The sequence below is a fragment of the Prunus mume genome, linkage group LG7 (genome assembly GCF_029339155.1).
Source record: "Prunus mume cultivar Tortuosa linkage group LG7, ASM2933915v1, whole genome shotgun sequence".
Taxonomy (NCBI): domain Eukaryota; kingdom Viridiplantae; phylum Streptophyta; class Magnoliopsida; order Rosales; family Rosaceae; genus Prunus; species Prunus mume.
The window spans coordinates 14124296-14267233 of NC_142704.1; the positions used below are offsets into that span (position 1 = coordinate 14124296).

Below are 142938 nucleotides of genomic sequence, written 5' to 3' on the forward strand. Positions count from 1 at the left end.
AGCGCCAAGCCATGAGCAATGCCTCGTGTTCTGCCTCGTTGTTTAAGGCCGGGAATCCAAGCGTGTAGCGGAATAGGGTTCGTTGACGACGCTGCGTCTTCGCAATTGCCACATGTCTACTTGCTTTGATAGGGTTGCCATGAAGCCGGTGCTTGCAGTTAATGTTCGGATCGATGATGTCAGATGGTGACCATGTGAACATGTCTTGGTTGTTCTAAAACTACAAGAGGAAGGTGGTCGTGAAGCTTTGATGTGTAGAATACCATTCGTGCTCTTCACTGGCCGGTCGAAATGACTTTAGACTCGGGTACTTTGAGAATGGTCTCGATGTCCTCTTCGAGTTTCCATCCTTCTTCAAGAAAGACCTTGTCACATCTCGGGATCGGCTCCACCGTAATATGATATTATCTGTTTTGGGCCCTTCTCGCCTCACGGTTTTGTTTCTAGGAGCTCACGAGTAACTTTCAGTTGGTCACCCATCCTGGTCGATTGCTATAGCCCCCAACTCGCTTAACCGGAGTTCTCATGACTCAAAGCCCCACATCCCGGGATGAGCTCCCAAAAGGCCTCGTGCTAGATGAAGCTGGGTATGTACATATAAGGCACATCCCCCCTCTCCGTTGGTCGATGTGGATGTTACAATCCACCCCCCCTTAGGGGTCCGACGTTCTTGTTCGTACACTCGCATCACACGGCAGAGTGACTTTGATACCAAATTGTCACATCCCGGGATCGGTTCTCCGTCGTAGCACGATATTATCGCTTTGGGCCCTCCTCTTTGCCCTCACGATTTTGTTTCTGGGAGCTCACAAGCAACTTCCCAATGGGTCACCCATCCTAGGATTGCTTTAGCCCCTAACTCACTTAACTCGGAGTTCCCATGACTCCGACGCCAGATGAGCTCCCGAAAGGCCTCGTGCTAGATGGAGGCGGGTCATGTACATATAAGGCACATCACCCCATCTCCATTAGTTAATGTAGGATGTTACAGATCTCCTGACGGATTCCCTCCACTTGGTCCTAATGCTTTGATTGCTATAAGAAGGTAGCTATTCCCTTTTCTTTCAGGCCTGCTCAGTCGTTGAGATCCGCTTGTTCAACTCCCTTCAGGTTTGCCGACTCATAGGGAAGGAATTGTGTTTGCTTGTTTTTCTGCAGACCTCAAGCCGAGCATTTCCTCGCCATTGCCTGATCACTGTTGATTTGGCCGACACCACCCACCAGGGATTGGATAGCGATTTTATGATGTGTGGTGGAGGTGATGGCGTTGATCTTACCGATCCCTGGTCTACCTAAAAAGTTGTTGTAGGATGAGACTTCATCAATGACCATGAATGTTTGTGAGTTAATTATAGGTGGGGAGTAGACGTCGAGATCTATCGTGCCCAAGGTAATCTGTTGTTGCGCCATTGAAGCCATCAATGACCGGCCGATTTGTTGATCTTTGTCTTCAAGCCCATCTGCTGGATGACTGCCAATTGTAGGATATCGGATGCGCTACCCTCATCTTGCATGGATTCGGTCCTCCATGGCCTAAGTGATTTGAATGCTCACGACAAGGGCATTGTTGGAAGCCGATCACGGGATCGTCTTCTGCTGGTGGAAGGCCAATCGAGATTTGGAGTTCACAATGGCTTATTTGATCTTTCTCTTCTTTTTTTTGTGGTTAGACCGCACTCCTTGAGTCGGCTATGATTGTGTTAATCCTTATGACCTTCTGAGATGGCTCTTGTTCGGGTCTCCTTTCAAGGGCGGCAATGTTCTTACCCAAGGTTTGTCCTTCACTTGTCCTTCCTTATGGGTGGGACTTGCGTTTGTCCTTGTTCCTGTTGTTAAACCTGTCGCTTCTTTGGCTTATCCACTTGATTGGCTGATCTTCTTGCTTGGTAGACTTCTTCGTGGCGATTCGATCATCATCCTAGAGCGAGTACCTTCGGCCTGGGAGTGATCACCAAAGACCTTTTGAAGACAGAGGACGCGATTCTGGTCGTCGCATCCTACAATGTTGGTCTTTTCCGCTTTGAATCTCTTAATGTAATCTCGAAGGGATTCATCAGACTTCTTGTGCAGGTTGTAGAGGTGGTAAGGGTTCTTCTTGATCGTCCGATAAGAAATGTATTCTTTGGTGAAGACGTAAGCTAGCTCTTTAAAGCTGCTGATCGACCGAATGGTAGGGTGTGGAACCAGTCTTGAGCTGCTCCATGCAAGGTCATTGTAAACACCTTGCACATCAGTGCGTTGTCGACCTTGTAGAGGATCATAACACTTTTGAAGTGTTTTAGATGGCTCTTGGGATTAGAATCCCCCTTGAAATGCTTGAATGAAGGCGTTGAGAATCTCTTTTGGGGGAACAGCCTACTCGATTTAGGTAGTGAAAGGTGTAGAGTTTGCTTGGTCCACCTCTCTGCGTAGAGCATGTTCTAAATTTCTTCAAATCTTTAAGTTTTGAAGTCGGTCATTTACAAGCTTCTCGACGTCTTCCGCATGCATGGCTTGCAGATCACGTTGGTGACCTTTGTGATTCAGGGTGATGGTTGACTTCCTCGCTGAGCCGAAGAGATCGACCTCCTTGGTTGTCCTGCCTGTGGGGCAGATTAGTAGATTGAGCTTGCGAGGATTCCTCAACGAGTCATCGTCGTGAGTTGGTTCTCGAGCCGGTTGGTGAGCGTTAGTTGTTGTGTTTGTCATCCATTGTGGGCCCAGCCTAGAATGGATGCTTCTTTGTGAGCCCAAGCGAGTGTGGGCATTGGACCGTGGGCCCAATCTCTCGTGCACATTGGTTCTTGGACTTAACCTTGAACGAATTGTCGACCAGCTCAGAGTACTGCTTGTAGACATCCGCATCTCTTTAGCACGACCTCGTTATCTCCCTTGCCCATTTATCCCTGTCCGAATAGTATGGGATCTCTCAAAATGCTTGCAGGTATGCTCACGGATCCTTCTCTCCTCGTCACGGGCTTCAAGTTGATCCATCTAAGTAGTTGGCCAATTAGATTGTTTTGGTCGTCGACCCTCTGCGCGAGTTGATAAACCCTTGAATTAAGGCCCACTTGACTGCGTAGGTCATTAAGAGAGGTCTGGATCTAGCCCAATGGCATATGGGCTAGGGCTCTGTTAGATGAGCATACAAGGGTGCATACGTCAAGTGTGGTTGCAAAGGAGGGAGCGAGTGGATTTGTTCCAAGATCGAGGAATGACCCGAGAAGTTATTGAGGTAGCCATGGATGGCGGTCCCGTCATTGATGGCAGGGGCGACACTTAGTCCTTGCGATTGCAGGGCGGTGGAAGCCATGAGGTCAATTGGTTGCGCTGCAACTTCAGCAGCCAATGCTTGCAGCTGCAAGGTGGAGGAGGAGGTCATGAGGCCGTGTAGTGATGTGGTTCCAACAAGGCGTGGTTAAGTGGCTCCAACTGTTGCAGTTGGAAGTTGCAAGGTGCGGCCTCCATAGGAGGTGGCTATGAACCGGAATCTGTTGCAATTCCTTGCGGTAGTAACAAGTTCTCCACCATGGTGTCATGAGATGGAGGGTTGGGACTCGTCATGGTGGTATTATTCCTCATACGTCTTGTATCAACCATGGTTGTTATTCCTCGTACGTCTTGTATCAACCATGGTTGATGGGAGCAAAGTATGAAGAACAAGTTTGGAGCATGCTTTGAGTATATCTCGTGCTTTCAATGAAGCACCAATTTGTGGGAGCAAATTTCGCCCCATGAGAATTCGATCGATTGATTCCCCTTTCTTCTTTGTCGTCTCTTTCTCCCTGCAAAATAGATTGGAATAAGAAGACCACACCCGAGGGGTATTGGCTAAAGGCCCTCCAATGCCTAAGTTAGTTCAATTGATTTTTAGAAAACAATAGCTAAAAAGGGTACGAAGATGTATATATGGTGTGAACCGGCGGTCGGAGTGTGTGTGGTGGTCGGAGCCTTGTGTAAGGGAGAGAGAGAAAGAGGGCAGCAAGGAGGGAATTTTTATGAGCTTTACAATGGCTTACCTCATGCCTTGCATAGCCTCATATTTATAGAGCCTCGTAGGGTTAGGGTTTGGAGAAAATAATCCTTGTTGGGAAATGAATTATTTTTCTGATTTTCGGAGATTTAAATCAATTAGGGATTTAATAAAAATCAAATCCCTAATTCAAGGCAAGAATCCCCAAATCAAATAATCCATAAATGGAAGAAAATATTTAACCTAGGATTTTGCTAAAATTTGATTCCCACAAGTCCCGCATTGGAAATTACAAAAAGTAAAGACTCCCCCTCACGTATAAAAGGAGATCATTCTCCACTTACAAGAGGTTCTTGCTCCCTCACTCTTCTTCCCCTTATCTTTTAGGTCTTACCTTTTGTACAATGTAAACAACTATATTATAATAAGAATATTCTTCTTAGAATGTAGCCCATCATTCGAGTGAACCATGAACATCATTCTTGTTTACTTTCCTTATATTATTACCTGTCTAAAGCAATCACTTACCTCTAAAGGCATGCACCCTCGCCTTCACACATCACATTTTACATTTTTAAGTTGGGCCAAATAGTTGTCATTCATTGGGCATCAACAACAATGATTAGAATTACATGGATAATCAGAAGTTTTGTAAAATAGTGCTCTCATGCCTTGAAGTAATTCCGATTCTGAAGTGTACAATAGGTGGTGGTATTTTGTTGACCATTATTCTGTCCTACATCTCATTTATCCAATTCGAGTTTCCAACCCAGAGCAAACGACAGGGTACGCAGTGTCGGTTTCTCAAACCACCCTCCAAGTTGGCCACGTGTCCGTACGCCTGCCGCTGGTGTCACTCTCCCCCCGCATCTAAAACCGCCGTCACCATCTTCCACTATTGGCCTTGGAAATAGCACGTGACCCAAAACCACACCCCCTCCCCGCCTCTCTCTCTCTCTCTCTCTCTCTCTCTGTTACTTCAGATCATCGCTAGCCTACCACTCTCTCTCACACTATGTTTATCCTCTCTGGTTCGCCATCCACCACATTCTTCAGGCCTAGGGTTTCGTCTTCGTCTCTCTCCTCCTCTTCTTCTTCTTCTTCTTCTTCTTCATTATCATCCTCTTCTAGGCTGTGTTTGGTCTCTGTGAGATCGAGTGCGCGAAAGAGCTCTGCTTGTCCTTGCCTGTTTTACTCCTTGAAGGTGAGTGCTATGGCAGAGCTGGTGAAGGACACGGAATCGTCTTTATCGCCTATTCAGAATGCGCAGAGGAGGGAGACTAACCATTCTCGTACGTTTCTCAATACCACCACTGAAGAAGGTGAGAGTTCTTTGTCATTTCCGCTGTTTGGCTCCTGAGAAAATGCAAGAATGTTAGACTCATATTTTTGAATTGAAATGTTTCCCTTCATGATAATTGAAATTGGTTGTCAAATTTATTTTTACGACCGACTTAAATTTCTGTATAAGACTTGAGTGGTGGTTGTCTTTCCTTCCATTTTCTTTTTGTTCAAAGCTTAATATTCATGAGCCTTTTTTGCATGATACTTTATGCATAGTGGATTCTTTCCTTCTTTGAGAGCCAAACTGTACTCTACTTCTGTGAAGTGTTAAAAAAGAAAATGAAGGTTAGTTTATTTCTTGATCACGTAGCATTTCTTTCTGTTTCCCAGGAGAAGAGCATGAACTTTTTGATATGTATGTTCTTTCCACTATTTTCTTTTTTGCTGCGTAGGAGAATATAGAAGTGTTTGCAATGTTACTTTTTCTTTTATTTTTAAACTTTCCTGAATGAGCTGAGTATTTCACTCGGAAAGAATTTTGTTCTCCCAACTTGGAAGTGATGAAAATTTCTTTCAATTTCCTTTAACTTTAATTTGATGACCAAGTGCAGTCAGTGGTTGGAGTTCTGTAAATGTGGAGTAATATGTATTTATTATGCCACATTACAAATCATAAAAAGATAGGGCTCCTGTGTTTTTCCAAGTAAGATTGGTAGTCTTCCACAGCAACTTTATTTAGTTCTTGAAGTTCCAATTAAGTGCTTTATGTACTCATTGTTCTGTTGGTGCTTTGGTAATAGTTGAACATATATGTGTTTGGTGCCTGATTTCTGTATGAAGTAAATCTACATATGGGAGTGAGAGAGTTTTCTCAAGTAGGTTTTGGGAGAGGATGCATCTCTAATGTTTGTTATAAATTTGGAAATGTTGACAAAAAAGTTCGGGTTGCAGTAGCCATATTTATGTTGAGTGATACATGCATGAGGACCCAACGTTTCTTCTTGGGCATGTATATTTGCCAAGTGATGTACATTGTTTGATTGTTAATCCTTAATATTTCACTTTTTAAAACCCAGTATAGAATATGATATAAAAAGGCTTAGATACATTATTTGTGTTTATGATGTCTTCAAATTGGATACTGATCTTATGTAACACTATCAGGCCTAGGTCTGTTATTGTTGCATTATGCACTAGGGCACGAAACTGTAGACTGGTTTATGTATATATCTGTGGATGTAGATGTAGATGAAGATGTAGACTTAGTCTGAGAAAAGGACAATAAGGAGAATGATAGTGTCTTATAGTAAGGTATTTTATGGGATCTAGTTGTTAATATGTATATATAGAATCTTTTGATATTCTGTTTTTAGGAAAAATGATTTATTTACAGAGGAGTTATAAAGTTATGACAAATTTCTGGAATCTAATTAAAAACCCAAAAGTCTTTCATACTCTGAATACTTTATTTCCTTATACACAGTTATTAGAAAATATTGGTTTTTCACTCACATGAGTTGTCACCTTCACATCCAAAATGTTAAAAATGGCTTATTCAATGGTTGTTGCCTATTTTTGTGTGTTAAGCACCTTCCTTGTGTTTGTTTTCATATAGATTGTACATCTCATACCCATAGTTTGAATTGTTTGCATGTGCAACCTAGATTTTTTCTTTGGATGAGTTATCTTGGTAAGATATACTTAATGGTTTTCGCCGTTCCAAGTCCATGCTAATTAGATACCCATCAATGCGTGATATATGGACTCACCAATCTTGCATGATAAATGAAATGGGTTCACCAACCTTAAAAAATTTCCAATAATTCAAAGTGGTGCAAAAAAGACGTAAAAACTGAACATGTGGGCATCAAATGGTTAACCTTTCATCATGGGCTTGTGTTTCATGTAGGTAGATTTTTTGGCAGTACATATTATCAACTATTGTAAAGCCATATCAAGTGAACTTTCTGGCTGTTCTCAGACTAGGAGATGGCCTGTGTAGTGATACTACCTCTAGCGCATTGGTTCTATATTATGCTTACCCACAATAAAATTCCTATGTTATATCCCCACCATGGACCCAAAAGAGAAAGAAAACAAAAAGAAAAAGAAAAGATAGATTATCTATGTGTGTGTATGCATGTTTTATGCTTTATAAGCTATAAAATTCTCCAAAGAAAAGGACGGTGCAAGTCCGTTAGAAGTCTACAGGAGATATTTGTTTATTCAAGTCCATAGATTCCGAATTTCTAAAATTGGAATGGTATACTTCATAGCCCTATGCATTTATATATTAGGTAACTTATTTATACGTCTACATGCCTACATATACATATGCATAAGTACCTACATTTATAGAGATACGTCATACTTTTTTCTTTGGAGGGGCCAAAATTTACAAAATCATGTCTGATGTTCTATAAAATTACAAATTATTTGACCTAAGATAATCAAACTTTCTACTCGAAATTATGATATCTTAATTTATTCAAACTTGATTTTGGTGCAAAAATGAAAGCCAATAATATGTTTTTTAGGAATGCGTGTGCAGTTTGATTGAGCTTGTTATCTGGAAAGAACAAAAGGAATACCTGAAGAATTCATTTCACGTATTTCACGTATAGCCATTTACTTTAATTTAAAGTTTGATGTTTAACTGCTACCCTATCTGAAGCAGTGGTCTTGAGCTGTGGAAGGGAATAGAAGAATATTTGAGGATAGGAAAGAACGGTTGTTTTCAGTGTGGGACAAAGTTAGATTCCTTGCGTCCCTGTGGGCTTCATTATGGATGTCCCTTCTTGTTTAATTTACCGGGATTGGTCATCTATGCTGACTTATGTAGTTTGGTTTATTTGGTTTCGGGTTTTGCTGTATTCCTGTTGGATTTCTTGTCCAGCCTGTTTTGTAACTTCTTTATTTAATAAATTGGTCATTTCCTAAATAATAAAAAAATGTACACACTATGCACACACACACACACACACATATGTACATAGATACAAATGCACACTACTTTTATCTTTGGAGTGCTCTTGATTGTAAGGTGAAACAATTATTAGAAGTCCTAGAAGAGTTATTTGCTTTCCTTTTCTTTCATTTATATACTTCCATATTTTCCAATTGCAGTCTATAATTTTTTCACTAAGAAATTAACATTAATATACTAATAATGATGTTATATATATTTTTGGCTGACCTGAGTTCCACCAGGATGCATGTAGTTCAACAAAAGGTCCAGCTTTAAATATTCTACATATTTTTATCTTTGAATAATGGGAGAGGGGACCAAGAGCTAGTCGGTAATTAGAATGCAGAAAATCTCCTTTATTAAGCTGTTGACTAATTTGAAATGTTCATTTGTAGAGCTGCTGTCTGCAATAAGGAAGGAAACAGAAGCTGGAAGGCTTCCCTCAAACATTGCTTCGGGAATGGAAGAATTATATCAGAATTATAAAAATGCTGTAAAATTTTATTCTTAAGCTCATACTTTACTATACATAGTTAGATTTGCTTCAGAAACTTTCAATTTTGAATTTATTTGACATGCATAAACATTTTGGCTCACTTTCTTCTGAATGAAATTTGTGTAAAAGATACTTGCATGTGTAAATTTATTTATTTTTAACGATTTTAACATTTAAAATTGCCAAAATAAGAAGATTTAGTATTTTCTTCTCAGCAAAAGAAAAGATTTTAGTGTTTACTATTTGATTGGAGCTGCGACCATATTATTTAGAGATGATAAAATAAGAATGACATATCATATAACCCACACAATTTAGAACTTGCTTGTGAAAAAGAGAGTATGGCAGCTACGGTTAACTGAGGGTTGGGGGGTGTGTTGTTCTGTGGTTTTTTGGTTTTGTTCCTCCCTGTTAGTTGGGGAGGGACTGGTGCTGTTTGTTTCTCTCTGTGTTGTTTTTGTTTCTTCGGTGGTGGTTGCCTTATCCACCTCCATGCTCTTTTGCTAAATAAAGTTCGTTTCTTCTTAAAAAAAAGAGAGTATCATCCAACTTACTTGCTAAAATATTTCTACTTAGAGATATTATATGTTTGCTGGTGAGTAGGATTTTTAATACTTAATTGAAGCAATGGGGACCCAATCTCGACTTATTACTACTTAAAGTGACCACAGGACTTACAATTGAATGAGAAGATAACATAGATTCAAATCACAAGCTAACATGCCATTTGTGTCTTAGTTATTTAAGGCCAAAAAGAGAATGTGACTTATTTTCTATTGGAAATCTAAACCATTCAGTCCTACACGATCAAATAAGCTACTATGTGACCACTGTGCCACTGACCAAAATTTTACTCATGGTATTTTGATTTCAAGCTTGTATATGAACCCTTGTAAACTTTCTAAACTATGAAAAGTTATCTTTCCTATGCTTCACTGGTTAACTCATCCTAGGGTATTTATATCACCTTCTTGAATGAAATGAACTTCATATATAATTTTTATGTACAAATATATAATCTCTATGTGGAGGGCACTTCTAGAGAGGATGCCCTTTTTTCCTTAGCAGACATGGAATACTGTGTTCAATAACGTGTTGTGTATCATTACTCTTGAATAATTGTCGTTACGTATTATTGATTAGTCATTGACAGAGTTTTGACATGTTATCGAATGTATTATTGTATGATATATATTTTGAGGGATCCCTCAAATAACCTCAGATGCATTAGATGCCCAGCAGTCATTTAATCTAACAGCTAAGAAACTCATTTTCTGTTTCATAATTCTACGGTATCATGATTCAGATTCTCCAAAGTGGAAATCCCAAAGCAGATGAGATTGTGTTGTCCAATATGACTGCTGTATTAGATCGTGTATTCTTGGATATAGAGGTAATATTTTGTTTTTTATGCGTTATCGCACAGCTGCCATAGTTTATGGTGTATCTATGGGTTATATCAGAAACCGCATTATCATTTTGTTTTCTTGTATATGATATACAGTAATTTTTCAGGATCCATTTGTCTTCTCCCCATATCACAAAGCAATGCGAGATCCTTTTGACTACTACATGTTTGGTCAAAACTATATTCGTCCTTTAGTTGATTTCAGGTGACTTGACAAGTTTCATTCTTTTACCATCTTCATCAGTTACTTTTGGTACATAGTAAGTGAGAATTAATGGATTTATCCATGTAGTCTGCTTTTTCTGAAAGTGAATGTACTGTTTATGCATTGGTTCATGAAGTCCACGGAGCCTTAAAACTGACTGGGTGATGGGTGATTTTTTTATCCAACGTGCTTCAGATCATTCATCATGACACTGAAATTAATTAATTAATTTTTTATGGGAATTTCTTTTATATGCTAATTATATTGAAAATTGTAAATATTATTTCTATGATTCTTGAATTGCTCTTATACAACAAGTTAAAGACTAATGTGACTGATGTCTCTTAAAAAAAATTTGTTGTATTGAAGTGGCTGGAATTGTGAATGGTTCATCATTCCTCCACTCCAACTTGCAGTTGGATGGTTCAAACATAACTCTGAATTAGTGACGCAGGAGCAAAGTTCAAAGTTTTGTAAATGATAATTTTTCTAGTTTCCTATGCTTATTATGCAATTTGCTGAATGTTACTGTCTTTGACTCTCTCTATGTTGCATGATTAATATATTAGGTGTCATAATTAAGTCTCTAGAATTCCTAAGTGTATTAATGTGGATCTTTCCAGATTCATGTACCAATTACCCTATAAAAGGGGCTACTTTGTAAGCTTTTAAAATCATTTAGTGAAAAAAGAAAGTTCTTGTGAATTCCTGCTTGTGTGTGAGGCATAGGTTGACTTGGAGTGATTCCAAGGCACCTTCTGTGTGATGCCGGAATTTTCTAATTTGTTTACTGGACACCTTTTGTACGATGCCAAAGGCCTGAGTGAGTCCGGATCTTTTTATTTTTCCTATCTGTTTCTGCTATCCTACGTCAATTGGTTTGAACTTTGAAGGGTTATTCGGATCTGATGTAAGACTTTTAATTGGTTTCTGGGTTGCAAAACATTGTGGTAGCTGATTCGTTAAGGTTTGACATATTTGAAATAATGTGATGAAGTAAAATACTGTTGTGTTTGGAATAATATAAATTCTATATTGTAATCAGGACTTGTGGTAGAATAACTTGTCCAAAGAGATAGGAGTTGCAGTACGCTAAGGTGTACAATTAGAGCATTGAATCAACTGATTGCTCACAGTCCCATCAGAGGAATAAGAACCTGTAAATCATTTGTATGGACTGCAGATTAATACTTTTACCATCTTCATCGGTCATTTGTATGGTCTGAGGGTTAATACTTGTCATAATGTTCAGTGGAGAAGGCTTAGTGTATGTCTTTTGCCTCCTTAGCGTTCCATTTGTAAAAGTGGAGCAGAGGATATTGATTAGTTATTCCTATATTGGACCATTGCACAAAGATTGTGGTTATACGCTTTTCGAAGAGGTGAGACTGAGCTGAGTTGTCCTGGCTTCTTCTGTACTTGTTGAGAAGCAAGGAAATTTTTGTGTGGAGAGGTTGTGCAATGGCTGTCTTTCGGGTTTTTCTCAAAACTAGCCCTTATAGAGCCTATTTGGAGTGAAAAACCCAAAACTAGCCACTTGTTATTTTCTATTTGGTTCATATAAAATTTTAACACACTAAGAACCAATTAGAAAATGACAAGTGGCTAGTTTTGGGTTTTTCTCTCCAAATAGGCTCCATATGAGTTTTTGTATAATATGTCATGCTAAAATGGGTTTTTGAATAAATATCTCATTTTATACACCTTCCATCTTGTTATTTTTGGCTAAATTTTTCACTGTATTTTTTGGTAAATCTGAAATCTACACTACTTCTTTTTACTGTTTCACATATTCTTGTGGAATAGAAAAATTCAATAATAAGGGTGTTCGATTACCAGGAAGAGTTTTTGCAAAAACTGGTTGACAGAGAATACTCAGATGAGAAAACAGAAAAACAGATCACCACTCACATTTTCTATCTTCTTTGCTGTTTCTCGCTTTCATATAAGTTGTATTTCACTTAGTCAATCTGAGTTATTTATCAGTCGAAACTATATTCATCATCTAACAATTCTATTCATATGGAGGTAATTTCGTCTTTTTTTATGTCAATATAATATTATTTCCCTTGTGTGTTTTACATATTGATGTCCTAAGCTCTGATGACTATATGTGCAGAAACTCATATGTTGGCAATATTTCTGTTTTCAAAGATATTGAAGAGAAGCTTCAACAGGTACGTTATCTGAGTATTGAGCTTTATTTCTTTTTTGGGTTGTGCGGTAACTACTAAATATTGTTGAATTGTGAAACGCTGTTACTTTCTAGCACTAAAATTACACTGAACTTTGTTCTTGTTTTGTTGTTTAAAAGTTATATAGTGGCCTTACATATGCATGAGATGTAAATGCAAGTTTGGCAGTTCAAGTTTTGTACATATGTATGTTGAAGTCTTTTGAAACAGTGTAAAAACAATTGTTTTGAAAACAAAGTCATAGAGAGGGCATGCCAAGTGTAGTCAGTCAGTTCCTTTCTTGGGCTATGAAAATAATAACTATTCTTGGTGATTTTGGCACTAGATTAAGGCAATAGCACAGAAGCAAACTGATCTGTGTAGAATGGGATACAAGATTTGGGCTATTACTTCGTTTGGGTGCTAATATCTTAATTATGGTTGACCAGTAGTTGTCTTGTGCTTTTTGGTGGTGTGATCCTGATGGTACTGTGGTATGCAGTATGCAGTATGCAGATGCCCTATTATCTTCATTAGTTTTGTTGTTGTGTCACTGATGATCAACGCCTGGTCATTTGGTCAGTAAGGGGATAAAATTTGAAAAATATTAATTAGCGTTTCATGAAGACACTCAGAGGTGACTCATGTGATGTAAGGCTTCTGGATTATGCGTGCAGGGTCACAACATTTTTTTGATATCAAACCACCAAACTGAAGCAGATCCAGCTGTCATTGCCTTATTGCTTGAAACAACAAACTCGTATCTTTCTGAGAACATGGTGAATCGCTATGTCTTCATTCTAAGCGTACAATGGACACATGCTATTTTGTGCATTTTTAACTGTTTGCATAACCAAATTTTAGACTTTGTACTGCAGACCTACATAGCAGGAGATAGGGTTGTGACAGATCCTCTTTGTAAGCCCTTCAGCATGGGAAGGTAAAGTTCTTAGATAATGTTATGCAATTAGTATGCAATGCTTTTGTTAGTTAAGTAATGAAATTCTCATTTTTCGCTTTCTTACAGGAATCTGATATGTGTGTACTCGAAGAAGCACATGAATGATGTTCCTGAGCTTACTGAAATGAAAAGAAAAGCAAATACGAGGAGTTTGAAGGAAATGGCTTTGCTGTTGAGGTACCTCAGTTGTTTTGTTTGCCTATGCATGGTCAGAGTTGGCTTGATTATTATTAGTTGCTCTTCTTATTTTTGCTCATCATGGTCCATGGGGCTACTGCAATGTCAAGCTCTTCGTAGAAAGTGTGTTCCTTATTTGTTGTTGTTTCTTTCTTTTGTTTCCCCGGACAATGAACCCTGATCTCTTATTCCTTTATATCTTTGTTTCCTTTGCTCTTACATTGTTCTTTTCTTGTCTCTGTGAACCTTAGAGGGCATTATACATGTCCAGAACAAACTGAATTTTTAAAGTACATCTTGTGGTTGTGAAAAGTAGTTAGTAACAAACTGGTGAGGAGCTATGCTGATTTTACTTGTTAGCATACTACAATGCATGGCAACTCAAGGTGGTGCTGCCCTCTTTTCTCCATGCATCCTTCTGGCACTTAATGGACACGTAACTCTGATTTTCCATATTAGCATGTCAAAATAGAGGAATTGTATCAGAAGTGAGAATGAAGATACTTTTCTTTCTTGGGGCAAGACGCAGAGAGTGAAGGTTCATCAATGTGACTAATGCTGAATGGTATTGTCACCTTTAGGTGGATCTGGTGGTAGGTTTGCCAAATAGGGGGGGATGATTGCTTTAATTTAAATCACTACAGGAGGTGATTGCTAAGTTCAATGACTGTAAGGGAATAATTTACACTAAATCACAGTATTTAGCGGCCAGTGCCTGTGTTGGTAAGGCTTTGGAAGTATGGTACAACTGCTGTGCAACTGAGACAAAATACCAGTCTGGTCTTTACATGTAGCTTTGGATTGGCAGCTTTAAAGTTGTCAGTGATAAATATGTAGAATACAAGGTAATATGTTAAAATGCAGATAAATTTCCCTGATATCTGAAAGGTGTGGGTTAAGAGATTGTTCAGCTGTTTACTCTTATTTGCATATTTGTGGCAGTGAAAGAAAATGGCCAGAAACAGAAAGAGTTAGGTTGTAAAAGTTTTCATGGTTAATGGCATAATGTACTTTACACTAGAAACTATTTTTTTTTTTTTCTTTTTTAAAATTTTTATTTTTATTTTTATTTTTTAAGAGACAATACACTGGAAACTGTTCTTGTATTATGGTTTTTTTTGACACATTATGCATTTCTCTTCTATAAGAAAACTTAAGACTCTTTGAAGTAATCAAATCTATGTGTTTTCATATGCTTTCTAATGCAGACATGTAATCGAACATGTTTAAGTGCAGGGGTGGGTCGCAAATTGTATGGATTGCACCTAGTGGTGGAAGGGACCGGCCAGATCCTGTAACAGGAGAATGGTACCCAGTAAGCTCTTTCAACTTTATCATGCATGAGAAGTTGGATAAGAAATATTTATGGATTTCTATTATTGATATATGTTATTTTTTATTTTCTCTAGTGATCTTTTTGTTAAAAGTTTTTATCTCGATAAGAGATTCATTGTTCCTGTGATGATTTTTATCATGCAATTGTCTCTATAGTGTTGCTACATAAGGTCTTAAATTTGCATCCATGTGTTGTAATTGTAAATTATGGATTCAGCTCAAGCAAACCATGTACTGAGCATGGATAGAATAGGGACTCAACATCTCTAGAGGAAAGCATAAATAGATTGGATTATTTTGAACTACACTCCAGCATTTTTTTTTTTTTGTTGAAATAATTTACTTAAGAAAATATTTACTAAATTTGACGTCAACTTAGTTGTGGAATAGGCTACAGTTGGTTAATGTTGGCATATACTGTTCCTATGACTAAGAATTTACCAATATAGAGAAGCATCCACTTATATTGCCAAGGATATGGAGTTGGTGGTGGTGCTATATTAAGTTTTCTACTTAGCTGCAATCTTTTTTTTTTTTTTTTTTTTTACACTGGTTTCTCAGTGTGGATATCAAGAAATCTTGTTAGAACAATATTTGAGAAACCAATGACTCTGTGATGTAGGATATGGGTGAATTGAGAATTTAGGTAGTTTAGCTGAAGTGAAAACAATGGAAAACAGAAAATAGAATGAACAAGGATAGGTCTGGAATCACGCCAGGGGTTTGGCTTCACACTAAGTAGTCTCCAATCTCTGGAAAATAAACTTTTCTTTATATCTCAACAACTCAACTCCATAATGAATTACATGAGAGGGGTATTTATAGCAAACTAAAACCTAGAGACAATAGGATAAAAAATCCCTTGCTAAAACAGAAATTCTAACCTAAATAAAATAGGGAACTTAGAAATCCTACTAAAATCTGGAAAACTTAAAAATCTTACTAAAATCTGGAAAACTTAGAGAACAAGCTAGAAACTATTCGCAGGAATCAAAAATGGCCAGATTTAAAGACCAAATTAAATGACTTCCTCTTCCATCTCTTTCTTTTGTAAACCCTAATGGGTTTGACAAAGATGTCACTATGTATGAATTTCTTCATAATTGTTGGAACTTATGATGAGATAATTAAAATTACCAATGGCCTTTTAGTGTAATCTGTACCCAGCAAAATAGTTAGCCATGGAAGCCTTACAAATATAATTTGTTTTCCTATATATTTTTCTTTAGAACACATTTTTACACACTAAAGAAACTTATTGACTGGTCAGGCACCTTTTGATGCTTCTTCACTGGACAATCTAAGAAGGCTTGCTGAACATTCTGCTGCTCCAGGGCATATATATCCCTTAGCATTGTTGTGCCACAACATCATGCCCCCACCGCTCCAGGTTTGTTGTCTCTGTTTTGGTCTTTCCTGTGCTACTTTTCCTCTTTTGTGATACAATTCTTTTCCAGGTGGAAAAAGCAATTGGAGAGAAGAGAATGATCTCCTTCCATGGTACTGGATTGTCTGTTGCACCAGAAATCACCTTTTCTGATATTTCTGCTTCCTGTCAAAATCCTGAAGAGGTGCGTGCTGTATACACGTCTTCCACTTGCCTGGTTGATGTGGATGGTTCCTGTCATATGCTTCTTGATCTTTACATTATTTTGCAACGAAAGATCTTATGTAATTTTGCCTTTGTCATGTGCATTTAAATCATGTCATCATACCATTTTACAGAACCGCTGAACAGTGTGGAAAACTTTTCTCCGCCTGTTTATTGGTGATGAACATTAGCAGTTAAGTAATAGTCATTTCCTTAGCAAGTCAACAATTATGTAATGACTGGTGCACAACCAGAATAGATCGGTCAACAATTTGTAATTGTTAAATCTCACCTTTGTCCTCAACTTTTGACCATTCTTACTCTAGTTCCTGAACTTCAAAACGTCCCAATTTTAGTCATCAAGCTATATTTATGCTACTAAAGGAAAAAAGCTGCATGCGGTTGAAAACATAACAGAAAAAGGTCGTGTTGTTGATCACTAAAGCCCTAAAGCCTGGGAAATCCTGAGAAATTCGGCCTATGTTTTTTCAGATTTACAGGTCTTTTCAGTTTTAACTTCTGTTTGTTTCTTTTTTTCAGCTTGAGTGATCAGAGTTACCTTGAATTAGTGGTGATGTGTGTGACATATTAACTTTTTGAAGGGGATTAACTGACACTTTCTGTGAGGGCCAAACTGGGACTTTGTTGAAGTTCAGGGACCAAAAGTGCCACGTGTGTCAAAGTTCACGGCGCAAAATTGAAATTAGCTCTAATTGTTGTATAAACTTCTCTATTGTTTCTAAGTTTTCTGGCTGTTCTCTCTTGCAGGCTAGGGAGACATACACACAAGCTCTGTATAAAATTGTTACTGAACAGTACAATGTGCTCAAATCTGCTATACATTGCAAACAAGGGCTAAAGGCATCTACGCCAAATGTTTCTTTGTCACAACCATGGAATTAGTCTATCTTTAAACATATTTGCCTTCTTACTTAGCTTTAATAATCAGGTACTTTTGCAGATCCTAAATTTTACATTTAAAGTAGGATAATGATCTATTGCCTTCGTTTTCTTATATTAGTGAAACATATTTTTAACTCTGAAGAAATATACAAATCTTGGATAAGGAATCCATTCATGTATATTAATTAGAGCTTATAAAACCTGTCATGAACTGCTAAACAAATAAGTGTGCACTTGACAGCAGTGAAATGTGTCTAGTTTTTAACTTTTCTATAAATGGGAAAAAGTTGGCTGGCAGCATGTTTTACAGTGTTTAAGAGTATCGTATTCATGAAATCCCTAATACAGAATCTGGAAAATCAATGAAAGGTAGAAACAAAGATTTTTTAGCTGATTTTTGCTCATTATAAGTTAATACTTGTGCTCATTAGGTGGCAATTGAATTTATTCCAATCCACATTGGTGATTATCTTGGTTCTTTTATTAACTAGATTTTTGTGAATCTTGCAGATTAGGACTTTACCTTAATTTTGCGAGTCCTGACCACAAAAGGCCACTGGTCCTTCGAACACAAGTATGCACTGTGCCAAGAAGATTTAATTGAAGCTGATGACAAACATAAGTTCAACGTCGATTAGATGGAGATTCTTTTTGTTCATATGGTTTAGGCAAGAGCTGGATTCTTTGGAAATTGAAGCTGTCTCGCAAGGGTTCGGTTTTTAGGTGTATACTGTAGATATGGGGCCAGTTGTTGATGAGCAGTGTAAATTGAACTTTAGATGTTATTTTTAAATCAATAGCTCTTTCTCTAGCACCTGAGAAGTCTTAAAGTTTCAAGAGAACCCTATACAGCTGAGAGAATATTGGTGACTACCTGCCACAGAGGCAATTGCCGTCTCATGTTCAAATTTATGCTGTTTGTACTTGTTTCATCAAATATTCAATGGTTTCTTTTTCTTTATTCATCTTTTTATAAGACGTTATCAGCACAAGTATCTCTTTTCTTTTCACTTCTTTTATTAAGGGTTAAATGCTGCAACGATAATTCACAACTCGAATGGTATAATATTACGTGTATTCGTTGCTCTTTATTATCCTTTTATTGGAAGTTCTGATTCACTTACGCCGGCTTTGAATTATCGTATTCAAATCTCTCTGCGTGAACCTTCTTCAGCTCCTTCAACATGTGCCAACACTTGGTTCTTGGCCTCCTCCGTCTCCGACACTCTATTTTCTTCATTCTCTAATCCTCTGTTTGGATGAAGGAAATGAAGATTGCATAGAATTTAGATTTCCATGATATCAATTTTTGACAATTGAGGATTTCAGTGTTTAAATTTATGTATATCGAAGTTGGTAAATGGTACTACGAAAATTGTGAAATGACATCTATTTTGGTCGAAATTAAACTCGGGAATTTGATGCCTCAATTTCCACAATTTTTTCTGCATTTCATTTAATAAATTTCGCGCTTAAAGTTGCCAAACGACGGAATTGTCATTTTCTCCTCTTAAATTCCCAACTTCTTGCTAAATTTTGAGTAATTTTCCCTTATCCAAACGAATGAGGTCTGTCAACACGCCACGTGTAGGTGCATCAACACGCGGCTACTCCTACGACACGTGCGACCTCAACTATGGGCCCGCTACATTCTCACCAGCCCGCACACAATAATATCTCCTCATACGTCGGGACGCACCCGATCACGTATGAGGTCTCAACACGCCGGCTACTCCTACAACACGTGCGACCTCAACTTTGGGCCTGGCTACATTCTCACCCGCCCGCACACAATCATATCTCCCTCATATGTCGGGACGCACCCGCCACGTATGGGGTCATCAACATGCCGCTACTCCTACGACACGTGCGACCTCAACACAATCTCCTCATACGACGGACGCACCCGGCCTCGTATGAGGTCAACACGCCGGCTACTCCTACGACACGTGGGACCTCAACACAATCTCAATATCATCCCTCATACGATGGGACGCCCGGCCTCGTATGGGGTCTGTCAACATCCGGGGAGGTATATAGGGTAATGCGTATAGCACTCCAAACTGACATTCTATACTCTTTTATACCTTTAAATAAACACATAAGTACATATAAATTTCTAATATTACATACACCTCAACCCCAATATAGCATTCGATAATCACCGAATTTAAATCAATGAATTAATATTCTAATCCCACATATCCAACATACAATCAAGACCCGTCACTACGGTCATTTTAATCTTCCTAAGAAGGTAACACTACCTAGGAAGTCTCACAGTCAATCCCGGGGTCAAACTACCCACCCTTGGTCAAACGGGCTCGTGGGACCCACGACCTCCAAATTCCGCTCTGAAAGTTCCTATAGGTTCTACAGGGTCTAGGACACATGCCCTGCAAGTTTGGCCTAGATCGAACGGTCGAATAGCCTACGATCGCACGATCGAACGGTTACTAAAACCCTAACCCTAGGGTTGGCATTTCCAGAGTATCCGAGACTCCGTTTCTAGATCCGTCGATTCCTTCACGATCCTAAGAATACCTAGATCAACATATATTAAATTGGAGTCAATCCAACGGTCTGAACCTATCGAACCCGGATAACCCACAATATGCGTAATCCGTTCGACATCCACACGTCAAACGAATTGGAATCCGAAAGAATCCACGCGCTTATGAAAACAAGGAGATCACATCGGGACCCAAAGCCCTTTTCTACGTGCCCACTCGCCCCACACGCCGATAGTGCGTGGGTGTCCAAAGCGATCACCCATCGCCGGAAAAACCCAAAATCACGGTTCAAGACTCCTACCCTAGGTAAAACACCCTATTTGGAGTCACTTTTGTTCTTGGGCATACCCCAAAAACTGACCGGAAGTGGCCGGAATCTCCTCGAAATTTGACCAAATCCAATTCGTAAATCAAGTTGCCTACGCTAAAAATTGATCAATTCCTACCCAACAGGCAGCTAGAGCTCGGAAAATAGGTGAGAAACCATACCTCACTTGCTAGAATCGGTGACCGGACGACGGAGAATGAAGCCGCGAAGTTTTTGTCAAACCGAGCTTTTCTCCTCGCTTTTCCAGCGAAATCACGGCGGTGGCGGCAGGACTGGCTGGTGTAGGAAGAGGACGGCGGGTCATTTTGGTACCGCCCGTCGACTTTGGTGGCGGATGAGCGAACGGCAGAAAACGTGGCCGGTTTTCAGTCGCGAACCATAGGAGAGAGAGAGCTGAGGGCTTTTCTATCTTTTAACCAAAAACCCATTTTAAAATATTTACGATTTTGCCACTTGTGATGTTTTGCCCGTAACTTCTTCGTTACAGCTCTGATTTAAGCCCACTACGTCTCTACGGACTCATCTCGCCGTGTTCTATGCAACGGTATAGTTGAAATTCCCAAATTTCTTCCGGATAAGAAATGACCAAATTACCCCTACCCCAAGGGCAAGTTCGTAATTTCACTTAATAAATTAAAATGGGCAATAAATTTGGAATCAGGGTGTTACACCACTGGTCATCCTTGTACTCCATTATGTCGGACTATGAGGATTGGGAGTATTTCAATTGTATGATGAGTGAGTAAGTATTTCAATTGTATGATGAGTGAGATGTGAATTTTATAATAAATATGGACGCATGGCAACCGAAAATCTTATCCGAAAATTTAATTTGAAAATTTTATCCGAAAATGTTATTTGAATTTTTAGGTGAGAATTTTATAATAAATATTGACACGTGGCAACCGAAAATCTTATTAGAAAAGCTTATCAAAATTAATGGTTTAAGTATTAAAAAAAATAGAAAATAAAGTAAAGTGAATAGTATTTGCCCTTGCCCTTGCCCTTTGGGGTGGAACTAAAAAAGGCAAGACTGTCACTATTCATGTGAATAGTGTCAAACCTTTGCCTTGCCTTTGCCTTACCCTTGCCTTTTGGAGTGGAGGTGCTCTTACAAGCACAAGACAATTGAGTGGGTTGAAATTAAGCCAGTTAAGGATTATTTTGAAGCTGGTGAAGTTGTTGAAAAGAAGGCAATTGTTTGTGTTCTACATAACTAAATTCCAGCACATGGGCCTACTCTTACTTGAGAGGTTCAATGACAGGACCCGACCCAAATTCTACTTTAGAATCCGTGTCGAACCTTGTGCGTGCACAACACCTAACGATGTCAAACACAAATGTGCAAAATACCCTTTTTAACCTAAATCCAAAGATTTCATCTAAAAAACAAACCTAAATCCAAAGACTCCTTTAAGGTTCGACGGCTATCAAAAAATTGGCAGTCTCCCCTGAAAAAGGCTCAAACCAATAATTTTTACCAGCAAACAGAGTCACAAAAAGATTTCTCCCAACGTTCAGCACGCACAACTTAAGTTCACACACAAAAACAGTTAATTCGGTTGGCTTCAAGCCTTACAGGGTTTTAGGACTATATCATAGCATAACTAATTCAGTTAAGTTTACAACTAGAAACTTAATTACAACAGAGTAAGTGCCTACACAAGAGAGAAGAAGGAAATGTAGTAGGTGGTGGAAGGCCCTCAAGAGGTTTTCCGGTTCTTGTCTACTGCCTGGGAGGCGCAAAACAAAGAAAGTGTGAGTGGACAAAAATAAATGTTAAACATCGTGAGAACATAATAACCCTACCCTTTAAAATTTTTAGCAAACTAGATTTAGTTCTATGCTATGTTTATCCAAGGAAATAGTATTCGTACATAAGCATAATATATTAAACAAAGGACAAAACACTACTTTAAAATAAATAAAAGAATTTCTCAACTGTAAAACTTTCCACCCAGATATATCCATGTTATCCTCACAGAACTTAGGGGACATAAAGTCGACCTGAGACGCAATCCTTGCAGCACAAGGTTCGAGTGCCCTTGGGACTCTTGGCTCATGGTCATACGCGCGTAGACTTATTCAAAGATAACCAAATCGTCCAAAGACAAACCATTTCCTGAAGCAACTGAGATGTTCGGGGACATCAGAAAATCCGAAGGCAACCAAACGATATCTAGGTTGTTTTCAAAACATTCCAAAATATTTCTCAATTTCAATTATGAATTCGTTCTCAATTTTTCCAAACTAACTCACTTTTCAATAATATTAACAATAATAATAATAATCATGATAATAATAATAACTTTTTCTTAACCAAAACTAAATGTTCGGAAAGTGCACACTGTAATTAATCTATTCATAAAGAAATTCATAAAATCATCATAGTATGAAAAATTATTATAAAATAAATGTCCACTCATTGTGAGTCCAAGCTCGCTTGACCCTTCAAAGGTCCCTCCGATTGTGCACGTGAAGTCCGAGTGCCTAAGAAAGAATACAAATTTTAGTTATAAAAAGTTCCGAAAGTCCATATGGGTTCAACAAAGTATACTAACCACGTTTGCAAGTTTGGTCCAAATCGAGTGGTCAGATCCCTCTCGATCGCACGATCAGACAGTCACCATTTTACGTAATCTCCAAATCATTGATTCGGAGTATTCGGAACTCCGATTCTCGATCCGTGAGTTCCTACACCATCCTAGAGGTACCTAGATCAACATACTTGGAAATGGAGTCAATCCAACAGTCCGAACATATCAAACCCGAATATCGCATAATATGCATACTGTCATGCTCGGGACAACATGGAAAATATTTTAGAACCAAATGGGCCACCCAGCAGCGTGTGGTTGTCCTGACAAAATTTTGGCGACCAGAAAATTTTCAAAACACCCTGCAATACCTATACCTATGTGATCAGGACAACTAAATGAGCAAAATTTGTTCTAAGGCCACAGCCAAAAAGTGGCCGGAGCTTGCCGGAAAATCAAACCAAAAACGCAAAACTTAGATCCTAAATCGAGCTTCAAAATCGATCCTAACCAACCCAACCATTAGGTAGATCACGTTGAATAGATGAAAAAGCATACCTGGATCGACAAAATTGGTGGCCGGAATCGTCGAAAATTACGACAGAAAATACGAGAGAAAATAGAGCTACCGCCATTGCCAGAGCTGCTAGTTTTGTCGGAGAAGGGGTGGGATGCGAAGAGGGAGTTGGGCAGGTTCTTTTAGGACCAGTCTCATGGCCGGAGGTGGCGTGACAAAGGAGTTGCCAACCAAAAACCTGCTGGCTGTGCCGTTTGAGAGAGAGAGAGAGAGAGAGAGAGAGAGAGAGACTGATTGCTTATTTAAAATCTAACTTTGAAATATTTACGGTTGTGCCACTACACTTCTGTTGATCGTAATGTCTTTGTTAAAACTCTGATTTGAGCCCACTACATGTCTACGAACTCGTATCGACACTCGCTATGCAACGATGCTATTCAAATTCCAAAAATCCCCACGAATCGAAAAATAACTATCGTGACCTTACCCGAGGGAAAAATTTTAGCTTCTCAATTTAATAAATTAAATAAATGGTGAAATTGGGACAGGGTGTCACATTCAGTCCCACTATGCTTTGTAAATGTTCAAAATGCTGAAGATTATGAAGATACTACTCATGGATATGATGGTAATGAAGAAATTGCTCATATTGACTTCATGGATGTTGAGATAAAGGAAGAATTTGGCGAGGCAGAGGAAGAATTTGGTGAAGTTGAGGGAAGCTTCTGTAGGATAGCAAGATGGAGAGGATGAGCAAGGTGGAGAGGATAAGCAAGATGGGGAGGATGAGGAGGAAGATGGTGATTTCATAGATAGTGAGTGTGAGCAAAGTGATGAAGAGAACAACATGAATTTTCATAGGTATGTTGTAACTGAAGAGCAAGATGATGAGTATAAAGAACCAAGTGAGGTTGAGGCTGATGATTATAATACATCAGACTTAGATAGTTTGCATAAAGATAAGGAAGATGAAGATGGCAAGAAGAGAGGTCTTAGGCAACCAAAATTCAAGCAATACAATAAACAACATGACTTGTTAGATCCAAAATTCCACTTGGGGATGGAGTTTCCTAATATGCAGGAATGTATAGATGTCATTAAGTACTATGTATACAATCTTCTTCTCTCTAGCTCTTTCTCTTCCAATGAATTGATTCGCCTCTTCAACTGACGTATGACATGTATAGCATGCTCAGACATTTTGGGGTCCTTCTAATCCTTCCAACCACAACCTCTGCCATACTTCTCTCTACAACACACATATAACCTCCTCCCTAGACTATCATTAGACCAGCAAACAATCGTTTCAACCTCAATTCCACATTGATAGATATGCACCATATCATCCTCTGTAATAAAAGTGCTCAAACTCGATTCAGTTGAAGTTGCAAGTATGTTCCTATTTATCCTCTCTTCAAGTGCAATTTCTTGTCTTGTTCATAAATTGATGAACATAAGCAGAATGAAAAGGTTAGAATGCCTACAAATGAGGTTGTGTTCTGTCATAAAGAGGTGGGTTTTGGTGCGAATTGAAAGAGGAAAATTAAGAAACATGATGGAAATGGTTTTGAGGATTAGAAGGACGAGATTACCCTCAAAGTGGATGCACATTCCATTCACGAGAAGTTTTTTATGGACATTTGGATGGAATTGTGTAAAAGCTAATGACATGGGAAAAATTAGTGAGTAAACTTAATATTAGGGCTAAATTGGCTGAAAAAATAATTCAAGGTGCTATGTTTGACAGTTGAAATAGCTCAGGGGGTATTCGGCAGTTTACCCTATTATGCCTTGATTGCTAATTTAGTCATTCTTGTCAAACAAGCCCTAGGTCGTCCAGTTTAAGTCAAAATAAATGTTTTCCTACTCTAACTAGGAGTTTGTCACATGCAAGAAAGGTTAACATATCAAATTTTGCAAAAATCTTAAGTGGAAAAGTCAAAGTCAACTCAAAAAAGTCAAAGCAACACATCATCATATGATGTCATCATCTGTCATTTAGTCGTCCTTGACGAAAAGGACTATGTCTAGGTAAACTTTTTAGTTCTTATGTATTAAGTTTAATTATGTTGTTTTCTTTGACTATGTCTAGCTAAACTTCTTAGTTAAGGCTAGGAGCATGCCCAAATTGTATTATTTGTGGGTTTTAGATACTAAGTAATTAAATTCTAAGTTTGATTGATGAATTCTTAATTTTTGCTTTAGTTAGTACTAGTTGTTGAATTCTTTTGATTGGCCACCATTAGTGTTTTGCATCTAGTGTATTCGATGTGTTGTGTGCAATGGTACCAATAAGTTGCATGCTTCAATTAGCTTTTTGAGATTGAGGATTATAAATGTATACAAGTCTAGACCGAGATATTGACGTTTGTATGAATTCTTCATTTTCATTTATTTTAATGAGTTTCTAGTGTTTAATTTATGCTTCACCATAAGTAAATTGCATCTATAAATATTTAATTTTATGCTAGTCCAAGGATAGAAATCATACTCTAGGAAAACTTGGCATAAGTGTTGGACCAAAGGCTTAAGGAATCTTCATCAATTAACTTGTGAATTTGTTAGCTTGCATCTAAGAACTTGGATAAGATAATTAATGGTTGATTATGATGCCTTCATAATCAATTTAAAATCCTAGCTTGTTTGATGGTTTGTTTTGTTTCAGTCGATTTAAATTAGGTTGCACCCTCCATATTTACTTGCTTAATTGTCAAATGTTTGCTTTCTTGTTTATTAGTTTAGTTGAGTCTTCAATTGAAAATCCATAAAAGAATCTTAAGTTGAACCAGGTTAAAGAAACTAAAATCAATAACTAATTTCCGCAAGAACAATACTCGTATTTGCATAACATTATACTATAAACGGATTCATGCACTTCGAGTTTGAATTCGAATTAAATTAAGGGAGATTCACTACTATATCCAATATAGAAGCCTAAATTATAAAAATACCTCATATGAAATGGACTTTAGAAACATACCCAAAGCTCATTTACAACATAACAAAGAGGCTTTTAACTTCTTATAAATTACAAAACTGTCATCAATTTCTTAAAACAAGCTCAACCCCAAAATCTTATAAAAATACCCAAAACAGTCAATAGGGCATCAAAGTAATTTAATAATCAATATTAAATTCAATAAAGTCAACTGCCATTTTTTGGGTTTTTTTTTTTTTGTTTATAGAAATTCAATAGTGTAGGGTTTATTTATAATATTAGTGCTAAGAATGGGTATATCACTAAATATCTCTATTAATCTATTATCCCGAGTAGTTTAAACACATATGAGTAGTTATTGTAATAAGTTGTATAATGTTTGCTACCTCACTATTTTAACCAAGTTTGTTCCATTGTCTACAGAAATACTTCAATATCCGGAGTGTTTAGGCCCTTATTCCTATGGCACACATCACACTGCACAAATGCATGTCATGTGTGCCAAGGACAAGGGTAACCAGCCAGAGATGGGCAAGTCCCTCTCCATTTGCTGACATCGGTTATAGTTAAATGAGCTGCTTAGCTTGTTTTCCCTTCTTTTTTTCCATTTTTTATACAAAAATTATGATGTGTTTTGTTCATTGCGAGAAGTTTCCAACAAAGGTGTCTTAATTTTCTTTCTGGGATTTTATCACGAATAGTAACTTTCAAACTTTCAAATTATTCATTGTAATCCTTAATCTTTTGGTCTCTCACATCAGTGTGACCCTTAATCCAGGCACAAGCACCAGATCAAAGCACCAATACTACTGAACTTCTTCAATTTATACCGATTCTCAGTTTTTCTTTCTTTCCAAGACAAGAAAATTTCAACACAAGCGATAAAACGACCAAACTGAGCAATGAACAAGTCAAAGTTGAGGAGGCAAATCCTAGCACTTGTAATTAGAAGCTAATCCGACTCGACTGATTAAGGATTCAAATATAATCAATGAATGAAATTTATCCAGGAAACTATGATCCAACATAAATAGTGCACATAAACAGTGAATGCAACATGTGGGAGCCAGATAAAAAATAAGCAAAACTTTCTGAACTGTAGTAATATATTTAATTTGACAAGCCAATGAGTGCAGAGCAAGCATCCGTGACTAACAAAATTGACCATCATATAAGAAAAAGCAATCTGACTCTTATTCGATCAAAATACATAACACTCATATCAATCAATCTCCTCCGAGGGGGCGCCGGATGAATCTTACTCCCTACTTCAATGTTGAAAATACAGGTTCCTGTACTGCCTTTTTGATAAAACTTGCTACATCAAAACACTCACATAAAATCATAGTCATCAAGCGGATCATAGCCATCAACAGCTATATCATCATCCGGCTTATCAACATGTAGCTGCTTTTTCTTGGCACCTGCAAACAAGAAAATCATGTAACAAACACCAGTGAGAAGTTATATAAATCTGTAGTCTGGCACTGTCATAATCGGTAGATCTACATAACTAAAGAAAATAACACTTGAAATCAGACGCATTCAACTCTGATTACACAAATCTTTAGCTGTTTTCATTCTTTGGTGACACCTACACCCAAAAGCCCAAATTCAACCTGCAAAGCCTGACAGCTGCTTTGACCAATACCCTTCACATAAGTTTATGCACTCTACACGATTAGGCATTTTCCAACTCGTTACTTTCTGAGTTCCACAATACTAAGAGGCTCGTGCTGATGCTTCTCAAAACAAAACCCAATAGCGTATTTCAGTTCTCTTTCTTTTTTTTTTCTCAACATGCAGGACATTCTTCAAAATTATTTTAAAACATTCAAACATCAACACTTGATTTTCCTTTAAGTTCCAATATACTCGTATTCTTTTTCCTTTATAGAATCAAATATCATAAATTAAACTGAAATGAAGCATGACAAATTCTGTTCTTAAAAAAGAATGAAGTAGGCTAAAGATGCGCACCTGTCTTCTTTTTACCAGCATTTGCTTCCTTCTCTGCTTTTATCTTCTCATTTGCAATTGCCGTAATAGAAGATGCAACATCTTTTGCATCTGCTCCTTTTAAAGAAGTCATTGACAGTCTCATTACTGCCTTCAGAAGACCAATATAATGGAAACTTTTCTGTAATGAAATTAAAAAGGAAAAGGCATAAAATCTCCATAAACAAGTTCAAGAATTATTCAACCTTTATTCAAAAGGGAAGCACAAATAACACACCTCAAATGGACGAAGTTTATGCGAAATAAGTTCTGCATATTCCAGGAAGTCACTTTCAGATTTGGGAATGAAATTATCAATGGTTTTGTCATCACCTCTACTAGAAAACAGTTCCTTGGTGGACTTGTAGTCTGCTTCTTCCACCAGCCTGTGACAGAGAAAAGCTTCAGTCAGAACCGACAGAGACCAAATCGAACCAAGTATTTAATATTATAAAGCTTTCGTGTACTAGGTTTAGGCTTCTGGTGTATTCAACATGTAATTGTTCGTTCGCTGGTAACAAATAATGTTTTCACTGATAAATTATTGACAAATTTTGAACCACCTGGCTCCACATCCAACGCATACAGTACAAATGAAAATTCAGGAAAAAGAAAATCTAATAGAGGCCAGATCACAGAACACAGCCTATGGTGGACAGATGAATGAACCTTTTAAAGACAACATAGGCGCTATACAGAAAGGGTGCCCAAACTAATGATTCTATCACATAGGCACTATTACTATCAACATATCAAAACAAAGAATTAGAAAAACGGAAGAAACAAATTTGCATAACTTTTTAAACAAAATTTGGCCTAGTCAATAAATGGGCCTCACCATCATTTAGTAAGGCTTAAAGACGAGTCCAGATCCTATGTTCCTAAAATCTCTGTACCTCTCTCTGTCCCTTGCCTAATATTTTGATGCCTGTCCGCTAACTTAGCTGCCCTCTAACTCTCTGTCATTGGACTTCTTAATAACATACTTCATGTTGGCTGGGCTACCAAGCATCCTTCTGAACATGGTTACAGAAGAACACTTTCTTACCATTATAAGCCAATAGTTGAACCAAGTATCTATTTAAATTAAGTTCCAACATTCAGTATGAACTAAATCAAAGTTCTGAAGTGATTACATAACATAGCCTGTACTTCCACTCGAGATTCCTAATAAGTACCAATCTGGGAATAATAGTATCAAACACAAGTGCTTCAGGCGTGCAGGCATTCCTCTAAAAGGCAAAACCTCCCAAAAGCATAAGCCTTTTTCATGAAGCGATTACATTGTCCCTTCAAGGCATAAATTTTGAGCTAATTCCTCAGAGACCTACGGCCTTAGGAGTTTATTTTATTTTATTTTTAAATTTCCCCATAACAAACAATGTGGTTTGCATGGGACTTTAAACAGATTAAAAAATAAAAGTTAAAAGAACCAGTATATCCCTCTCTTCCTCCTAAGCGTAGCTACAGACTGGGCTAGCCACACCTCAGAGGATTGCTGGTCTTAAAGCAAGCATTTCCCAATTCCATAGAGCATCAACCTAAATTATAGGTCAGCTCAAATGAACTGAACTTAAGCATAAGCCAGGGGAGATCTGAATATGACTTGTCAGTTTATATGACCAGCGATCCTCTGAGATGATTTAGGTATGCATTGCATGCTACTCTGTGTAAAACAGAAACTTCCATTTCTAGAACACATATTACCTCAATATTTAAAAATATGTAATAACAGAGAGAATAACAGAGGTTAACTGTTCACTCTCACCTTTGTTGACGAAGTTTTTCAGCAACGGGATCTAGTGGCTCTTGTTCTACTTCAACAGTTTTTCCTTTCTTTTCAGTAGCTTTTGTTGCAGGTTTCTTGGGAGCCTTTTCAGCAGGTGGCTTTGTTGCAGGTTCCTGGCCACCATCAAAATAACAAATTATTAAGGATAATCATTATTATAAAGGGCAAACAGATTTTTCATTAACCTAAAAGATGAAAAACAAAATGCAATCAATATGATGATGCATGCTGAGCATTACTCCAACCTGATTGGTCAAATCCCTCCAACTTAATGACTTCACATCAGCCTGCTCGCTATAATTTGTGGACAGATTCAAAATATGCTCACAACAATGTGCATACCAAGTAAGTATTTCAAAATTTGTTTTATAAAGACAAATATCGAAAAACAATTCTTTTATATCATTTTAATTTTGCACCAACTAAAAAAAGGTTAACGAATAATTCCAATTCTTCTGTGATGGAAGATACAATGCGATACACTTCCACAAGTGATTTCTAGCTTTGTTTGCATCCACAGTATTGCACCTATTACTTTGTTCGATAGAAACTCTATTTAAATCAGAAAAACAACAGATAGACTTGGCATTACCAATTTGAGAAATGGAATCACTGATCAGTGCTCAGTGCTCATAGTCACTAGTTCCATTCCAGTCAACACACGGAAAACAAAAACGCTTCGTATCATCTTGACCAGTTACAAATTTCATTTACTCTTCTAGTATTGCTGCCCCTCTCTAAGTAAAGGTAAAGTCTCTCCTTCAGCTAGAATGTACATTTAACTAACTGGAGTACCAAGCAAAGCTGTTCTCCTGACCATATAACATGATGATCCAAATCTTATTCATCTAATAGACTAACACCTACATTATTTAAATCGTGGAATCTTGTCATACCAAACCACTAGATATGACCTAAATTAGTCAATCTCACTTTCATTAGTAAAGGAGAAATAAATCCAAATGTTGAAATGTATGAAATCATTGCATAAAGGAGGTCGACCTCTTTCTGTAGGACAATAGCGTTAAACCCTTTGCTTAAAACTAGTTATCTCTATTTTCAATTGAGAGCAAGGAAGAGAAATAACGAAGCAATGACTATACAACATAGACAAACACAATACAAAGTGACATTATATGGTTTGCGACCAGTCAAGGGCATCCAGCATAAGTCATGTTCTTGATATTGTTCTTTTTCTTTGTTAATTCTTTCTTAACCAACACTCTTTAATATTCAAAAATATGGGACCCATATAATCCCAAATTTCAATTCTGATGTCTTTCCATAAAATCACCACTTATATACATTTATATTGATGCAATGTCCATATTGAAGGTCTCACATCAAAAGACAAACAATCATGCTGCCTATTTTCCCAGCAGATTAGCTAGTTTCCTCAACCAAGAAATATTAACCATCAGTCAATGATTGGGCTTTTGAATGATAAAGAGGAAAAATAAAACCATTTCAGAAACTCAACAAAATAATAAGATCTTAACGATGCTATCAATTATACCAGAGGAGCAGGTTCATCAAAATCCTCCCATGAGTCCTTAATATCATTTTCATCCACATCTTCGTCGTCCCATTTACGTATCGGTTGGTCATTAGAAAGAAGAGCTGGAATTTTCTCATCCTCTGAAGCAGGAAAAAAAGAAAGCCAGCTTTATAAACAAAATAACACTCCAGTTGAATAAATATAGTAAAATGGAATTTTGCTTCAAAGTTTAAGAAAAAGAACAACTCTGGACAAAAGTTCATCAGGAAAACTTACGGTAAATACCAAACTTAATAATTAAATAACAAAAAACCTTACCACAATTATAATATTATAAAATAAAAACAAAAACAAAAATATAGAAAAATTAAAGGGAAAAAAAACCCCCCACACGCACATGGTAAATTTAAACAGAGCAAGTAGTATTACATAGAATTTGGCACACACAAATAAGATACATATAGAGCAAGCAGTATTACCCCAGTCCTCCATCTAATTTTGCAATTCTTATATCAATTTACGGATTTTCTGACGAAACAAAGAATTATCCTGCACATCAAGACATGTCAACATCCATCATCAGACATCAGAAACAATTGATAAATTAAAAACAGTTGAATAAAAACCCCAAACGGATTTTAGGGGTTTTGCTGAAACCGTCAATGATTTTAGGGTTTAGCAGGGCAAAAATCCAGAAACAAAATTGAAAATTTCTGAGCAAAATTTAATTAAAAGGAAAAAACTATGAGCAAAGCCAGAGGGGATTGATTAAGCTTACAGAGTGAAGATCATAACTACTCAAAACATATGAGAAAGGCGAAGCAAAAGTAGGAGAATACTCGATCTGGATGAAAGGGAATTTTACCTCAAATACGCAATTGATCGGAGCTGAAGAGACCCCTCTACGGCTCTTTCTCTGAAAACCCTAACTCTCTCTCTCTCTCTCTCTCTCTCTCTCTCCAGTAATCTTCGTCTGCTGACAGTGTGCCCGAATCACTCAACGACAACTAAACAAAGGCCTAGGAGCGTTTCCTTATACCCTTATCTTTAATCGTTGTCGATGGGTCGTTTCGTTTGGGTTTTTGGTCAAAATTGGCTCTTTTCGGTTCGGGTTGAGAGATTGGGCTCTGAATGCACGAGGAGTTACTTACATTCAGCTCTCGGTTTATGTGAGAACAGCTATAGAACCTTATATGTTGTAAAAGTCAATTATTCATAATTTAAAATATTTCTTCATAATACACTAGCCTCTTTACAGGTGCTTCTGCATCTGCGAGAGGTTTTTTTAAAAAAAAATTAAATTTATTTTAGAATTAAAAAAGATAATAGATAGTTGTGTTTCATAAAAATATGATTTATTATCTAATTTTTCTTTTAATTTTAATTTTTTGAAAAAGTGTGAATTTACTATATTATACTCATTTAATTAATAATTTCAATTCTTAATGTTTTCATAAACCAAATGCATTTTTTGGTATTTTAAATGTTTCATCATTCTCTGCCTTTTGCTTTATATATATATATATATATAGATAATTTTCCTTATCACAGCCAGACCTGCATCCAATAATTTTGGGATTTGATTCCCTTGTATTTGTTGATTGTAACTCTATATATTGAGGGGCTCAAATATGAGCAACCTATGAATAATGCATCTCGCTCTCTTCCTCCCGTGGATGTAGGTTTCGTGCCGAACCATGTTAAACACATTGTGTGAGTGGTGCTTATGATTTCTACTTCTTTCTACATGGCATCAAAGCAGGTTTCTTGATATGTTCACTTCATTGGTGTTTCATTCTCTATTTTCATATTGATTCACTTGTGCAATCGCTTCAATAGGAAGACCGTCACAGTTTCTGTTTTGTTCTCTAAAGTTTGAATCCATTTTGTGGAGTTAGTTTGGGTTTTTACTTTTTTGGTGACGTCGACATATCACCAACTTGGCACTTCTGGTATCTCTTTAACCATATCAAATTTTCGGTGAGATATATATATATATATATTTTAAATATTTCTCATGGATGCAACAGACTCTAATCCCACTATGAAACTATCTTCAATTCTCTTGAATGGATTGAACTATGTTGCTTGGTCAAGGGATGTTACATTATCTCTTGGTGGCAAAGCTAAACTTGGTCATATTAATGGGAAAGTGAAACAGCCTAAATCTAATGATCCCAAATTTGATGATTGGGAAGCCACTAATCGAATGATTATGTCATGGCTTATAAACTCTATGGAGCCTGAAATTACAGAGATATTTACTTTCTCTGAGTCAGCTAAGGAGCTATGGGATTCTGTAAAACTATTATATGGTCACCAAAATAATCCTGCTCAAGTATATGAATTGTAGAGAGCTATTGCGGATGAAAAGCAAAAGGAAACTTCTTTTGCAATTCATCTTGGAAATCTGAAGCGAATGTGGAATGAATTAGCGATTTATTGCCCACCAACTATTGACCTTAAAATCCTACAACATCGGGCTGAAGAGGATAAATTGTTCAAATTACTTGCCTAATTGAAACCTGAATATGAGAAACTAAGGAGTCAAATCTTGATGTGTCCTACTATACCTTCTTTAAACAGTGTTTGCATTACAATCCAACAAGAAGAGACTCGAAAAAAGGTAATGAATTCTGAAGTTGTTCCCCATGAATTAAGTGCCTTAGTTGCTGATAAAAAATTAAAAAAATAGTTGACCATCTAATCACAATAAAGAGCCCGTGTCTAAAAAAGAAAATGTAAGGGCTGAAAGTGTGACCATTGTAGTGACAAAGGTCATAAGACTATTGTTGGATTCTACATCCACATTTGAAACCCAAGAGAGATCAAAGAGCACTTGTTATGAATTCCAACAATGAAACTTCTGAATTGGTTGGGGTGCACAGATCCTTCAAAAATATACTAAGGTACCTTCTACCTTATATGATCCCTCCACGTCTTCAGCTCATCATACCACATGTAACCTTAGTACTCCTCATTCTTCAATGTCTAATGATTGCACTTAGATTATGGACTCTGGAGCAATTGACAACATGAACAATAATCCAAATTGTTTGATAAATCTCAATTCCAATGACAAAAAACAGTTTGTGTCAATGGCTAATGGAGCATCAGTCCCTATTCGAGGCTATGGAGAAATAAAATTTATGCTTGATAGACAAGAATCCAAACCCTTTATATTCCTGAATTTCCATCTAATTTATTATCTGTTGGAAAGCTCACTAATGCCCTTAATATGTTATTTTTTCTCCTAACTCTGGGTCGATTCAGGATCGAGCCATGGGGAGGACGATTGGTGTGTGCAATTTTTCTCATGGTCTCTATTTTTTCCATCCATCTCACACTACTACAAAAATCGAAATAGACGACGAGAATCCACCGTCGTTTAGGAGGTTTTGAAACCGTCGTAAAATAGACCGCCATCTTTTGATATATAAAACAACGGTAAATAACCGACGTCGTTAAGACATACAACGTCATATCAAAAGACAAACCGACGTCTAATTACTACAAAAACAGCAAAAAAGGAAAACTTCGACAACCTTAGATGACGCTTTTAGGAAAATACAGACGTCTAAAGAGGATTACATGTCAAGAATCCCATAAGTACCACCGTAAAAAATGTTAACCACGACTCCTTTTGAAAACATACTGTAGTTTATAGTGTTGACATCGTCGTTGTTAAGATATACCATGTCAACTATATAAAAAAACACACATCTAATATCTAAAAAAATGAAACTTTGACAACCTTAGATGACACTTCTATAATATAACAGACATCTAAAGCATATTATATGTCAAGATTTACAAAGTAATCACCGCTAAAATAGATAGAACCATGACACAAGTGAAAAATGGTTGTTGCTTATAAAATCTTCCATGTTGCATTCCAGGAATATACCTCCTTGTTAACAATGTTCCACGTCGCAAATTTCAACCATCGACGTTCAAAATAATTATTAACGTCATAATATGTTAAAAGAACGAAGTTGTTACCAATATACGACGACGGAGTATTGCAAGAATCGACGTCTAATTGTATTTAAAAAAAATTGAAGACTCAAAGAACCTTGGACGACGCTTTTTAGAAATCATTGATGTCCGAAGCTGTTCACATGACACAATTTTAACATACACAGTCATAACGTTCTGTAACCACGACCCTAATATTATGGCACGATCATTCAAAAATCTTTTCACGGCGTGGAGTGGATGAAAACGGCTGTGGATACAAGTTTGAACGCCGGCTATGTTAGAAATATGCCCTTAAAAGCAACTAATTATGCAATAGTTGGAGTTAATGACATCTTTGATAAAGACATATAATGTTATCAATGGGCAAGAAATGTTGTTTTATACATTAAATCATCCTATATTATCTTTCAATATGTAGAACAACCATAGACCAAGGAATACACAAGTGGATATGAGAGCTATGTAATGAGATTGCATACATGAAGACTTCTTATCATCCCTAAATCCTAAATATGTTTCTGGTCATAGGAATATTGATTGGCGTCAATATTCCGCAAAGACTAGTACACAGTATTGTCTCTATATATAGGGAATGACAAGGTCTCAAGTCATTAAGTGTAGAGACACATCGATATGTGTATAGGTGCTTGTAGAAGAACAAGTACACTGAACGCGATCCAACACATGAGTTACAGCATGGAAGTCTTTACGCATATGTCAAGCTGAAACTCATAAATTGCAATGGTGCAAACTAATCCTTAGACCTGAGGCATCATAGATGTTTTGTGGCTATGTTGTTAATCTTTAAGAGCAATAAACGGTCATGCTGAATTAGGCATAGCTTAAAGGTGCTCATCAGGATTCTCAATAGAGTCATGGAAGCAAATGAATATACAACAAGGAATCTCTACTCTCAGTAAAGGAGAGAGAATACTGCAAGATATGATTGGTTAAATCCCTACTCAAAGGAGTGGATAAGACTTGAAAGAAAAAGTCTTCAATTCTTACCAGGATAATCATGTAAAAGGAATGATTCACACTAGGATATTGACAATTGGATTCCATAATCTAATAATGTGAATAAGGAGTATTGACATAAGAGAAGGATTCAATTGCACAGTCATCCTAATTTGAATAAGTTCTTTCACAACGTCTCATTTAGCTCGGATAACCATGAATTGCTGCTAGGCGACAACCATGGTTTGTGAATGTCCTAAAGAGTTTCAATTAACCTTTATTAATAGGAAGAATTAAATTGTGGAATTTAATTCGTATATCATTTTTGAGGAGTTGAGTCAACCCACTACCTTACTAAATGGAACCTATAGATTTGCACACCCAAAGAATGTGATTAGAGGTACAAATAAGGAGACACAGGTCAATGGTTGATAATCAAATGTCAAAGTCAATGGTCAAAATACAACATATTGACTGGAGCAATTGACCAAAGTCAAATAGTTCGACTGGGTCAATTAAGTAAGACTATAATTATAATTAAAAGATTAATTATGGAATTAATATTGACATATAGAAATATTGGATTGGGCTTTGAAATATGATTTAAAAGGACCAGGACAAAATAGCCCTATTGGGCCCAAGGGATAAGTGGTATAAAATAATATGACCCATGTAGGGGTGACATTTTAAACCGAAAAATCGAAAAACCGCAAAAACCAACCGACAATTTACCGCAATGAAACCGCAATCGCGGTAAACCGAACCGCATTTGCGGTATTAAGAACCGAACCGCATTTGCGGTTGCGGTTTATTTGATTTTCAAAACTTGCGGTTACCGCAAACCGCAAAGTATAGCCACACGGATGATGAAGTTGAATTTTACAAGGAAATGGAACATATGACAACTTGTAAGTAATTAGTTTATTTATACTAATGTTATTTATGCTTCTTCTTATAATAAAATGTACTAAACTATGTTGTTTTATTTGTAAATAACATTGGTGCTCAAACAACACAACGGGGTTCTTCAAATCCACTCATCACCAACACTTGAATTTGTAACTTTAGTTTGTAACATTGGTGCATTGCATTTTCCTTTTAGTTTGTAACTTTAATTAACTTTGAATTGGATTTTTCTTTTTTGTTGTAACTTTAATTCATTTTGCTTTGCATTTTCCTTTTGGTTTATAACTTTAAAGGATTTGGAAATGGAATACTTGAGAAGTTTAACTTTAATTGGAATGCTTGGAATGCTTAGAATTGTAACTTTAATTTTCTTAGGTTGTGAATGCTTGAGAAGTTGAGGAGATTATGAATTTATATATGTTTGAGAAATTGAGATTGTGTATTTATTTATTTAGGTTGTGAATTTATATTTTTGTGAATGCTTGAGAACTCGCGGTTTTAAACCGCTAATTCGCGGTAACCAACCGCGTTTTGCGGTTGCGGTGGGTTTGCGGTTTCAAAAATCACCAAACTGCAAATAGTCGGTCGGTTTGCGATTTGAGTAAAAATTTGCGGTTACCGAACCGCAACCACCCCTAGACCTATGGACCAATTGGAGCCCCAAATACCCACCCAATTGCCTTTTATGTTGTCCTATATAAACTAAATGTTGGAGAAAACTTAGCTAAGGTTTTTGGTTTCCTACTTTGGTTGATAAGTGATCATCTTTGTATCACATCTTCCATAAACTAAAAATTGGTCCAATCAAGAAGTAGACTAACATCAATGCTTGTTGATTGCCTTCTCTGCATCTCTAGGAGCATTTGGTGTGGTGACGTGGAGGACTCCAATCTTGGAGCCTTAAGGTGAAGAAGTGAAAATTAAGAGAAATAAAAGGTCTTTCCAATAAAGGTGTTCATTCTTGAGAAATCAAAAAAATATTATCAAGGGTAAAGATCTATTCCCTTTTTCCTTTTTTTCTATTTGTGTTCAAAGAGAATCTAAGATACTTGGTGTAAAATGAAAAAGGTTTAGCTCAACTAGAATAAACAAAATGAATCCACCATTTTGAATGTTTTTGTTGTATAGGTTGTGGCTAAAGTTCATTTTCGAAGTATTAGATGCATGTTTCCTTCAAGTGGTATCAAGAGTCAAGGTCTAATCTCTTTGAGCCTTTTATTTTGGTTATTGGTTTTAATATGGGCTTATTTTCAAACTTATGTAATATATGTGTTAGATTTTCTTTTTCATGTCACTTATTCATAGGATATGGGATATAGGATGAATGAGTAGGATTATGAAAAGAAAAATCAAGAGATGACACCAATGGAGGTGGCGGCAAGGAGGGGCTTTTTGGGTCTTGTGTGTGTCCATGTGTGAAATGTTTAAATGGTTGTGTTAGTCTTGAAATTCTAAGAATGGATATGATTTTTGCATGAATTTAGGATTTTTGTGTGATTTATGAAGATCATAAAGATTTGAAAAATGTTCTTGAAATGTTCTTGGTGTTCATGATATGTTCATAGGAGTTCTTGTCAAGCATGCTTTTTGATCTTATTTTATATTTGATATTTGTATGTTGAATGTTAGTCAAACATATTTTATAACATCCTATAACATTTTCATATAGTATATAGTTTTTGTCACCTAAAGTTTTAAAAAGAAACCAATGAAAATGAAGATGCTTTTTGGGTACAAAAGATGGTACCACCTTGTGCTCCCAAAATCACACCATCTTTTTCAAAATATCAACACACACACACACTCTCTCTCCTACTTGGCTGGCCCCACCCTAGGGATCCCTTTTGGGGTCTTCATGCAATTTTTGTAAATTAGGGGCTGTTTATGCAATTGCTGGAAAATTACAGTTTTGCCCAAAACTTTAATTAATTATGGTTTTGCCCCATTTCACTAAATGACAAAGTGTTTTTCTTCCTTTTATGAAAATTGTTTATTTGTTTCAAATAAATGTTTCATTGAAATTAAGACCATATTATTCAATAACAAATTTTAGAATTAGATTCTAAGTTAATTATCTAATGAGATTAAATAATCAAAGAGATGATTATGGACTTATGAACACAAATACATGACACAATGTGATTGCCCAATTATTCATTAGATGAATGAAATAGGTTTGATTTATTGGTTTGTAAATTAAATAGGGGCTTGCATGCCTCTCCTCTCTCTTAATCTCAAATGTAATTCCCTTCAAGTCCATTGGGCTTTAAGTTCTCTATCTCAAGTTCTCTATTCTCAAATAGTTAGAGGAAAGAAGGAATAATCAAGTCAAGATTACTTGTATTATTCATGGGTCCAACGCCCAATAACAACCATGAATGTTTTAAGTAGTTAAGACACGTAATAAAATCAACCTCCTTCTAAAGGCCTTAGATCCGACATCTTGACTAGATGTTAGATCGAAATCAAATCCATAATCATCCATAAGCCTATAGATGACTATTTATCTAAATTTAAGGAAATGCAAAGGCTTTCCGTTAGTAGTAGTGCATATTCCCAAATATCAAATAAAAGAGTTATATGAAATTGATTTGATTTGCAAAACAAATAGTGTGAGTATCGTACAACTACTAATATGATTTAGAATAATAGTTGTCCTAGGCCAAGTAGATTAATTGGATTAAACATGTTTATGATGAGATCTTAAAACCCTCAATTAACTACAGTAAGTAGAAAAACGATAGACTTTTTGAAAGCCTAGTCGTGGCTTTCCACCATGGTGAATTCCAAATAGACTTGACCCTTGTGAAGGCTTTGCCTCAGATATGAGGGGCTGACAACAAGATGTTTTTACGTAGGAAGAATTCATTTATACATTGGATGTTGCAAGGATAGGCTCAAACATAGACTAACATTCTATTATGATGAGGTTCATGATTGTAGCACTACACTTTGCAAGAATGTTGGGCTAATACTTGTAGGGGCTTTTTTCTTTCGGCAGCTATAAATGAGTTGGGCTGCAGTAAGGAGCGAACTGATGAAGTTATCCCCTGTGCCTGAGTTCAAAGATCAAGCCCTAAGAATGCTTCGAAAGAATAATGAAGCCTTAGAAAACAACTTGGTTACCTTCACCAACAAAAATAACAACAACTTATAGATAAATTCTTGGCTTGACATGAGAAGCTTGTGGCATAGGAGCTGAGCATTCATGAGTTTAGCATGAGAGAGAGAAATGGTTGTGATTTCCTATGAGAAACAGAGTTTTTAAGGCATGGGGGAAAGGATTCTAAGAGGATTCGTTGAGGAGAGAGATGAGGGCAATAGGTGGCTTAAGTGATTTTTCGGCAGCTCAACAAAGGTGTTAAGTCTGGAACAATCCTCTGTGAGAGAAAAATGGGGGGAGAAGGATGAACAGAGCACAAATTTGCTAAGTTTTTGAAGATGATAGGGGAAACTTGCTCTCTGGATGTGGTTGTGGCTAGTGGTGAAGTATTGGGTGTTTTGGGTAATTTTCCAGCAGCCTGACAAAAGCTATGTCAGACTCTGGAATGGCTTGCCATAAGAGAAAATGGGAGGAGATGGAGGAATATGGCACGAAATTGCAGAGTTTCAGAGATGAGAGATGAAGTTTACTCTCTAGATGTGGGTTGAGATGATGGGTAAGAAATGCCTCTTTTTATAGGCGTTGGAAGCAACTCTTTTCCAAGAAACCCTAATGGTTTCTATCCAATTTGGTCAAACTTTTTCCTTCATTTCTCCTCTCTTCCTTTGACTTATCCTATTTGGTGAAATTCTCTTTGCCCATTTGCACAAAATCAGGGATTTTTTGGGAGCTCAATGCTCTTCCCGAAGTTGCCTCAGTGGAGAACTCTCATTTTTAGCCATCTTTCTTCCTTATTTTCTCCCCTGTTCTATGGCTAGATCTGATGGGAGGAAAGCAATGGGTATGTACATTGGTTTGAAGGGTATTTTGCTCAAGTATCCCTTAGTTTTTTGATGCCTTATGTTGGGATTTGTCTTTGGCCATGTGCTAGAGATTTCCAGCAACCTACAAATGTAAGTGGCTTTTGGCTTTTGTCATGGTTTTGTCTCCAGCCATGTGCTAGAGACTTTCAGATATTTTGTTGGTCACTTGGGCCATTCTTTAAGGTATTGGGCTAGTTCACCAAAGGGATGGGCCAACTTCCCAAGGTGATGGGCTATCTTTTCTAAGGTAATGGGCTGTCTTCTCTCCTTTATGCTTACCCACATATTTGGGTTCAAGAAATGGGCTTGAGTTTTATGGCTCCCAAGGAGCCCAAAACTTCCATTCTCTCGGCTTATCAATAGGCCTCATGAAAACTCATAACCATCCATACCACAACCTGCTCAGCAAGCCCTATGCATTCGCTTGGCTTGAGCCCACTTAAGCTTGTAGTGTGGCGTGTTGCTTATTTGCTTAGCGTGGCACGTGTGCAAGCGCATATGACAAACTCTTGGGTACCCAAGTTGGGTTTCTTCCCGAGTTAGATGTCGTACTGGGCTAGAAATATATTTGGGCCAAGCCTTAGATTTTTTGGGCCTCAACAATACTTAACTAGTACAATGGTGCCTCATGATAATATTCATGGGTATCCATTTGCTAGAGGCCAAATTATATGAGAACTCACATCATGATGTGAATGAGTAGAAGGACTCTTTATTTATTATTTGTGTTATCCCTAGATCCTATTATGGTGCAGTGATTGAAATAATAGGGAGCCTCTCATCCTGCTAAGAGACATCTTACAGAAGTCTCTCATATTTCATTTTTGAGGGATTATAGAATCGTTTAAAATAGTGGGAGGAGCCATAGAATTTAAAGACTCTAAATCTATGGCCTTAACCAAAACAATCTAATTTTATTTCTGCTATATTTGTGGATACTTCTGTAAAACCTCATTCATAACACATTACACAAAGTAAGCCTCAAATGAACCATATAATGTCAAAAAGGATTAACTTCCATAAGGATGCTAAAAGGAAGAAGAGATGTAATGTACATCTTTCATGCACAAGGAACAAAACTTATGAAGAGAGCAATTTTGTCCTTGAGTCAGTAATAACAATTGAAACTTCCACCTGGATAATGGATTCATGAGCTAGCAGACATGTTTGCAATACATCGCAAGGTCTAACAAATTATAGGAAGTTGTCAAAAAGGGAAATAGTGCTACGGGTCGGTAATGGTACCCAAATATCTGCAAAAGCAGTAGGCACTTTCCACGTTAAGTTGCGACATGGGGAGACACTTGAACTTAAAGAATGTCTTTATCTTCCAAGTTACGTAAATAACCTAGTATCTGTTTCAGCATTGCTGAATGAAGATTACACTATCACATTCAATAGAATGGGATGCTCTTTACAACAAGGCAATCAAATCATATGTAAATGTACTATGATTGATGATCTCTACTAAATTCAAATTGTGAAAAATAACAATTGCTTGATTAAGATGCCAGGACCTAAGAGGCCCAGAGAAGAACTCAAGGTTGGTTGCCAAGGGTTTTCATCAACAAGAGGGCGTTGATTACACTGAGACATTCAGTCTTGTTGTAAAAGCCACCACCATTTGCACGGTCCTGTCAATTGCTATCAGCCATGGTTAGGAAACTCATCAATTAGATGTAAGTAATGCCTTTCTCCATGGCCATTTAAATGAAGAAGTGTACATTATTCAACCACTAGGTTTCGTTGATGACATCAAACCTCATCATGTTTGCAAGCTTCATTGCTCTTTATATGGCTTGAAACAAGCTCCCCGTGCTTGGTTTCAATGCCTTAGTTCATGTCTTCCCCATCTTCAATTTGTTGGCTTAAAGGTGGATAGTTCATTATTCATTTTTAATGACAAGAGTATTATTATTTATGTTCTCATATACGTTGATGATATCTTCATCACTGGAAATCACAGTGCCGCCATTGACAATGTCATCTCCACTCTAAGCTTGCAATTCGCTTTGAAGGACTTAGGCAAGTTGCATTACTTTCTGGGTATTGAGGTAATCCCACAATCTGGAGGTCTTCTTCTCTCTCAATGAAAATACAACCTTGATATTATCATACGATCTGATTTGGCAGACATGAAGCCCACTCATACTCTTATGGCCTCATCCACCAAGCTTAGTAAAATTGGTGGCGAACCACTTGATAATCTACAACAATACCGAAGCATTGCAGGTGCCCTTCAATATGTAACTTTAACCTGCTCGGAACTTGCCTTATTTCTCAACAAGGTGTGTCAATTCATGTGCAACCCCACCATTGAGCATTGGACAGCGGTTAAAAGAATCGTTCGATACCTCAAGCACACTCATTCCCATGGTCTTTTCCTAAGCAAATCTCCCTCTAATGGCATTCAAGCCTTTTGTGATGCAGATTGGGCTGGATATCCAAATGATCGATGATCAACTAGTGGCTATGTAATTTATCTTGGTTGTAATCTAGTATCGTGGTCTGGCCAAAAGCAACCAACTGTAACGAGGCCTAATATCGCTCCATTGCCAATACTTCTAATGAAATTACTTGGTTGGTGCTGGTTGCTCGATTCGAGCACCATTTTCTTCGATCTATGATTTTCAACCTCTCGAGTTGTTCTTGCTGCTAGTTGTGTTGGTTAGAGAAATTTCTTAGTTTTGGAGGGTAAATAAGCGATGAACAATAAATGGGAGGCTACTGCTCGAATTTTGGGGAGATGAACAGAATCTATGTTACTTTGAGACACCACTGGTAATCGAGATAAGTTGGAAAGCACAGGGGGCATGTACATAATTAAGCCATGAAATTACTTGGTTGGTTTCTTTACTGAAAGAACTTGGACTTACTTTATCAACACCACCTGTCCTATGTTATGACAACTTGGGAACAACTTACCTTTCCTCCAATCCAATTTTCCATGCTCGCACTAAACATGTCGAGATCGATTATCACTTTGTTTGTGATCAAGTCTCTGTAGAACGCCTTCATGTCAAATTCATCTCCATCAAGGATCAGCTTGCTGATATAATGATGAAGCCTTTGAGCTCTACCCGTTTCAAATTCATTCGAGACAAGTTGAGAGTTCAAGAACGCTCAACTTGAGAGGGCATATTAGCTGTAAATATCTTATAATTACTTTTGCATCAGCTGTAGAATCTCCATGATCTCAGCTACTCCATATCCTAATATATTTTGTAACCATCCCTTGATCACAGCCCCTCTTGATATGTAACAGCTCAATGTTTGAATATTTGTAACTGTACAATCATGTATATAAATAGAGAAGAAAACCTCAACACAGTTGTGTGAGGAAACTTGAATCTTATAAGTAGCATTCTAATTTAAATTGTTTGTGATTTTTTGTCCTATGTATTTTCTCTTATGAGTAAAAGAGAAAAAAATTTGCACTCATCACTCCAAGAAATGTGATAATTCCATAATCATTACCTTCTATTGAAGAATAATTCACCGTTACATGATTATGTCTGTACCTTAATTTTGTGAAGATAAAAAATGAATGAAATCTTAGAAACCAAGATAGACATCAAATAATCACCCACAATTTTATGAAGGAAACAAAAAAACAATACCAAAAAAAAGGGGGCTTTTTGGTAATTACAAAGAGAATACAAATGTCTTTACCAGAAAAAAAAGAATTTAAATAAAAGAGAATACAAATGTCAAAAGAAGGATGGCGAGTGTTTGAATTGTCTAAAACACAAACGAGTACGTAGAAGAGTCTTCAAAATGGCCAGAAAACGAGATGTCTTGTAGCTTTAGTAAGCCAGGAGAGATGCAATGCAATCTTGGACTGCACAGTGTCCAGCTGACAAGCAATGAAGTCATGCACTTAAATTTGACTCAGCTTTTTTGAACTTGAGCCCCTTCCTCCTTTCTAAAGCCAGGCCACCATCCTCCTCTCTCTCTCTCTCTTTTTCTCTCTTGCCACTTCCCAACACTCCACACTTCACTCAAACAGTACACAAAACCTGCAAATCTCTCTCTCTCTCTCTCTTTTTCTCTCTCATATTAGTTTGTACTGTCATAACCCAGTGACCTCATCTTACAGATATGTAGCCAAGCAAACACCATCACAAAACCCCAAAACCCCAAAACCCCAAAGTAACTAGCACTATTTTGTGCTGCCCCATCACTACAACCAACAATAACTTAGCTCTATTCTCATTCCACCTTAAACCCAAAAAAAAAAAACAAAAAAAAAACAACTCAGAATACCCAAAAACCCAGAAGCTTAAAAAAAAACTAGCTCAGAGCCTGAGATTCTCTTTACACATGTATTCCATTCGATTCCATGAGTTGTTGGGTCGTCTTGAAGTTGAAGTTGAAGCTGAACTCTGTTAATAAATTATTTATTTAATTGGGTTGCGATTGGATTTGTGAATGGGGTGCATGTTCTCTCACCTGGCTGCCAAATTTGCCTTCTTTCCTCCATCTCCACCGACCTACAAGATCCAGAAGCGCGACCACGACGGCAAGCTCACCGTCGTCGCCTCCGCCTCCACAACGACGTCGTTGCCTGTTCCTCACGCCGATGACCGTTCCTTGGACGTCTTGCTCATTGACACAAAACGCGGCAACAAGATCGTTGCTTTTTATCTCAGAAACCCTTATGCTCGCCTCACTCTGCTTTACTCTCATGGCAATGCTGCTGACCTTGGTCAGCTCTATGACCTCTTTCTCCAGCTCAAGCTCACTCTCAGAGTCAATCTCATTGGGTAAGCCCAACTCCTCTCTCCCTCTCTGTCTCTATTTTTTTTTCTTTTCCAATTTGTGGGTTTTTATGTTTTGATTTTTCTCAACTGTTAATTAATTTCATTTACTCCTTTCCTAAAAACTTTTCATTGGGTCTGATTTTTAGTTTTTTTCAATTTTTTTGTCAAATCTTTGGGTGTGATTTTGTTGATGGGTTTTTAGATCTATTCCTTTTTCTCACTCCATTTGTATTAGTATTAGACTTCAAAGTGAAAGTGAATAAGGCCGCCGAGTTAATAGTTTTCCTAGATGTTAGTTCGTATCAGTCTTTTTCAACCTTTTTTCCCTTTTCTAATGTTACTTTTTCTCTTTCTATAAAGTAATTGGTTTTTATTGTTCTACTTGGATGGAGACGCAGCTTTACTGTTTTTTTTTCTTGGAATTTAGTGCCTTTCTGGCTCTTCAGATATATATCATTACTCTCTCCCTTTTCTTTTTATCTCTTTGTTCAAAAGGAATTGCTTTTTGTTGAGTATGGTTTTCTGTGGTTTTTGCGTTTGGACGATTCTGCCTTTTCTTCTCAATTATAATGCACAATCTATGACTTCTGCAGATTGGTTTTTTCACATTTGTGAACCCCCATTTCTTGAACTCTTATTTCTTTTCCTTTGAATTTTTATGATGGGATTTACTTCCATATTTCACTGATTGGGTGCAATGTGATTGATATGTAACTTCACTTGATTGGATTTGAATCTAGTCCTGATTTTGTTATGCAGATATGACTATTCTGGATATGGAGCCTCAACTGGCAAGGTAGCTACAATCATTTTATGCCACATCATGTGAATCTTGTTCTAGTTCCACCTTATTATAAGATTCTTTTTAATGGTAATACCATTTCATATAATTCGCCTGTGGAACTGGAATTAGGTGATATTTATTTTGGAAGACATTTATTGTCTCTTACCTGAAATTAGGCTGATTGCTTCTAATTGTGTTATAGTTTCTACATTAATCTTGTATAAATTCCTCCACGATGGAGAAGAATTCATCAAGGACCAATTACACTAGAACAGCATAGAATTATGTAAGAAACCAATGGCAGGAATGCACGATGGGGTAGAATTTTGGAATTAGTTTAGTAGAATAGCAGGAAGTTTGAATGTTGAGAAGACAAGAAATGCACCGACAAGCGCTTGTTCTTCATATATCAATAGTTCCAGAAACAGTTCAGGGTTCGTTTTTGAGTCCTGGTATTAGCTGACACTGTCACAAACAGGGCCAAATTTGCTAGATGTTGCATGATATGGTTAATCTAAAGTTTGGAATAGAGTGAGGTTCTAGGCAGCTTTATGGGCATTGGTTTCGGCTGATTTTAAGGATTATGCTTTTCTTCTATAATGTTGGATTTGTTAGCAGCTGTGAAGTCTACTGAGCTCATCAGTGGCTGTGAAGTGTTGTTCAGTAGTATTAATTATGTTTGTTATGTTTTTCTTTTCTTTTCCGCTTAATGAAATCCAGCCTAGTGAAGAGAATACATATGCTGACATAGAGGCAGTATATGAGTGCCTTGAGACTGAGTATGGAGTTAGCCAGGAAGATTTAATCTTGTATGGGCAGTCAGTTGGAAGTGGACCGACACTGCATTTGGCGGCTAAGTTGCCAAGGCTGAGGGGTGTAGTTCTGCACAGCGCAATTCTTTCTGGTCTTCGTGTGCTGTGCCATGTGAAATTCACATTCTGCTTTGACATTTATAAGGTGAAGATTATGTCTTGATTAGTTGTGTAATGCAGATGTCTAGCAAAAGCTTGATTCTGAAACAGTCTATCAAGCTATTTGTCAGTTGTTTGTTATACTGATGTTGGCAGACTGTTAGAATGATTTAATATTATGTATTGCTGAAGCTAGTTCTGCCGCTATTCTAAGCTTTTCGCTATTCTAATGTGTGCAGAACATCAATAAAATTAAGAAGGTGAAGTGCCCTGTGCTAGTAATACATGTAAGTATTTCTTGTCTTCTTGAAAATGTAAAAAATTAAAATCACACCCTTTGAATTTCCGCCGTTGTTATCTGTCGGTTTAAAATTGTAGGAAACAGTACCATGTGAGTGCATAATTTTTGTATTTTTAAAACTTTTGTATGCTTGATAATTCTTCAAGGGCTAATGAAGTTACTTTTTCCTTCCACTTGAATTTCTTCGTATGTTACTTTTTTGCATTAGCATCTTTTGCAGCATACCAGCATTTAAGTGTAAAATAAAATTAGGTTGTATTGCCCCACTGACCCCATTGTCATCAGTTGAGTATAGACACTTTCTTCCATTTAGCAAATCATGCGAATGATTTCTTTAGCATATGAAAAACTTCATCTTCCCACGAATGGGACAACCCTGAAGGCCTTTTTGTTTCGCCTGGGTAACCTTACCAGTCTGGTCAACCACTTTTCTTGGTAGTGGGGGACTTTAGATTGCCAACATAGGCTTTCTGTATCTGAGGTTCAAATTGTTTGGTTTAATATGAGCTTGTGGCTTTATGGGACCATTGATTTCACAAGAAAAAAGTTGGTGTAGCTTTAATTTTTACATTTAAGATCGCTTCCTCTCTCTCTCTCGTGAATGAAGGAGGCTGTACTATATATTGTAGGCCAGTGTAAAGCTTAGTTCCTTTGAGAGTGAACTTAGCAAATAAGATAGCCTTAGAGAGGCTTAAATATGAAAGGGTTCACTTAGCCAACCCCAATTAGTTGATATTAATCTGTAGTTGAGTTGATTTTGTGGCTTGTAAATCTTTGAAAATTGTACCATTTCTATCATATAACCACCTACATCTATTCACGTTTAGTTTTAGTTATATGGGAGATGAGATAATGGATGTTAGTGGCAACCTGCAAAATGTTCAATGCCAGTAAAGCTTTGGTTGTAGTAGATGCAATGCAAGGGTCTGATTGTCTAGGTAAGAGTTCCAGTCTTAAGAAGTTGGGAAAATAGAATTAACTGAGAAGAACGAGAGATAGAACTTTGTAGGTAGAAATAGTTTTCATGACTCTCATCCAACTGAAATGGCTAAATCCCCTATGGTGTGTGTCGAAGGTCAATGTTACCCCTAGGGTGTTTTTAATTTTTAAAATAAATACCCTTGTGATTAAGCCTGTTACCAATCTCAAACTGAATGGAACTTTTCGTCCAATTGTGTCCATGTGCACATCACATGCAGGGAAAAAAGTTTTTTTTAGGCCTGACAGGGGTCAATGACTTGAAAGGATTCTTTTAATCCTGAACATGAGGCGCACATGGGCACAATTAGACTGAAATTTTGATTTAGACTGAGATTGGTAGCAGGCTTAACCACGATGGTATATCGAAAGTTTTTTTCACCACAAGGGCAACATTGACATATGACCTACAACACATGGATGATTTGTGCACTTTGCTAAACTGAAATTGATTAAGTTTGAAAGAGTCCACATGGAGCATGGGGTTGGTTGTACTTTGGAAGTTGCATGAAGTTTTTTCTGGGAAAGATCAGAAGTTTATTAGGGGTAATGGGTAAGGTCATATAAGGTCAATAAATTGCATATTTATTTAGTTCATGAATAATTCATTTGGAGTAATGGATAAAGTCAGATTCATTAACCAATGAGTCTGTCATTCAAGAACCAACTATTCAGTTTTCTAAGATCAATAAATGGCTGTGTTGGCTGTAATTCATGAAATCTTTCATCCCACTGAATCTTAGCTCTCCCCTTTCATGCCTATATAAAAGGGAGGTGGTTTGTAGAAACTTTCTTTCCATTGTTTCATCGGTTCTTCACTTTAGAGCTTAGTTAGTAAAATACTAAACGGGAAAAATATGAATAACATACACACCTTTATTATTGAGCAAAGTCTTTTAAAGAAATACGATGAAAATTTTGGCCCTTATGTAGGATTTTAATATTATTTATTTAAATTTTTTGATGTATAGTCTTTTTATTCAATAATGAGGGAGCTTCAATTGAGGGATCTCTCAAATGAGCTTATTTAGGGACAGCCTTGTAGGATTCACTCCCCATTTGTTTTTCAGTGATCTGACCGTCTGATTTTCAAGTCTTAATTCATAAATCATCTCTGCAAGAAATCACCAATATCGGAAAATATTTAACCATTGGATCATAAGACAGTCATTTACTGTATCTTGAAAAAACAATATTCGTCTATTTCATCACAACTAGATGTCCTGATGTTTTACGATTTGCCTAATTTTTTTCAAGGATGATCTATGAATGAAGACATGAAAACTAGATAGTTTGAATCATTGAAATGCAATGTGGAGTGAGCCCTACAAGGTGTCCCTCAATAGAAGGGGACTCATTCAATTAAATGTAAAAAATACGTGTTTAATACGTAAGTTTTGTCTGTGTTATTTAAAAACTTGTAAAAAATATGGGTATTGAACATGAAGAATATATACGTACATGCATGTATAATACTTGTATCGTACATTTGCTTTTTTTAAAACGTTTATTTTACCGTATCTTTGTGAAGTGTACGGAAAATGAAAGTATTTTGAAAAATACCTATAAACATGTAGGATACGCGAAGTTACTAACTAGGCTTGAGAGTAGAGAGATTCATTTGTGAAGAGAAAGAACAAGAGTCTTTTACAAAGTAGCCTCCTTACAAGTGAGGGATTATCCAAGAGTGTGTATTCTCTTTAGAATGTAATCTTCTGTGCCCAGAAAATTGCCAGTACACAACAATCCCACAAGATTTTAGAGTTTTTCCCGTGTACAATTTTTCCCAATAAACAAAGATGCACAGGAATATGGAATCATCCCAGCTCAACCTCGCTTCTAAAACAATCTAAACCACAACCTCAAGATAAAACACACAACTCTTGGGCCACTAAGCCCTCAAGATCCTCTCATTTGTAGTGTCGATATGATTGATAAAATGATCTGTAGGTATATATTCTAGGTATACTTTGGTTGAGCAGGTGAAAGTTTGGCAATATGAGGGACATGTCAGCATGGAGTGCAAGCGTGGGGCTCATCTGGATTTAATAGCTATTTGATATTTTATTTGCCCCTTAGACTTAAAGCCATGCGATTTCTTATCATCTTAAACAGTAAACTGAACCATGGTATCTATTAACCCAAGTTACTGTTCAACATCTAACGGTGGTATCACAACTAAGCTCATCATTGTTGGGTGACTCTTTCCGCCCTCAAATTTTTTTTTTCCCTCAGTTTCTTATATATTCGTCCACTCAAAATTTTAATGCTTTTCGAATTCTCATTTTGATTGGTTGTCTACTATTTTTGTTTTGTCTATATCTATGGTGTTGTGGAGAGCTTGTTAAAATGTACTAGTTAGAGCGGAAGCTTCATCACTTCATTCAAGATCAATATCTGTAACAGCCAAAAAGTTAGAAAGAAGATATGAAATGTCAAAAAAAAAAGAGGAAAAGCAGCACCTTCCCCCTGTTAATATTAGCATGAGGTTGAAACAGAACCAGAAAACCTTACTAAAACAGGTATTATAAGATTTTAATCACTTGATTGTGCTTCTTAACATAAATTGAAGGCTTTACCCTGTTTAGTATTGCACCTCTGAGAACAACTTTGGATGGAACCATTTCTGATATATGTTTTGACATGTGTATATCCCTTAACTTTATGTCCTAGAGTTGTCTTTTGCTGTCTTGGTGATTATTAATTATTTTATAAAAAATTAAAAACTAAACCTTCAAACATTGACCATAAGATTTTAGTTGACTGAGCTTGTCAAAGGAAATTTCCCACTATTTGTTGCCTACTCTAACTTAATTAGACTTATCTGATTTTCCTTATTATAATGATAATAATCAGAAATGTGTTGAAAATAATCTTTCAGGGTACAGAAGATGATATTGTGAATTGGTTACATGGCGATGCGCTGTGGAAAATGGCAAGGGATGCATATGAGCCTTTGTGGATTAAAGGAGGTGGACACTGCAACCTGGAGCTTTACCCTGATTACATCCGCCATCTTTGCAGGTTTATCCAAGAAATGGAGAACATAACCACAGAAATCCGTTTAAGAAAGATTTGGCAAAATATGCATACACAGAAGAGATCAAGTGCCAGTTGTGCAAAGTGCTGTAGAATTAAACTCTGCTTACCCAGGTGCCCTGAATGTAGAAGACCGAAGTGTGTAAAATGTTGTTCATGGCAGCTAAAATGCCCTGCATGTTGGAAGCCTGGCTGCGTAAAATGTTGCTGGCAACCAAAATGCCTAAAAGGTGCAGAACCAAGCTGCTGCATTAGATGTTTTCACTGGCGGTGCTGCATAGGAACGCATAGCGGATTAAACGGGAAGCAGGATGGCTGATGGTAACAATGTGCTTGTATAGGTTTCTGATCTGCTAACACCCTTTCTCATGTGCATTAGTGTTGGAAACAGGAGGAAGTAGTTGTCTGATGGGTTTTACTAATACATACAATTGATTAGTCTCTTGATGCTGCTCCTTTTTGCCTTTTTGATGCTCAGATATTATATGGACTTTTTGGGTTTCTGTTTTCGTCCACGGGAGGGATTCGAATTTATACCTCTTCCAATTTTGGGAAGTGCAGTGCTACTAAACCTAGAGTTAGTTCTACGGTCTTTCTCGAGAAACATTCTGAGTTCAAGTGATGTTTCTGCACAAGTCCGTCCTTTCGAGTCGAACGCTTCACCAAATATAAAAATGCCAAAAATACCCTTACTCATGATATACAACTGGCTTATTTAGAATCCTATCCAAAAAGGTTATCATTGTAAATTAAAAGAGCAGCTCACAAAAGAAACCTATCTAGACACCCTTTATTCATACATGCCATATGAAATAGCTAACTGCACATAATTAATATATACAAGTCAACATGCCCCCTCAAGCTGCTGAAGTAATGATTTTGGGACATGTAACATATTTGTTTATATAGCTATTTGAATTTTTCAGTTTTTTGAGAGAGTTTTTCCTCTTTGAGAGGTCGAAGTTCCTACAGTCTCAATTCCTTCTTTGAGTCCTAGGATATTCTTTTCTTAGCTTATCATTTGTGTTGCCACAGTCCGTTAGACAAGGCTTGCTGTTTCATTGTTCTTGGTTATGGACGGTGATTTGAGTGCGATTCTTGAACGATATCAGCTTCATGACTATGAAGAAGAGGCGATAATTATTGGTGATGAGGTGAAAAGGGACGATGTTCAAGGGTCTGAGTTGTGTCTTCTTGGACAATTACTTACGTCTCGAGTTTTTAATCGCTCTGCTCTTAGTCGCACTCTTACTCAATCTTGGCGACTACAGGGATGTGTCAGGTTTATCGAAGTGGAAGAAAATGTTTTTCAAGTATTGTTCAATGGGGAGAAAAAGCTGAAATCAGTTTTGGAAGGAGGATGGTGGTTGTTTGACGTCCATATTTTCCTTCTTCAGCGATGGTGTACTGGACTCCAATTAGGGTCATTAAAGCTCACTTCTTGCCCTTTTTGGATTCAGTTTCATGATTTACCTATTGACTGTCGAGGGGAGAAGATGGTGGCACTCATAGGCAGCCGCTTTGGGGAGGTCTCGAAGATCGATTTGGGAAGAACAAAATGGCTTTGTTCGTCAAAGATATATCAGGGTGAGGGTTCTAGTGGATACAAGTGAACCCTTGGCAAGAGGAGTGATGATCAATGGTGGGGGAGCTAAACACTAGATTCGTTTTAAATATGAACGTTTACCAATGTTTGTGCAAGATGCAGTTTGCTGGGACATGAAGCGAGGAGTTGTTCAACCAAAAACTTTGGATGTGGAATCCAATATAGCGATGATTTGCGGGCTGTCATTGTATCTAAAAGGGATACTTACGATTACCAGTGAGCTCTTTGAATTTTTCTTATGGCTCTTGGGGAAGTGGCGGGCTCAAATTCGCTCAAGGCAGAGGCAGTGATGGCGGCGGGCGAGTACCGGTGGAAGAACGGCGTGCTGGTAGAGAAGCATTAAATGGTGACCGTTTTGGTAAGGTAGTTTCTCATATGAATGTAAATGAGAATGATTTGGGGGAGGATAGTGGGGATGTTGGCATTAATGAGGCATTTCTCAATGAGTCAGGAAAAGAAAGTAACGGTTTGAAGAAAATTACCAAAGGAAAGAGTATTAATGCTGCAAAATCAGGACATTCAAGTCATGGTTTGAATACCAATTTAAATGGAGTGCTGCTATTTTCACCTATCTATTCTATTTTTTCACCGACTTATTTTTCCACCCACCATGTAAATTTAAAAAAAAAAAACACAATCCTATCTTTCCACCCATCATTATTCCTAAAATATCCTTTAATTATTAATTCCAGCAAATTCTCATCTTTATGAAATTAGGTATTAAATTAATTCAACTAAAGCTCCCCCACCCACCCAACCTGGTCAGCCACCCCAACCCTGCAGGCGGCAACCCCCTCTCTACTCGCCAGAAACACCTCCTTTTCTCTCTCTTTCTTTTCCCACTCCTACAAGACAGACTAGATAAAAATTACAGCTACAAATCCTCTTCAAAGTCTAGAATCTCTAGAAATATCAAAAAAGGAAAACCTGTCAAAACAAATTGCGCTTAGAATTTTGCCTCTGTAGGAAGGTAGGTCTGCATTAGTATTAACAAAAAGTTCAGATTCTTTTTCCTCTCTTCCTTTTATGGTCTTACCCAAGTTTGTGAGAGAAGATGCATCTTTTCTTCCTCAGTATCTGAATCAGTGCCACCAAGTGGGAGTTGTTTGGATCGGAACATAACATATAAACACAGAGAGAGAGAGAGAGAGAGAGAGAGAGAGAGAGACAAAGAGACAGAGAGATAGAGAGATAAAGGAGGATGTTTGATGAATTTTTCTTATGGTGCCACTGAAAAGGAATTGGGTAAGAGAAAGTGGAAGAGAGGAGTGAGAGGAGTGCAGTTATCTACTTCGAGCCAACCTCGCCAACCTTTGGCCTCAAGAAGAAACTCTACAAACCTTGATTTTTGTGGTTTCAGGGCGGAAAAGAGTAATGCGGCAGAAGACGACGGAGACTTTGGAGGTGGAAGGGGGGAAGAGGAGGAAAACTGCAGTTTTAATCAAGGAAGGAGAAAAGGCTACAATACCAGTGACGGGGTCAACAGGGCTGCCCCGTCGCTCATCATGAATATTTTCGCTTCGAACGTACGTGGGCTTGGGAACCCTAGTACGTTCCTTGACTTGAGGTTCCTCCTCATATTAAAAGGGTCCGGTTTAGTTTTCTTATTAAAAACTAAATTATCAATGCAGCAAATGGAGCGGTTTAAGTTTTAATTGGGGTTTCATGGATGGGAGTATAGCTGTGGGACGTAGAGGTTTGAATGGTGGCTTATTGCTATTATGGAAAGAGGGTTGGTGTGTCAGTTAATTCCTTTTTAATTGCACATATTTATGTATTCGCTACCATTCCTAATGGATTCTCCTTTCGGTTTAAGTTTTATGGTCATCCAAAACCAAACCAAAGGATCATTCATGGAACTCATGGAAATTTAAGGCCTTGGATTTGATGGGAGTTTTAGATTGGAATGGGAGAAGTCAAGGACGAGATGAAGAGATGCAATGGATTCAAAGATGTGGTTAACAATTGTGCCCTTTGTGAGGTAAATTATATAAGGCCTCATTTTACGTGGTGGAATGGGACGGAAGGCAATGTAATGGTGGAAGAACGTCTTGATAGAGCTTTGGTTACAGATGATGTTCTTGGAGTTTTTTCCTCAAGCAAAGGTTATTCACTTAATTTCTGACTCTTCAGGTCATCATCCAATCTCTCTGGAGTTAGGTCTCAATGAGAGCAAATTTTCTTGTACTAGGAAGGGAAGGCGTAGAGTTCATTTTGAAGAATTTTGGGTGGAGGAGAGTTCTTGTAGTGATGTTATTATTGATGCATGGAACTCCAGAAATTTGGAGGAGGTCTCACTTTTACATAAGATTGAATTATGTGTACAACGGTTGGATTGCTGGAACAAAAATCGTTTTGGCAATATTCCAAGACGGCTTAAACAGGTACACAATGTAATTCAAACGATTGGGCTTAGAATGTGCATGCTGAAGTTTGGGAATTTTAAACTGTGTTTTGACAGGTTGAAAAATTCAGATTAAGTCCGTTTTTCAGAAAAACTCAAATTTCAGTAGAAGTCTCAGTCCTCTTTTTCAGGGAAGAGGATGTTTGAAATTAGTAAGTGGGCTCTACATCGGTTGGATGTCGGAAAAACCACAGGATCCGTCTCGGTTCCGAGGAATTCATGGCGAGTCCTGTCAGTAGTAGTCCGAAAATGTCAATGGGGAATTAATGGGTATCCATGGCTAAACCGGTAATTAGTTGTCTTTCCCCTAAGGCTTTTGAAGCCTTGGCTATGATTGCAAGTTGTCAAATGGCAATAGATACCGGATTCACAAGGATGATTATTGAAAGTGATTGCTTGGAGGTGATTAACACCGTTGTAAACCGAAACTGAATTTGATATGAGCATGGAAGGAGAGTTGATAAAGGAACTGAAAGAGTTACTCCATTGAGAGCATGGAAGGAGAGTTGATAAAGGAACTGAAAGAGTTACTCCGTCGTTTTGTATTTGTATCCTTCTGCAACACCAATCTCGTACATGTAATTTTGTGGCTCATCAATTAGCCAAATTTGCTTTATCTTGTAATGAGATATGTTATTGGATGGAAGAGGGTCCTAGCTTGGCTTCACTCTTACCTTTAGAATGATTTGCGTTCGTTATATTCTATTGATGAATACATTCATTACAAATTTATAAATAAACCCAATCATAAACATGTATTTATAAAAAAACCCAAACACTATTTAAACATAGAAACACACCCAAAATCAATCTCAAAGTCAACTTTTTGGGTGTGTTTATAAATGGGTTTTGAGTGTATGTAATGATGGGTTTTGGGTGTGTTTATATGTTTAAATAGTGCTTGGGTTTTTTTATAATTTCAACCCCCATTTTGGGTGTTTTAGTGAAACTAAATTCATTGGCCTTTGGCCTTTAATAATAATAAAAATATAATAAAAAAACAAAAAACAAAACTGCTGAGTAGATATCGACCTCCAATTTTAACAATAATTAAAATTTTGGTTGAGTTGAGACATATTTGATTAGAATATCTTCAATCTTCTCTTTCAATAAGGATTACAATGAAACCTTTTGACAATCTTTCCTTAAGAAATATGTTTTACTTCCAACGTGTTGCACTAGATTATGAGCAATATTAGTTGTTGTCTCTTGTTATCACCATATAATTTCATAAGCCCTACAATGCCAATATGGTCATTAACAACAATAACTCTTATACACCAAACTAGATCTAGCAACTGCCCATTGGTTTTTGCGTCATTGACAAATAATTAGGTTTCCACCAACAAATGTGCAATATTATAAAGTTGATCTTTGGTCTATATAGCCAAATATCAAGGTACGTGTTTTAAGGGTTTGAATTTGAAATCATTAGTATGTAAAATAAGACTCTTTTTCATTAAGCTTGACGCGTTTCAATCTCTTACTCTGTGTGTTGATTGTTGGTTAGGATTAGTAATTGTTGTATTTTGACATATTCCATACCAGCTCTGCTCACGCTTTCTTGATTTGATATTATTTTATTTTATTTTTCACTAGCCATGCAAGACTTTCTAGAGATTATCTTGTTTTTCATTTTGGCCATAGGTCTGATATTAATAAAATACTCATTGACTGATGTGTGAACACCTGATACCTAACCTTCCGTGTGCAAATGATCACCACCGGCACAAGAAAGAATGTTCGGATAAGCTCTCAACTCGAGGACTTTTCAACTTGACAGCTTCCTCCATTTTGGCTAATCCTTCTTAAATAATAATCCAACAAATTACGTCGTTTAATTATAGTAACCAAGCAGTTCTTTGATATTATCGTCACTCTGGCGACATGGCACTTTGTCCTTGAAAGTAGTTGAGGACTGAAACATTCAAGAGAGAAGCCGAATTCTTAGCAGATTCATACTATAATTACTTTTTCTTTTTACATTTTTAAGTAAAGAGGAGGGCTAATCGGTCGTAAACACTAACAATAAACAAATTGACTTAGAGCGTATGTGTTTTTTATTTTGCACCCGAGTTCGAATCCCCATTCTCATCATTTTGATTAGAATAAAATAGATTATTATTGTATAAGAAAAAATGAATTGAAAATGAATTGATTCACAAGCAGCAGGGGCATCCCAAATATGAAAACCCAAAGACTAATAGAAGCCATCATATCAGCAGCAATTTGACACATTTAATTCACGAATTTACTAACTATATTTTTTTTCTCGACTATTCAAAACAAACATGATCTCCATGCTTTCAAAACCGAAAAAAAGAAAAAAAAAATTGTATTGACTTTCAATCAATTTAAACAACTACCCTTTGAAATCCAACCCGAATCCTCTCCCTTGATCCAGCCTCCAGGTCATCATTAAACTTTGAATTTTGTGAAGTCATTCACGTGGTGTTTGTTTTATTGGACCAAGTAACTGAAGTACCGAACAAAAGCACTTGTTTTTTTTCTTTTTTTCTGGCGAACACAAAAGCACTTATTTCCATCATGCGCTGCTGGAATCACGGCAGACTGAGTTCTCTCCTATCATGCTCCCACAGGCCAAAAAGCAATTGGAAACTCAAATGGATGGATGGATGAAAAGTTTCACATGCGAAAACCACACCGATGGCGTTACATGGAGAAAGATTTTTATGCAACGGGATTAACACCTTTTTTTTTTTTGTCAATAACGCAATGACATGTAAGATAATTTTTTAAAAACTTTCGTTACGATAACACTAACCTTTAATTACTATAATAATTAATAAATTAAAATAACAAGATTAAATTATTAAATTGAATAAATTAAAATTAATGATGTGAAATTGCCACTTCATGTAGTATCAAATTATGGTAACAAAATATGATGCATGCACCAAACCTAGCATTACACATGCATGAAAACAATGAAAAAAGGACCTAAAAGGCTATAAACTGAAGTGAACTTAACAGAAAAAAGAAAAGTTGCTCGTAGCACTTGCAACTCAGATCTCCGAATTTCTCTTGGCTAGGATCTACCATTGATATTGAAGAGCTCAATAATTTCCATGCCACTGCCATCATTGTCTCCACAATATGAAGTTGTGAATGTCGACGTCCTTACCTAACTTGATATATGCGCATTTTAGCAATTTTAACACGTATTTTTCTTTATCAATTATGTAACGTCCTTCTGTTATTGTTCGTCTTCAATATGATTACTATATTTTCTGTTGTCCGATATCAATCAACTTATTACTTCACTTCAGCAAAAGAGACTCTTTTATTGGCAAGACAGTTTATTTTGTAATTTCATGGTCCAAATTTTTATTAAAGTTGTTTACTAAACTATGTGGAATCGGGATAGGAATTAATTGTATTGATTCCGTAAGTTGTTTACGAAAATGCACTTGTTCTAAATAAATTATTAGATTAAAGTGGTGCTAAAATATGATACTTGGTTTGAATACTTCAAGTTAATTGTATTCTTCTCTATAAGAAGGTATATATAGAAGTTTACAAGGGTGCTTTACAAAAAAATAGATACAGTAATCAATTAGGAGAAAATCTCCTAATTATACAGGATTGTCAACTATATGAAAACAAGGAAGTAAATCACCTAATTAACTTAGGAAATAAATCTCTTTGATTTGTTAGGTTAACTCACATCAACACTCCTCCTCAAGTTGGTGAATGCACGTCACCAATGCCCAACTAAGTGAGTCATAAAATACTCGTCCACATACAGGTTTTGTCAAGACATCCGCTAACTGATCTTATGATTTTATAAAGGGTAGGCAGATGATCTTGTTCTCAATTTTTTCTTTGATGAAATGTTGATCCACCTCAACATGTTTTGTTAGATCATGTTGAACTGGATTATGAGTAATATTGATCGCTAACTTGTTATCACAATGTAATTGCATGGGCTTCTTTGGTTTAAAACTCAATTTTGTCAAGAGTCCTATGATCCACAATAATTCACAAACTCCTTAAGTCATACCTAGATACTCGGCTTCTGCACTAGACCAAGCAACCACATTTTACTTTTTACTCTACCGAGTGACTATGTTACCTCCAACGAATGTAAAGTAACCTGTTGTAGAGCATCTATTTGTAATGGAACCTGCCCAATCAACATTTGTATATCCAACAACTTCGATATTTCCATTCTTTGAGAACATTAATCTCTTACCAGGGGTTGACTTTAAGTATCTTAAGATCCAATCAATTGCATTCCTATGATAAACACTGAGTTAATGCATAAACAGACTAACCACACTCACATCATATGCAATATTTGGTCCTGTGTATGCAAAATATATCAACATTCCAACAAGGCGTTGATATTGTTCCTTATTGGTCTTGGTCCATATCTTCACACAATTTGTGATTCATCTCAATGGGTGTGTCGGCAATCTTACATTCTAGAATTCCTGTTTCAGTGAGTAAATCTTTCACATACTTCCTTTGAGATAGAAAAATACCAATTTTTGACATTGCTATTTCAATTCCGAGGAAAAATTTCAGAGCACCTAAATCTTCATTTCAAATTTTTGAGACAAATACTTTTGTAGTTTCTGTTGCTCTCCTGTGCCATTTCCAATAACGACCTTGACATCCACATAAACAATTAATACAATGATTTTTTTTTTTTCCATCACGCTTCAAGAATATGGTGTGATTTGAATTACTCTGAGTGTATCCAAAATTCTTCATGGACTTAGTAAATCTTCCAAACCATGCTCGCTTTGGGAGACTGTTTTAACTCATATAATGACTTTCTGAACATGGAAACTTGATTTTTCTTGTTATGAGCTAAATTATATCCTGGTGGTAAATCTATGTGTACCTATTCTTCTAAGTCTTCATGTGAGAAGACATTTTTAACATCGAAATGATGTAATGGCCAATCTAGATTTGCTGCTAGACACAGTAGGACTCTGATAGTGTTGAAATGGGCCTATTTGTGAAAAACCCTAAAAAGGAAAAAGAAAAAACTACATAAAACACCCATATGGTCATTTTCAAGTTCATACCCACCTTTAAGGACATTTACGACTACATACTCAAACCCCCGAAAAACCTACTTGGCAAGTTCAAATGAGAGAAAAAAAAAATAGAGAGGTGGTGGAAATAGGAATGATGAGATGGGAGTGGGGGAATTGGAATGGGGTCGGGGACTATGAGATTTTTTTTGGGCGGGGAGGGGGCGTGAGCTGGTTTGCTTTTTTTGTTTCTTTACTTTTTCTTTTGATTTGATTTTCTTTTATTTTTTTGTGTTGATTTTTTATTTGATTTTCTTTTTTAGTTATTTTAAAGATATAATTTTTTATTAATTTTTTTTGTTTACATGGAAGTCCATGTCATTAAAAAATGGGTCTCACATTTGACAAGTAAGCATTTAACAGATTAACTAACGGTTTGTGTAACAGATGGGGTAAATTTATAGGTTTTCCGGGGATTTGAATATGTACTCACAAATGTCCCTAAAGATTGTTATGAACTTAAAAATGACCTTATAATTTAGAGAGTTTTATGTAGTTTTTCCATAAGAGGGTGACGCGTACTTATAGAATAATTTTTCTATTGAATATAATGCTCAATACTGTGCAGTTTACCTCGGATATTAGATATTATTCCACTAGATATTTTTAACTTGGGCTTTTGATTTGGATCTGTTCGGTATAATTGGTACTCTTTATATATATATTTTCCAGCACAAACGCCCACCCCTAAATAAAATATATTGTCTCTCCTTTCACTTTTTATAAATTTTCTTTTTATTTACCCTTGCATTTATATATTCTTCTCTATTTTAATATTTTCCATTGAACACATTTGTACAAGAAAATTTTGTCATCCGAAGAGCCATTTCACGCAAGGGGTTGAATTTACATGTTTTGGCTGACTGGATGGAGTGTACACGCAGCGTGCAAATACAACTTTAAACAGCTCATATTCAAACAGGGTAAAGATCCTCTGCGACAACATCACCACCCCATCAAGAAAGACCCACAAAAATACCGACACATGCTTTGCCTTCTGAACTGATCAGGCAGGGCAAGATGAACTTCACTGCGCTGATGTAATATATATTATTATTAATGACAATTTGTTTAATGTTTTTAAAATAGTATGACCAATTTATGCTTTTTATTTATTTATTTAAGAAATATGACCAATTTATATTAACAGCAAGGAAGGTAATTAAAACTCAGAAAAAATTTAGTGGTTCTAGTATTATTATATAAAAGATAACAAAGTAATCGCCATTATAGTACGTGAGATGACTTTAATTATTTTTTACGATAATAATGATGATTTGTAATTAAAATAAATAAATAATTATAATGAGGATTCTGTACTGATCTTAACAAAAAGTAAATGAAATATTTTTGCTCACCATGATAAATAAAACCTAATAAGGAAAACTACTAAAAATGATGATGATTTTAGTTATTGTCGTAATATATTGTGTGTTTAAACAAATTAATTTTTTAGAGATATAATAGGAATTTCAGTCATCATTTTTCAAGGATCACAATACAATTCTGTGATGTAGGGTTGTGATGAAACCGGTTGTAGTAAGAACCCAAATTCCGACCGCAGGGGAATCTTACATCCACACCGCGTAAAAACTGGAATGTACAAAAGCGACCAGAATCGACCCCCGAAATTCCCGATATGTCCCCTATAAAACCCAAAAACAAAACCTCAACCATTACCGTTCTTCACATAAAACAAGCACAAGACGAGCTTCCTTCTCTCCATCTCCCCCGTTGTCTTTCACTGCCAATTGTGACATTCTCTCTCTCTCTCTCTCTGACTACTTCTCTGCAAAACTAAAAACACCACCATACCCAAAAAGGAAACACATGGACGCATAAGACGACCTCATTGCTAGGAAACAAAGGTAAACAAACCTTCCAGATGATCATGAGGTGTATTGGAGGGCCGGCATTGGGTTTGAAAAAGTAGTGACGAGGGTAGGGAGGCTGGACTTGGTCTTGTGTTTCTTGCTTTGCTTTGCTCTGGGCGGCGCATTTGAAAGTTTCTTACACTTTGTGTGTGGCTTTGTATTTGTATAAAAATTTGGTGAAGACTGAAGAGGGTTGGTGTTTAATAGGTAAGCTTTTGACGAAAAACTCTCCATCTCCCTGTGATTGCTTTATGCCTTTTTTTTTATTTTCTTTGTTTTAGAGCAAGGGAGACACTGTATTTTTTAATAGCTTGATTTTCTCTGTTTCTTCCGGAGCGAGAGAGAAACAGAGTTTTGAAGAGACAGTGAGATTTTATTATTATTTTTGTTTTGTTTTGTTCCTCTAGTTCTGAGACTACCGAGTAAGCAAAGCAAAATTTTAATCTGTATATTTCATTTGTTGTCTATGAAAGAGGAGGGTTGGATTTGTGTTTGTGTTTAGCTATTTCAAGTTTTAATCAATTTCTGATGTGCCATGAATTGCAGGTTGTGGTAAGCTTTATGGCATCTGGATCTCGCTTCAGTTTCTCAAGTGGATCCCCCAGGGTTCGCCATATTAGCCAAGCCAGCAATGATCTTGACAGTGAGATTGGGAGTGCTGATTTTGCTACCTACACTGTCCACATACCCCCTACACCTGACAATCAGCCCACCGGAATTTCGATGCAGCGGTCGACTTCTCAGAGGTTGGAGGACCAATATGCATCGAGTTCTTTGTTTACAGGTGGCTATAATTGTGTTACACGAGCCCAGTTGAAGGAAAAGGTGATTGAGTCCGAAACTAGCCATCCGCAGATGACCGGAGCACAAGGGTCGTATTGTGCTGTGGAGGGTTGTGATGCAAAGGTTGTGACTGATGAGAGGGGGTTAGATATAGTTCCCTGTGAATGCAATTACAAGATTTGTATGGATTGTTATAGAGATGCTATAGCAAGTGGTGAGAGTATTTGTCCTGGCTGCAAACAACCGTATAAGGAGCAGCAGCTGGACATGACCGAGTATGCTTTGGCGAATCGGCAGTCTTTGTCTCTGCCATCTACAGCTGGGATGTCAAAGATGGAGAGGAGGTTATCGTTGATGAAATCAAAATCTACAAAGTCAACAGCATTGATGGAGAGTCAGACTAATGACTTTGATCATAACCAATGGTTGTTTGAGACAAAGGGGAGTTATGGCTATGGAAATGCTATGTGGCCAAAAGATACTGCCAATGGAAGTGATGATGGAATTAGTGGCGATCCTAATGTGTTTCAACATAAGCAATGGAAGCCACTTACGCGCACGTTGAATATCTCTGCTGCAATTCTCAGTCCATATCGGTAAAACTGTTTGATCCTCTCTGTTTTTCTGCACTGTTTATTTCTTGCCACTCTTTTTGCTACTTGTTTCAAAGTGGTATTTTTGGAGATTTTCCTTTCATCGTTATTTGTGAACCCACAGAATTTATTGCATATAAGCTTAGTTAGTACTGCTTGCTTTATAAGCTTACACTCTTTAATTTTTGTTGGATATAATCTCAGGCTCCTAGTAATTGTTCGAATGGTGGTCCTTGGATTATTTTTGCAATGGAGAGTCAGAAACCCTAATGACGATGCAGTCTGGTTGTGGGCTATGTCTGTAGTTTGTGAGATCTGGTTTGCCTTCTCTTGGCTACTGGATCAGCTTCCGAAGCTCTGCCCCATCAATCGCGTTGCTGATGTTGATGTTTTGAAGGAGAAATTTGAAACACCGAGTCCCAACAATCCTACTGGAAAATCTGATCTCCCAGGCATAGATATTTTTGTATCTACAGCAGATCCAGAGAAAGAACCACCTCTTGTCACTGCAAACACCATTCTATCGATTCTTGCAGCTGACTACCCTGTTGAGAAGCTTTCTTGTTATGTTTCTGATGATGGAGGTGCACTTTTGACCTTTGAGGCCATGGCAGAAGCTGCAAGTTTTGCCAACTTGTGGGTCCCTTTCTGCCGGAAGCATGATATTGAGCCAAGGAATCCAGAATCTTACTTCAATCTGAAGAGAGACCCTTATAAGAATAAAGTGCTCTCAGATTTTGTCAGGGATCGCAGGCAGGTAAAGCGTGAGTATGATGAATTTAAGGTAAGGATTAATAGTCTTCCTGATTCAATCCGGAGACGTTCCGATGCCTTTAATGCTAGAGAGGAGATCAAGGCTATGAAAAAGCAGAGAGAGAATTCAAATGACGAACCAGTGGAGAATTTAAAGCTCCCAAAAGCTACTTGGATGGCTGATACAACCCACTGGCCTGGCACTTGGACAGTTTCTGCGCCTGAGCATTCTAGGGGCGATCATGCCAGTATCATGCAGGTAGATATAAGTTCTATTGGTTTTGTAGAATTCAGCAAGTTTCTCTTATATGCATTCAGATTGAATTAAAATTTGCTGGTTAACAAGTTTATCTGTACCATGTGTAGGTGATGGTGAAACCTCCTAGTGATCAGCCACTAAATGGCACAGCAGTGGATTCAAATTCCATGAATCTAAGTGAGGTTGACATTCGTCTTCCCATGCTAGTTTATGTTTCTCGTGAAAAGCGGCCTGGCTATGATCACAACAAGAAAGCTGGTGCCATGAATGCACTGGTTCGTGCCTCAGCGGTCATGTCCAATGGCCCCTTCATTCTCAACCTTGACTGTGATCACTACATCTACTACTCCCAGGCATTGAGAGAAGGCATGTGCTTCATGATGGACCATGGTGGGGAACACATTTGTTACGTGCAGTTTCCGCAGAGGTTTGAAGGAATTGACCCATCTGATCGCTATGCAAACCATAACACTGTTTTCTTTGATGTCAACATGCGAGCCCTTGATGGGATTCAGGGTCCAGTATACGTAGGAACAGGATGCCTCTTTCGTCGGACTGCCCTTTATGGCTTCGATCCACCTAGCAGGAAAGAGCGTAATGGTTTCTGTGGTGGTTTCTTCACCAATCCCAAGAAAACTTCTTTGGTGGCTTCTGCCCCTGAAGTTGCCTCTCAAGACAGCCAATCAATTGAACTGGTAGACGTGGAGGAGGAAGAAATGAGTCTTGCTCTTATTCCTAAAACGTTTGGAAACTCAAGCTTCCTTGTTGACTCAATCCGTGTGGCAGAATTCCAAGGTCGGCCCCTTGCTGATCATCCATCCATTAAACATGGACGTCCGCCGGGTGCTCTGACTCTTCCTCGGGAGCCTCTTGATGCATCAACAGTTGCGGAGGCAATCAGTGTGATCTCATGCTGGTATGAGGATAAGACTGAATGGGGCCAACGAGTTGGGTGGATATATGGATCTGTAACTGAAGATGTGGTCACAGGCTATAGGATGCACAACCGCGGATGGAGATCTATTTATTGTGTAACAAAAAGAGATGCATTCCGTGGCACTGCCCCAATAAATCTTACAGATCGGCTTCATCAGGTTCTCCGGTGGGCCACTGGCTCTGTTGAGATTTTCTTTTCCCGCAACAATGCTCTGCTGGCCAGCTCAAGGATGAAATTTTTGCAAAGGATTGCTTACCTGAATGTTGGAATCTACCCTTTCACTTCCATTTTCCTCATTGTCTACTGCTTCCTTCCTGCACTCTCACTCTTTACTGGTCAGTTCATTGTTCAGTCCCTCAACCTAACCTTCCTGGTATACCTCTTGGGCATCACAGTGACCCTTATTCTTCTTGCCGTGCTTGAGATCAAGTGGTCTGGCATTGCACTAGAAGATTGGTGGAGAAATGAACAGTTTTGGTTGATCGGGGGCACAAGTGCACATCTTGCTGCGGTGCTCCAAGGTCTTCTAAAGGTTATAGCAGGCATTGAGATTTCATTCACTTTGACATCAAAATCTGGAGGTGATGATGGGGATGATGATTTCGTTGATCTTTATGTCTTCAAATGGACAGCTCTGATGGTACCACCAATTACTATCATGATGACTAACTTGATCGGAATCGCAGTTGCAACTTGTCGAACAATATATAGTACTACACCAGAGTGGAGCAGCTTGCTTGGTGGTGTTTTCTTTAGCTTCTGGGTCTTAGCTCATCTATATCCCTTTGCAAAAGGGCTTATGGGAAGAAGAGGGAGGACACCGACGATTGTGTTTGTGTGGTCTGGTCTTCTAGCAATCACCATATCTCTCCTTTGGGTGGCTATCGACCCGCCATCAGGGAATAATCAAATTGGGGGCTCATTCCAGTTTCCATGATGCATGTACTCCACACATTATTTTGAAGGTACCTTATCTTCTGTCCATCTAAATGCTACTTTAAGCCAGCACCTGCAGGAAGTCGTATAGGGTCTCCCACTGAAATGTACATTTTCTAGCCATTTTTTGACTGATTTGAACTTCATATTCATAGGAAAAATGGATTCTATACATTTGTTGATACGAGTATTTTTTTTTCAGATTTAAAGTTACATGAAATACCATCACTAGAGCTGAGTAATTCCATGTGTTTGGCCTTGCTGTTATTTTTTCCTTCTTGTTATGTATGCGTAGCTTCTCCGGAACTTAAATGGACCATACAGTGAATTGGATTATGCTGCATCCTCCAGTTTCATTTTATTTTTCTAAATGCACAAAAAGGATTTGGCTAAAAAACAATTGCACAAAAGAAAATAGGTATTTGCGTTCATTTTTACGCCTGTTATCCATTTGTCAAGGACTTATTTTGGTTAGGCAATGGAATGTAAATTTTCACAAATTGTTTAAGCTTTTAGTTGTGGAAGAATTACATTAAATATTTCCATAAAGAATAATGCAGCCATTGAAATCGAGAACATTTTTGCTCACCACTCTTAAATGGTGGTGAGCATTAGCAGCATGTTAATTGGTGTTGGACGAGTGTGATTTAGTCTACCTGTTACACGAGTCTAAAAAATTCAACTAATTCAATGTCCATTAATATGATTAATATGGTGGTAATGCTCGCCGCCAAGATACACGAGTCTAAAAAATTCAACTAATTCAACGTCCATTAATATGATTAATATGGTGGTAATGCTCGTCATCAAGAGTGGTGAGGAAAAATAGTGTCATTGAAATCTATGTGGTCAACTGATTTGGGTGGGATTGTTGAAGTTGATAGATTATTAGTGACCATATCGATAATTGATTACCCACTTTAAACATTTCATTTTCATGGAGCACAAATCTATGTGGTCAACGGTAAAAAAAGAAACCTTGCATATGTTTTTGTTTCCTATTCCCAAATAAGGAATAGTGAGGATTTGGATAAAGGTTTCCATTTCCTAATTTTAAGATTAAAAAGAAGATTTTGAAAAAGGAAGTCAAATTCATTCAGTCTTAAAATTAAGACGTTTTGAAAAAAGCAAAAGGAGAGATAAAAATTTTAAAAGAAGCAAAAATGGACAAAAATACCCTTATTTATTTTTAGATTTCTAAGGAATCCAATACATTTGCATGTCTTTGATTTGAAAGTTGAGTGGTTTTTTTGTCTTTTTTGAAAAAGCTTTGGCTTTTTCCAAAAGTGAAATTTTTTTTATGTCTAAATCCTAAAAAACCTTAAAAGTAATAACTCTCAATTACCTACTTACATTTAGATTCTGATACGAAAAATCCTTTACAAGTTTTTAACTGGCAGCAGCAATCCCATTGGAAAGCAAAATCCTCTGTTCTCTCTGTTTTCCTCTGTTTTCTAACAGAACTCCAGCCAGCAAAGACACAGAAGTTGCAGCTCTACCACGAGCACCTTAAGTCTTTCTTTTAATTTTTGTGGAGACTTGGGCAGCAAGCAAAGCACCCAATCCCAATTGCAAATGAAAGCATGACTCAAACAATCTAATAATTTGGCTTCGAGATATAGAAAAGTAAAGAAGCCATAGAATGCTTAGTAACCAAGGCTAAAACCCATGTCACAAAACAAAACCAAATAACATAAAATATCCAGCAACCTCATAAACACTTCAAAAGTTAAAATACTATATTAAGATATGTTTATGGTTTTAATAGAAAGGGGGAAAAACTGTGAGTTCTAATAAAGCAAAATAGAAAGTAAATGCAATAAACTTGAATAAAATTTTCAATCTCGGGTACGAGACATTATATCTTTGTAAAATTCTTCTTGCAGATCCATCTCTTCCTTGTTCTCCTCAAGCTGCATTTTTATCCTCCGTTTTAAAATGCGATTTTCCTCCTGCACCTTCTCGAGCTTGTCACGAAGTATCTCATTAGTCTGTTCAGCATCTTTTCTAAGCCTCTGTTCTATAGGAAGTTTGTCCTTCAACCAAATAACCTGTTGGCTGTCCGCACTCATTTGCCTCATTGGGTGTAGGACCACCTCTTGGTAAGATCTCAGCTCAAATTTCAGCTTAGATTTCTCCTCTGTATGCTGGTTGAAGATATCCAAGTCTCGTTTCATTGCCATGTAACCGTAAAGCTGTCGAATACCACCTGCACGAAACAAGATAGGACCACAATCCCAAGTATCCCTGCCTAATCCTTGCATTGCAAAATTCTTGTGCAGCAGCTCAGCCTCAAAATGGCCTATTGCCGAGGCCTCAAAAATCAAAAGGCTCATCCCACAGTGTCCCTGCGGACCATACGAGTGTCGAGTCTTCAAATAAGGATAAGATCCGAAGTATTCAGCAAGCTCCTCGGTTCCCATACCAATCCACTTTCCACTTTCATCCTTTTCAAGTCTAGTATTCGTGATGACAACCATCGGAGGCCAGACAATTTTGGAATCCTTTTCCTCATATTTTAAACCTACCCATTTACCAAATACTTCACCCGCAGCCACAGATTGAGTCATAACTCCTCTCATCTGCAACTCCACATCCAAAAGTTTTGCAAATTCTCTGTGGAGCTTCACCCTATTTGATCCTTTTGTTTCGGCATGTCTCTTCAGGGGCTGCACGCCTTGGTACCAGTCAATGGCACCACGACCACCTTTGCATGCAGGACAGTGCCACTGTCTATCAGGATTACCAATCTCACCCCACTTAAACCATCCAAATTTTCAAAGAATTTCTTGAACCATCTATTTTGCTTCCGAGTGCCGTGACTCTTTTCACTTGAATCCGAGTCAAACTCATCACTGAATAGCTCATCATCGTATTCATCAGTATCGCTCATATGATCAGAGTTGTCATCATCATTATCATCAGCGAGAGCAGCAGCCACATTGTTGTCTTTTTTACCAGGTCTAGATTGCCAATTCCATCCATGGTCCAGGGGAGGGGGAATCAAATGTTGCCGGGCCAAAAAGTTGCTTCCAAAACCACCTGTACTGTTAGGCTGCTGCCTTGCATTTCTTCCTCCAGCTGGTTTTTGAGAATTAGCAGTTTGTGAACCACCAGTTCCATTTCGCATACTTGGCTTCTGAGCATCATGTGCCGGTGCCCACGCCTTATAATTAGAATTTTGAGGACCCAATTGGACTTGTTTTGCAGCACTGCTACCAGCTCTGTTCTTGGATTTTCTGGAAATTACCGCCCACTCTCCATCGTCTTGTGCCGAGTCCAGGCTAATGTCTGCTACACCATGGCTCAACTGCTTAACCTTCGGGCTATTGACGTCACGAACTTCCTTCCCTTTGGAATTTCCACCACCTCTTCTTGAACTCATCCTGGACAACAACCCTTTCTCTTGAGGGACCAAAAAGTTAAAAAACACTTCAAATAGAAGAATCTAATACCTAGTAAGGGACATAAGTGCCCTGAAATCTCAGATTATAAATAGAAAACTTGATAAACCTAGAGCAAGGCTGTAAGACTCTTGTAGGAAATCTGAATGAAAACCCATAGAAAATCAACATTCTTAATAAAATTCTGCAGATAATCAACATTCTTAATAAACTTCTGCAGAAAATCAACATTCTCAATAAACTTCTGTAGAAAATCAACATTCTTAATAAACTTCTGTACAAAAATCAACATTCTTCATAAACTTCTGTCATACCCAATTCATAAATAATGAAAGAAAGACAAAAATTCTGAAACACCGAATTTTTAATACATTCAACATAATTAATGAAAATGAACATTAGAATCATTTAAAAAAAATGGTATAAACCCACATTTTGGGGAGCATGAATCCATTCAACGAAACAAAATAAAATATAAAAAAACATAAATCAAAACATCCGAAGTTGGGATTGCTCCCATGAACGCGATCAATAGTATGACCAATATCAGCCATGAACCCATCCAGCAAAATTAAAACATTAATAAAAGAATAAACAATAAAGAAGGATGTACCTGATGCCAATGAGATTACAAGAAACAAAAGATATTGGCGGAGCAGAGGAGGCGCCTTGCAAGATGAACTTCAACAGTCCACCTCTAGAGTCTAGACTCCAGAGACAGGGTGATGCGAAGAGTGTGTGGTGCCTAATCTGAGAAAATAACTTTCGTGGGTGTATATATAACCTATGTCTCTATCTCTCTTCTCACATGATACAATCTCTTGTAATTTGGAAATATTGTACAACTCATGTGCCTATAACTATTGTGTCATTTTAAATATATGACCACGTAACAAGGACCAATAACCTAAATCCATGTCATACAATTCGTTTCTTTCTTCATTTGATACACTCTCGTAATTTAGAAAAAAAATCGTGCAATTAGTAACTGTTGTGTCTTGTGAAATAGACGACCACGTAATAAGGACCAATGACATAAAGTCTTGTCATAGACACTCTGTCTTTCTTCACGTGATACATTCTCGTAATTTGGAAAAAAAATCGTGAGACTCGTAACTGTTGTGTCTTGTGAAATAGATGACCACGTAATAAGGACCAATGACATAAAGTCTTGTCATAGACACTCTGTCTTTCTTCACGTGATACATTCTCGTAATTTGGAAAAAAATCATGAGACTCATAACTGTTGTGTCTTGTAAAATAGACGACCACGTAATAAGGACCAAGGGCATAAAGTCTTGTCATAGACACTCTGTCTTTCTTCACGTGATACATTCTCGTAATTTGGAAATAAAAAATCGTGAGACTCATAACTGTTGTGTCTTGTAAAATAGACGACCACGTAATAAGGACCAATGACATAAAGTCTTGTCATAGACACTCTGTCTTTCTTCACGTGATACATTCTCGTAATTTGGAAAAAAATCGTGAGACTCATAACTGTTGTGTCTTGTAAAATAGACGACCACGTAATAAGGACCAATGACATAAAGTCTTGTCATAGACACTCTGTCTTTCTTCACGTGATACATTCTCGTAATTTGGAAAAAAAAAATCGTGAGACTTGTAACGGCTGTGTCTTGTAAAATAGACGACCAGGTAATAAGGACCAATGACATAAAGTCTTGTCATAGACACTGTGTCTTTCTTCACGTGATACACTCTCGCGTAATTTGGAAAAAAAATCGTGAGACTTGTGTACTTATAACTATTGTGTCACGTGAAATATACGACCACGTAACAAGGACCAATGGCATAAAGCCATTTAATTATCAATCGCCAACCTTGACAAGAGTAATTACCGATGTTAAAGGTAAGTTTTTCTTGTTATATAAAGAAAGTATACAGCTCGTGTGCCCATAACTATCGTGCCATGTCAAATAGATGACCATGTAAGAGCATCTCTAATAGTAGTAGCAAATTAAATTCTTCAAATTAAAGTTTGTTGACCTATGTGGCAATTTGGAAAGGTTTATTTGCTACTTTAATAATTTGTGTCCCAACAGTCTCTCAATTCAATTAACGCAATATTATGGAAAAGAAGAAGAAGGAAAAATACAAAAATATGTGAAGAAAGTCTATGTATTTATTATTTGAAAAGAAAAAGTGTAGGTTTTTATCATTTTCAATGTAGGTTTTGTTCTTCCAAAGAAAAATTAAATGTTTTGAAGAGCCAAGGTCAACATGTCAGACTTGAAGAGAGAGACATAGGTTGCAGCTTTGGTGACTGAGTTTGACAAGTCTATTGGAGGGAGTTTTGTTGATGTGGCTCACTTATTTTAGCATTCCAAAGTTGTTGAAGAGGCTATTGAAGATGCTTTAACAATAGAGGTGTCAAATGGACCGAGTCGGCCGCTTAAGTAAGGCCCCGCATACGAAATGGATGTATTTTTGGGCCGTGCCGCCGTGCCGGGATGAGTTAATTATGTCCAATAGGCGGGGCCAGTCCGTTTAAAGCCCATTTATGAAATTATACTTGTTTTAGAGAAAAATCATACATAATATTATAATATTTATATGTTGAATTCAAGTCTATTTCTTTTCTCTAATAATATATGTTAAAATTTAATGTTTTATTTATATATAAAATAATAATAATTTTGTTTTTCAAGTTCAATTTTTAAAACTCAAACAAAAATCTAGCCATTTTCTATTTAAATGTACTGTAAATAAAGTTATTGACTTTTTTTTTTAAAAAAAAAAAAATAATAATAATAAATCTTATTAGTATATACATAATTGTAAAAAATATTTAAATGAAGTTGTAAAAAAAATTACAAAAAAAGAAGAAGCAATATATAAGTCAAATTTGGCGTGGGCCCGTATTTGCTTGTTTAGTGGCCCAACATGAGCATGGCCCTTAGGCTCGCCCTTAGGCTCGCGCCATGGGCTCGGGTCATGATTGATGATTTTCCTAACTGGGCGGCCTGGGCACAACTCGTTTATTAAATGAACCAACTCTAAATCAATCGGGCCAGCCAATTTGACACCTCTATCTAACAAGAACCAATGACATAATGCCATACCATCCTTAGCTGCCAACACTGATAAGAGTAGTTGCCCACATTGCATATACATTTCTCTCTTAATTTGAAGAAATTTGTGTGGCTCATATGCTTATAACTATTATTAGCGGTAATATGGGCATTGGGAGAAGTCAAACTTGATTATTAATATGATAAGAGTAATGCTACACTTATCACATTATTATCCCACATTTTTATACCACATGATGTGGCATGTCCATATCATATGCCATATCAATTAAATTAATGAAAATTTTGATAAAAACCCAAAAAATGGGCCTACATTGATCCTAAAAAAACCCAATGAGTTTTTCCCTATGAGTGCTTGCAGTGTTGTGTTAATATCTAATTTTCTAATAAAAAAAAGACATTAATTATGATGTCAATCCTATAATTAGTATACATAATGTTAATTAATAATTGCCCTCTTAATGGAAGATGCATTTATTACTTCGTGAAAAAAAAAGAAGAAAAAATATAAAAAATTGCAGAATGCAATGCAAATTGATTATGTCAATGAAAAAGACATTGATTATAACCAAACAGTTAATTTTTAATTCCTTTTCATGCCATCTCTCAATTCAAATTGGACTCCAAAAATATAAAATCAAACAATGCATTCACACAATTTTCTCTTTGTCAATGGAAGCAATAACTTGCTTGAAGGGTTTCAAGAAGACCCCTTTTGGCATTTGGTCCAGAGATCGGAGAGATACAGCAGCAAAAAGAAACAAATAGTTGGTGAGCAGCTTACTTTCGCCCTCGAAAACCGACCACTTTCATTAGTGGCTGTTTGGTTCATGAAATGTTTCTCAATTATATTGTGTCACACAAGCTTTCGAATGGTATATGAAAGCATAAACATTTTTAAAAATGTCAGAGTTACGCTGCTACAAAGTAGCCTTCGAAATGGTACGAAATTATTCTGCCCAAGATAAGTAAAAAGTAATAAGATTTGCAATAATTTCCAAATTTTGAACAGAAAAAAGTCGGCACTTGTTGGTTTGTTTGTTGATGCAAGGTTCTCCGTCGTGTTTGGTTTACCGTACAACACCCACAATAAGTTTAAATAGACCGAAATGTGAAATCCTAAATGGAGAGAAGATGACATTTTTTAGCAAAACCATGAATTTTAGGACTAAAAGAAGCTATTTTAATAAAATTTTCGTTTAAAGTTGTTCATGTGTGATGATCATATGTCACCAAATTTAATGAAAATTTTGTCATAATGCTATAGTAGGGACCAAATTTAAAAATTGAGAACTAAAACGTGGATTTAAAAAAAATTCAAGGACACATGTGATAAACCTCATTTTAAATAATTTTTTATATAAAAAAAGTGGGTCTCTTAAAAAACAAGAAAGAAAAATGGACATTTTAGAAAAAGCAAAAGGAGAGAGAAAAAAGCAAAAGATGATTTGGTTATCCCATCCCATCTCACCCCAAGTATAAAAATATAAAATAAAATAAATCGGGTCTAGTCTAGTGAAAAAGAGGGAGAGAGAGAGAGAGAGACAAAGAGATATAGAGATAACAGGGGATATCGTCAATTTAGAAAAAAATAAATAAATAAAACAAAACTTTATGTTAAGTTTGATGTGTTATATTTGAAGTCGTTAGATTATTGATGTTAAGTTTTGACAAACCAAAAGTTTTAGGTTCAAACCCCGATAACACCCTTGGTAGAAATGAAAAAGAAACTCCATTCCTCTTATTGCTTGTATTAAAAACGAAAAAGAATAAAAATTATCTCCTTATCCTTAATTATTTGGGTCGATATCTCCTTATCCTTATTATTGGTCGTAAAGAAAAGACAGTCTTTCCACAACGGTCTCGTTTTGCAACGGTCAAATAATTCAAAATTAAAACTTTTTCAACGGTAACAAAGACAGCGACAAAAATTCAAAACAAAATCTTTTATAAGGGACCAACAGAAAACGAGCAGACAAAAGTCCGCCAAGCTAACTCAAAACCCAAAATGCCTGTGCCTCATAATTTGGATTGCAAATCAGCTCAGTCTTAATCCAAACTCAAAAAACAACGGTACCCATTTCTTCATTCTTAGGTTTTCCACGTCATCAACCTGCAGCTTCTTCGCACTCTGTAAGAAATCAAACTGTTTTTTTTTTTTTTTTTTTGCGGCGGGGCCTGAAGGGTTTCTTCTGTGAACGAGATTTGAGCTGGTGTTTTGACTCTTAAGGTGAGAAGTGTTCATCACTTATTCGTTTATTCATTTTGGCTGCTGTTTTATTTTGCATACCATCTGTTGAAGTTTCAAAAAACAGAAAATATTGTGTTTCGTTTGCTAGCAATCTTGTTTTGCTTTGAGTACTGAGTGAAGAAATCATTTGCGTAATCCGAATAATTAAATGTACTTTTCGATATTTCTTCTATGTTAAGTCTCAGCTTTCTGAGCGAAATCAAACATAAAAATTGCAGAGAGAAAAGAGAGGGATTGCTTTTTGTCTTTGTACTAGATTTCGAGTCTTATGCTAAGCAGCTTGGAACTTCTTCATTCAGTTTTTGATAGAGGGAGCATGTGGCTCTTTTGCTTCTTGTGTTTTGAATTTCAGATTCTGGTGCTAGAAGGTGCTAAGCTTTATGGGTTCTGAGTCTCCAGTCAATTTCTCAGGTGGATCTCCTAGGGCTAGGGTTCACCATGTTACCCAAACTAGCAATGACCTTGACAGTGACATTGGGGGTGTTGAATTTGCAACCTACACTGTCCACATACCCTCTACACCTGATAATCAGCCCATGGGAATGTCCATGGAGTGGTCCACTTCTCAGAGAGTTGAGGACCAGTATGCTTCCAGTTCTTTGTTTACCGGCGGTTATAATTGCATTACCCGAGCTCATTTGAAGGAAAAGGTGATTGAGTCCGTAACTAGCCATCCCCAGATGACCGGTGCGAAAGGGTCGAATTGCTCTGTGCCCGGTTGTGATGCCAAGGTAGTCACTGATGAGAGGGGAGTAGACATAGTCCCGTGTGAGTGTGATTACAAGATCTGTTTGGATTGTTATAGGGACGCTATAAGAACCGGTGATCATATTTGTCCTGGCTGCAAAGAACCTTATAAGGAGCTGGATGTGAGTGAGTATGCTGGGAATAATGAGCAGCATCTGCAGGTGCCATTCACTTCGAAGATGGAGAGGAGGTTGTCGTTGATGAAGTCAACAGCAGTGATGGGGCGTCAGAGCGGTGAGTTTGATCATACCAAATGGTTGTTCGAGACAAAGGGGAGTTACGGATATGGAAATGCTATATGGCCAAAGGTTGCTGTGGATGGGAGCCAGGAGGGGATTGGCGGTGATCCTAAAGTCTTTCATGACAAGCAATGGAGGCCACTTACGCGCAAACTGAATATCTCTGCAGCAATTCTGAGTCCTTATCGGTAAAACTCTTTTCCTCATTTGGTGCTCTCTGTTTTCCTCTGATCTGTTAATGTCTTCCCATTGTTTTTGTTTAGGTAGGGCTTTGCCATTCTTTTTGTTTTTTAATGTTACCTCAGTGTTTATTTCCACCTGCACTGTTTTTATCTTCTATCTTTTTCTTTTCACTGTGTCGAAATTATGAATTGCATTGTGCTAGTCTAAGATGTGATGTGTTACATAGTTCTAGAACTCTGAAATTCATAACAAGTTGTCCCCTAATGTCCAAGTACATTACATAGTTTAAGCTTCAAAAATATACCTCGGAGTTCATTACTACTCTTCTAATTAGTAACTTCATTGCCATTAGCTTTGAAGAATTTCCTTTTTGGTTTGAATTCAGCTTGAAAGTTAACCAATCATTTTTTGTTGCACTCTTTCTTCTCTTCCATATTGTTGATTTTGATGCTGCAGAAGTAATTCCATATAAGCTAGCTAGAGTTGTTTATACAGTATTGTCCATTATTTGCTTGAACAAGTTAATTGCAAGCTTAATTACATCTTTTTGGTGGGTGGGTGTATTCTTGCAGGATCCTAATATTAGTTCGAATGGTTGTCCTTGGACTATTTTTGCAATGGAGAATCAGAAACCCTAATGAGGATGCAGTGTGGTTGTGGGCTATGTCTGTCGTTTGTGAAATCTGGTTCGCCTTCTCCTGGCTACTTGATCAGCTTCCAAAGCTCTGTCCCATCAATCGCATTACTAATCTTGATGTTCTAAAGGAGAAGTTTGAATCACCTAATCCCAGCAATCCTACTGGAAAATCTGATCTTCCAGGCATGGATATTTTTGTATCAACAGCAGATCCAGAGAAGGAACCACCTCTTGTCACTGCAAACACCATTCTATCAATTCTGGCAGCTGACTACCCTGTTGAGAAGCTTTCTTGCTATGTTTCTGATGATGGAGGTGCACTTTTGACCTTTGAGGCCATGGCAGAAGCTGCTAGTTTTGCTAATTTGTGGGTGCCATTTTGCCGGAAGCATGCTATTGAGCCACGAAATCCAGAATCGTACTTCAATCTGAAGAGAGATCCTTATAAGAATAAAGTACGGCCAGATTTTGTCAAGGACCGCAGAAGGTTGAAGCGTGAGTATGATGAATTTAAGGTTAGGATTAATGGCCTTCCTGATTCAATTCGAAGACGTTCGGATGCCTATAATGCTCGGGACGAGATGAAGGCTATGAAACTTGGGAGAGAGATTGGAAATGATGAAGCAGTAGAAAAGATAAAGATCCCGAAAGCTACTTGGATGGCTGATGGAACCCATTGGCCTGGCACTTGGACAGTTTCTGTGCCTGAGCATTCTAGGGGTGATCATGCCAGTATCATGCAGGTACATATGAGTTCCATTTGTCTTGTAAAATTTCACTAATGTAGTCTCAAGATGTCACTTCAAATTAATTAAACGTGCCAATTGGTTTGGCTAGAAAGCTAATTTGTGTTATATGTTCATATGCAGGTGATGTTGAAACCTCCTAGTGATGAACCACTTAGAGGAACATCAATGGATTCAAGTTCCTTGGACCTAAGTGAGGTTGATATTCGTCTCCCCATGCTCGTTTATGTTTCTCGCGAAAAGCGGCCTGGCTATGATCACAACAAGAAAGCTGGTGCCATGAATGCTCTGGTTCGTGCCTCAGCGGTCATGTCCAATGGCCCCTTCATTCTCAACCTTGACTGTGACCATTACGTCTACAACTCCCAAGCACTGAGAGAAGGTATGTGCTTCATGATGGACCGCGGTGGTGATCGCATTTGTTACGTGCAGTTTCCTCAGAGGTTTGAAGGAATTGACCCTTCTGATCGCTATGCCAACCACAACACTGTTTTCTTTGATGTCAACATGCGTGGGCTTGATGGCCTTCAGGGTCCAGTGTATGTAGGAACTGGATGCCTCTTTCGTCGCACTGCCCTTTATGGCTTTGATCCTCCTCGGGTGAAAAAGTGTCGTAATGGTTGCTGTTGCTGCAGTGGTTTCTCTGCCCGTCGTCGCACAAGGAAATCTTCTTCATCAGTTGCTTCTGCCCCTGAAGTTGCCTCCCAAGACTGCCAATCAATTGAAGTTGGAGAGTTTGGTGATGATGAAGAAATGAATCTTGCTCTTGTTCCTAAAAAGTTTGGAAACTCAAGCTTCCTTGTTGACTCAATTCGAGTGGCAGAATTCCAAGGTCGGCCCATTGCTGATCATCCATCCATGAAACATGGACGGCCCCCGGGCGCTCTCACTCTCCCTCGGGAGCTTCTTGATGCATCAACGGTTGCAGAGGCAATCAGTGTCATCTCATGCTGGTACGAGGACAAGACTGAATGGGGCCAGAGAATTGGGTGGATTTATGGATCAGTAACTGAAGATGTGGTGACAGGTTACCGGATGCACAACCGTGGATGGAGATCTGTTTATTGTGTTACAAAGAGGGATGCTTTCAGAGGGACTGCCCCCATCAATCTTACTGACCGGCTGCATCAGGTGCTCCGATGGGCTACTGGCTCTGTTGAGATTTTCTTTTCTCGCAACAATGCTCTTCTGGCCAGCTCAAGGATGAAAATTCTGCAAAGGATCTTTTACCTGAATGTGGGAATGTACCCTTTCACTTCCTTTTTCCTCATTGTCTACTGCTTCCTTCCCGCGCTCTCCCTCTTTTCTGGTCAGTTCATTGTTCAGTCCCTCAACATAACCTTCCTGGCATACCTCCTGGGCATCACAATCACCCTCATTCTTCTCGCCGTGCTGGAGATCAAGTGGTCTGGCATTGCACTGGAAGAGTGGTGGAGGAACGAGCAGTTTTGGTTGATTGGAGGCACAAGTGCTCATCTAGCTGCTGTGCTGCAAGGCCTTCTGAAGGTGATAGCAGGAATAGAGATTTCCTTCACTTTGACATCGAAATCTGGTGGTGACGATGCAGATGATGAGTTTGTTGATCTCTACATCTTCAAATGGACGTCTCTGATGATACCACCCATCACCATCATGATGACAAACTTGATTGCAATTGCAGTTGCAACTTGTCGAACGATATACAGCGTGATACCGCAGTGGAGCCGGTTGCTTGGAGGTGTGTTCTTCAGTTTCTGGGTGTTGGCTCATTTGTATCCGTTTGCCAAAGGGCTCATGGGAAGAAGAGGGAAGACACCCACCATTGTGTTTGTGTGGTCTGGCCTTATGGCAATCACCATTTCTCTCCTTTGGGTGGCTATCAGCCCCCCATCAGGCACTAATCAAATTGGGGGCTCATTCCAGTTCCCTTAGTTTGTCTAGTTTACTAGTATTATTTTATTTGTTTTTTGTCCAACTAAATTCAACTTCAAGGCTGAACCCGTAGGAATTTTCATGTCTCAGTGAAATGTAAATTGTTTTAGCTATTTGTTTTTTTTTGTTTTTACTCATTTTGGATTTGATGTTCAAATTGTGGGGTTTATTCAAATTTGATGTGGTCATACCAATATAAATTGTACCAATGTTTCAAAGCTCCATGGACATAGAAAATAGCAATGAATATACATAATGCAGAGCAAACAGAGACTACCAAGAAAACATGGCTTTCAGGATTTAAAATTGATCCATTAACCATATAATAGGAATTTCAACTGCCGAAAATTTAATGAGTATTTATTTGAATAACCCGTTAAACATTTCATGATTTGGAAATTAATGGGCAATTTTATAGACAACCCATTAATTTGTTTTCGGGCTCTTGACATTTTATCAGTTAGCACATGAGCAAGGATTGATCAGTAGCCTTCTTGAAACATCACCAAAAGTGTCCGAGAATGACACCTCCTCCTTTCCTTCAGTCAAAGTAGGCAATATGATCCACTTTGTAATTGGAAATCAACCCAATGGAGCAATGAGGCGTCAATCTCTTTCTTGCTTCCTCTGTTTTGGGTGAAATTCTATAGTGTAGGTGCCATATATAGACCCTTCATGTCGACCTTCATATTAGCAACATGATCATTTCATTAAACTTAAGTGAAGTTACTATTCAAATGAATCTTGTGACTAATATAAAGGTCCACACATCTATGGTTCATATATGACAGTGACACCCTCACCATAGAACGACTCCTTATTTTTTATGGCTCTTTTTCTTCTTCTTTTTTTCGTCCATATGCACCCAAAACACATGATGAAGAAATCATCTGAGAGGGGGCTATGCGAATGGCCTCTCTACTCCTTCTTCTTCTTTTTTTTTTTTGGGTTTTTGTTACAGCACCAAATTTTCCCTTTTTGTTTGTTTGTAGCACAGTTTGTATCCAAACTCAGTCATGTAGTCGTGCAGCCTAGAGAAGTTCATTAGAGTAGTTTAAGAAGTTTGTGTCAACAGGATGGTATCTCTTTTTGCTCTCAGTACCCAATTTTCTAGCATGGGACTGATCATAATTGTAGCTAAACTTATTGCTATGGGACGTAATGGAGTAGAAAGAAAATCCATGACACTGAAGACAAAAGTCGAGCACAGAGTGAATAATAGAGCATACCTCGAGGAATTTCTTCCAGCAAGTGAATTCATTCCATAAGGGTGCTTGCTTGATGACGGTGCTTAACTTCTCAGATAGCAAAATTACAGCTCTCATGGTCTTACATATGAAACATTTCATTGAAAACAAGTAGACACCTGCCTTTCCTCATGAAAACTACACCCTAACTGTCTTTTCATGATTCTCATTAGAGTAATTCTGTAAAGCACATGCCTTTCTGTCTAGATATCGTTATTCAAGTGATACAAGACCAATAATACTTCCTCCATTACAATTTACATCTGGTGATCCTCTCACATAGAATTCAAGAAGAACCCCATCGATTTCAATCATGCTACAGCTCGGGACCTCCTTTTTTATCCCTGTTTCTTTCATTAAGGATTTGATTCTCTTTACGTCATCAAATCTACTAGCTTTGACATATATATCACACAAGTTCACATAAAAAGCATGGTTCAGAGGTTCCAAATCAATTAAATATTGCGCCACCCTTTCTCCTAACTCGACCTTTCCATGTATTTGACAGCCTCCGAGCAATGCACCCAAAACAAATGTATCTGGCTTCATTGGCATGCTTCTTATAAGCATATCAACCAGGCACGACTAAGCATATCAACCATGCTTGCATAGTGATAGAGCTGTGGTTCAATTAAGTAAACACGCTTCATCACACGAAAACACCAGCGACCTTTCTCTACTAAACCAGAATGAGCACAAGCTGACAATAGCCCAACAAATGTCACATGGTTCGGCTTCACCCCAGTTGTTTCCATCTGTTTAAAAATATCAAAAGCCTCATTGCCAAACCCATGGAGAGCCAGCACTGAAATCATAGTTGTCCATGCCAAAGTATCCTTGTTGGGCATTTCCTGAAAGACCTCATATGCTTTGTCTACACATCCGCAAAATGACCACATTACTCGCCAGGCAACTTCTCCTCGGGTACCCATGCACCCATATCCTAGGATCAAATGCACCAAGATGAGCACAAGCTGCAAGGACACTGGCAATCGTGATCTTATAATTATCCGGTCTAACCATATCACCACTGGTGATCTGGCCTCCTTTGGCCGACCACCGTGAACAAACAAGGTCAAGCAATGTGTACTACAATCACATTGATCGTATAACAAAAGTTCAGCAGAATACCTCTTATGTATCAATCACCTCCCAGTGACCATCTTCTGAAGATTCGATATAAACTCTTCTATGTCCTGGGTCATATACAATAGATACTCGAGAATCTATTGTATCTACGATCAGACCCCAAAAACACAGATTGCATTGGGTGTAAGCATAGTCTAAAATATCGATAATATCGACGAAATATCGAGGATATTATCGTTTTTTCGAATCACGGATATTTCGAAATATATCCATGCACATATCGTATAAATATCGAGAATATCGACGATAATATCGGAAAATATCGACGTCGATAATTTCGCTCACACTTCAGCAATATTTTGTTACAATATCGCTATAATATTGCTAAAATATCGAAAATATCAATGTAATGAAAAAAAGGGAAAAAAATGGAAAAAAAAAATGGAAAAAAACACAAAGGGGATTCAAGGTGTCTTGTAAAATTAGTCATCCTTGGTTTGCTTTGTATTGTGGCGTCCAAGTGGGGTAAGTTCTTTTTTCTTATGAATATTGAGACATGGACAGGGAAGGAATAATGGACCTTACAATTCTTACTTTGACAAAGTTCACACATGTATATCATTTTTTTTTTGGGACGTATAAAAATGAGACTCTTGAAACCAATTTCTTCTTAATTTGTATAAAAATGGGGGCCATTCTGCACTGTTTACCCTTGCTGCTTTCAAAGTGATGTCCTAAGAGGGAAGAATGTTGTTTCTAGTATTAACACAAACACTTTTTGCAAGTATAAAATTTTTACATGAGAATGAATCTTTGACCTTCCCTTTTCAAGTTTCAAGTTTTCAACTATTCACCACGTTTCAACTTATATCACTTACCCCACCATTCAACCACTCACCTAATACACATAGAGATGAAGATAGTGAAAAATTTGAACCTCATAGGAACTCTGTGTGGTACTAAGTCACTTATGTATCTTACTATGCAATGTATAAAATGTAAATTATTGTAGTAAATCATTATATGTAAATGATTGTGGTGTGTTTAATCTTCTTTCATTAAGTATACTACATATTTTCTACACTCATAGTGTTTGTCAGCTCACTATATAATCAACTTAAATTAGTTAAATCCATCATGCAATGTATTTCCTTCCAATTTTTTGTGATAAACTAATAGATACTTGACTAAATAAGCATCCTCCAAAGTTTCAATAAAAATTTTCAAGTTTTTCTTACAATTTCCGTGGTTTTTATTCAATTTTTATCGATATCAATAATATCCTGATATTTCCATTGAAATTTCCGTGTTTTTAGACTACCGATATTTCTGATATCACCAATATTTTGGACCTTGGGTGTAAGTCAAACCGCACTTCTCTTTCTTTTCCACTTTTCTATTTTGTAGAGAATCTCTCGTCAGAGAACTTTGAGATTGAGCCTGAAGAATCTATAGGGTCAAACTTTAATGTATAATCTTCTTCTACACCACTCATATGTCCTGCACGGAACCAGTAAACAAATAATTCAGATGGAATCACAAATTCCATATTACGATTAGGGTCAAAATGGTTTGCTTCTGGTCATTGGTCAGGGAAAGGTAGATACGGTTAAAATAATAATATTAAATAGATCTAACTATGATCACAATTATGTATCCCAAACCAAACTATAAGCACATAGCAAACATCCTCTCAGACAAAGCTATATGGCCACAACTGACAAAAGGGATCAGGGAAATTAGTAATTGCTTGTATATATGGCTTCCACCTTCCATTCCACCTATATAAAAATCACACTATTTCCCTTGCTTAGTCACAAAGCAGAACAACTTTGTACAACAAAAATAACTTCAGTATTATAGCTCTACCTCTACCATTATTTTCAAATATGACAAAACCTACGTATATCCTTGGCTAGCCTATGTTTTGCATGACAGGGCTCTACTGCATGATCAGACAGGTTGCAAATTTCATTAAGCCAAAGCAATCGTAGGGCAACTCTTGTTTGGCAGGTCAATGAAAGTGATTGTACATTTGTGGCTGCATCAGTCACTAGTGCCTGCCAAGAAAGCGGAGCCCTATGACTGCTTTGCTTATTTGACAAGTATACTTCTTCTAGTATGTATAGATGCTCCTGCCTGTGTTTCAATGATGGACCGGCACGAGTTATATAAGGGCTCAAAGACTCCAAGAGATGGAATAAACCAGTAAGCACACATGGCATATCCTGAGGATTATGCAGTGAAAATCCATCAAGGGCTGCTTTTCAAGGATTTTGTTGGGGCTAGGGCTCATTCTGCTGCTAGATTTTTCTCCTCCTTATCCGAGCCTTGAAAGTTGCCCTTCTGATATGAACCCTTAAACTGCTTATATTATTTTGGATTTTCTTATTGAAATACAGGCTAATGTTGCTGCAGGTTGGAAGGCCTTTAATCTATGGAACGGGCGTGAGACGGGTTATCGAAATGCTGAAAGATGAGTTTAAGCTCACTATGGCCCTCTATGGCTGCCCTGGTGTTATGGATATTACCAGGAGCCATGTGAGAACAGAATGCGACAAACTCCACTCCTTGCTTTAATTTGTTTTAGAAGCATCAAAATGAAATTATGCAGAGAGATGGATGAAACGAGAATGAGGCCATCAATTATTTGGGAAACTGCTTCAATTAACAGGTATTGGAATTCAACTTGTTTTTTCTTCTCTCACATATTGTAATTCAACTTCATTAAACGGCAGGTTAAATTTATATTTACTATGGAAGTGATAGCATAACATGTGTTTACGTGTCACCGGAGAGAACCATCTTTCGGCAGTCAATTTCCTATGCAAGGTGCATAGCTTTGATCAGCATTTCAACTCGATACTCTTCTTCCCAGCGCAGCCTGCACTCCTTCCTCTCGTTGTTTCGACTTCATCTCTCTTTCTCGGTCTTTCTTCATGCAGCGCCTCAGTGCCACCTTAAGCGTCGACGTCTCAACGGCAAAACGCCAGCCCAGACCAGCCCAGGCGGGCTAGGCGGGCTAGGCGGGAGGCCACTGCTGCGATTTCATCCTAATCGTAAGGAGTAGCCGCCAGGGAGTTGGGCGCCTCCTAGGCCTCCTAGCGCCCGCCTAGCACCCTCCTAGGCCGCCTAGCCCCCGCCTAGGCCGCCCAGCGCCCGCCTAGCCCGCCTGGGCTGGTCGGGGCTGGCGTTTTGCCGTTGAGGCGTCGACGCTTAAGGTGGCACTGAGGCGCTGCATGAAGAAAGACCGAGAAAGAGAGATGAAGTCGAAACAGCGAGAGGAAGGAGTGCAGGCTGCGCTGGGAAGAAGAAGACATATAACCTAATTTTTAATATAACTAACGGGTTGGGTTTTGTAAAATGGGCTTAAACATTGTAATAAAACGGCCCTATATTAAAAAAAGTAAACTTTTTTTAGCAGTTTTTTTATTATTTAAAATATCTAAGATACAAAAAATACAAAAGTAAAAGTTGTATAATATCAAGGTTTGGAAATGTTAAATTTATAAACCACCATAATAATTACGGCTACTTGAATCTCATCGAATATTCAAATAATATTTACTGCCAAAGTATTTACATATATAATGCAGTTTGCACCATTCATATGATATTATCTTACAAGGGACTGAACACGTTCCATTTAATAGGGCAACGTCACAGTAGTGGGAAAAATAAAAACAAAGAAAAGGTTTCAATGCAAAGATTCTATATGTTACCTCCATTCTGAAACTAGAACCTGCATGAGAAGATGAATTGGAGCCATTATTATTGCACTCAACTTTTCTTCAATGCTTAAATCTGAATATTCGCCTTCCATCTGTCCTAACAACCATACTTCTCCTAGATGGCTCTCATCAATTTTGGTGTATATTATCACCACGTTATCTTTACTTTTGCCATGGTTCATATAAGTACAACTTTTTCATTTTGGAATTTCCTGAATTGCACCCAGAATCATCATCACTACTACATGTACCACTATCACCGAGGTCATCATCAACTGCTCCAGAGTCTTTGGTGTCTAATTGGGATTCCTCCACTTTCTTTTCAGAAGAATTAATACGCACATGATATGTGGATGATGAAATCTTTTCAAATAATGTAATATCACTTGAAAGAGTTGAACCAATTAAAGACTCTAGTTCCTCTATTCCATTGGAAAGGTTCAATTCAGAAATTTGCAAAACAAAAACAAAGTCCATCACTAATTCAAGTGTAATATCACATGAGAGATTATGATAACAATATTTTCAAGAAAATTACCTGCAATGACTTCGCCAACTCAGAATCTTTCAACCCATGAATTCCTTGCTCTAGTAGAACTCCGAACAATTCACCCTTCAAAGTACCAGGGCGTAAACCATACTTCACCACAAGGCTCATTTCCTAGATAACAGAAGATTCAATTTGAAAAACTAAATTTCACATTTATAGATAGGTTTATGCAACAGCAGATAGAGCTTATTAATTGTAGAATACAAATAAAACCACCATCAGAAAGTAAATAAAGGCTCCTGCGCATGTCTAGTCATTAAAGCAAATAATTCCAGAGACAAGCGGAGACAAATAAACATATGCTCAACAGATGTTATTTAGGAATGCACAATAATGCCAACAAGCAAAACTGAAGAAACTATTTCCTTTAACATTCAATCACTACATGTTATATGTAAAACCTAAAATTTCTGATTTTGGTCCTTAAGTATGGAAAATGAATCTATCCAACTGGGGCTCCGCCTCAAGGTAGAAACAGATTATTCGGGGTAATGACAGATCTTAAATGACTATTGCCAATAAGGCTTTGAATGCTCAAGGTTTTGGTTGATGAGCACATATTATTGAGCATCTGTAGCACTTAACTTGCAGAATACAGATGTGTTGATAATTAAATACATTTACTAGAGAGGAAATGGAGCTTAGAAAAATCAATTGCAACTATGGGAGTTTAATTAGAAGACCTTGCTAAGGGCATCCCTTCGCATTGCACCTTGCTTTGAACCAAAACCAGCGGCAACCAGTACTTGACGCAGTATTTCTGTCCATGTTAAGGGTTTAGCGATCCCTTCCAGAATTCCAGAGTGGGTTCTTGATTTTCAACCTGCCAAATCATTTGATAGAGATGCTTAGTTATTGAGTACTTCCATTCGATTTTTTCATAAAAATATGAAAAAACAATTGATTTAAGAGATGAGCAAAAAAGTCTCAAATGTTTGAGAAAAATAAGTATCTCTAATGAACTATAACACAAAAAGCAAGTGGATCTTCTAAAAGTGCATATGGATGGAGTACCAATAGTCTGATTATGATTTTGTTCAGAAAATTTCTTGTCGCCTAAGCGTATCTATCAGACATTCTGGAATGGACACCTTCTCTGTAGTCACACCAAACTTTTGATTATTAGCTGATATCTTCTTTCCTATATTCTTTAAATGTATAAGATATCATTTTGCTACTTTCAGCGGTATTTAACTTCCCTGTAAAGAAACATGTCAACAGTCTTATAGATTGCATTCACTTTTTGTTACCAACAAAGTTCCAAACATATGAGCCTTTAGAAAACTACTGTGACATATATGTACCCAAATGAAATGGTCAATATGACTATACAACATTATCATAAGTTAAATGAACTGTAAATGTCTGTGATCTGCACAATTATATGCTGTTTGTTCATAACTCACTGAGTGAATAAATGCAAGAAAATTGCATGATTTGCTCAAATGAGGTATATAGATCCACAGCCAAGCTCGGCTTCAACGTTAGATAGAAGAAGCTTCGGAAGGGCCACATGAATTTTCCAAGTAGCAAGGAATCCTAAAAGGCATTTTACTTAACAAAGATGTTGAGCAAGTAGAAGACACAATAAATCCGATGTTGGATCAAAGATAAGATATAACCTTGTCCTGAAATGCTTGGGCAAACTCATCAATCTTTAAGGAGCTTATATCTACCTACCATAACAGCGTAAGTATAAAGGAAATGGAAAACCTGCCCAAGAAGGTGAACCCAGAATATATTTGAGTACGATAACTAAACAAAATGTAGCAATCTGAACTGATGACCCCCAGACACATTTGTTAATAAACCCAACCAAAAAAAAAAAAAAACTGCAGCAATCTAGATTGGTGCTTTAACACTGCACATCTTTTCACTCGCCAGTTTCCAAAAGGAATCTTAAAGTTGACAAGATAATAATAAATTCCTACACTCTGTACGAACTACACAAAAGAGAGTTACAACTTACAATTAGATTCCAATATCAAATATAGACCACATTCCATATGTCTCTAGTACTTGATATATCTTTTTCTTGAGTATATCATAGTTTGCATAACATCTCTGCAAGAACAACCTATGACTTCAATCTATGCAATGAGAGCGTTGATGAAAAAGATTAGTAAGGGTAATGAGAGACCATTAGGTAGAATTAGCGAGCACAAAATAATTATTCCAAGCTTTTATAGGTCGTATAATCATGAATACTAAAACAGACCTCATAAATAAGAAAAAGGAAATGCAATAATAGATGGAATGTATGACATCTTTCACAAACGATGTCCTATATTTGCAAAAGAACTTAACAAAATCAGGCCACAAACAGTTTGCAATTCATATACCTTGAACAGTTTCTTGACAATCTCTGGAGAAGAATGCCAAGGTTGCATAGAGAATGGATGCTTCATCTTCACAGAATTTGGAGGAAACTTGGCCAGAAAATCTGAAATCCCAAAAACAGTTTGCAATTCATATACCTTGAACAGTTTCTTGACAATCTCTGGAGAAGAATCCCAAGGTTGCATACAGAATGGATGCTTCATCTTCACAGTATTTGGAGGAAACTTGGCCAGAAAATCTGAAATCCCAAAAATTCCTTATCCACAGCTCAAAATACTATACATGCAGACACATACATATTACCGCATTTCATTTTAGAGTGGAAAATTTGTTCTGTTCTTCCTTCAAACCAACCTTTGCAAAGCGAACAGGCATGATCTCCATTAGTAGTAAAATGATCAGAGCACCCCAGTGCATTTGGCCATCCTTGTAATCCTCTCAGCTCCAGCTCTTCATCATCCACAAGCATTGCAATCTTATTCGAGTGTTCTTGGGAACCTGCTCCTTCCAAAGCAAGTTCACATTTTTCTTTGCTTGGCAGAGTCTGATTCTCATTGTTAGATTCCACCTTGCATCCAAAAGCAAAATGAATGTTGCTAAATCTGCTACCTTAAACCATATATTTGCAAGAACAATTTTTTCACTTACCACTCTTCTTTTGAAGAAATATTTCCTCTTTTCTTGTACCCTATTTCGTACCCGTCCCTGTTTCTGTAAAGGCAACAAATGTCAGACAACTTTCCAAAGGTAACCACTCAGATCGACCTTTAAGATGATCATCCCAAAAGACTTTCTCACATATCTGCAAGCAATACAGACTAAATCACATTTTTGTTGTAGCAATCTTCTGTTCCGAGTTACTGGTTTTCGCTATACACAAGTTAGTGAAACCCATGTCAACAGGAAAATCTCTAGCATCAGGATTGGTTGCCCGTCAGACCGTCATCAAACCTTTTCCAACTCGGGTTTTTTTAATTTATAATAAACAGAGTATAGCCGCTATACTACGGTTTTATTATAAAAACAATTAGTATAGCCGCGCGGCTATACTATTTTTGACACGCGTAAAACCGCCCGGCTATGCTCGTGCTTTTTAAATAAAAGCGTATAGCCGTTCGGCTATACTACGGTTTTTATAATAAACAGAGTATAGCCGCTATACCACAGAATAACAATTAGTATAGCCGCGTGGCTATACTGCTTTTGACACGTGGCGGAATGGGTGCTAATACAAATAGTATAGCAGCCGCGGCTATATTCGTGCTCTTTTAATTAAAAGAGTATAGCCGGTCGGCTATACTACGGTTTTTATTATTTTAAAACGTATAACCGCGCTATACAATTTTGGACACGTAGCGAAATGGGCTCCAGGGGCCCTTTTCTATAAATAGTATAGTCATCCGACTGTACTTCGGGTTTTGTTTTAAAAAGCATATTGCTACCCGGCTATACTCTATATATTTTTTTTCAAAGCGGCTTTACTTGGCTCCTTTTCTTTATAAATATTATAGCCAGACGGCTATACACTTTACATAAGACACCATTACCATTTTGAGTTGACCAGTAGTTTTTGGAAGAGTTCCATTAAAATGATTTTCAGAAATGCTTGCCTCTTCTAGGAATGTTAGATTTCCCAAGGACACTGGAATTGGACCTGATATTGAAGTACTCAAAAGAGCAAGGAGGCGTAAATGTCTGAAATTTCCCAGCTGAAAAATCATTTGTCGACAGCTTCAGTGACTCCATTTGACCTGAACTACACCTTGACAAGTTTCCCAATATTTCTGATACGCTTCCATTGAAATAGTTTCTTGACAGACCAAGAACCCTCAATTTACAAAGATTTCCCAATGAGTTTGGGATTTTCCATTTAAGTTGATTAGCAGACAAGTCAAGATTGACAATGGCTGTCAAGTTTCCAATGGAACTTGAAATTTCACCTCGCAAGAGATTCAAATAAAGGGATAAGGGACTCAATATTGCTACAAGTGCACAACCATTGAGGTATGGTACCCCAGATGATGTTCCACCTGAGATTAAGAACTTCAAGCCTTGTCATGTTTGCAACACCAACTGGTATTTGATTGAGTTCGCAACTGGACATATGCATCTGAGTGTGTTTGTCACCTGAAACCAATCAGATGCTTTGCTAAGATCTACACGACTCATGTCCAAGTACTGCAAGCTCGAAAGACCAGAAAGCCATTGGAGATTTTCAACCTTCATCCAGTAGTAGCTTTTACTCCGGAGTCCTAGAGAGCGTAGACTCGAGAGATTTCCCAATTGATGCGGAATTATTCCAGCGAACTTTGAGTCTGAGAGGTTAAGATATCTTAAACTTCTTAGAGAACCTAAGAAGCTAGGAATCTGTATTCTTCCAAAATCATTGTTGCTTGGATCCAAGTAGCTCAGATGCTTTAAATTTAGTTTACCTTGCCACCCAAAGAGCTTTCTTGATACAAACTGTAATTCAGATACTCATCTGAATAATAATTCCCACGGTGCAGCTCACGAACATGACCGGTTAGATTGTCGCAGACAACTCCAGTCCAATTGCAACAATCTCCCTCCAAGATAAAAGCCTATTTGAAGGATCCTTAAGATCTTGCTTGAACATTAGAAGTGCTTGTCTCTCATTTTGTTTACAAGGCACTCCCAAATTTCCATTGCATAAGCTAATGGTAGTAATGGTTGCAATGCTTTGAAATCTGAAAACTGAAACAATTCTCATGGCTTTGTCCATGAGATTATATCTTAATAGGTGATGTGTGTGAGCAATATAACTCATTTAGAATAGTGCAATATATACACATACTACTACACTAGAACTGAGAGTGAAGGTCCAAACTCAATATTTTTTTCAAAATCATTTTCAAAAATGGTGAACAAAGTCGTTGAGTATGTAGACTAGTAATAAGTTATGGGTTTATCCAGAGAAAGAAGACAGAAAAAAATAGAAAAGAAAGTGTGGGATGACTTGATAAAAAAACAAAAGCAAAATAAAAGATTAGCATAACCTCTTCGGCTGGCGGGGACTGAATTCAAACTTTGTAAGAGCGTATAACTAGGTAAAGTTTCAAAAGTTGAAAACACATAACAGACATGAAGAAAATGAAACAAACAAACAAATAATTCTGATGGAATCACAAATTCTGTATTATGATTAGGATCAAAATGGTTTGCTTCTGGTCATTGGTTAGGGAAAGGTAGATACGGTTAAAATAATAATATTAAATAGATCTAACTATGATCACAGTTATGCATCCCAAACCAAACTATAAGCAGTACATAGCAAGAACTTCCTCTCAGACAAAGCTATATGGACACAACTGACAAAAGGGATCAGGGAAATTAGTAATTGCTTGTATATATGGCTTCCACCTTCCATTCCCCCTAAATAAAATCACACTATTTCCCTGCATTGTGCAAAGACACAAGCTAAAGTCACTTTGCCTGCTTGCTTAGTCACAAAGCAGAACAACTTTGTACAACAAAAATAACTTCAGTATTATACCTCTACCTCTACCATTATTTTTCTTTATTGATCCATGGACTAATCTGTCATGTAGAATCCTTTGCCCCATGTACCTGCACCACATGCACAACAAACGAAACCAAAATGCAGGTTTAAGCAGCAATTAGTGTAAGATTTTCGTGAAGATTGTGTATATATGATATGTTTTCCAAGTATACTTGCCTTCCAAGCATCATGACAGTAGCTTCAGGATTAGCACCCGGGGTGTGATAAAACGTTGAACCATCAATAACCCTCAGAGAATCAATACCAAGAACTCCATATCCTTTATCAACAACCCTCCCAACTCGACACCCTCCATGATAGTGCCATATGGTCTGTTGGAAATTTTGGAAATAACATATATTATTAAAGCCTTAAATTTTGGAAATTTTGCAAAATACATAGTTTAGGAAATTCTTGCAATGAATCTAGATGGGAATTCTGAATTTCCACAATCATCATACCTTTGGTGCAAATAAACTATCAGATAGAAAATAGGGAGCAGAATCTTCAAACCAATAACAAAAAATGAATCTTGGGTGGGAATCACAGACAACGATTGCAAAAAAAAAGGGCCGCCTAGCTCCTAGCCGCTTGCCTAGGCCGATTTTTCCAACACTGTTTAAAACTCCTACAAACAATTTCAGTTGTCCTCAAATGATCCATAACTCTAATTGACGAGCACAAAATGACATACATATGGGAATCACAGACAACGATTGTGAAAAATCGGCCGCCGAACGCTTAGCCGCCTAGGCAGATTTTGTGTAAATAGGGACTTTGTGTAATTTGTTTATTACAAGGAAATACATTCTCTACAGCAGACATATGAAAATGAAAAAGTGCTCTGTTTATAGGATTGATTATACAAACAGAAGCAAGAAAACTTCGCAGCACGAAACATGTATCCATATTTCTCATCCTCCGAGCTGGAGAGCTTTCACAAAATCTGTATTAAAGGTAAAAATAAAATAACCATTAACCCACCCATAACAAACAAATAAAAAACCCACCACTACCTCCAGAATATCCTAGTGAACTGAATGAATGGCTTGTTGATTTAAGACATGCAGAATCATTACTTCTGGTTCTGGAAAAATAATTAAAGAGGTCTTGGCTTCTAAAGGTTATACACAACCATATCAAGGTTACAATTTATGATAAACGTTCCTGGTGGTTGAGTGCATATGCAGATCCCAATGTTGATCTTTTGCTTCGAATTTAAGAGGTTATCAACAACCATTCCTTAGCTGGCAAATTTTAATGAGTTTGTGAATGATTTTGTAGGATCTTCAAAAAGTGGGTACCAATTTAAAATGAATCCCAATGTTCTGGGATTTTATACAGTTAATTCAATTTTTTTTTTCTTGTTGCCCAATTATACATGCATAGTGAGATTTAGAGTGTGAGGCGGAGGCGGCACATGCTTAGCCTAGCCTGAAGGTCGACCATGTCATGACTGGAAGGATAAAAGATAACAAAAACAAAATAGTTCGAATGCGATGGATATGTTGGATAACCATTTCTAGTTAGACAATTTGGTATGATAAAATTTGAGTGTTGTTAAACGAACTCTAAAATTACTTTGATTTTACTGAAGAAATATGATCGTGTAGATATTACTCTGATTTTGAAGACCACTTCTAGAAAATTAACAGTCCATGAACTAACTGAACTTCTCTATTCAATGGCTTCAGTTTCATCACAGTTTGTCCATCTTAGTTTCATAAGTCATGATGACCTATAATCTTAGTTTCATAAGCCATGATGACCTATAATCTTAATCTTGTTTAGCTGTGCTCTGCTTAGTTTATTTTTCATTTCCAATTACACTTATGTAGTTGAAGTCTTTTGTTGCTTATTAGGGTATTTTTGGTAGTTAAATAGAGTGTACTTAGTTAATTTTATATTTTGATTTAAATATTAGGGTATACTTAGATCGTAATTAGGTGTACTCAGTTAATAGATTGTAATTACGTGTACTCAGTTAATTTTAGAGTTCGTTTAATAACACCCTAAAATTTTAGAGTGTTGCTAAACAAACCCTAAAATTAACTGAGTACACCCTATGATCTAAGTGCACCTTAATATTTTAATCAAAATATAAAATTAACTTAGTACACCCTATTTAACTACTAAAAATAACCCTTGTACACCCTAATACCCTTTATCACACGACATCCTAATACCAATCCTAAACTAGGTTTTTGTTTTTACATGAATTCCTGCCCTCATGTCAAATTTTGGGTTCGCCTCAAAATCTATTTAATTTTGTAAGCTGTTGTGGAAGTAGATTTGCTAGCTCCTACAATTCAAAGCTTGATTCTTGTAAATCCTTGTGATTTTCTGTGAACTATGTGGAGGAGACTCAACATCTCTGTCAAATAACTAGTGAAATGCATCATCACAAGTCCAAAATCCTTGAGAATTTTGGATGCTTCCAAGTTAGAAGAAATGTTTAAACCTTGGGATTTTAAAGTCATCCACTTCAACTTTACTTTATTGATGATGTTGAGCTAAGAAGTCATACTGGAACAAACCTTTCTATTCAAATATGGCTGCCCATCTTTTCCATTAGGAAGAATCAAGTACATGGAGAATTTTCGACACTTGTCTTTTGCTATGTTTGTAAGGAAGCTCTAAGCCTTTGAAACATCAAAGACTCTTAAAATTATACAAAAACTTCTCTGCATTGGATTAGGTTGAATATGGTGAGTAGGATGTACTTATTAGAATTATATTTGTTTCACAATTCCATATATCCTTTTAGTCATTTTTTATTAGGGTAAATTAGTAATTCAATAAATACCTTGGTAGTAAGGGGCACTCAGTTAATTTTAGGATTCGTTTAACAACACTCAAATTTTATATATTGCTGGAAAAATGAATTTGGGTATCATATTAAAACAATATCAATCGACCTAATGATTGGCACTTTTTATTTTTAGGTACGCGCTCATCAAATTAAATTTATTTCATGTGTAACATATCCACGAAATCCAACGCAAAAAAAAATATATATGAACAGGAAAACACCAAATTTGTGTCTAACCAAAAAAGACCCCACCAAAAGTGGTTGCTCATATATAACTCATGATGCTAACTTTTATACTAATTTTCAACAACAAATTAAGGTTTGAACTTAATTTGGAGAGATAAAAAGGGAATGACGCCCCACCAACCTATATAGGTACAGTATTGTATAGTATGGCATAAGCTAGGCTTGAATTTACATGCATGCATGAGTTGTATGAATAAAATATAATGGTAATGACCGAAAGGTTAATAGGGCGTAACGTCCGAATCAGGGAGGACCCGATTGCGATTGCGGGTTCTCCGCTTGGACTGCCGCTTGTGGCTGCCGCCAAACTTCAACCTGCCGGTGTCCTTAAAGCGCGCCCTCTCGGCCGCAATGGTGACGCACTCGGGCGGTGGCACGGGATACCGCAACGAATCATAGCAATAAGAGTAGTACATGTACCGCTGCCTGAACCTGCGCATGGCGGCCCGCCGCTGAGGTGTGATGACGGAGTAGTCCTGGGTGGCAAGGAGGGCGTATTTCTCGGCGCATGCTTCAGCGGCTGGGACTTGCTGGATGGGGTCGGCAGGGCAGCCATCCAGGACTAAGTCTTTGAATTCGGCGACGAAAGGGGCATATTTGTAATTCACCTTGTATTTCCCTCCTGATGTGGCCCAGTTGCTAGCATCCCATATAGTCGTATACAACGACATTGGCTTTGATGGGTAGTCACCCCCCATTTCTTCCCTTCTCACCACCTCTCTAATTGGAACGTCATCCACATAAAATCTGATACATTAACAAATTTTTAGTAATTAATTAATTATAAGGGAAGATTTACTTGCATCATCTGAAATTGATACGTCAATCATGGCCTTCATTTAATTGAACAAATTTTACAAATCATGGCATTAATTTAGTTGAATAAATTGATTGATTATATCAATTCCACACAAAAAAATTACATTTCTTCATCAGTTAATATATATATAGAAAGGCATCATCAATCAATTTGTTCAATTAAAATTAGGCAATGATTGAGTCAATATGGTTTATAGAAAACTTCGGATCTGCATGGGTCAGTTTGGTAGCCTACCAAAAATTTGGTACACCATCTAAAAAGTATAGGAGGATGCTTCCTTTATCCTTACATATCAAGTAAAAGGCAGAGAATCAACATTCAAAATATCAGAAAATGTCATTGATTAATGCAAATATTAAGAATTGAGATTATTAATTAAATGAGGAAAAATGTTTATGGTCTAGTATTGCTACAATTTTGTAAAAATACATGAAAAATTAGTGTATATATATATATATATATTTCTCTATTATATACGACAAAATTATTGTGTGTGTATGCGCATGTATATAAAAATGATTCTTGATGTTTCTTTGAGAGCATAAAAGAAAATTATTCTTGTGTTAGATGTGACATGTAGGTTTATTATTAGATTTTAAACAAAGTATATATGATCACATTTATCCATAATTTTTTTATTTAATCAACCATCTAATTAGTGTGACCTAAGCATAACACATGTTGGACTTTTTCCCGAGAAGGTAGAAGCAACCCAGACGCAATCCCAAAGCGTGTGTGGCTGCTCGTGAGGTCAAATGAGCATACAACAAAGTCTACAAAGCATACCACGTAAACAAGAATGCGAGAACCTTCCCAAAACAGAAGGAACAATCAAAGCAAAACATGGCATAGAAAAAGAAGGCAAAACAAATATATATATATATATGTAGAAAAGAACACAAATTCCAGAAGGAAATTAATAAATATTAATAATAGAAATATGAAAAAAAACAAAAAAAAAACTCACATGGTGATTTGAGGGGTCCAAAGAATGCTATATCGGTGGAAGTCCCTGGTAGGGTCGAACCACAGCCGGTAACGCTCTTCCCGGCCGCGGTTAGTGCTGCCATTTCCGTAGACGTTGGTTTGGAATCTCCATGGCTTCCCTTCTGTGTTCCCTAAGAATTCTATGTCTAACTCGTCGTGGCTCTTCTCGAATACGTCCGCGTTTGAGGTCTGTTTGTTCAGTTTGATCACGATCATATAAATAAACAAATTAATTCATTTCCAGGATATGTGGCAACAAAATTTCTTAACTGATGAAAAAGTACATGATTTTTGTATAAAATTCCCCCAATTTCTTCCCAACCAGAAGGGATTCCAATTTCCAAAATATAATAAGAGAACTTACGTAGAAGGCAACACAGATACCGGCAGTGTAATCGGATGGCAACTTAATGTTGGCGCTAAAGAAGCCATGGTTGTAGAGGTTAGAGGAGATGAAGCCAGACCCTTAAGTAAATTAATTAACCAAATTAATCAATATGAAGAATGAAAGAGAGAAAAAAAAAATGAATAAAGGTCGAATTGTATAGTATTATACTAGCTTTTCTGCACGCGCAAATGAACACAACTAACCTGTAAAGCGGTCGAGGAGAAGACGAACACCTTTCCCGTCGGGGGAGCGGACAAGATTGCCGTCACCGAAGAGAGGGCTGTATCCTTGGTTGAAGGGGATGGTGGTGAGGTTACTGAAAGCTGCGTCCACGTTGCCAATATTAGCCATACACATGAATATGATTAAGAAACTGATGATCAGAGCGTGGAGAAAGAGAGAAATCCCATTAAACCAACATCTGCAACGTTTTATTGTCCCCTCCATAATTTTCTTTTCTTTTTTCTTTGTAATAATTCAAATTTTGATCTGTATTGCCTTTTGTTTTAATTCTCTCTCTTTCTCCTCTCTCTCATCCGATCCCACCTCCTTTGCTTTCTCTCCGAGTTTGTTTATATGCAATTCGCAAGAGGAGGAGCTAAGAGGCCACCAAACCAAGAGGCCAAGAGGGATTTAATGCAAAGGTTACGAGAGAAACAGATAGAAAGAGAAAGAGAAGAAAAGAAAGACAGAATATATGGTCCTCGGCTGCTGATCAGGCTTTGAATTAATTATTTAACTAATTAATTGGAGGATGCACGATAATGCCCTTGGTTGGCTGGGATATTATCCGATTGGCCATCAGTGATCAAATCGAAGAAATTCTAGAGCGTATTTTAAACAAATGGAGCAACTTCATTAGATATTCGTACAACTAAGAAATCAACATCACGCCAATGGTTTATAGCCCAGTGAAAAAAGGGCTTTCACTTGCAGACCAGAGATCTTATGTTTGAATCTCAATAACATCATAATTGTGTGTGTGTGTGACACTATCGCTTGTACTAAAATATATATATATATATATATATCAACATCACATCCAAAGTATCAAGTCTAAACAGAAAACAAAACTAGAATGGACAAAAGTCGAACACACAACTCCTAACCCACATCACTACCATTAAGCATGGTTATCTTAAGCAAAACTCACAAAACCCAAAATTCTAAAACCACACCAATAACTTTAAATGAACACTACAGCCACCACCTTAAAAAACACTGTTGTCAAACCCACCGCACCTAACCTTTAAGAAAATACAAAATATATGACCGATTTGGGAAAAACATGGTTTTTTAGCAATCTAACTACACATAACAGCGAACAAATATATTGAACAATCATGGAAAAATAGGTGATGACGAACTTCGATCTAAGTATGGGTCAGAAGAAATCACCACAAAGGACTTCTTATTGAAAACGCCATAAGGGAAGAATTCATTAACCCAAAAGAAAATTGGATAGGAAAAGGAGGGGCAGTTACGATTCTTCTTCCCCCTAACCTCCCCCTCCCTTTATTGATTTTATCCTTTGGGGCTAAGAGAGAGAGAAAGAGAGAGCAGCCAAGATTTTTGGGTTTTTTATTTTCTCGGGGAAATGGGGAAGCACACATCAAAAAAATTCTAGTTTGATGGTCACATCGATGCGTTATGTTACATACTAATACATATGTTATAATATGAGTTGACAACATGATTGATATATCATGGCCTATGTATAATATGAATAAATAAATACACATGTAATAACATGAAAGAATTGATAACACAATGTATCCATGGTTTCATCGAAGAGATATTATAGACAAAATGTAGTTGGTGCCTGGTGGTTACAACTTACGGAATTATTTGTTTTTATGTTTAACTTTAGGATTTGCATACATTAAACTTTTAAAATAAAATAAATGTCGGGTTGTTACATAATAATGAATGATTAATATAAACAGTACGACGTGATTAGATATATAACAAAATTTAACAACTACAAATTCATGCGGTGCCTAAGTTATATCGCTGGAGGGGTCCCTTCGCTTTCCAAGTCAAGGGAATAATGTAATAACAACTAACACTTCTGTCAATTAAAAGAATAAAGTTGATACTTCATCCAACGATTCGTCTAAGAGCATCCACAATGACTCCATACAATAATTGAATTATAGTTTTACTTACAATGGTATAATTAAATATCTTCATATCAATAGTTATATTTCTTATATGTTTTTTTATTACATAATCAAATAAAATAAAATAAATAGATTTAATAACACTAAAAATTGTATTATTAAAATATTCTTAAAGAGATCTTTAAAAAGAGACCAATTTTGAATATATTTGAAAAATAAATTAACTACTGTATTTTTTTCATTGCATTGAACTATTAAACAACCATTGCGGATGCTCTTAACTGCATATTATATTAATTAACGTACTTTTTCTATTTTTTATTGGCATGCTCTTAACGGCATATGTACATATTTTTTACAAACAGTAAATGTTTGTTTCAAATATTTAACAATTATTTGCGTATTTTATCATTATTTTTCACGTACAATTAAAAAAACTACAAATAAACAAATTTAGGCATAATTACAAGTTTTTATATAATGGCCGAATTTTTCATTGTATCTTTTAAAGAAATTTAGCGAATAATAGATGTGCGTATTTTATACATATTGTTAGCGTGAGTCAACTCTCCTAGTACGGCTAGGATTGTGGTGATTATTGTATAATCAGGATTTCTGTAATTAGTCGAATTCATTGTAATTAGCTTTTCTTAGTCACTAAGCCAACTTGTATCCTTAGATATTGATCCTTCAAAAGAGATGAGTACACATTAAAATTAAATTCATACTATATTGGTATTTAGCTAAGTATACTATATATAGTATAGACATATTTGTTAATTAATTAATTAATTGTTATTTGCTAAGCAGACAGAATACAAGAATAAATATGGGTGTGAGCCCGAGCTAGCGTATATGAAAGAATAAAATAATAATAGTAATAATAAGAAGAAGAAGTCGTAATCGATAGGTAGGCTACCTATAAAAAGTTTGATTTCTTTAACTGCTTAGCTAAATGTTCCCATCATCAAACTCAATAATTTAGGCTAAGTTTATCTACCCAAGCCTTTAATGTGACGCTGGAAAGGGACATCTGTTAGGCTATGAAGGGAGGGACATCCGTTAGGCTATGAAGGGAGTAGCGTAGGAGTAGAAGGTTGATGACATCTTCGTATATATGGCCCATCATAAAACAAGAGACTAAAAACACTGCTAAGGTAAATTTTGTATTTTTATTGTTAGTAATTTTTTGTATAATATTCATGTTATATACGTACATACATATTTTCGTTTTTCATACATGTATCAAAATACTCGATAATATACACTTAAAAAAAATCAAATGTAAAATACATACATTATACACGTACATACATATGTATTCTTTACGTTTAATACATGTATTTTCACATAATTATATTTAAAAATTATATGGTGGCCAAACTTTTCATTTGGATTTTTCCAAAAATTCTGCTGAATAAAACACGTATGTATTTTATTTGCACTTATCTCGTTCCGTATTTTACTAATATTCTAACATATGACCTCGATTGGATTGATAATTGCTCTTAATTACATGACTTAACGTTATAAGCCACCAACAGGGTCTATCTCAATTGAAAATGGCATTGACACACCCACACACACAAGTGATAGTCTACAAGGGAGGTGGGATTTCTCACACACCCACACACACAACTATGATGCCGTGAGGATTCAAACTTAAGACCTCTAGCGCAAATCAAAGGCCTTTTCCACTGAATTAGACCCGTTGGCTTTTTATTTATTTTTATAAATAATGAGTTTAATTTATACACGAAATTTTAGGATACTAACCTGCCCCTCCCAAAATTGACCGAATCAAATTTTTTGTTTTTTGTTTTTTTAATGAGGAGCAGCTCAATTGGGGTATGAAATACATTTAAAAAAAAGACAAATAAATAAATAAATATACGGAGCAAGTGAAATGATGGTCACAGTTTGTTTAAATAACGGAGCGGTTGGGTGTGTAATAATTAAGCGTTTGTTTAAAAGAAGGGGTAGTTGCTTTGGTAAGCTCTAGATGTCCATGAAGGAAGTTTCAATTGCACTCCTTGATGTTTGGTCTAATTACAATCAGATCTTAGATGTTTCTTTTGTTAACCATTTGATGTTGGGTCTAATTACACATACTGTTGTTTCATTCCCTTAAAAATATCTGCAACAAAGTTGAATTTGGATGTATTTGTCCACTCAAATAAACGATTGTTATTTTATGCGGACACAACTAAGATGTCTTAACGATTTCTGATTTTTCTATTTTTCTAATTATATATATATATATATATTTTTTTTTACAAGGATGATTTTTGATTGAAGATTTTAAAAATAGATAATTCAGATTGTGAAAATAAAAGGGAGTTTCACTAAAACACCCAAAATGGGGGTTGAAATTATAAAAAAATCCAAGCATTATTTAAACATATAAACACACCCAAAACCCATCATTACACACACTCAAAACTCATTTATAAACACACCCAAAAAGTTAACTTTGGGGTTGATTTTGGGTGTGTTTCTATGTTTAAATGGTGTTTGGGTTTTTTTATAAATACATGTCTAGGATTGGGTTTATTTATAAATTTGTAAAAATAAAATTCATATTGGGCTTCAAAAGGAGTCCCTCAAATAATTATTTGTGGATCCCTCAAAAGAACAAATGTATATTTTAGAACTAATTCGCCTAAAATTAATTAAATATAATATTATAATTGGCGTATTGCCATATCGTATTCTCATACTTATACTGATATCCGTGCAACATAGCATGTTAGTATACTCGGATTGTGTAATCGCTGCCATCTTAAAAATTTGACGAAGACACTAGAAATCACCAACATTGGTGGTGTCGAGTCGCACGCCCGAGGCCCAGCAAGCACCAGGTAATATGTGCATCACTATTTACACCTTTCCTGCAGTTACATTTGGGATAAAGTAGGTCAAATTGGCGACACATCTAGACAGTAACTTTTGTAACAAGAGGTGACTAACAATTATATTTACAGGAAACTCATTACACCATGGCTCAATACTCTAAAACATATAAGCAGCAGCCTCGCCTCCGGGCGTAAATAAATAAACATTTAGCTTTTGAGAAAGTGATAATTGGATTCAATGTAGGTTTCAGCATCCCATAGGAATGATCCGAAAGCAACAGCTTCCAAGACAAGCATTGTCAATCCAGAGAAAGTAAGCGCAATCACTTCATCATTAGAGGCATCGATTGAACCATCATCAGTAATCCTCACGTCAGGTCTCCCAAATAGTGCTTGTGTCTGATTTTCAATCAAAGAAATTGCTTCCTTTGATCTTATAGTAGCGTATCTCTGGAGAGTCTCTGCATCCAAGTACATCACATAGGATCTCAGTCGATACGACTTGTCGTCACCATTGTTCATGTAACTACCTCCATCACTATCACTACCACCGTCTGGAGGTATCCGGATCAAGGAATCCGGATCCCATAACTGGTTTGCTGGTGCTGCATCTGGAGTGAAACCATCAGGAAGGGTATTCATGGTTCTCTCAAGCTGAAACCGCTGATCAACTCTCTTGAGAAAATATCCGTACATTATTGAAGCAGCATACAACTTTCCAAGTTTGATTTTGCTAATCTCAACGATCGAAGAAAGAGGGCCCACAAGTCGCTCTCCAAGTACAAGGGATAAGTGGCTCTGTATCATCTCCAATGCTTCAGGAGAATGAACAGATTCTAGTTTGTTTTCTTGCATTGGCCAGAAATCCACTCTTCCAGTGGGATCTGAGGTCGCTGATATCTTCGGGATCATTGAAATATCATTCTCTATGAATTTCTGCACTATCAAGCAGTATATTATCTCTTCCAATGCCATGCGTCTTTCTTTCTCTTTGATTTGAGCTATTCGCCTAAAATTCATGATTTTATTTAAGAAGTTACTCCATATCCTCCAACACCAAAACAATGAATCAAACAATAGTTGGGGAAAACAAATAAAGAGTAAGCACCAGTATGCGAAGAGATTGTTAGATGATATGTTTCAAATTGCGTACAGTATGGAGAGATGCATGATAACAGCATTTCTTTTTCTTTTTCTTTTCTTTTTTTTTTTTTTTTTTTTTTTCTTTTTTTTGAGGAAATAACAGCATCTCTTCTTAGACACCTAATCATGTCTACTTAAAATTGACTTTCAAGAGAAGAAAGAAAATTTGGAGCTATGATTCAGCCTGAAAGAGGTGATGGTGATGGTAGGTCAGAAATGCAGTACAAATTAATGAAGGTAAGATACTGATGGAGGCCTAATGTAAGTCAAGACTCAAGGTAGTGAGTAGTGTGACACCAACTGATCACTGGTGAGGATGGTGACATTCTAGTGCTAGTACTGTAATGTGGCTAATGGAGGGGAAACATATGCAGGTTGTTTTTTGGTAGTTTGCGGAGTCTCTGATGGGATGTCATCCAATTGCTCTCATCGAAATGGTGGATGGATCGGCAATAGGCTCCGGGAGGGCAGTGATGCATCAGCTTTGCAACTGCAGGAAAGGTAATTGTGTTCTTAGATTGATTGATGGTAGTGCCACAATCTAAGGGTAAGCATTGGCACAAAGTTCTTAGATTGATTGATCTTAGTGAAATTATATCATATTCCTGCTGGTACCTATCACATCTTAAAGTACTAGCATTGAGGTGTTAGCATTGTGCTAAATTGTACCCATCAGTTGTCATACACATGTAAACACAAGCACATGCATACAAATCGAACCGCACTCTATATTTAAACAAAAATGGTTCAAGTCAAATTATAGAAAAGAGAATAAATGAAAACAAGTATTCTTTTCTCTAAATCTCACATCCCAGTTCAGTACGACTAGAAAAGTTTACTTGGCATGTGTCAAGTGTACTTCAGCTACCTAGGAAGCTCTTGCCATCAATAATTATTTTTAAATAAAAATTAAGTTTAAACCTGGAAATAACTAGAGCAGCACATAACATGGTGCAACCTGTAGTGTAAACTACTAAATCTCAAAGATTCAAAGCAAAGGTAGGCAACTACATAGATGTCAAAGTTTATCTTGTATCAAGAAGGTGAGAATAAGATGGGATGATAGAAACAGTGCAGACCTAACGAAATCTTTTGCAATATTTATTTTTCTTTTCAATTACTCCTGACACAACTGAGGGTTCAACTGCCGAATTCAGTATGACCACTGGTCTGCATCCTGTGGAGTTTTACAGTATCAAGCTAATAGACCCAAAGACACAAATTAATTGCAGGTGGACCAAACCCGAAGAAAGTATTTATTCTCTCCCATTAGTTAATGATCTGCCAATTCCATTCATGTTTTCAATGCCATAAGTATCATTATCCCATAAAACTAAAAATCGTGCCAAACCAAATACTTATAATCCCTGCTAATTTGAAAATGAAACTGCTCCCATATCACGTTGTTACCCCCACATTGATCAGCAATGCTGCTGCTATGAAGTCAGTTGGGTGGTAAGATAAAGTCCGTATGCAGCATTAGGTTACCATGTGTAATGTAGGAAAACACAAGGTGGCTATTGCTTATGATTATGATGGCCTTTAAATGATAGAACTTTTGCTTAATTACTCTAAGCCACCCAAACACCCCCACCCCAAATGTACTCTCTCTCTCCATTTTTTTTTTTCAGCTTTTGTTTTTAACTTTGAAATTGAATTAGCAATTTTTAACAATTTTTAAATAATTTAATTTCTAGAGAAATAGTATTAAGTCACATTAAATAATAGAACTCCAAGAAATCTTAAAACACATTGAAGCTAAGATCCAAATAAGTTCACTCTTATTAACCCCTATTAACTCTCAGATTAATTCTTTGACGTACATTATAACTATTTTAAAATTAAATGACTTTGACACTACCAAAAAGGCCTTACTGTTAGATTTGGGCAATGGGCTTAGTGGTGGGCGTCCAAAGAGGATCTTTAAACAATTCCATCAGTGTGCATCAAATTCTGAGTTGTTTCAACATGTAAAAATTTATCAATTACCGTCCATTCAAGACCAAAACTAAAATAACTACTCTTGAGAGATCACAGTACTTACTTGTAGAGGGGATCTTCAGATGAAGCAGAAGTTTCTTTTCTCTGGGCATCTCTATCTTTTTGAAGGTTCTCAAGCTGCTGATCAATGGCTGCAGATAGTAGATGTGGATGATTTTGCAATATTTGGGCCAAAAGCTGGCCGGCAGGGGATTCAAATTGAAGAGGAGCAACTGGCACCAAATTATCACTTGAATCCTTTGATGCTCTCACAATCAACCCTCTTGCTCGGCGCTTATGCAGTCCGTTTCCCAGCTTTGGGATGCAAGATGAAGGACAGCTCTAGAAAAGAAAAGAAAAGAAAAATATTTTGTTAAGGCGCCAATCATTCAGAACCTTGCCTTAGTGCCCACCCTGGATACGGCAATACAGTGCAGAAATATTCATACAACTCTCTTCATTGGATTTCAGCAGTCAAATTCAGTGCGTATACATATACATATATTAAATCAATGCCAAAATCAAGATAATCAGTGTTACTTGGAAACTGACATACATAGTGGTGAATAGCCCCTATCTTGGGGCAACTAGCTTATAAAAATGATACCATGCAAGTACATGTGGGGATACAAATGCATAGAATCAAAAGGATTAGAAATTGGTAAATATATGGGGATGCAAATTCAATGAAGACATGGGAAAAATAATACTCTAAAGCCAATTCTGGAGCAACGTATCAATCAAATATATAATTTTCGTTACAAAACGAAGGCAAAACAGATGCTCATCCTTAGCAGCTAGGCAGTTGACAGCAGTTTTTTTTCTACCCGTCTATGCATCTGTCATTATTCTCTGTTTTTCATCTTCTGCTCCTTCCATTCTAGTTTTATTCATGGATCCTTTTGCCATTTTTGGTCCAGTTTGGGTAATGCAAGTATCTTCCACAGGTAAACTTTGCTCTCTTTATTAATAACTCTTAACTTTAATAAATTACATTGTCATGTGGGGATTGGCTGGAATTTGGGTTTGAAACACTTGCAACTTCGGGTTTATGTTTCAATTTTTGTTTCTCAAGGAGATTGTCAACTTTCGACGGTGATACCTAGACTGTAGTAAACAGTTCCACTTTATGAAGATAAGTTCTCATGACTCACAGGACTACTGGTAAGTTGAGTCTGTCGGAAGAATGATATGATTAAAGAAGGGGTCTAAATCATAATAGAAAATGTTAAGGTTAAATTAACCACCTCCTTTCCCAGTAAGTGTGGCCACCTCTTGAAGCCTGCACCAATTTTGGGTAATGGTTCTAACCTTTCCCATAGTTGCTTGAAACCCTAAATACTATTTGGTTCTTCCCATTCGATTGGCTTCAGTTGCTTTAAATACTGGCATTAATGAAATCAAATGCCTGCTTTAAGGAAATATGTCAGATTTACCCAGATATGAACCATCATAAAGTTGTGTAACATTTTGTGAACAAAACAACAATATCTCACAACCATCAGTTATTTTACCAATGACATTGCATTAAGCATGTATTTTCTTACTCATCTGCAACTCAGCTTCACTTATAGTAAAAAACAAACCGAGCCACATCCACTCAAAGCTACTCCACTTCTCCTTTTTTATAACACCGATTCAGATTTCTCCTATTCAATCCTACCACCCAACCTTTTTTCAAAAGAAACAAAGAGAGGAAAGTTTATTTAAGAAAAGAAGCTGTGCAGCACCATGGATAATCTTTCCACCATAAATATACAAGAGAAAACAATAATTCATTCTACAACTAGTTTAGCAAACCAAAACAATTCAAGACACTACAGCTTTCCAGTCTAAATCAATGTCCAAAATAGAAGTGTTCCTAAAATCAGGAGAAACAGATGCCCATAGTGCCGCCCGATAATTAACCTTCTCCCACACCTACTCCACCCTTAACATCTTCGAAGATCCTTTGTTTTCTTTCCGACCAAATAGCCTAAATGATAGCCATCAACATACGGCCCCATTATACTTTAGCCTTCCTTCCACCACCCAAAACTATAAATTTCTCACCCAGCGAAAAAAAAAGAAAAAAAAGAAGAAGAAACAGTCTTTTGGTGCCACCCAACTATCGTTAATGCTGCGGCAACCATTTCAGTTTATGGCTCAGATCATGAGTCTTTTAGGTAAGATTATTATGGTTTACTTAGTACATTTGGTATCTTTTTGTTTTTTTCTTCAGTAAGTTTATGGTATGTAGAACAGGTAAATTCATCTATAAACCCTGTGGTAAAGAAAAATATAACAGAAAAAACAGAAGATCCAGAAAGAAAGAGTGAGGAAACTGTTGGCAGGCAAAGAAATTAAGTATATAGATTGCTTTCTCTTCCTCTCTTTTTTTGCACTAGACAAGACAGAACATAGGCATAAAAAGGCATAAATCAGTTTACAACATTGACAAAGTCGATGAGGGTATGCGCAATAGAAAAAGGATCTTGACAAAAATAGCAAAATTCAACATATGCGCAAAAGGAAAAAAAAAAAAACATAGAGACGTGAGTGTATTAAGGATGTCCTTATTTTTCCTTAAACTATGTACATCCTATTTCTGGGATATAAACCAATGACTACAACTGTTTAGTTTTCAGATTTTCTATCAACGATTATCCATGCAAAAATTCAGTTAAATTGAAAAAAATTTAGCCATTTGATTATCCACATTTTCGTTTCAGTTTTATCTAACGTTTTTGCAGGGATAACTCTTCATAACCTAAATAAATTATAGAAAAAATAAAACTAAAACCCAATCTGATTGATAAATATTGGGAGCACAAACAATTGAATGACTGAAGAATTAACTTCAAATGAACAAACAGTTCGCACGCAGTCTGAAGACGTACGGCTCCATTTATTTCAAAAAAGAAAAAGAAAATATGTTCCTAAGGAAGTAAAATTTTATCATTGTTAATTTATTCGCGAAATAGCTTTTCAATAAACCAAGTGGAGATAGATAATTGTATATCAGTCACAAATTTGCCTACACTTTCTAAGCAACCAAACAGGGTAAAAGAAAATATCTGATCTGGGTTGTGTCCAATCTATCCCAAAGAAACGAAAGGCTAAAAAAAAAATCCAAACATCATTAATTAAAATCTAAAAAATTCCTTTCAATTTCTCACGCTTGTTTAGCAACCAAAGGCTTAAACACGAGAGCAAAACATGAATGAGAGTGGACGAGAGCTTACTCTGAAAAAAGCACCAGAAAGAAATGACTTGGAGTTAGAGAGCGTATGCGAATGGAAGTGTCTGAATTCAGGCCAGCTAAGACCACCGCCTGAGGGAATCACCAACGAAACGTCGCCAATAACACCTGAAACCTGCATTTTGTATGTCCCCGAGAGAGAGAGAGAGAGAGAGAGAGAGTTGCGTGATAATTTGATAGTAGAAGTCTTGGTGGTTAAAAGCAGTTCGTTTGGGTTCTCTTTCTTTCTCCTTTTCTTCTAACTAGCCTCTCCGCGCGTAAGCGCGTGCAACTTAAAAACCTTTTTGTTTTTATTTTTTGGTTTTTGCAATTGTATTTCTCGATAACCGTCACAACGATTTCTTTTTTTAAAGTCGAGCCATATTTTTTCTAGTTTTATTAGTCCGAAAAATTGCTTAACGTCATTTGTTTTTTTTTAGTTTATGCTAGCTGCTTTTAGTTTTAATTTTCTGTTTTATTTTTCTGATGTAGGGTGATGATTTTTGTCGGTGGCATTGCGGTTTCCGTGTGCAGATACATACAAGTGGCGTTGTTCAGGCTTCCTCTTCTTTCTCTCTTTTCTTGTTGTTTACCCTTGAGGTGTCCATGTTGGTCGGCTTGCGAACCAGCCATCTACGGAAAAGCTAACCTTTCCTGAAGAACAGCACACAGGTCTTGGATACGAGCACTAGTGTAGTTTCATTGCTCAGCCATCTTCCCCAAACTAGCCATGATAGTTGTTTCCAGTCGACAGGGCATTCTCTAAGTGGTTTAAAGATAGTTGGGAAAACTTTGCTCTTAACCCCCAAGATATTCAACGGCCAACATAAAAATAAAATTTCAATTCCAAAAGGTCAAAGGAAAAACCAGCAGCTTATTAGGAGTTACCGAGGTAGAAATCACTTATCTTCTGTTCATACCAACCATGGGTATTGTCAAAGCCAAACTTGCCAAAATCCGAACCACTAGCCAACGAGATAGATAAATATTCAGTCCTGCTACCACTGTGTCCTTCAATATGCAGGAATTAGTTACTCGCCGGAAAATACATGAATGATTATGGAAATAATTTGAGTAGCATCCAAAATCTACTTTTAAAATTGGTTCCCAACATCTATGGCATATAGAGCGTCTTAAAATTGTTGGTGCAGAAATTAAATTAAGAGAATAATATTACTTGGAAAATACAATATGTAGCTATCAACGATTCAGACTAAGTCGCTCTTTTTAAGACGTTTCGTGGCTCTGCCTAATTTGTGCAAGCAGTTCAGAAAAGGTCACTATGACCCCAGGATGAAACAGCTCCAGAACCTCCTCTGTCTAGGTTTTTCCTTACACTAAGGAAGGACCCGAATACAAACACCTTTCTGACTATGTTGCTCAGAATCTCAGTAAAATAAATAAAAGGAAGAGAGAATTTCACAGGAGGAAAGAGGAAGAAGGATGTAGCTTTTCTGTATGTTTTCTTATGCAAGCTATATATATATATATATATATATATATATATAATATTCAATAAAATAGATGTTGGAGACTTTAAAACCAGCAGACAAGCCGTTGAGACAGAACAGCCAGTACTAAAGAAATTTAACTCCCACTATTAAAGTTAATTCAATGTAATTATTGAATAATTTTATTTTAAAATAAACATACCAGTTTCATCAAATTTATTGTTCTTTTTTGAGTTCCCTCAGAAGTCACAACTTTGAGTTTTCTTGAATGGATTAAATCTAGGCTTCATTACACAATGCCCCTTGAAACTTCGGTCAAATCTCACTTTGCCCCCTCAAACTCAAAATGACCCACTTTCATTCCTTGATCGAGGTTTGGTGACCCACTTTGCCATATGCCGTCAACTCCATTCAAAAATCTGTTAACTTTAATGAAAGTGACAGAAGTGTTTTTGTAATTTTGTACACATAGATTATTATCCACCAATTAAGTGGGTGACGTGGCAAGTGGAGGGCACCTCCACATAGTTAAAAACATTGAAATATATCGAAGTTTTCTTAAACATTTCAACCCTCACCTCTACGCTCTTCTCTCTATTTCTCTTCTTCAAGAACCAAAATCCAAAACCAATTGAACACCCAACCCAAAACAAGTAAATATTGAACACAACTCTCTCCTTCTAAACCCATAAAATTCAAAATTTTCTATTTAAACCTCACACTTCTCTTTATTCACCCAAATACTTAAATCATTAAACTGTTAAGTTTTATTATTGTGTAAAAAGACAAAAAATGTCATCCAACTTAATATTTAACCCTAATACATCTATACACAACCCAACGAAAACATGTTCAAGTGCATGGCTCAATATCCCACCACGCACCACCCCTCCTACTTCCCACCGCCTTGTCCATCCAATCCAGAGGACTGTCACCAACTAATACATCGTCATGGTCCAGCTGCTTAAACAATGAGAAATTGGGATTTGAGGGTTTTGGTTGGTGAATTGGCTGTTTCCAACATTAAAAAAATCAAGGTCCTACCTTTGGATTCAGGAATTGTTCTTTGGGGTATAGGAGGTGGGTTCCAATTCCTTTCTCCAAATTTCCCAAAAATTGTGGGGTTTGTAAAGGTGGGTTCTTTTGCAATTGAATTGGGCAAACTACAAAACTGACGAAATAGGAACTTAACAAGGTATTAGTTCAATCCGAGGGTTAAGTAGGGTTTAGGGTAGTTTGGGAAGATAGTGAGGTTTTATTAGAAATTGTGAAAATTTGAATTAGAAGTTAGGATGAACTTAGAACATGAGTGAACAAAGAGAAGTGTGGGGTTTAAATAGAAAAACTATCCTAAACCTTTTTCTATCTCCACCCACTTCCTCTTTCGCCTCTGTTTTTTTGGGGTGGAGAGTTGACCTTAGTTTCATGAGGCATTGGTGTAAATAAGCCTTAAATCTATCATGTGCATCAAAACCCAGGTAATGTAATAGTAACAGAGCATTTTGGTTAGGTAACTGAAAAATCTATATAGACTATAATTAGCCATACATGTCATAAACATACAGGGAAGTCAATCAAATCATACTATATCACAAATCAGATGTAGATTTTGAGATCACAACATAAGACATCTGCAAACTACCATCATGGCTCGTGTGTCCTCCAGCCCCGGCATCAGTGAAAACTTGCCTCCTTTGTCCATATACTAATCGAAGCACCATGGTGTAAACCCCAGAAAATCAGAATCACTGAAGAACCAACTTATATGATCAAGAGGAACATGAAATGTCCATAAATTTCCTAGTGATAAATAAGAAAATAATGAAATGTTTGTGGAAGAGGACATACAAAAATTTAAAACAGAACATAAGTATGGATATAATGGTTACCTGAAAGGCAGAATATGAGTACGGAAAACCATCCCTTATACATTATGGCATACAGGGATTCATCAGTATGGTGGTGGAACAATCACCTGCTAAAAATCCTGACACTACTTTCTCATTTTTCTGTCACAGATATTGTCGAATTTGATCGAGGCAAGGATTCCAGGCCATCAGTAGCTTGGCTTCACTCAACTGCTGTCAAGAATTTCTGGTGGACATTTATGTGCCGGATTCTGTGGAGATGTTTGGCAGAAACATTCTGGCCAAGAATTTGTATAGAAAGACTCAGGTGGGATCCGCTTGTGGGGCCCACCAAGGTTGGTCTTGAACATGGCTTGCCTAACAGCTTCTTCAAAACCTGCTGTCCGTCCCTTCTCTCGATCAATGAAGATTGGGGCAAGTGCTTTCCTGTCGGGTCTAATTGTGGTTCGGAAGCCATAATAAAGGCGGTGACCAAGGAGATTGTTTGCAAAGTTGCTAGGGCCATCATATGTAGGCATAAAAATATCAGAGAGGAGACAAACCATGTAGTCCACTGCAGACCCTAACAACCCCTGGGTGTTTTCTGCTAGCTCGTCTGAGGGATCTACAGAACTGTGGTTCTCAAGGTGAGGGAACAAAGCCCGGAAAGGTTTCATGAATCTCTCCCCACCAAATAGGTCACCAGCAGCTAAGTATATCCTGGTAGAATTGTTAAACTCCATTGCACGTAAAATAAGACCGACCTGCATAGAAAAGGGGCATAATTTTATTAGGATTTCATATAGGAAATGTCATATATTGCTTGTTATCTTGAAATGGTAAGTGAAGCTTAACAAGACATTGATGCAAGGTAACAGCCATCTTATAATCTTAATCTTGATGACTCTTTCTCACTGGCAGTACAAAAAACCTTTTTCACCGATAGATAAAGAAACATTAACAAGAAAGACAATATTACCTCTTTTGGAGTTAATGGGCATTTTCCAATGGCTCTCCTTTCCTTGTAGACAAGCTTCTTTGGTGCAAAATTTTCTTTTCGATACTTCTTCAAAATCTCCTGCTCTTTGGAGTTGAAAATATCAAAGCACCTGCAGAAATAATTTCACCAGATGTTAAGAAGTCATCATATAACATTATTTTTCAAAATCTGAACTCATGAACTGTTTCAAAATATGAACTGATCAAAGAAACAGATTGTTCACCTTGCCTATCTAGTGGCTTTGAAATACGAGAATTCTTGGCATGATGTAAAGGAGAACACTCCAGTCATTCCTCATTTTATGTAAGAATTCTGCCAGGAACTTACCTTAAGTGACTATATAGATAGGTCACTCTTGTGCTTGGAATCTTAGTTTTGGCCTATTGATACTAAACTAAAAGATTAAAGTTCAATTTGTTGTGCTAAATTACTGGTCAGTTTTTTCTTTTACTTCTGTTCTCTCCTTGTTCTACATCAGTAGTATCAAAGCAATCTATATCCTACGTCACTCAGGACATTAGTTGTGATGGAAACTATGGCCCCCTCACCCTATATGTTTTATAAAAGTACCTTCAAATGCTTGACTTAATTTAGCGCAACGCATGTGTTTGTACACAAGCGTATTTATATATGTGAGTATGTGTGTGATTTGCTTTGATTTTTCACTTCTATCATATTTTTGTCTTGTAAGCAGATATCTCACCATATGCAACAAATCAACTAATTATTTTACATCTGACCTATCCCCCCCAACATGCACATGCAAATGAGAACTTCGCAAAATAGTTAGAACGTACCCAGCAAATGCCAGCATATCCATCTCAAAACGAAGATGTATGGACATGAAGTGACCTTGTGCGCGAAGCTTATCTACTATTGATTGACTTAACTCCATAATATTTGTCTTAAACCTCAAAGCATGATAGTTAACTCTACACCTCAACCGTTGATACTCAGGGTTGTCAATTTCTTCTGCCAAACGATGTGAAAATGGAGTAAGATAAATAGCACCATGCTCCTTCATTTTCACAAGAGCGTCTGTAGTATACCAACTGATAGGAGCATCTCTAGGGGGACGAATCTGAGACAAGGTTTAGACGAAGAGAAGTAAACCTTTTGAACCTATTAAAGAACTCACATTGATTTATGATTATGAATGCGATGAAAACATGTACGGATGTTTTACCTGTACAGCTTTTATCTTCTTGGTCTTCCCATTTTGGCGAATTTCTGGTATTTTTTCCACAATTTTTACATCATACCTCAATGACTTCATAAAATGCTCAACATCATAGATACCGTGGAAACCACTGCACGTGTTAAATATGTGGTTACAATCATGTAACATTTTATGGAGTTCATAGAAACCAGCATTCAAATAACAATGAGAGCACAGTAGACACATTACTCACAGTTCCTCAGAACAAATACCTTGGTTTTTCCCAAGAAAATATATTATTTAAAGTATGAAGGGATATATTTATAGGAAATTATGCCAAAAAGATGCCAAAAGTTCTACAGGAAAATACATTCATGCAGTTATGTTGAAGCTTTAAGTTTCCATTCAATAATGCTAGAAGTTGGAATTTAACTGCTCTAGTTACATTCAGGCCAATGAAAAGGTCAATATATGATTAAACCTATTTCCTTGTGAACCACTGGACAAAAGTAGCTGAGCTACCCTACAGAAAGACCAATGATAGGTCTTCTTTTGGTGTGCTTGAGATCTCAGGTTAAGAGAAGGAGCACTGCATTGTGATGTTATCCCATCTAATGAGCTCTTAGGTTGGTTTGGGTGTGGCTACCATCATGTAATGCCTTATCTGTGGAGGTTCTTGTGGTGGAGGGGGAGAAGACAAGGATGCGAAGTAGGTGTGGTTTGCTAGCCAAACTTTGGATGATATTTTTTTTATAGGGCATATGTTGGACACTGGATGGAAAGGAATAGCTTAATCATTGAGGGGATGAAGGAGAGTCCATGGATTGCTTATGGAATAAGGCTGGTTCAAATTCCTGGAAGTATGAAGAATATAATTTGAGAGAACCCTTGAATCCACTTGTGGCAACAAAACCAGAAAAACTCAATATTGGTCTTTAACTATTGAAGTATACCTTAAAAAAACCCCCAAGAGAAGAGTCCTCCTAGATCAACTAACAGAACAAACTGAAAAAGCTAAGGCCATGGTAATGAATTTTAAGTACCTATGATGAAAAGAAGAAAGGTAAGCCTTATCAATACAAATCTGGAAACATCTAATTCCTCCATGTTCATTAAAATGTTACAAACTAATAGCTGAGGCTGCTAATTATATGTGGCACATCTACCCTGTAGCTACATGAAATTTACAATTCCATCTACCCTGTCTCTTTTGGCTTAATAACCTCAATCAGAAAATACAAGTTAAGAATGAATTTGAATACACAAGGTGAAACATAATGTGTATATGCGAGTTGAGGGTCACGCAATCATTGAAAATAGATACCTATCATCATGCCAAAAAGAGTTTGCATCCAATTCAGGCAGGACAAGTGTGGCATTCATGATTCTTGCTGCAAGAACTGCATTGCAGATCTAAAACATCCAAGAGAATAACAAAAGGCAAATATTTCCCTCGTAAGAACATGGGTGACAAAAATGTAATTAATTTTGTCACTAATTACATATCATAGGGAAAAAGAAAAGATACAAACCGCAGTGCGTTGTTGATTGAGACCACCATTACAGCGCACACGTAGGTAGCCGTTAGTCTCGCTTGGTGGAGCTGCCACAAAGTAGTAGCATCAGAACATAAAATGACGTTTCTAGAAACCAAAGCATTATAATTATTCAGGAAAAGAGTAAAGACATACGAGGCCAATCAGACCGTGGAGCTGATGATGGTCTCCAACCAACAGAATCAGCACTTCTCCAAAGTTCATCTAAACTCATCTGCATATACAATGGTAAGAGAACTCAGAGTCAAAGTTTCAACAAATAAATAGCAGGCAGCATCACTGTTACGGTAATTTTTAACAGAAGATGTCTGCCTCAAATGAAACTTTCAAAGAGTCTTTTGAACACAAAGAAAGATTAAGGTGACAAACTAAAAATGTTATCTCACCTTTGTTATCCGTATTGTACACATAAACATTACAACTTTACCTTAGCTTCCTTCTTCCCAAATAGAATACACCATAAAAAAACTCCTAGTAATTTTGAGATACGGATTTCTCATCGTCAGAAGTATCTAAGAAGGGTACTTTGCAATGTGATTTTTTGTCTTTGTAAAAAAAAAATGTAAAATTGGATATGACCTGAGTACTTTATGCTCGATTGCATGATTTGTTACATAATCTCTCTTCATAAATCAGTTATCTTGATCGACCTGTTAGAGGTTATTGGATCATCACTCTCATTGTCTTCTTCAGTCATTAGAAAGAGTGGACAAAGTATCAAATTTCGGTTATCAAAACCATTATCTTTACATTATGGATCCTGAATTTTCAACAATCACCCATAAAAATGATGATGTTCGGTTAATAGGTGGCAAAAGAAAACAACAAGGGCATTTAGTTCCGTGCGTCATTTGCACGCATCCAAAAATAGAACTCCTAATTTCAATGTATCCAAGAATCAGTAGCATTTACCAATCTCTTCAACTAAGATGAATTAAAACTAAACCCGCTGCATGAGGTGAAATGTATGTAAAATAAAATTTCTCAGAAACCAAACAGGCCAGACTTCCAAAACTAGAATCAAACAAAATCATTCAAAGCCTCAGCTTCCAACTAACCTTAGAGCGAGAGCCAGATCGAGCGCCGCCATTGCTCGTCGATGTAACAACAAAAGAAATGGTGCAGATCAAGACAACCACAACGGCGATCAATAGCCTCCCAATCATGCCCTTCACCCCTCCTCCTCCACCTCCTGCTGGCTTCGCATGCTGCCGTTGATGAAGCCCCTGTCTGCATCAAATCACCCAAGAAAAAAGTTTGGGGTCACTTGTGTTTGGTTACCGGGAAAGTTCAGAATCGGAGTGAGAAATGGGTACTTGAGTTACCTTCGCATTGCTTCAGCTTCTTTCTTACAGTTCAACAGCCACTTTCTTTCTTTAATTTCGGTGTCACTGAATCCTTCCTATCTCAATTCTCGACACACGGAAATATGTTTCAGTGTTGGCCGGGTCGGGTCGGGTCTACTAGTAAGTTACATGGCACTGAACTTGATCATTGTGGTGTGGCCAACTCCACAATCTAATCTATCTCATGATTCGAATAGATCTTTATTGTGAGACTATTCTTGCCGAAAAAAATACTCAAATTGAAGAATGTTAGTTGTCTAACTATGATGAAATAAATAGACAAACATAATTTTTTAATTATAAAAAAAAAATTCATGATAATAATTTTAAAGTAAATTTAGGGTTTAACCAAAAAAAAAAATTTCACTTTTAGAAAAAGCCAAAGCTTTTTCAAAAAAGACAAAAAAACCTCTCAACTTTCAAATCAAAGATATGCAAATGTAAAGGATTCTTTAGGAAATCCAAAAATAAATCAGGGTAATTTTGTCCATTTTGGCTTCTTTTACAATAGTCTAATCTATCTCACGATTCAAAATATTATGTATGTTTAATCAACTTTGTAAATTTAACATTGGTTAGTTGAGAGCATATCTACAACACCCCCCACCTTCCCAAGGTTAGTTTAGTGATCTAACTACGGAGTTTCAGGGTAGCAATAAGAGACTAGGCACCCTGATTGAACACAAGCTAACCACTTCTAAAGGAAATGAGCTGAGTTCCAACCTTTGTGATGAGTCCGAGTAGGAGAAAGGGCAGAAATATAGAGTAGAAGAAGAGGAAGGATAGCGGTAATAACAAAATATTAGAGTTACTTAACAGTCCACGTGCTGGTCATGGGACGGTTGGTTAAGTCAATCGTGTTCATTAGTTAAGCTTTAGAGCTCATTTGGTTCAAAGTTTAGACGCTTGGAAACAGCTATGAAATTGTATTTATATGTTTGGTAAGCGTACTCTTAGAAACGTAATACAAGACTCATAGGTTTGATGTTCCATGCAAGGATAATTTCATCCACTTAGCTCTCCCTTGGTAATACAAAAACCCCCTGCCACCCCCTCGTATTTCAATGCACTTTTTTCTGGACTAATAATCAGATAGAAAAATACAGAAAGCTCGATTGTATTTTCTTCTTCCTTTTCTCTCTCCTTTTCTTCTGCATCTTTCATCTTTGTTATCAGGGGCTTAGATTAGCTGGAAGGTGCGATGGCCATACATAGTTTAAACATTGGTAACAAAGTGGAGGTGGAGGTGGAGGGAAGGGTCCTTTAAAGCAAGTTGAAGGCACCTGCTCGTTGTGATTGGTGCTTGTAGCATAACACAGTATACAATTTGATATATCTGTTTGAAGAACATGTGCTATTCAATATCCTGCTAAAACAGCAATGAGTTTATTTACTACAAAAATGATGACCTTTTCCAGCACTTGGGGGAATTTAACCATTTATAGGACAAACTTCAAGCTCCAAATGCCATGTTCATACAGCTTTTGGTCAAACTGATCAACAATTAACGATTCCAGATAAAACATGTTGTACAGAGAACATACTTTTTCACAGAACTATTTTGACTCTGATTACAGTACCACATACTTCTAATTTAACTATAGATCCAGTAGAAAACAGAACAATTTTGCCTCTCCCTGATGTGTCATGCCTAAGTATGTCGCTTCTTTGCAACAGATTGCTCCACAAGATACCTGCATCAGAAAGCTCACTTACTTAGCAGAATTCCCATAAACCGTTCCAATTTTAAACACTCAGTTTAAAGGATCACCAAACACCAGATTATTTCAGAACCATGTACATCAAGCAACATAGATCTTGATCTCCATGAAAGGTAGGGAAGGTGGACAGTGTTCTTCCTGTGTACTGGCATGTGAAACCAATAAGTTTATACTGAGTGACATAAAAAAAAATTGTTTGCCATGTCACATGTTTCTGTATAGTTCATATAAAACTACCCCTCAACTAAGGGGTCGATTTCAAGTTAGTACATAACCTGTAAAACATGACTCTTGTGGTACATATTTTGATCACCACACCAGACTTTTGAAAACCATTCAAAATCAACCCTCGGTTGGGCTGACCATTAGTTAGAACCATTAAATGTCTTGTTGGCAGCTGGATCCTGTCCCATTTTTTCACTCTTACGTGGAATTCAAGTTTGAGCCATATGGATGATTTAATGCACATCAATAAAAAAATAATTAACAAGAACTTCAAAACTTATATAAATATTAATGACTAAAATTTGGGCCATCTCATGGGCAGCTCCACCTCAAAATCAAACCCCTCCCATTCCATTGTTCCCAGTGTCTTTCCCCTCCCTTCTACACTCTATTCCGCAACCTCCAAGGAAGAGAGAGCCCATATGCTTCCTTTTAATAAGATCTCATCCTGCTCAGGTTTTTATCGTCTTTTTGTGTTTTTAATGTATTTTTGGTTTGTATGCTATTTTTTAAATATTTCTCAACAGTTTTGCTACTTTTTTAAAAAAATTTCTTGTCACCTGACATTAAGTAATCCAGATGGTGCAAACCCTGAATTCTATATAAGAGTAAAAAATGGGACCCGAAACTGCCAACATTTAACACTTCTAACTGATAGTCAACCTAACAGAGGGTTGATTTTGAGTGTTTTCAAAAGTTTGAGGGACCGAAGTGTCACGTTTTAAAGATTGGGTACTACCTTCAAATCGACCCCTTAGTTGAGGGGTGGTTTTAGTAATTGACCCTAAAATATTTCAGAGCTCAATGGATGTACCTCAATGCATAATCAAATGTGTCTATGAGCTCATTATATTGCTGGCCCTACATATATGTCCAGTGAAATGGTGGACGCAGAGAACAGTAATAAACACTAACTTGTCCAGATGGAATTGAACATTTAAAAGTTTTGTTCTCAACTCCTACTGAAATTCAAGAATAAGAGCAATAGATATAGACGAACTTGTAAACTATCATGTCAAATCTGCAATGCAAATCGCATAAAGCAACTAGTTTGGTAACCAAATCATATAAATGAGAGGCTGAAAACAAAGTGTAAGGAAATGGAATGTGGAAAGACTATTCAATACAGCTGTCACATGAAACAAAAGTAACTTGAGCTCAATTATAGAATAAAAACAATAAATTATTTGAGCTTAAATCATTGAAGTAGGGAAATGATTACGTACTTGCCAGTAAAGAAACCTGCAGAATACCATGCATTTAATACAACAGTAAGATCTGTCTCTGAGCTAGTACTTTCAGCCATTTCTCCTTCACGCTTCTCATCCTTTTTATCTGTATTTTATGTAAAAAAGTAATTGATACAATCAGAGAGGATAAACTTCCATTTGCCAAAAACAACATGAAATTTATAAAGCCACCACAGCACCATCGTTCAGCCATGGCATGGACTGAAACAAAAACATACTTCAACTTCCCAAACCAAGGTTCATTTGTAGTGATTGTGAACTCATACAAGGTTATTGACTAGATAATTAATGTATCAGACTTGACTTCTATCTTTTGTAGGGTAATGTTGAAATCAAAGAACAATATGTTTGCGTCATTGATTAAACAGCCATGGCCAACCAGTAAAACTAAAGCCTTTCAATATACAATCTTCTGTCCTAGGAGAATCATACAATATTACTACTTCAATAACGTACAGGGCTCAAAGATGATAATCCACAACGTAGAAGCATATGTATGTACTTATGTTTTGTGTGTGGGTGTGTGTGGGTGTGTGTGGGTATGTGTGGGTGTGTGTCTGTGTGCGTCTGTGTTTGTAAAGCGTAACAGCATAAGAGCAATAATATCAACAACATAAAATCAAATTATCTAGAAGGTGAGTAAATACAGATTTTACAAACACCATATATCAACAACTCTGGGCTTCTGGCCATCCAAATAGTTAATTTAGATAACCAAGGCATAGGACTATCTCACCAGGTGAAGAGAAAATTATTACCTTCACTTATATTGACGAATGAAAATTATATTATACTTTTTCTTTCATAGCTATTTTTTTTAGGAGAACTTATAAACAAAGCTTCTAAGTGTTATTCCTGTTATTTCATGGCTACTTCTTTAAATGAACCATGTTCCGGAAGATATATTTATTAAGAAGACACGCATACCTTCACTTATATTAGAATCACCAGAAATTTTCATTTTCATCGATGATAATGCTCTTTCTGCAGTCCCCATTGCCGTCTTGACAATTTGATCATCTTCAAGAGAAAATGATTGCCCAGGGCTTGTTGCTAAACAAGCATCAGTACATGTTCTACCAGCACATGACCCATCCGGTAAACCAGCAGGAAATGAAGAGCATGGAGCCATCAAGCATTGACGAAGATACGGGCAACATGAGCAGACAACAGCTGGATTAGAAGGTTGGCATGTAGGGACTGCATGCTGCTGAGAACTATAAGCAGTATCCCCCTGTACAATGGAACCAGAAACTTCACCAGAATATTGATAATTCCAACCACCAAACTGATGAAGCTGCTCTAGTAGCTTCTGTCTTTTCTCCTCAACCTCATAATACTGGTTGAGTAACTGGTTATAATCTGCTGCACCTTGTGAATATGAATAGTCATTTTGCACATCCTGAGCAACTTGTGAGTAGGGCTCAGGTACATGCAAATCTACATGATGGTTTTCTTTCACTTCTGATATATTACTGGTCTCTCCAGCTTCTGCAGTAGTCTTCACTGTGTCATTACTATGGTTATCTGCATCCCCTTGTCTTTTTAAAGCACAAGAAATGGTCATATGCATCACAGGATTCAATAAACACTATTAGATACAATTTAAGGATTGCATACCAAACTAGAAATTATTACCAGGTGAACTATGCCATACATTGCTAGTGGACCCTATCTTATGCAAAACTATGGTTTTTCAAGCTTAATGAGTTCTATGCATGACATTCTATAAGTGATGGTTAGCTGACTTCTAGCCTTCCTCTGTTAACTTAGCTCTTTTATGCACTATATTAATTAGAAGAGTACATTACACGATACATAATCCCAACATAAAAGCAAGAATATGCACTGTTTTCACTCAAATTTACATATATACAAAAACAAAAACAAAAAACTGAAACGCATTATAAAGATACTATCATTGCGCTCTTGACCAGAAACCAACAACAAAAAATATATAAAACAGACGAAAAGTGACTACTATTGTATTTTTGCAAACTTAAAAACATTCTGGCAGTATTTTCAAAGGTATGACGAAATTAGGTCTTGGGATGGACTTGAACAATGGAAATAGAGGTGAATGAAGATGCTGCTAACCTTAGTCTAAGACTACTGCCATGTTGGTTCTGCAGATATTTATCTTTTTTATTTTCATTATTTCCTAAGCTATATAAAATAAGTAAGAAGCATAAGTCCCGCATCGATTGAAAGAAAGAAATATCCCTTCACCTGAATGATCCAATCCCTCAGTTTGTTAGATAGGGTTGGCTCTGGGACCAAAATCAGTTGTTTGAGAGGTGAAAATATTCAAGACAATGAAGCAGGGTCAAACAGAAAAAATATCACAAAACCCAATCCCACCAATCCGTAAGCACCTATATATGTAAGTTGTTCTAGAACTAAGCCTACCAGAGTCGAAGTTCCAACCACACTATCTCAAAAATTATTCTCCATCTTTTGATTATTTATACAAACCTCCATGCACACAATCTCTGAACACTTGTTCATTGAATTCAACAACTCACACCACTATATAGAAAAGTTCTTTTCAAAATCTAAAATAAACCATCTAATGTTATATAAGAGGCCCAAAAATTTAAAACTATACGCAATAAAACAACTATAATACTATTCATTTTGTTTTAAGCTTTATGGGAAGATAATGGAAAAATATTCGTTTACAAATTACAGATAACAGGAGCTATACCCAGCTCGTCAAAAAGAAAAAGACATTTAAAAGAAAATAAAATCTATCAGTCAGGGTAACTACACTACTTAACAAAACCAAAATTCTTCTTCTTTTAATGAGAATCCAAAATTCACAATCTACAAAAGAGAAAAGCTCTGCCAAGTCATAAGCTCACCTTTTAGCATCCTCACTTTCTTCAACCTCGGTAATGACTTGTTCTGCTGTGTTGATGGCAACTTTTTCTTCCTTGGTTGACGCCTCATTCGTTTTCTTGCCATGAATTTTCTGGAAATTAGGTGAGAGCAGATATTATAAAACATAATTGTGAAAAAAATAATAATTAAATCAATTAGGCAGTCCATGATTCTCCAATTTTAGGTCTTTCAATAAAAATCAGTATCAAAATTGTGCCCAATAAAATGATCTTGAAGAAAGCACAAGTCTACAAATGAAAACAATTGCAGTCGAAGCTATGGAGGCAATTAAGTAAGTAGTGCTCTTCTCAGGATACTGAAGCAAAATACAGAAGCGAGAGAGAGAGAGAGAGAGAGTGGAACCTTGTAGCTGGACATGGCATCGTCAAAAGCATTGATCAGAGCTGAATCGTCCCACAAGGTACCTTCCTGCTTCCCCATTTTTAACTCTCTTCTCTTTCTCAGTACCTCACGTAGACGCTAGGGGACTACTAGAAAGAGAGAAGAAAAAAAGAAGACCCCTTTGTCTCGCCCTCCCTCCCTCGGCCTTCTTTTCATGTTTTTAACCCCGAAATATAAATTAAGGGTAACTTTTGATTCCGCCCAAAATTAGGAACTATTTATGAAGGAGGACAAAATTGAAAATTCTAGTGTTTGGGCACTAATGCCCTTATTCATTTTTAGATTGCCAAGTCATAGGCTTTTTGCTAGCCGTATGGACCCAAAAAATGGATTTTCTGGCCTTGATAAACTTTGGACTGATGCTGCTTTGCATCTGCTTCTATGTTGCTGGGATGATCTCTTCAAGTGAAATGAATTTGATGATGCTTCTTCTATCATAAGGCCTATGCATGGAGTTATTATGTTTCACCAGTATACCCCCAAAGTGGTTTATGGATAGTATTTATCCAGATAGAGCACAAATAGTATTATTTCTCATAATGAACTGCTTAGTCCAGCAGAATCAATAAAAACAAAGACATCTACCAAGCAAGATACAAAGTAGCAACAATAGCTGAGCAACATTCAATGATGATCGTCTGAACCTCCTTCACCAATCCAACTTTATCAAGATTTATTCATAGACTACATCTAGAAGACCAGATAACACATATGAATTCAGGAAATGCAAAACATGAGCAAAAGATTTTGATGAAATCTATAATCAAATAGGAGAACAAATTGAAGCAAAAGATAACGACAACTCATATTGGAATAGTTTAGGAGAAGAAGAGCTACACAACATAGACAACATGATAGAAACATAATAACTCCATGTATAGGCCTTATGATAGAAAATGAATCTAAATTATAACTATTTTCAATATAAAGTTGACTTAAATAACCATACTCTGCTAAAAATGTTGGAGTAATTGTGATAGTTTTTTGGTTAAGCTCTAAATGTAGCTCTCTATATTCAACCATGTTAATACTAGCTAAATAAATAGTATAATGAGAATAGCTTTTAGTAATAATTTTTATATCAGGATGTGGATTGTTTTTAAAATTAAAAAGAAAAGCTTGAATGTATAATTGAAGAGATGTATTTTTCTCATATTCTAATCTAATCATATGACTCTTAATATCTTCGGGTAAAAATCTATACCTTTTTCTAGGTAGGGTTTGAAGAAAATATGAAATTTTATAGTTTTTTGCTTAAGGGAAAATTCTCTATTATGCTCAAGTAAGCTGGGCTCATTACCCTCTTTTTCTTATAAAATCATGCTTAAATTTTGACATCTTAAATTAATATATGTGCATGTTTGAAAAGGAAGTCGAGCCAGTTCTAACGGAAGTGGTCTCGTGGGCCCGGGTGACCAATATGGGAAGTTTGACCTCTCGGTTGACCGTGAGTCTTCTGATATAGTTTCACCCTTTGAGAAGTACTAGAATGACCTTATAAACGAGTCTTGATTGTTTATTGAGTTATTTTGATTATGTTAGGATTATAAGATTATTTTATAGTATTTTATGTAATTATTGGATATTATTTTGATATCTGACTATGGGATGATTGATTTGTTGTGAAAACAAGTCTTAAGACTTGACTGTGATTATTAGGAAGTGAGTGGACATTGTTTTAACTGAGCATTACTTTTCTAGTATGGAATTGCATGCATAAATGATATTTGATATATGTTTTGACTATGATTTTATCAGAATGTGAGATTTTTTTTTTTAAAGGGATTATTGTTGTTATTATGGTTATTATTAAAATATATGGATTGGGTGATATGGGGTTGGATTATGAAAGTGTTTTATGGATTGTCTTGCATATTTATATAATTTGGATTATTTTGATTATTAAGACTATGAATATTTTGGGATGTGGAATTTATGTTTTTGGGAGTTTGATATCTATGCTATCAAGAAATATTTGGGTATATTGGAATCTTGAGAATTTGGAAAGAAAAAAAATTGATTTAAGGGAGGGCATATTATTTTATATTATATATATATATATATGTTTGTGAAATGCACCATCATATGTACATCCCTGGCTCTTGGATACTGAAAACAATGGTTATTTGGAAACATTGGTCACTTGGTTACTTTGGAATCTGGGCACCTTTGATCAGGTGTGCCGTAGACCTTGACGGGCAGTCTGCATGTGTAGGACTTTTCATAGAAGCACAATATTAAGGATTCTGCTATGTGGTATGGTAAGCACTGGCGGACCCAAGAATTTTTCAGGGAATGGGCAATTTGTAAAACACTAAAAGCTAAAAAAAAACACCAAAAAGATAGACAACCAAATACCTTAGAATTTCTTATCCAAAAAAAAAAAAACCTTAGAATTTAAACAATACTAATGTCATTTGTAATTCATAGAAAAAAAATAGAACATTACAATTAAGTTACAATTGTTCACCGCGCGCTTTCACATCATGAAAACAATGACAATATTTTATACAAACTTGGTTTTTTTTTTAATTTTAAATAATGCAATTTTATACATACTTAATCGATATTAACATTGCAGACTTTATAAATAATTAATATTGCAGCCCTACAACTTTTTATGCGAGGACAATCCTTATTTATGGCCCAATTTGTTTTTCATCCAATGACCCAATTGATTTATCATATACTAAATAGCATGTAGGAATTTGCCGTCGCACTCACATCTTTATTCCTCTTTTTTTTTTTTTGGGCTTTGTACAACATGATGTCGTTTTGCTCAGAACTTTAAAAACGAAAGGACAGCAACTGTGATGCACGCAGCAAAAGAAAGGAACCCAACAAGTTCGCTTAAGCTTTTTCAAACACTTGGAATGCAGCAGCAGCGAGCAGAGGTGCAACCCCAGCAACTTTAATGGAGATTTTGGCGACCGGAGGTGCAGGTGCACCTCCCAGCGCCTGCACAGGTCCGCCACTGATGGTAAGCCTAGTCCCCTGGTTGGACGACTTGTTCCCTAGCCACATGGTTATTGAGGATTCTTCCATGTGGTGTAGTCAAACAATCCTTGTGTTGGATTGTTTTTCCCTGGTACATGATGTGTACTATCATATGTGCCTCCCTTGAGATACTGATACTTGGAAACAATGGATATGAATACTTGGATATGTTGGAACCTGGGCACCCTTGGCGGGGTGTTTCATAGGCCCTTGGTTGAGCAGTCTGCATGTAGAACTTTTCACAGACGCACGAGTATTAAGGATTCTACTGTGTGGTTTGGTGAGCCCAGTCCCCCTGTTGGACGGCTCGTTCCCTAGCCACATGGTTATTGAGGATTTTTCCATTTGGTCTAGTCAAACAATCCCCGTGTTGGATTGTTTTCCCCCGATACATGATGTGTACTATCATATGTACATGATGTGTACTATCATATGTACCTCCCCTTAGATATTAATACTTGGAAACAGTAGATATGGATACTTGGATATGTCGGAACCCGGACACCCTTGGCGGGGTGTTTCGTAGACCTTTATGTTGGAATTTTAAAAGGTTTTAAAAATTTAACCGTTTATTTATTTAATTATTTTGGATGTTTTATTTTATTTATTGTGGGGGTTATAAATATTTAATATTCAGATTTTATTTCTGGTTGGTGAATGCATTAATTTTTTGGTTGGTGAACTTTTATGGTTGGTGAAGGTTACATGTTTTTGGATGCCTATAAAAGGCCACTCCTCCTTCACATTTCAAAACGCACACAATACACTATCAGAATATCACATACACATTCTAATTCTCTCATTTTCTAATTTTACATATATTCTCTACTTTATATTATTATTATTTTGGGCAATGGTTATGTGACTTGGATACCTATATCTATATATGACCGTACTCATAGCGGATCTTGAGTTTGTGTACAAGGAGTCGTATCTTGGAGTCTTGTAGACCATCAGCACCTACACGTAGGGAGGCTACAAAGGCTTTAGGACATCGTCTTTGACGTGCTTCACTGTACCAAACTCACCTTCTTACTTATTATTTATTTTCCTTTTACTTACCTATTATTTTGTTTTCTTCAATTTCATTATACCTTCAAAGCTTTCCAATTTGTTTATATGTTATTTATAATATAAATGTTTTGTATTTGGTTTTAAGGAAAGAGAAAACTTATTATTTTTTATAACACCTTAGTCGGGCAATCTGCGCGTGTAGGACTTTTCACAGACGCACGAGTATTGAAGATTCTGTTGTTCGGGCTGGTGAGCCTAGTCCCCTGGTTGGATGACTCATTCCTTAGCCACATGGTCAATTGAGGATTCTTCCATGTGGTTTAGTCAAACAATCTCCGTGTTGGATTGTTTTCCCCTGTATATGATGATGGTGTGGGGTGTGCATATATATATATATATATATATATTTATATATGTGGGAAAATATGTGGATTCGTTTATGGGTTGGGGTTTCTTGAGCATGTGCATGGTGAGTGCTCTACATAGGCGTGATCATAGTTTTGATGTTTGGAAAGTGTTGTTTTGCAACATACGCCTTGGATAGGGTATGGTTGTAGGAAAGAAATGATTTTGGAAAAGTAACTTGAGTTTTAGAGTAATTGGTTAGTTTTAAAAGAGTTATGCATAGTATTTGTGAGTTTCTATAGGGAAATGGTTTTGAGTTGAGTCATGGAAAGAAAGGAGTTGTTAAAATATTTAGTTATATGCCTTGTGGGGATTGAAGTTGAGAATGAATCTAAATTAAATTGTGGGTTTTACTTTGACAATATCTGTATGTTTCTAAATTGTGATTCTTTTTGTCGTAAGAACTACATGTGACTTAATCCCTCACAAAGGGGTACGTAGGTAGCCTGGGGTTTAACCTAGGTGCAGCCGTAAAATAAACTGTTTGAGCTATGCTTGTATTGTTCTAAGAGTAGAAATGAATTTGGGAAGGAGGAAGGTCTTTTTTTTTTATTGCTATTACAATATTTGTTACGGGTGCATACAAAGGAGTTCAAAAGCAAGAACATTTTAGAAAATGTTTGGTTATGAAGTCGGAGGGCTGTTTGTTTGTTGTGTGTAATGTACTTCGTACATGCTGAAGGTTGATGATTTTAAACTGTGTTTTTGATAAGTTGAAAATTTTGGTAAAGTTCGTTTTTTAGGGGAGACTCTACTGAAATTTCAGTAGAAGTCTCAGCCCTTTTTTTCTTTGTTTTAGGGGAAAATGATGTTTCTAATTAGTAAGTGGGCCCGACATCAGTTGGATGTCGGAAAAACTACAGGATCTGTCATAGATTCCGAGGAATTCGGGGCGGGTCCTGTCACTTTTCAATTCTTATAACCTTTAATAGGCTAAACATGCAAAGGGTTTACTGTTCTTAACTGGTGATTATGGTAATTAACAAAATTCTAATTGGTTATAAAACGTTGGTTTTTTATCAATTGTGTTGATTGACTTCTATCCTCAAGATACTTTACTGTCATCATTATATGGGTTAATAACAATTTTGGTCACTGGGGTTTGACTGGAAATCAATTTTAGTCTCCGTGATTTTAATTTTCCCGATTTCATCATTGTACTTGCAGTTGTTAACAAATCAAGTCCAAGTCTTCATTTCCATCAGTTTGACATGGGCTTTATTTTCCTTTCGTCCTAACCCATCACCAGAAGCCGTGTAAAAGCCCATTTCTTGGTGTAAAAGCTTCGAATCTTAGAGCAAGAGAGTCTAAGAGCAATGCACAAAAAGGAAACGCATTCCATGTAAAATTTAATAAAAGCAATGCAAACAATTAATCAAAAACCATTCCAGTAGCAGAATCACCAGAGGTAGGATAATTGTACATAGAACAAAAAATTCATACACTCCAATATAAACCTTACACAACCCATTTGACAAAAACCCCAGCCAACAAAACCAAGCACATGACCAACAATACCAACCAAATCCAATACCACAAAGACGCTAACTTTTTTGGGAAAGAGGGCTTCATCGGCTCCACCGGCTCCTCAAACCCCTCAACAGGTCCGCAATTGCCATGATCACCCCTAAACTTCACATAGCTCCCTTTGTCATCTTCACCCCCAATTCTCACAATCAGCTCCGGCACCACCTCTCCCCGATCCTCACGTTTGTCATAGGTCAATGAAAACCTAGGAATTTGGCCGCACAAATCCCAATTGACCCCCTTTTCAGTTAGAAACTATGAGAAATTTGGAGCCCCAGGAGAGAGATTGTGGCGAATGTGAGGGGTTTGGTTATCAATCAGAGAGCCGCGTGGCCATGAAGACTGGTGAATGCACATAGGCAATCAATGGGCTCATTTCCTCGTTAAAAGCCCTTCTTTCTACGTTATGAGCTTTTACACATCTTCTGATGGTGGGTTGGGACAAAAAGACAATAAAGCCCCTGCCAAACTGATGGAAATGAAGGCTTGTACTTGATTTGTTAACGACTGCAAGTATAGTGACGAAATCGGAAAAATTCAAATCATAGTGACTAAAATTGATTTTGGGCCAAACCCAGTGACCAAAATTGTAATTAATCCTAAATATATTATTAAGGTGCTAAACTAAAGCTCTAATACCATATTTTTTGCAGGGTCTCAGTTAAGATTTCTAAAGGCCAAAATAACAATCAAACACCATGCCTAGAATATAGAACTGCAAATAAGCCAACTTAAAGGACTATGAAGCAGAACTCAGAGGTTTCCTAAACTCAAAGTATTGATCATTAGTTTAGCAAGATAATCACATAATTAGAAAAAGTTTTTTCCTGTTTTGGACAAGAAGTCTACTAAGAAAACCAAAAATAAAATAGAAAAAGACTTACTTAATTGCTTTTGTTGCTGGAAGTGTTATGAACAAGTATTAATAGTGGTCGAAGTAAGAGAGTGTAATAAGAGAATAAGAGAAAGTATATGAATAAAGAGAGTTTATTGATTGAAAGCTGAAGGAGAAAGTACTGAGATTTTTTCTTCTCTGGTATTATACTTCTCTCTTCGGAGCTTCGTAGCTATATACACAACCACCTTCTATCTCTTCAAGGCCCCTGATGCCTTATGGATTTACATTGTGGAAAACTACATGCCTATTTTAGATGCCTTCACATGCATAAACAAACAAAACTTTTAAAATATGGGCTGTTGTACTGTTGCTGCGCTGTTGACACTGTTACTGTGCTGCTGCTGGAAAAAGACAAGAACTTCACATGGTCTCTTCACATGTTGCTTTGGTCTTCAATGGAGGAGAGAGGCATAGGACTTGCATGTAGGGGTGGTCACGGTACGGTATGGTATGGTATTGAGCCCGTACCGCTACCGATACCGAAAATTTAAATCGGTATGGTACGGTGTGAGATTATGGTTTGTAATGGTACCGTACCGTATCGTGCCAAATCGATATCGATACAGTATCAGTATCATTTTGGTACCAAAATGATATAACTAAAAAAGGAACCAATTCAATATTCAACACCAAAATAAGTGATGCCTAAGTTACAAATTCAAAGATTCAACATATTCAATATCCAAATCCTAATCAACATATTCAATATCCATCAACATATTCAATTTCCAAATCAACCAAATCAATATTTATTCATTAACAAATTCATCAAACCCAAATGGTTAAAACTCATGCCTTATGGCTTACAAACCAAAATAGTTAAAATTATGTCTTATGACTTACAAAAATACAAACACAATCCAAACATAAATGACAAAAACATAAAGTTATACTATTCGGTACGGTACGGTATTGACCGGTACCAAAATCTTGATACCGCTACCATACGATATTCTATTAGTACGGTACGGTACGGTACCGAATATCTCCCCATACCAAATGAAACGGTATGAAATCGATATGGTACTGTGTGGTTAGGGTACGGTTTCGGTATTTCGGTTTAAGATGTCCACTCCTACTTGCATGTGTTTGATGTTTAAGATAAGAGGCTTTTTTGTTTTTTTGAAAATATTTTGGGTTTGTTTGAGAGCAGCTTGCTTCTTTTGGGTTTTTCACTAGATTTCCTATAAATTAACTCACTTAACTAAAAAGTAGCCAATTTACCCCTATACTTATTTTTAACGCCAATTTTACCCATACTGTTTGATTTTATGGAATTTCATCCAATATTCCGTTAAATCCAACCATGTGAGGAGCATGTGGCCCATTTGGAGGGTATTTCCGTCCTGGTCTCAAACCTTCATTCGATAGCGATTTAGGGATTCAAGTTTGTAGTCTAGGGATTCAAACTCAACCGCATGGCCCACATAAGCCCCAAATCCACATATTGAGCATGGATCAGCTGAGTCGTCCCACAAGTTATCACGTTGCATGCCACATTTGGACCTACACCTCTTCATGTATATAAAATTACTAAACTACCCATGCCACCTAAGCAAACTTAACGCCTCTTATGACATGATTGGGTTAATGGGAGACAAAAAATGCGAGTACAAAGGATATAGAAATGTAGAGGCAAAGTGGGTTTTTCGGTAAAGCACAAGGGGTATATCGATAAATAAGCCTATGATAGTAATTCTAAATTTAGATGACGTTATAAGGTTTAATTGTTTGTTCCAAATTTACTACATCTAGTTACTTGAAATACATTCAATCTCACATTTTCTATGTTTCTTTTAGTTATCTTTATTGTCAATCCAAATCCTTTCTTTCAAATATCTTCATCCAAACGGAGCTCAACAACTTTCTCAATTAGGACTGGTGGAACAAAATCATCATATGCTAAGATTGAATCATACACTGGAATTGGGACTGGTGGAACAAAATCATCATATGCTAAGATTGTCTAGCGTTGTCAAGTGGTGCTCCTACAGATGCTAATGTTTGAAGCGAAGACTGAAATTGTGTAATATCAAACTGAGACAAAAGTACTTTAGTGGACAGACATCAATAGTCTTAATTATCCCTCGCTGGAATCTGTTTTTTCACAGAGAATTGATTACAGACAAAAACGTTGATGAGTTGGGACCAAGATTGAGCTTTCATCTTCTATCCTCCGACAACGGCGTAGTTTTCTGACTTAACAGAAATACTAACATTATTTGGAAAACTGTCGACGAACCTAGTTATGAACAACATTTAAACAATGAACAAGAACTTGAAGGATCAACATCGCTGCTCAAGTCTTGTGACATGATGACCCTGATACCATGAAGAGACGAGATTTGATCTAGTTCAGACTAGTGAAGCTCGAGATAGATGAGGTCAATATTTCACCTAATTCGACTTGTTTCCCAATGGTGCTTCTATTACTTTTGTATCCTGTGTTTGCATGATAATGGATCACTTACAAGAATGCTTGTATCCGGGCAGAGTAAACTATAAGCAAATTACAAGAAAGGTGATTTCTTTTTCCATGGTTTACTTAAAAGATAACGAGCATCTGCAGTAAAAGACAACGGTGAGATACATATACGAGGCTATGTCCAAACTCAACCAAAACATCTTCAAGGACAATCGTCCTACAATCGTTAATGTCGTGCAATTACTGTTAGAATCCACTAGGAGAAACATCATCTCCAGCAGATGGATCCCAACCAGGAGGCTTGATGTTTGGCCAGTCACCTCGGCAGCCCAACCTTATGTAGAGGCTCTTCTTACCTTCAAAATAGACCACGAACAAAAAGGATTGTCAGTAACAGGCATCAGACAGTCTACATACATAAAAACAACATCAGCTTTGTATTGTTTGGAATGCTTTTTGAGGTTTCTTGGGGTTGAACATCTATATTTGACCATTCATTTCAGCGTCATTCAAATGGGAGCGCACAAAATTAAGCAATACCAACTCTCACAGTTGCCACCTTTTTGAGGTTTCACAATCTTATTTAAGGTCAATGGCATAAGCGATGCAACTCTACTATAGAATACAGTTGTACCTCAGAGTGTTCATGGTCTTCAAAACAACAGGTCTTTGATGGAAGAAATATGTGCAGTTCTATTTATTTAGTCAGCCAAATTTGCTTAGTTACGTTCCACTTTTTTGTAATTTTTAAATCCAATCTTACCCTTGAACAAAACAGTGAACAATAATCTAAAAAAACGACGTTTCGGCTAGTAGGCTTCTCCCCCTCTCCCCCTTGGTACAGAGGCATTATCTACAGTGGCTTTCTTTTTCTTTTTTAAAACATAATAAAGTTCTTTTGGTTAGAAAAATAAAAAAGAATTGAGGGTTAATAAAATAAAAGATAGACAATTGTAAAACAGTAGCTTCATTATATATAATTTTTTGAAATAATTGAGTACATTTGGGGTCTAAAGAAAACCCCCAAAAGAATAACAGCACATCTGACCAAAAAGAACAAATAGCGGCACAACTAGTTTGTTTCCTGAGTGAGTGCACAGTAAACACAAAAAAAGTTATAAACATTATGACAGTGAAAGAATCCTAATTCAGTTTTTAAGTTTCAGAGTAATTTTAGTTGTGTCAAAGATAAGGAAGATGTAATTAGACATCCACTACAGCTTCCCATCTTGCAAACCAAAGTCAGGATTAGATGTCCTGGTAAGAAGCCTATAAACAAGAATGGGTTTTTGTTAATTAAGTTTCGATTTTTAGCATTTTGTTAGAAGAAGTTGCGTAAACTGCTTCAAGTTAGTCCTTAGAGGAACACACATTGTAGCATAGCAAGCTCAATGTCTAAAGGATAAACATCATTAATTTCTTCTTACCTGGTAGTTTCTTGTCTGATAGAATTAATTGTTTAAGGGCACTCAAGCATCCCTCAGCCACACTTTTAGTATGATCTGTATCCCAACCATGTAGCTTGACAACCACATCTGCGTTTGAGTAAGCTAGTCTGCCATCTTTAATATGACTCCTGGCCTCTTCCTTTGCTGAATCTTCATCTGTGTAGAGAAGTTATGAAGAAACATTCTGATTGAATTTAATAACAAAGAAATGAACTACCACTACAGATGTGGCTGATTAAATTTAGAGTTGAATTGGATGGTTCCAGAGCAGTTTATCTTTTTCTCATACTCATGAACTCTAGATGCTTCATTTTTGCCTTTACATTTCATCAATGCCTGACAGAAGTATTTATCTTTTGCGCCTCAATCCCAAAATTTGGTTTTTAACTACTCAATTAGTGAGACCAAATGTGTTTGATGCTCAATCAGTTCTATAGCTTGAGTTGAGATCAACTTTTGACATTGTAACAAGTATCTATAACTCAAATTGGAAGCTTCAGGTTTAATAAGCTGAGCCAGGCGCTTCAGCTCATGGAGGGGGCAGGTCCAGAAGGATTTCCCTTCATCTCCACTGTGATAGTTAAAGTCTTTTTTTAGAGATACTCTAATGTTTTACAATCTAGCCAACACAGACCCACATGGTGGGTTCATACTAATAAATGCTCTGGTGTCATATGCAGAACTGTAAAATCATAAATTAATTTTCTGTAGTAGATGTTAAAAAACTCTTTAAACGCAATACCCCAATACTTTCCTAAATACCAATCTGTTGGAAGCTCCATCAGCTGGCAATGTATCACATGGTCCTAGAGACACAAAGTAAACAAGAACCATTATCTTCCAGAAATTATACAGATGGCTGGGTATGGACAGGGAAGTATAAGGGAATTTGGCATAAGAAAAGCCCATGTGTGACACACGGGCACCTAAGTTCATTAATTGTAATGTCTTATCATCATTGCTAAAGATGGTTTCCTGGTTCCAATGGCTAGAGCTATCTGTGGGTAAGAATGACTGCTTGCACATATATAGAGGTGGTTACATGTAAGAAAATGTACCCTTATACCGATCCTCCCAGGCCAAAGGTCTTCATCTACCAATATTAATGCAGGAGCAAAGTTTAAACAATGTAGGGCTAGAAAAAAGGCTGTTTCTACAACTATCAGCATATTGCCCCATCCTACAAGTTCGCTGGCTATGACCCATATAAACAATGTAGGCCAACCTCATCGTATAAATACTTAGTTGGTGATAAGTCTGGAGGAGGTTCTTGAAAGAAGAAAATTAAGTATATGATGCAGGACGCATAGGACCTAAATTTATTAGTTTCCTAATATATTTGTTAGTTTCCTAGATTCTCTAGTTTTCCAAATTCTAGTAGGATTTCTACTTTTCCAGATTTCCAGATTTCTAGTTTTAAGTTTCCTATTTTATTTGGGTTATGATTTCCGTAAGCAAGGGATTTTTATCCTATTATGTCTAGGTTTTAGTTTACTATAAATACCCCCATGTAGTTCTTTAAAATTCAGATTTGGATATTGAGTAAACCTTCTCTTAAAACGATGTGATTTCTGTCCTTTCTTTCGTCCCTTCGATCTATATTTTCGTCTCCCCGACCTCCAATATTCTTCTTGTTCTACTGTTCTACTGTTCTACCCTTTCTTTCGTCTTTTCGATCTATATTTTCGTCTCCTCGATCTCTTATACTCTTCTATGTTCTATTGTTTGGATGCTTAATCTAATACCTACGGGCTGTACTACATCAGTATAACAGGAAATTGGAATTCTGTCTATGATAAACTAAATTATTTTTGTTAAGTAAATTAAAGAATTACTGACTCCATTCATACGATGGAACTGAAACGCAACAAGCTTTGAAGTGTGAATAATGAAGAAGTGTCCATTCATTCATTATGCCACAAACACATGGATTGGCAAGCCATAAGAATGAATAGTGAAGATGATGCAGAATGCATATTATTATTTTCCTAATTCTACTTGGATTAGTTTTCCTATTATTAGTTTTCCTAATTCTTAAAGATTCCTTGTTGTTGAATGATCACTTATTAGTTCAATTTGCTTTCCTATTTCTTAAAGTTTACTTTTCCTTTTCCTAGACTAAAAATGGTTTTGCCTCTATAAATAGAGTTGTTTTTAATCTTTAAGGCAGACTTGATTAATGAATAAATTTCCTTACTTTAAACTCTCTGATTCCTTCCCCTTCCCTTCATCTCTTCAATCTCTAATTCTTCTCTTCGATCTCTTATTTCTTCTCTGTTCTATTGCTTAAGTGTTTACTCTAAAACCTACGGGCTGTTCTACATCAGAAGAAGTGTTCATTCATCATGTGTTCATTCAGTTTTGTGCGAATATAAAACAACAATTGGTTGACATTCAAACTTCTTAAGCTTTCAAGGACTATGGTACAATAACAAAATTTATCATGACATCAGAGCAGGAGATCCTAAGGTCGGACTCTTGCAATTATAACCACTCAATTTATGTTCAATCGCAAGTAGGAAGAGCTATTCTGACCGTAAAACAAATTTTGAACATTAGAGGCTGCAACTAAACAGTTCGATGCTTACTCAATTCTATGAGATAAGGCTCACATATCCTGACGAATAACTAATTTGCACTCCGCAATGAAAACCCCCTATGAACACAGATCCAAGCATAACTTGTACTGAAATTGAAAGACTCCTATATGCATAAAAATGATTAAAAAAATGGAGAGATCCGTGAATTTGCAGTGAAGTATGGGACAAAAAGATACAAAATAATTGTTCGCCCCCTTCTTGTATGACTTATACTTCTATAAACAATGGTAAACTGAAAAATTTATCACGGTTCTAGGGTGGAAAATCCTGAGTTTGGATTCAAGCAACCATAACCTCCCAATTTATGTTGAATTTTACGTGCGGATGGGAAGAGGCCCACATATGAGGGAATGGTTAAATATAGAATATTTGTTGATCCACATCCTTATGACTTACACTTTTTTCTGTTCTTCTTACAAATTACAATGACTTCTGCTTTTTCCTTTTTCTTTTTCCAGTTACAATGACTAATGGCTTTTTTTTGCTTTTTTTTTTCCTTTCAGTCGCAATGAATTATGCTTTTGAGAACAATGGTAAACGAACAAAACATATCAAGTTTATTGCAAACTCTAATCAGCCTGCATAGCTTCTTAATAATACTAGAAAATAACGTACAATCAATTACGTTAAGCATGACAGATAATGGCAGCAGTACCAGTTGCTTGTCAAAAGAAAATCAATGAAGAAATGATCAAAGAGAAATTACCTGTAGCTTCAGTTTGGGACAGCCAGACAGTAAATCCTGCATAAAGATGGCGCCATTTACCAGCCCTTCTAGCAGCTCCCTGCTGCCCTCCTAATGTTGCAACTACTGCTCGAACATGACTGCAATACCAACAAAGCCCATTAAAAGATACTCATTGTTTTCACACACCACCCCCCCAAAAAAAAAAAAAAACAAGAAATTCTATTGACATATAGTACCTACTTAAACTTTGTAATATAGCACTTTCTGCTTCTGATACAGAGTCAGAACCTTCAGCCAGCAGCCCTGAAATTGATTAAACTTGTCAATAATAGGTGACAGTTTTTGTACAATATCAACTTATTTCAAGTCTTGTTTCATTCCAATCAAACAAATACAGGGCAACTAATAGCAATTAGATCATTTTTTTCGAATAGAGTGCTGGGTAAAGTAAACATCCACAAGTAGATCATAGGACGTGATTAACAGATAAATGAGGTAAATACAAATATTATCGAAAGCAGGTATTAATAACAGTGAGGACGACAAAATCATATGTAAATATGAAGACAGCATAGAGATCTGATGCAGAAAACACAGGTTGGATAGGAACAGAAGCAATTTTCCAACTTATTCATAAGAAACTTAGAGGATAATGAAAACAACACCAAAAAATCAAAAATCACTTTTAACGTTGTTTTGAGTTTAACCCTATGTCAGATAGTCAATTTACAATTCATAACTACAGGAAAGAACTCAATCATATAGTAGAATACAGAGGGGTCTAATACAGAATAATGAAAACTTTTGTTTCAGTTACAAGGGAGGCCAAAGGGGAGGGGAGATTCAAACTAAGACATTGCATGGGGAGGGGGGTTTAAATGCTCTCAACCACCAGAGCTACAAGTGCCACCTCAATAATGTAAACTCATTGTTGCATAAATTGTTCACACATTTGTACTACGTTAATGCTTGGTTAGCCATCACCCTCATCATTCACAACAGAATTGTTTTCTACTACAGTTATGAACTTATATTGCACATAACCTAAAATTTTGGTGATTCATTTAGTGCACACCCCAGGAAGAAAGATGACAAGGATGGTACTGACATTGGTCACAGAGTCACAGCTAGTTCAGGTTTCAATAATGTGCACATCATGACTCATGAGCTTGTAGATCAAACGAAGAAGGGATAGTGAGTTGAGGTTTGACAAATGAACCAAAAAAATACTCACATGAATCAATGCTCTGCTTGGCAAATGTTTCCAGCAACTCCTTCGTACTCAGTGGTGTATATCTAAAACCAAATGAACCAAAGAAAACTACTGAATATAGGAAGACTCAGAAAATCAAACCAAGGAAAATTTACAGGTATTTGAATATGGGGACAGAGCCTACCCTTACTGGCAGCTAGTTAAATAGTTATTCAGATGTAACTACAAAATGGTAACAGAATTGTTATAACTACATGTGAAATTTGGGGAAGCTTGAAATTAACAATTAGATGTATCCCAATCTTTTCTTCAAAATAGTTTTGAACAAAAAGCAATACCCAAGACCAACTGCAATTTCTTGAGCCACTTTCTGGTTGATTTCAGTTGAATCCCCAACAATGTAAATTGATGCTCCTTTCAGAAGTTGCATAGATCCCAGTGTCAGAGACTCCCAGGACTCCATAATATCAGGCCATTTCAATTCTGGATCCTGCTTTTTCAAGTTTATAACTAGCTCATCATCATCTATATACCTGCGCAAAACAAGAATTACCCATCTAAACAAGTGATCTACATTGTTATATAATTTCATGTGCTTTAAGTTTCACAAACCATATTGTTTCAGCAGGCTTTATTTTATCAAACAGATGATTAGTTTCCATAAGTGTGATAAGAGACCCAGAGTGCTGTACTTTTATTGTCAATGAGGTGCCATTTGCATCCACAAAAATATCTCTAGTGCTTTGGATATTTTGACCCCCAAGCTGTAATCTCAATTCCACCTCAGAAGAACCATCAAGAAACTGTAATGAGGTAAAATAAAATCCAACTGGTGTAAGAACAACAAAAAAAACATAAGTCACTCAAAGAAAAGGGATCATTAATCTATGTAAGAATTTTGCTTGAGTTCTTATTAGATTCTATCAACATATGTTCAAATAGAAGTTGCAAAGGAACTCATATTCTTGTGAGTAATTTGCAAAGGGAACTCATTTTCAGCAATTGTAACTCAAACATCTCCAGACTCAGCACTGAAGCAAAAACCTAGGATGAAAAATTATAATTTTTGAATAAAAAATTCAAAAACAGCAGAAAACTCCATTTTTTTTCCTTCTTTGAAAAAAAAATGTTCTCACAGAAGCAAGGGAGAGGGTACCTCGTAGTTCTTGCTGGGGACGGGGATGGTGGAGAGACTCTGGGAGGAGACTTTGGGACTATAAGAGGTCTTTAGGTGGCGGCCATTTCCGAACAAAAGGCGAGGACTTGGGAAATAAAGGTCGGTGAGTGAGAATGAGATACAACTCCATTTGGGTTTGGAGAGTTTCTGGAGGGAAGAGAGATGTGAGGTGTTGATTGGATTTTGCGAGAAACTGAACCCAGAGCAAGTGATGGTAGAAATTGTTGTATCCACCATTTCGGTTTCGGTTAAAGGAAAACAGAGAACTTGGATAAGAAAGTGGTGCTGTGAGTGAATGTTGAGATATGCCTGCTAAGCAAGAAAATGGGGTTTTATTTTAATATTTTATTTTATTTTATTTTTTATAACAGAGAAATTTTGCAACAAAAATATCGGTCTTCAGACAAAAATAAATAAATTTATAATAGAACTCATGGCAACGTCTACGGTAATTTTTTTTTTATTTTGGCCAATCATAGTCAACCCCAAAGTGGGTGTGTTTATAAATGGTTTTGGTGGTGTAATAATGGTTTTGGGTGTGTTTATAAAGTGTTTTGGGTGTTGGGTTTTTTTATAATTTCAGTTAAATTATTTTTTAAGGTTCCCTACAAATTTTTGCCAATATCAAGGTGGAATTTTAATGTTAACATGACTCTCTTTCCTTGCTCGTCAAACTATTTTTGTGGCTGAACTTCAAACCCCAAAAAATCTCTTCTACTGAACTTGGTCCTCTGCAAGTGGTGTTGCTGCTGAAATTGGTGTCGCAGCTTTAGACCATCTCCAACCATGTTGAGACTAAACTCAAATTTTTACCATCTAAAATACAACTATTCATGTATTTTTTAGACTCAAATTAATTTTTTCCTCCAACCTTATTTAAATTGTTTACAAATTGTTAACCTTTATTTTTGTCGTTAATTTTTCTTGACATTATTTTTGTTTCAACATTCATGATTTAATTTTTTGAACATTTTAACCTAAAAAAATCCAAAATTCAAAACATAATATAATTTCACTTTTAAGTACAACAAAAGAAAAAAAAAATGCACATCAACTAAATTTTTTTCCCTCAAAACAGAGCAACTTTAATATATAAAAAAAATGAAAGAAACAACAACTACAAATGGTGAGCTGCCACTTGTCATGCGGAAGCAAAGGGAGAGAAGCAACTTTCTACCACGCAAGGCCCGCTCCATTTTTCCTCTGCACGTGGGCTATGCAGCATGAGTTGGGGTCCACAAAAAATTTCCCAATCCAGGCAAAACCCAGACTGGAATTCCACCCAAATTTCCACCCCTTAAAATACGTAAGTTGGAGATGGATTTTGGGTTCAAAACTCAAAATTTGAGTTTCGACCCCTTAAGTTGGAGATGGCCTTATGGTGAAGTTTTCCATCCCCTCCATTGGTTGGCAAATGTTTCCTAAGGTATAAAGCACTGGATATCATTGGGTTTGGAGTTTTCTAAGGTTTGTGCGTCTTCCAAAATGTTTTTGTAGCAATAGCAAGGGTCTCTAAGTTCAAAATTGCAGGTGACATTTTTTAGCAGGGTTTGTTGAAGGAGACTTTGTTGTATATCAATTTGTGAGTTACTCTATATCGATTTGGCAATTGATGGATTTCAATCATGTAACAACCCGATCCTAAATCAATTTGTAATTACAAATTTACTCTGGTAAAAGACCATTATCCCCTAGAATATTTTATTAGGTTAAAAGTTGACTTTTTGACTGGAAAGGAATTTGGGAATTTCCATTATACCATTGCGTAGAGCTCAACGATACGAGTTCGTAGACATGCAGCACGCCCGATTCTGAGTTGTAACGAAGGAGGAAATGTCTAAAAATAGAAAAGGACGTAATGGGAATTTTAAAATTTATTATCAGAGCAACACTACTGATCCGGGCGCTACAAGACTGGTTCTATTTATTTTCTTCCCCCTCTGGTTCACGGCACCACCTCCCTTTCCCTCATGTTACTATTCATTAGCTTGGTTTTTGGGTCGTCTTATCCGCCACCATTTTGGGTGGCATCGGTCCCAAACGAGCCGATGCCCTCCTCCTACCCCACCCTCCTTTGTCGCTAACAGCAACACTGGGAAAATGGCCAAA

General features: G+C 36.8%; 10 protein-coding genes and 3 pseudogenes across 21 annotated transcripts; 4 read left to right on the forward strand and 9 right to left on the reverse strand.

The window, feature by feature from the left end:
• The first annotated feature begins 4703 nt into the window (after positions 1 to 4703).
• Positions 4704 to 18415, forward strand: ATS1 (phospholipid/glycerol acyltransferase family protein). Of its 3 annotated transcripts, none has more exons than XR_016122243.1 (13): positions 4704 to 5274; positions 8600 to 8697; positions 10007 to 10093; positions 10216 to 10313; positions 12433 to 12490; positions 13165 to 13266; positions 13366 to 13427; positions 13515 to 13625; positions 14862 to 14940; positions 16231 to 16350; positions 16418 to 16531; positions 16686 to 16744; positions 17320 to 17461. XR_016122243.1 is itself a non-coding variant. In XM_008239936.3 (13 exons), the coding sequence occupies exons 1-12, from the start codon at positions 4968 to 4970 to the stop codon at positions 17452 to 17454; spliced, it is 1371 nt and encodes a 456-aa protein (XP_008238158.1). In that variant the 5' UTR covers positions 4716 to 4967; the 3' UTR covers positions 17455 to 17500; positions 17965 to 18415. The 3 variants fall into 3 exon arrangements, 2 of the variants coding, with proteins under 2 accessions (XP_088897977.1, XP_008238158.1); XM_008239936.3 differs by lacking the exon at positions 16686 to 16744 and adding an exon at positions 17965 to 18415 and having other exon boundaries at positions 4716 to 5274; positions 17320 to 17500; XM_089041851.1 differs by lacking the exons at positions 16686 to 16744; positions 17320 to 17461 and adding an exon at positions 17092 to 17313.
• An 8945-nt stretch (positions 18416 to 27360) lies between these two features.
• Positions 27361 to 32729, reverse strand: LOC103336828 (uncharacterized). Of its 3 annotated transcripts, none has more exons than XM_008239939.3 (7): positions 32438 to 32729; positions 32052 to 32121; positions 31591 to 31712; positions 30054 to 30187; positions 28524 to 28671; positions 28268 to 28427; positions 27361 to 27711 (listed from the first exon to the last, which is right to left on the reverse strand). In XM_008239939.3, the coding sequence occupies exons 2-7, from the start codon at positions 32062 to 32064 to the stop codon at positions 27620 to 27622; spliced, it is 669 nt and encodes a 222-aa protein (XP_008238161.1). In that variant the 5' UTR covers positions 32065 to 32121; positions 32438 to 32729; the 3' UTR covers positions 27361 to 27619. The 3 variants fall into 3 exon arrangements, with proteins under 3 accessions (XP_008238161.1, XP_088897274.1, XP_088897275.1); XM_089041148.1 differs by having other exon boundaries at positions 32351 to 32714; XM_089041149.1 differs by lacking the exons at positions 32052 to 32121; positions 32438 to 32729 and adding an exon at positions 30320 to 30368 and having other exon boundaries at positions 31591 to 31711.
• A 12459-nt stretch (positions 32730 to 45188) lies between these two features.
• LOC103336829 (alpha/beta-Hydrolases superfamily protein) lies at positions 45189 to 52661 on the forward strand. Its single transcript, XM_008239941.3, has 5 exons — positions 45189 to 46148; positions 46905 to 46941; positions 47650 to 47886; positions 48080 to 48127; positions 52001 to 52661. The coding sequence occupies exons 1-5, from the start codon at positions 45814 to 45816 to the stop codon at positions 52475 to 52477; spliced, it is 1134 nt and encodes a 377-aa protein (XP_008238163.2). The 5' UTR covers positions 45189 to 45813; the 3' UTR covers positions 52478 to 52661.
• Positions 52662 to 62919: 10258 nt separating this feature from the next.
• Positions 62920 to 67715, forward strand: LOC103336830 (cellulose synthase-like protein D3). 2 transcript variants are annotated; one of them, XM_008239942.2, is made up of 4 exons: positions 62920 to 63318; positions 63658 to 64490; positions 64692 to 65499; positions 65607 to 67715. In XM_008239942.2, exons 2-4 carry the CDS (start codon positions 63673 to 63675, stop codon positions 67371 to 67373), a joined length of 3393 nt encoding a protein of 1130 aa, XP_008238164.2. In that variant the 5' UTR covers positions 62920 to 63318; positions 63658 to 63672; the 3' UTR covers positions 67374 to 67715. The 2 variants fall into 2 exon arrangements, with proteins under 2 accessions (XP_008238164.2, XP_088911848.1); XM_089055722.1 differs by lacking the exon at positions 62920 to 63318 and adding an exon at positions 63400 to 63533.
• Positions 67716 to 69022: 1307 nt separating this feature from the next.
• On the reverse strand, positions 69023 to 71536 carry LOC103336831 (protein SUPPRESSOR OF GENE SILENCING 3 pseudogene; annotated as a pseudogene). Its single transcript, XR_016128479.1, has 2 exons — positions 71390 to 71536; positions 69023 to 70758 (listed from the first exon to the last, which is right to left on the reverse strand). The product of XR_016128479.1 is annotated as a protein SUPPRESSOR OF GENE SILENCING 3 pseudogene (transcript).
• A 4263-nt stretch (positions 71537 to 75799) lies between these two features.
• Positions 75800 to 80764, forward strand: LOC103336832 (cellulose synthase-like protein D3). 2 transcript variants are annotated; one of them, XM_008239945.2, is made up of 4 exons: positions 75800 to 76062; positions 76436 to 77257; positions 77825 to 78632; positions 78759 to 80764. In XM_008239945.2, the coding sequence occupies exons 2-4, from the start codon at positions 76464 to 76466 to the stop codon at positions 80544 to 80546; spliced, it is 3390 nt and encodes a 1129-aa protein (XP_008238167.2). In that variant the 5' UTR covers positions 75800 to 76062; positions 76436 to 76463; the 3' UTR covers positions 80547 to 80764. The 2 variants fall into 2 exon arrangements, with proteins under 2 accessions (XP_008238167.2, XP_088897463.1); XM_089041337.1 differs by having other exon boundaries at positions 75809 to 75965.
• A 1232-nt stretch (positions 80765 to 81996) lies between these two features.
• LOC103336950 (pentatricopeptide repeat-containing protein At2g22410, mitochondrial-like) lies at positions 81997 to 82998 on the reverse strand (annotated as a pseudogene).
• Positions 82999 to 86045: 3047 nt separating this feature from the next.
• On the reverse strand, positions 86046 to 93686 carry LOC148915541 (homeobox-DDT domain protein RLT3-like; annotated as a pseudogene).
• A 2374-nt stretch (positions 93687 to 96060) lies between these two features.
• Positions 96061 to 98941, reverse strand: XTH30 (xyloglucan endotransglucosylase/hydrolase 30). Its single transcript, XM_008239946.3, has 4 exons — positions 98480 to 98941; positions 98253 to 98353; positions 97869 to 98077; positions 96061 to 96828 (listed from the first exon to the last, which is right to left on the reverse strand). Exons 1-4 carry the CDS (start codon positions 98721 to 98723, stop codon positions 96303 to 96305), a joined length of 1080 nt encoding a protein of 359 aa, XP_008238168.2. The 5' UTR covers positions 98724 to 98941; the 3' UTR covers positions 96061 to 96302.
• Positions 98942 to 103056: 4115 nt separating this feature from the next.
• On the reverse strand, positions 103057 to 109794 carry LOC103336834 (beta-casein (DUF760)). The gene is made up of 3 exons (XM_008239947.3): positions 109602 to 109794; positions 106442 to 106719; positions 103057 to 104263 (listed from the first exon to the last, which is right to left on the reverse strand). The coding sequence occupies exons 1-3, from the start codon at positions 109737 to 109739 to the stop codon at positions 103462 to 103464; spliced, it is 1218 nt and encodes a 405-aa protein (XP_008238169.2). The 5' UTR covers positions 109740 to 109794; the 3' UTR covers positions 103057 to 103461.
• A 2754-nt stretch (positions 109795 to 112548) lies between these two features.
• On the reverse strand, positions 112549 to 118078 carry LOC103336836 (O-fucosyltransferase 1-like). The gene is made up of 10 exons (XM_008239948.3): positions 117936 to 118078; positions 117669 to 117840; positions 116746 to 116824; positions 116587 to 116657; positions 116379 to 116467; positions 115082 to 115205; positions 114693 to 114976; positions 113875 to 114004; positions 112938 to 113659; positions 112549 to 112848 (listed from the first exon to the last, which is right to left on the reverse strand). The coding sequence occupies exons 1-9, from the start codon at positions 117941 to 117943 to the stop codon at positions 113123 to 113125; spliced, it is 1494 nt and encodes a 497-aa protein (XP_008238170.3). The 5' UTR covers positions 117944 to 118078; the 3' UTR covers positions 112549 to 112848; positions 112938 to 113122.
• Positions 118079 to 119377: 1299 nt separating this feature from the next.
• LOC103336837 (uncharacterized) lies at positions 119378 to 124586 on the reverse strand. Of its 5 annotated transcripts, none has more exons than XM_089041797.1 (6): positions 124399 to 124586; positions 124017 to 124126; positions 122080 to 122693; positions 121129 to 121237; positions 119758 to 119815; positions 119378 to 119650 (listed from the first exon to the last, which is right to left on the reverse strand). In XM_089041797.1, the coding sequence occupies exons 1-6, from the start codon at positions 124474 to 124476 to the stop codon at positions 119555 to 119557; spliced, it is 1065 nt and encodes a 354-aa protein (XP_088897923.1). In that variant the 5' UTR covers positions 124477 to 124586; the 3' UTR covers positions 119378 to 119554. The 5 variants fall into 5 exon arrangements, with proteins under 5 accessions (XP_088897923.1, XP_088897922.1, XP_016650992.2 ...); XM_089041796.1 differs by having other exon boundaries at positions 119728 to 119815; XM_016795506.2 differs by having other exon boundaries at positions 119758 to 119822; positions 124399 to 124585.
• Positions 124587 to 133685: 9099 nt separating this feature from the next.
• SKL2 (shikimate kinase like 2) lies at positions 133686 to 141153 on the reverse strand. Its single transcript, XM_008239954.2, has 8 exons — positions 140809 to 141153; positions 140265 to 140455; positions 139991 to 140185; positions 139674 to 139735; positions 138676 to 138742; positions 138458 to 138576; positions 135131 to 135307; positions 133686 to 134059 (listed from the first exon to the last, which is right to left on the reverse strand). The coding sequence occupies exons 1-8, from the start codon at positions 141064 to 141066 to the stop codon at positions 133950 to 133952; spliced, it is 1179 nt and encodes a 392-aa protein (XP_008238176.2). The 5' UTR covers positions 141067 to 141153; the 3' UTR covers positions 133686 to 133949.
• Positions 141154 to 142938: the final 1785 nt, after the last annotated feature.

Coding starts and splice junctions, on each gene's coding strand:
- LOC103336834 (XM_008239947.3), bottom strand. CDS start 109,739: ATGCAGGTTTCAGGTGTTATTGGCGACGTTTCGTTGGTGATTCCCTCA. Junction 106,720..109,601: donor TTTCTGGTGCTTTTTTCAGA/GTAAGCTCTCGT, acceptor TTTCTTTTCTAG/AGCTGTCCTTCATCTTGCAT. Junction 104,264..106,441: donor TCTGAAGATCCCCTCTACAA/GTAAGTACTGTG, acceptor CATGAATTTTAG/GCGAATAGCTCAAATCAAAG.
- LOC103336832 (XM_008239945.2), top strand. CDS start 76,464: ATGGGTTCTGAGTCTCCAGTCAATTTCTCAGGTGGATCTCCTAGGGCT. Junction 77,258..77,824: donor GCAATTCTGAGTCCTTATCG/GTAAAACTCTTT, acceptor GTATTCTTGCAG/GATCCTAATATTAGTTCGAA. Junction 78,633..78,758: donor ATCATGCCAGTATCATGCAG/GTACATATGAGT, acceptor GTTCATATGCAG/GTGATGTTGAAACCTCCTAG.
- LOC103336837 (XM_089041796.1), bottom strand. CDS start 124,476: ATGGGGAAGCAGGAAGGTACCTTGTGGGACGATTCAGCTCTGATCAAT. Junction 122,694..124,016: donor GAAAGTGAGGATGCTAAAAG/GTGAGCTTATGA, acceptor TGCTTTAAAAAG/ACAAGGGGATGCAGATAACC. Junction 121,238..122,079: donor TGATTCTAATATAAGTGAAG/GTATGCGTGTCT, acceptor CATAAAATACAG/ATAAAAAGGATGAGAAGCGT.
- LOC103336829 (XM_008239941.3), top strand. CDS start 45,814: ATGGGGTGCATGTTCTCTCACCTGGCTGCCAAATTTGCCTTCTTTCCT. Junction 46,149..46,904: donor CTCAGAGTCAATCTCATTGG/GTAAGCCCAACT, acceptor TTTGTTATGCAG/ATATGACTATTCTGGATATG. Junction 46,942..47,649: donor ATGGAGCCTCAACTGGCAAG/GTAGCTACAATC, acceptor AATGAAATCCAG/CCTAGTGAAGAGAATACATA.
- LOC103336830 (XM_008239942.2), top strand. CDS start 63,673: ATGGCATCTGGATCTCGCTTCAGTTTCTCAAGTGGATCCCCCAGGGTT. Junction 64,491..64,691: donor GCAATTCTCAGTCCATATCG/GTAAAACTGTTT, acceptor ATATAATCTCAG/GCTCCTAGTAATTGTTCGAA. Junction 65,500..65,606: donor ATCATGCCAGTATCATGCAG/GTAGATATAAGT, acceptor TACCATGTGTAG/GTGATGGTGAAACCTCCTAG.
- ATS1 (XM_008239936.3), top strand. CDS start 4,968: ATGTTTATCCTCTCTGGTTCGCCATCCACCACATTCTTCAGGCCTAGG. Junction 5,275..8,599: donor CAATACCACCACTGAAGAAG/GTGAGAGTTCTT, acceptor GTTCATTTGTAG/AGCTGCTGTCTGCAATAAGG. Junction 8,698..10,006: donor ATCAGAATTATAAAAATGCT/GTAAAATTTTAT, acceptor ATCATGATTCAG/ATTCTCCAAAGTGGAAATCC.
- LOC103336836 (XM_008239948.3), bottom strand. Junction 116,825..117,668: donor GATCTGGCTCTCGCTCTAAG/GTTAGTTGGAAG, acceptor TTGTATATGCAG/ATGAGTTTAGATGAACTTTG. Junction 113,660..113,874: donor GCCCATTAACTCCAAAAGAG/GTAATATTGTCT, acceptor TTTTCTATGCAG/GTCGGTCTTATTTTACGTGC.
- XTH30 (XM_008239946.3), bottom strand. CDS start 98,723: ATGGAGGGGACAATAAAACGTTGCAGATGTTGGTTTAATGGGATTTCT. Junction 98,078..98,252: donor GTATCTGTGTTGCCTTCTAC/GTAAGTTCTCTT, acceptor CTGAACAAACAG/ACCTCAAACGCGGACGTATT. Junction 96,829..97,868: donor TGGACCCCTCAAATCACCAT/GTGAGTTTTTTT, acceptor TTAATGTATCAG/ATTTTATGTGGATGACGTTC.
- SKL2 (XM_008239954.2), bottom strand. CDS start 141,066: ATGGTGGATACAACAATTTCTACCATCACTTGCTCTGGGTTCAGTTTC. Junction 140,456..140,808: donor TCCCCAGCAAGAACTACGAG/GTACCCTCTCCC, acceptor ACCTCATTACAG/TTTCTTGATGGTTCTTCTGA. Junction 138,743..139,673: donor CAAGCAGAGCATTGATTCAT/GTGAGTATTTTT, acceptor AATCAATTTCAG/GGCTGCTGGCTGAAGGTTCT.
- LOC103336828 (XM_089041149.1), bottom strand. CDS start 31,709: ATGAGAAAATTCCAGCTCTTCTTTCTAATGACCAACCGATACGTAAAT. Junction 30,369..31,590: donor TTGATGAACCTGCTCCTCTG/GTATAATTGATA, acceptor CACAAATTATAG/CGAGCAGGCTGATGTGAAGT. Junction 28,672..30,053: donor GAAAAACTTCGTCAACAAAG/GTGAGAGTGAAC, acceptor TCTCTGTCACAG/GCTGGTGGAAGAAGCAGACT.